Raw genomic sequence first — 144,179 nt, forward strand, 5'->3', positions numbered from 1 at the left:
CCTCTACCTATATCCTCTAGGTCCTCTACCTATATCCTCTAGTTCCTCTACCTATATCCTTTAGGTCCTCTACCTATATCCTCTAGTTCCTCTACCTATATTCTCTAGGTCCTCTACCTATATCCTCTACCTATATATCCTCTAGTTCCTCTACCTATATCCTCTACCTATATCCTCTAGTTCCTCTACCTATATCCTCTAGTTCCTCTACCTATATCCTCTAGTGCCTCTACCTATATCCTCTACCTATATCCTCTAGTTCCTCTACCTATATCCTCTAGTTCCTCTACCTATATCCTCTAGTTCCTCTACCTATATCCTCTAGGTCCTCTACCTATATCCTCTACCTATATCCTCTAGTTCCTCTACCTATATCCTCTAGTTCCTCTACCTATATCCTCTAGTTCCTCTACCTATATCCTCTAGGTCCTCTACCTATAGCCTCTAGTTCCTCTACCTATATCCTCTAGTTCCTCTACCTATATCTTCTAGGTCCTCTACCTATATCCTCTAGTTCCTCTACCTATATCTTCTAGGTCCTCTACCTATATCCTCTAGGTCCTCTACCTATATCCTCTACCTATATCCTCTAGGTCCTCTACCTATATCCTCTAGTTCCTCTACCTATATCCTCTAGTTCCTCTACCTATATCTTCTAGGTCCTCTACCTATAATCTCTAGGTCCTCTACCTATAGCCTCTACCTATATCCTCTAGGTCCTCTTCCTATATCCTCTAGGTCCTCTTCCTATATCCTCTAGGTCCTCTACCTATATCCTTTAGGTCCTCTACCTATATCCTCTACCTATATCCTCTAGGTCCTCTACCTATATCCTCTAGTTCCTCTACCTATATCCTTTAGGTCCTCTTCCTATATCCTCTACCTATATCCTCTAGTTCCTCTACCTATATCCTCTAGGTCCTCTACCTATATCCTCTACCTATATATCCTCTAGTTCCTCTACCTATATCCTCTACCTATATCCTCTAGGTCCTCTACCTATATCCTCTAGTTCCTCTACCTATATCCTCTACCTATATCTTCTAGTTCCTCTACCTATATCCTCTACCTATATCCTCTAGGTCCTCTACCTATATCCTCTACCTATATCCTCTAGTTCCTCTACCTATATCCTCTAGTTCCTCTAGTTCCTCTACCTATATCCTCTAGGTCCTCTACCTATATCCTCTAGTTCCTCTACCTATATCCTCTAGGTCCTCTACCTATATCCTCTACCTATATCCTCTAGTTCCTCTACCTATATCCTCTACCTATATCCTCTAGTTCCTCTACCTATATCCTCTACCTCTAGTTCCTCTAGTTCCTCTACCTCTAGTTCCTCTAGGTCCTCTACCTATATCCTCTAGGTCCTCTAGTTCCTCTACCTCTAGTTCCTCTAGTTCCTCTACCTCTAGTTCATCTAGTTCCTCTACCTATATCCTCTAGTTCCTCTACCTATATCCTCTAGTTCCTCTACCTATATCCTCTAGTTCCTCTACCTATATCCTCTAGTTCCTCTACCTATATCCTCTAGTTCCTCTACCTATATCCTCTAGTTCCTCTACCTATATCCTCTAGTTCCTCTACCTATATCCTCTAGGTCCTCTACCTATATCCTCTAGGTCCTCTACCTATATCCTCTAGTTCCTCTACCTATATCCTCTAGTTCCTCTACCTATATCCTCTAGTTCCTCTACCTATATCCTCTAGTTCCTCTACCTATATCCTCTAGGTCCTCTACCTATAGCCTCTAGTTCCTCTACCTATATCCTCTAGTTCCTCTACCTATATCTTCTAGGTCCTCTACCTATATCCTCTAGTTCCTCTACCTATATCTTCTAGGTCCTCTACCTATATCCTCTAGGTCCTCTACCTATATACTCTACCTATATCCTTTAGGTCCTCTACCTATATCCTCTACCTATATCCTCTAGGTCCTCTACCTATATCCTCTAGTTCCTCTACCTATATCCTTTAGGTCCTCTTCCTATATCCTCTACCTATATCCTCTAGTTCCTCTACCTATATCCTCTAGGTCCTCTACCTATATCCTCTACCTATATATCCTCTAGGTCCTCTACCTATATCCTCTACCTATATCCTCTAGGTCCTATACCTATATCCTCTAGTTCCTCTACCTATATCCTCTACCTATATCTTCTAGTTCCTCTACCTATATCCTCTACCTATATCCTCTAGGTCCTCTACCTATATCCTCTACCTATATCCTCTAGTTCCTCTACCTATATCCTCTAGTTCCTCTACCTATATCCTCTAGTTCCTCTACCTATATCCTCTAGTTCCTCTACCTATATCCTCTAGGTCCTCTACCTATATCCTCTACCTATATCCTCTAGTTCCTCTACCTATATCCTCTACCTATATCCTCTAGTTCCTCTACCTATATCCTCTACCTCTAGTTCCTCTAGTTCCTCTACCTCTAGTTCCTCTAGGTCCTCTACCTATATCCTCTACCTATATATCCTCTAGTTCCTCTACCTATATCCTCTAGTTCCTCTACCTATATCCTCTAGGTCCTCTACCTATATCCTCTAGGTCCTCTACCTATATCCTCTACCTATATCCTCTAGTTCCTCTACCTATATCCTCTAGTTCCTCTACCTATATCCTCTAGGTCCTCTACCTATATCCTCTAGGTCCTCTACCTATATCTTCTAGGTCCTCTACCTATATCCTCTAGTGCCTCTACCTATATCTTCTAGGTCCTCTACCTATATCCTCTAGGTCCTCTAGTTCCTCTACCTCTAGTTCCTCTAGGTCCTCTACCTATATCCTCTAGTTCCTCTAGGTCCTCTACCTCTAGTTCCTCTAGTTCCTCTACCTATATCCTCTAGTTCCTCTACCTATATCCTCTAGATCCTCTACCTATATCCTCTAGTACCTCTACCTATATCCTCTAGTTCCTCTACCTATATCCTCTAGGTCCTCTACCTATAACCTCTAGTTCCTCTACCTATATCCTCTAGGTCCTCTACCTATATCCTCTAGTTCCTCTACCTATAGCCTCTAGTTCCTCTACCTATATCCTCTAGTTCCTCTACCTATATCCTCTAGTTCCTCTACCTATATCCTCTAGTTCCTCTACCTATATCCTCTAGTTCCTCTACCTATATCCTCTAGTTCCTCTACCTATATCCTCTAGTTCCTCTACCTATATCTTCTAGGTCCTCTACCTATATCCTCTAGGTCCTCTACCTATATCCTCTAGGTCCTCTACCTATATCCTCTAGGTCCTCTACCTATATCCTTTAGGTCCTCTACCTATATCCTCTAGGTCCTCTACCTATATCCTCTAGTTCCTCTACCTATATCCTTTAGGTCCTCTACCTATATCCTCTACCTATATCCTCTAGGTCCTCTACCTATATTCTCTAGGTCCTCTACCTATATCCTCTACCTATATATCCTCTAGTTCCTCTACCTATATCCTCTACCTATATCCTCTAGTTCCTCTACCTATATCCTCTAGTTCCTCTACCTATATCCTCTAGTGCCTCTACCTATATCCTCTACCTATATCCTCTAGTTCCTCTACCTATATCCTCTAGTTCCTCTACCTATATCCTCTAGTTCCTCTACCTATATCCTCTAGGTCCTCTACCTATATCCTCTACCTATATCCTCTAGTTCCTCTACCTATATCCTCTAGTTCCTCTACCTATATCCTCTAGTTCCTCTACCTATATCCTCTAGGTCCTCTACCTATAGCCTCTAGTTCCTCTACCTATATCCTCTAGTTCCTCTACCTATATCTTCTAGGTCCTCTACCTATATCCTCTAGTTCCTCTACCTATATCTTCTAGGTCCTCTACCTATATCCTCTAGGTCCTCTACCTATATCCTCTACCTATATCCTCTAGGTCCTCTACCTATATCCTCTAGTTCCTCTACCTATATCCTCTAGTTCCTCTACCTATATCTTCTAGGTCCTCTACCTATAATCTCTAGTTCCTCTACCTATAGCCTCTACCTATATCCTCTAGGTCCTCTTCCTATATCCTCTAGGTCCTCTTCCTATATCCTCTAGGTCCTCTACCTATATCCTTTAGGTCCTCTACCTATATCCTCTACCTATATCCTCTAGGTCCTCTACCTATATCCTCTAGTTCCTCTACCTATATCCTTTAGGTCCTCTTCCTATATCCTCTACCTATATCCTCTAGTTCCTCTACCTATATCCTCTAGGTCCTCTACCTATATCCTCTACCTATATATCCTCTAGTTCCTCTACCTATATCCTCTACCTATATCCTCTAGGTCCTCTACCTATATCCTCTAGTTCCTCTACCTATATCCTCTACCTATATCTTCTAGTTCCTCTACCTATATCCTCTACCTATATCCTCTAGGTCCTCTACCTATATCCTCTACCTATATCCTCTAGTTCCTCTACCTATATCCTCTAGTTCCTCTAGTTCCTCTACCTATATCCTCTAGTTCCTCTACCTATATCCTCTAGTTCCTCTACCTATATCCTCTAGGTCCTCTACCTATATCCTCTACCTATATCCTCTAGGTCCTCTACCTATATCCTCTACCTATATCCTCTAGTTCCTCTACCTATATCCTCTACCTCTAGTTCCTCTAGTTCCTCTACCTCTAGTTCCTCTAGGTCCTCTACCTATATCCTCTAGGTCCTCTAGTTCCTCTACCTCTAGTTCCTCTAGTTCCTCTACCTCTAGTTCATCTAGTTCCTCTACCTATATCCTCTAGTTCCTCTACCTATATCCTCTAGTTCCTCTACCTATATCCTCTAGTTCCTCTACCTATATCCTCTAGTTCCTCTACCTATATCCTCTAGTTCCTCTACCTATATCCTCTAGTTCCTCTACCTATATCCTCTAGGTCCTCTACCTATATCCTCTAGGTCCTCTACCTATATCCTCTAGTTCCTCTACCTATATCCTCTAGTTCCTCTACCTATATCCTCTAGTTCCTCTACCTATATCCTCTAGTTCCTCTACCTATATCCTCTAGGTCCTCTACCTATAGCCTCTAGTTCCTCTACCTATATCCTCTAGGTCCTCTACCTATATCTTCTAGGTCCTCTACCTATATCCTCTAGTTCCTCTACCTATATCTTCTAGGTCCTCTACCTATATCCTCTAGGTCCTCTACCTATATACTCTACCTATATCATCTAGGTCCTCTACCTATATCCTCTAGTTCCTCTACCTATATCCTCTAGTTCCTCTACCTATATCTTCTAGGTCCTCTACCTATATCCTCTAGTTCCTCTACCTATATCCTCTACCTATAGCCTCTAGGTCCTCTTCCTATATCCTCTAGGTCCTCTACCTATATCCTTTAGGTCCTCTACCTATATCCTCTACCTATATCCTCTAGGTCCTCTACCTATATCCTCTAGTTCCTCTACCTATATCCTTTAGGTCCTCTACCTATATCCTCTACCTATATCCTCTAGTTTCTCTACCTATATCCTCTAGGTCCTCTACCTATATTCTCTACCTATATATCCTCTAGTTCCTCTACCTATATCCTCTACCTATATCCTCTAGTTCCTCTACCTATATCCTCTAGGTCCTCTACCTATATCCTCTAGTTCCTCTACCTATATCCTCTACCTATATCTTCTAGGTCCTCTACCTATATCCTCTACCTATATCCTCTAGGTCCTCTACCTATATCCTCTACCTATATCCTCTAGTTCCTCTACCTATATCCTCTAGGTCCTCTAGGTCCTCTACCTATATCCTCTAGTTCCTCTACCTATATCCTCTACCTATATCCTCTAGTTCCTCTACCTATATCCTCTAGGTCCTCTACCTATATCCTCTAGTTCCTCTACCTATATCCTCTACCTATATCCTCTAGTTCCTCTACCTATATCCTCTACCTCTAGTTCCTCTAGTTCCTCTACCTCTAGTTCCTCTAGTTCCTCTACCTATATCCTCTAGGTCCTCTAGTTCCTCTACCTCTAGTTCCTCTACCTATATCCTCTAGTTCCTCTAGGTCCTCTACCTCTAGTTCCTCTAGTTCCTCTACCTATATCCTCTAGTTCCTCTACCTATATCCTCTAGATCCTCTACCTATATCCTCTAGTTCCTCTACCTATATCCTCTAGGTCCTCTACCTATATCCTCTAGGTCCTCTACCTATAACCTCTAGTTCCTCTACCTATATCCTCTAGGTCCTCTACCTATATCCTCTAGTTCCTCTACCTATAGCCTCTAGTTCCTCTACCTATATCCTCTAGTTCCTCTACCTATATCCTCTAGTTCCTCTACCTACATCCTCTAGTTCCTCTACCTATATCCTCTAGGTCCTCTACCTATATCCTCTAGTTCCTCTACCTATATCCTCTAACTCCTCTACCTATATCCTCTACCTATATCCTCTAGGTCCTCTACCTATATCCTCTACCTATATCCTCTAGTTCCTCTACCTATATCCTCTACCTATATCCTCTAGTTCCTCTACCTATATCCTCTACCTATATCCTCTAGTTCCTCTACCTATATACTCTAGTTCCTCTACCTATATATCCTCTAGTTCCTCTACCTATATCCTCTAGTTCCTCTACCTATATCCTCTAGTTCCTTTACCTATATCCTCTACCTATATCCTCTAGTTCCTCTACCTATATCCTCTAGGTCCTCTACCTATATCCTCTACCTATATCCTCTAGTTCCTCTACCTATATCCTCTACCTATATCCTCTACCTATACCCTCTAGTTCCTCTACCTATATCCTCTAGGTCCTCTACCTATATCCTCTAGTTCCTCTACCTATATCCTCTAACTCCTCTACCTATATCCTCTACCTATATCCTCTAGGTCCTCTACCTATATCCTCTACCTATATCCTCTAGTTCCTCTACCTATATCCTCTACCTATATCCTCTAGTTCCTCTACCTATATCCTCTACCTATATCCTCTAGTTCCTCTACCTATATACTCTAGTTCCTCTACCTATATATCCTCTAGTTCCTCTACCTATATCCTCTAGTTCCTCTACCTATATCCTCTAGTTCCTTTACCTATATCCTCTACCTATATCCTCTAGTTCCTCTACCTATATCCTCTAGGTCCTCTACCTATATCCTCTACCTATATCCTCTAGTTCCTCTACCTATATCCTCTACCTATATCCTCTACCTATAACCTCTAGTTCCTCTACCTATATCCTCTACCTATATCCTCTAGTTCCTCTACCTATATCCTCTACCTATAGCCTCTAGTTCCTCTACCTATATCCTCTAGTTTCTCTACCTATATCCTCTAGGTCCTCTACCTATATCCTCTACCTATATATCCTCTAGTTCCTCTACCTATATCCTCTACCTATCTCCTCTATATCCTCTAGGTCCTCTAGGTCCTCTACATATATCCTCTAGTTCCTCTACCTATATCCTCTACCTATATCTTCTAGTTCCTCTACCTATATCCTCTACCTATATCCTCTAGGTCCTCTACCTATATCCTCTAGGTCCTCTAGGTCCTCTACCTATATCCTCTAGTTCCTCTACCTATATCCTCTACCTATATCCTCTAGTTCCTCTACCTATATCCTCTAGGTCCTCTACCTATATCCTCTACCTATATCCTCTAGTTCCTCTACCTATATCCTCTACCTATATCCTCTAGTACCTCTACCTATATCCTCTACCTCTAGTTCCTCTAGTTCCTCTACCTATATCCTCTAGGTCCTCTAGTACCTCTACCTCTAGGTCCTCTAGTTCCTCTACCTATATCCTCTAGGTCCTCTAGTTCCTCTACCTCTAGTTCCTCTAGTTCCTCTACCTATATCCTCTAGTTCCTCTAGTTCCTCTACCTCTAGTTCCTCTACCTATATCCTCTAGTTCCTCTACCTATATCCTCTAGTTCCTCTACCTATATCCTCTAGTTCCTCTACCTATATCCTCTAGGTCCTCTACCTATATCCTCTAGGTCCTCTACCTATAACCTCTAGTTCCTCTACCTATATCCTCTAGGTCCTCTACCTATATCCTCTAGTTCCTCTACCTATAGCCTCTAGTTCCTCTACCTATATCCTCTAGTTCCTCTACCTATATCCTCTAGTTCCTCTACCTATATCCTCTAGTTCCTCTACCTATATCCTCTAGTTCCTCTACCTATATCCTCTAGTTCCTCTACCTATATCCTCTAACTCCTCTACCTATATCCTCTACCTATATCCTCTAGTTCCTCTACCTATATCCTCTACCTATATCCTCTAGTTCCTCTACCTATATCCTCTACCTATATCCTCTAGTTCCTCTACCTATATCCTCTACCTATATCCTTTAGTTCCTCTACCTATATACTCTAGTTCCTCTACCTATATCCTCTAGTTCCTCTACCTATATCCTCTAGTTCCTCTACCTATATCCTCTAGTTCCTCTACCTATATCCTCTACCTATATCCTCTAGTTCCTCTACCTATATCCTCTAGGTCCTCTACCTATATCCTCTACCTATATCCTCTAGTTCCTCTACCTATATCCTCTACCTATATCCTCTACCTATATCCTCTAGTTCCTCTACCTATATCCTCTACCTATATCCTCTAGTTCCTCTACCTATATCCTCTACCTATAGCCTCTAGTTCCTCTACCTATATCCTCTAGTTCCTCTACCTATATCCTCTAGTTCCTCTACCTATATCCTCTAGTTCCTCTACCTATATCCTCTAGTTCCTCTACCTATATCCTCTAGTTCCTCTACCTATATCCTCTAGGTCCTCTACCTATGTCCCAGGAGCCTCAGTAGAAATCATTGCACACAAACATACTGTGCATCTTTTGTTTGTTATAAATATAATTGATCAGATTTCCAAAAATACAATCCGTCCTAATATTCCTAAATTAAATGTTGCCAAAGTATAATAATATGTCTGCAGTAAATGCAATAAAGTCAGTGATTTGTATAAAATGTCTACCTGCACTTCACAGCTAAATGAGAAACAGAAGAATCCACTGCAACATGCCTACCATTCCCGTCATTCTCTCCTCACATCAGCAGCTAAACTGTTTCTGCTGCTCCTTGACCCTCTGGTGTCTCTTGGATTACCTGAACCAGTCTGAAATGCACCTTGACCCTCTGGTGTCTCTTGGATTACATGAACCAGTCCAAACTAACATTACATGTGTTAAAGGGCTCACCTTTAGATGTGGCCTCCATTTACATGGGGCCTCCCCTCTGTACCCGGGGCCTCCCATTAGATGGGACCTCTCCTCCGTACCCGGGAGTGGCAGACGGAGGCTGAGAAGGCCAAAGTACCAGTAGGTCAGGTCCCTGTGCCTACCTTCCTAGTTTGCAGCCCCGCAGACACACAGGCAGCTGCTGCTCGCCAGACCAGACCTGGGTTCAAATAGTAGTTGATATGTTTCAGATACTTGTTAGTGTTTGTTTTAGCATGCCTTGAGCTGCCAGATGGACAGGGTTTGTGGTTTGCACTTTTCAGACTTTTGGCAACAGGTAAACTCAATCAAGGGCAGGTAAAGTATTTGAAATGATTTCAAATAGCATTTGAACCCAAGTCTGGCTGCTAGCGGCTGCATTGCACCCTGGGGCTGTACTTGTGTTCCATTGCCCCGCCACATGAGAGACCATGCTGTTTAAACAGAACAGGAGTGAGATCAGAAAGCAATCAGTGGTGAGCTACGGTGACACAGGGAGGCCTCGGGGTGAGCAGGGAGAGATGGAGGGGGGGGGGGGGGGCATCTGGTATTTATGAAGAAACAGTAGTAGAGGTCCTGTATTGAGAATTTCTGTCAAATACAAATAACTACATAGTTATAATTAACCAAGCTAATTCAGTGTTTTGTTGTAGCTCAGAGGAGAGCATGGTGCTTGCAACGCCAGGATAGTGGGTTCGATTCCCGGGACCACCCATAAGTAAAATGTATGACGCGTGACTGTAAGTCGCTTTGGATAAAAGCGTCTGCTAAATGGCATACATTGGTTGGCTTCATACAGTAGGATTGGTAGGCTTCATACAGTAGGATTGGTAGGCTTCATACAGTAGGATTGGTAGGCTTCATACAGTAGGATTGGTAGGCTTCATACAGTAGGATTGGTAGGCTTCATACAGTAGGATTGGTAGGCTTCATACAGTAGGATTGGTAGGCTTCATACAGTAGGATTGGTAGGCTTCATACAGTAGGATTGGTAGGCTTCATACAGTAGGATTGGTAGGCTTCATACAGTAGGATTGGTAGGCTTCATACAGTAGGATTGGTAGGCTTCATACAGTAGGATTGGTAGGCTTCATACAGTAGGATATGTCCAAAGACAAGCAGGACAGGTGCAGATATTGTTACTGGCACATGACATCATATGTTGTTCCTGGAGAGACAAACCAGTCCTTGAATATGTGTGTGTGTGTGTGTGTGTGTGTGTGTGTGTGTGTGTGTGTGTGTGTGTGTGTGTGTGTGTGTGTGTGTGTGTGTGTGTGTGTGTGTGTGTGTGTGTGTGTGTGTGTGTGTGTGTGTGTGTGTGTGTGTGTGTGTGTGTGTGTGTGTGTGTGTCTGACACATCAGTCCAGGAATCAATAGTTGTGTCTGTTCTACTGGGGATGTGTGACTGTGGCTATTACAGTGTGTCTGGTGTCTGATGATAAGAGCTTGAGTTTACTGAGTGTGATTGTGAAGCCCACAATAGACGTTAATGACATCCAGGAGTGGCTGTGGCTAGCTGGCTGGGGGATGGGGGACGACACACTCACACACCGACAGAGAGAGAGAGACACGCACACATATATGCTCCCTCGCACAAACACACCATACATAACACACACACAGCACACACACACACACCATACATAACACACACACACACACCATACATAACACACACACAGAGCACACACACAGCACACACACACACACCATACATAACACACACACAGCACACACACACACACCATACATAACACACACACACACACACACAATCAAACGTTTTCAAAGTCAAACAGTGTTTTTTACTCATTCAACCTGATCGACTCTTTACTAAGGTAGGGCTACAAGCACTCTCCAGTCCAGAGCGCCGCTAGCTTCAATTAAATCAAAGGGTTTCCTGCCTGTATCCATCCAGAGAACATCACAATGACTGAGCACTGAACAAAAAACCTTTTCAGAGTTTCTGAATGTAGTCAATTTGGGGACAAGATGGTGCATTTCAATGAATCATTCATAGTGAGGGTGTCCTAAATGGTATCTATACCCTATATAATGCAGCACTACATTTGACCAGAGCTCTATGGGTCCTGGTCAAATGTAGTGCACTATATAGGGAATAGGGTGCAATTTGGAACGCAGCCAGTGATGAGAGGACGGTGAGTGTTATGCTAATGAAAACAGAGCTTATGCTAGGTAGATGTAATGCTGATGTAGAGGCTAATATTAGGCACTAAAATAAGGTATTTAATGGAGGGGAGGAAACACCACTATTAGGCTAAAAGGTTTGAGTGAAATAATTGCTAAATGGTTACAGACAGCAATGGCCTGCGATGGGAAAGAATACATGTAACATGTACTCATCAACTCACTGCATCATTTCATGTCTGTCCTATGTCAGATTATGACTTTGACAGAAACGTTGAATCACGACTTGGAGTGACTTGCCTCTTCAGAATGATTACAGTCATTTAAAAAAAAAAAAATTTAACCTTTATTTAAGCAGGTAGGCTAGTTGAGAACAAGTTCTCATTTGCAACTGCGACCTGGCCAAGATAAAGCAAAGCAGTTCGACACATACAACAACAAATAACAAATAACAACAAATGGAATAAACAAAAACATACCGTCAATAATACAGTAGAACAAAAGAAAACAACAAAGTCTATATACAGTGAAACAGATTTAAATAGATTGGGTGTAAGCCGGCAGGCAGCTACACCTCTCCTAGTTATACACGCCGGGGTTGTGTTCAGTAGGGCTTACCATAGCAGAAATCTGTGTTCTTAGTGGTCAAGGTTCAGGATATACCTCCCTGTTTCACTCTGTTTCAAAACGTTTTCTCTCTACTGAATATGACCCAAGGCAGAAGTGCTTGGGGCCCAGGGAGAGCTGATATGACAGCGCTTCTCACACACATTCAAATTTAATGAGAACAAAACGGTTGTACATGATCTACTGTGTCTGTGACTCGCTGCTGTACTCACTACAAGGAGACATTAGCCATGAGTCACACACACACACACACACACACACACACACACACACACACACACACACACACACACACACACACACACACACACCAGACACATACACACCAGACACACACACCAGACACATACACACCAGACACACACACACCAGACACACACACACCAGACACACACACACCAGACACACACACACGACACACACACCAGACACACACACCAGACACACACACACCAGACACATACACACCAGACACACACACACGACACACACACCAGACACACACACCAGACACACACACACCAGACACACACACACACACACCAGACACACACACACCAGACACACACACACACACACCAGACACACACACACCAGACACACACACACCAGACACACACACCAGACACACACACACACACACCAGACACACACACACCAGACACACACACACGACACACACACCAGACACACACACCAGACACACACACACCAGACACACACACACACACACCAGACACACACACACCAGACACACACACACACACACCAGACACACACACACCAGACACACACACACCAGACACACACACACCAGACACACACACACACACACCAGACACACACACACCAGACACACACACACGACACACACACCAGACACACACACACCAGACACACACACACCAGACACACACACCAGACTCCAGAGCTCCAGTGCTGGATTAAGTGAAGTGTGATATCCATTGATTATTTCCCATTGCCACTAGCATGACGATCAATTGTTTCATGAACAGTTCACAGACTGACTTTTAGTTCATGTAATCACTGGAGAAGTCCATACTTCCATAGAGATCTAACTATGTTGTCTATTTCAATCATTTGCAGATTGATTCCCAATTATTTACAATTCTAAATGCAAACGTTTCAATCCAGATATGTCTGAACAGTCTATGAAACAGTTTGTGTGAGAGTCAGTCTTCCCGACCCAGTAATGCTTATTGCTGCTACTAGACCTTCCCAGTTTACCCTCAGGGATTCCCTCAGTGGTAACTGTGTTTTCAGTAGCGCCTGAGTAACGGTCTGTCGCTGTCCACTGCTCTGTGGTGCTGAAGGTCGAAACATCTGAGCCACGTTCAGTTGCCAAACGTTGTCCAACGTCGCAGATAAAAATGCCACAAATAGAGCCGACATCATTCATTGGTCTACATGTCGGAGAGGCGTGTTTGTTCTACATTACGTATTTATATCTGAACGTTTCAAAGCGTAGTGTCCTTCTGAACGTGCCCCAGAACTGAGATAAATCTCTGCTGTCCGTGGTGCTGAATTGACCATCTCTGCTATTTGATTCTTTGTTTACAAGACATAAAATAAATTAAATTAAATTGTATTTGTCACATGCGCCAAATAGAATTGGTGTAGACCTTATAGTGAAATGCTTACTTACAAGAGTTAATAAAATATTTACCAAATAAACTGAAGTAAAAATAAAATAAAAATATCATCAATCAAAAAGTAACACAGGAATGTACATAACAATAACGAGGAGTGTGTGGAGGCTATATATGTGGAGGCTATATACAGGGTGTTACGGTACCGAGTCAATGTGGAGGCTATATACAGGGTGTTACGGTACCGAGTCAATGTGGAGGCTATATACAGGGTGTTACGGTACCGAGTCAATGTGGAGGCTATATACAGGGTGTTACGGTACCGAGTCAATGTGGAGGCTATATACAGGGTGTTACGGTACCAAGTCAATGTGGAGGCTATATACAGGGTGTTACAGTACCGAGTCAATGTGGAGGCTCTATACATGGGATACAGGTACCGAGTCAATGTGGAGGCTATATACATGGGATACAGGTACCGAGTCAATGTGGAGGCTATATACAGGGGGTACCGAGTCAATGTGGAGGCTATATACTGGGGGTACCGGTACCGAGTCAATGTGGAGGCTATATACAGGGTGTTACGGTACCGAGTCAATGTGGAGGATATATACAGGGGGTACAGGTACCGAGTCAATGTGGAGGCTATATACAGGGTGTTACGGTACCAAGTCAATGTGGAGGGTATATACAGGGTGTTACGGTACCAAGTCAATGTGGAGGCTATATACAGGGTGTTACGGTACCAAGTCAATGTAGAGGCTATATGCAGGGTGTTACAGTACCGAGTCAATGTGGAGGCTATATACATGGAGTACAGGTACCGAATCAACGTGGAGGCTATATACATGGAGTACAGGTACCGAGTCAATGTGGAGGCTATATACAGGGGGTACCGAGTCAATGTGGAGGCTATAAACAGGGTGTTACAGTACCGAATCAATGTGGAGACTATATACAGGGTGTTACAGTACCGAGTCAATGTGGAGGCTATATACAGGGTGTTACAGTACCGAGTCAATGTGGAGGCTATATACAGGGTGTTACGGTACCAAGTCAATGTGTGGGGGTACCGGTTAGTCGAGGTAATTTGTAAAGTGATAATAAACAGCAAGTAGCAGCAGTGTAAAACCAAGGGGGGGGGGGGGGGGGGGGTCAATGTAAATAGTCCTGGTGGTCATTTGATTAGTTGTTCAGCAGTCTTATGGCTTGGGGGTAGAAGCTGTTAAGGATCCTTTTGGTCCTAGACTTGGCAGTCAGGTACCGCTTACCGTGTGGTAGAAAAGAGAACATGACTTGGACGACTGTTGTCTCTGACAATTCTTTGGGTCTTCCACTGACATGCCTAGTATATAGGTCCTGGTTGGTAGGAAGCTTGGCCACAGTGATGTACCGGGCCGTTCACATTACCCTCTGTAGCGCCTTATGGTCAGATGCCATACCAGGCGGTGATGCAACCGGTTAGGATGCTCTCGGTGGTGCAGCTGTTTAACTTTTTGAGGATCTGGGGATCCATGCCAAATCTTTTCAGTCTCCTGATGGGGAAAAGGTGTTGTTGTGCCCTCTTCAAAACTGTCTTGGTGTGTTTGGACCATGATAGTTTGTTGGTGATGTGGACACCAAGGAACTTGAAACTCTCACACTTCAGTCCCGTCAATATTAATGGGAGCCTGTTCCGCCCTCATTTTCGTATAGTCCCCCACTGAAGGTGGTTGCGTTATGATGGTGGTCCTTTCTCGGCAGCTAGTGTGATAAATCAATGGCATAGCTCATTGTGCCAGCCCCGGGCCATAGCAGCTAGTCCCAACGGACCGGCTGAGTTTATTGTGTTCAAAGCGAGGGCTAAAAGGCAATTACAATGTTAATGTGTCACAGCGGGGAGGTGAAAACCTGGCTAGAGTGAAAAGACGAACGTCAAAGGTGATGGAGTGAGCGGAGTCACTCCAGTTTAACAACAAATGGCGTCTGGGGAGCACGCGGAACCCCAGGAACAACAAAGCCACTTAACCGGGAGGGAAAACAACTGGCACCACGAGACAAGAGACACCACCGACCACACATGCACTGATGATGAGAAATTACTGGATGAAAAATGAACAAATGAACAGGCCTAAAATAATATAAATTATGACAATGAAAATGCATTTACAATTATTTACATTGGATACTCTTTTTCGAAAATATTATTTGGTTAAAACCACAGTAGGCTAATTTATCCAAAAATGTGTTTTTTTATTTCACCAGAAATGCTATTCCTCGAGTGGCAAAGAGCACACCCACCCAGCAGGGCTAATATAAACCACCGCGCCCGGTAGCCCTCTCGGGGACTCATAATAAGCCATTAAACAGGCGCACTAAGACCATAATGAAAAGGCTCTTAGCGATTATCACCGCGCCACCTGGATGCACCTCCGGGGGAGGAGGAATAAGAGGGTTGGTTTTCCTTACAGAAACACATAGAAGCATGAGAAAAAGTACACTTTTTTCCCTTAAAACATTTGGCCTATTTTTCAATCAGTAGCCTTGTCCTTTTTTCAGTCTGGTATTAATTTAGTCAAGATTATATAGCTAACATGTTATATTATTGCATGGAAATCACACAACGTTCCAGAATGTTCCGAAAATGGCAGCCATTATGTTCAGGGAGAAATCCAAGCAAATCTAATTGGAATGAATGTCAGTAGAGACATAGTGGATGGCAGTCCTGCTTTTACTTATGCAGAAAAAATAAAAGGCATATGATAAATCATAATTTGTGTAGGCCTAACATAATTATTGTCAACCTAAAATATTGTCATATAATTATAAATACAGTTAATACAGGTTTAATTCAAGGGTTCTGTACAAATAGCCTCAAAACATGTAAACACACCATAAATGTCTACATTTTAGTTTTCTAGGAAAGCTGTGAGTGTTGTTATATGATACAATATCAGTACTTGTTTAATTTACATCTTGTCAGTTCTATCATCAACTGATTTCATCCAGTGTATGCCTGTGGATTGACTGCATTGTTTGAATGGAATATTGGCATATTGGCAGTTAATTAAGAAACATTTATGAATGAATTCCTTTAAAACTGTCTGCCTAGCTAGCTAACACACAACGCAGATAATCTTCATATTGAAACAAAATGGTATCCCAGTACTGGTCGACCAAATTAGCTGGCCTTTATCCCGTCATAAGAACGTTCATGTACATTCCAGTATTTTAATTCCGAATTCTATGGTTCTAGGAGGTGGTATATACATTTAATTGAAGTTGGCAATATAATTTGGCTAAATATTGGCTAATCAGGGTGATAATGCAGTGATTGTGATGCTAATGTTAATGGGTTCCGGACAGAGAAAAGCTCTCTGGATAGGCTAATTCCCCTGCGTCGTGCGCGGTCTCTAGAGAGACGGAGTGTCTTTTCAGGTTTCCTTATTAATTGAAGTGTGTTATGTGTTATTTTCTGCCTCGCTGAGCTGTCTACGACGTGACCACGTCAGTCAGTCAGCCAGCCAAGGGTTAAATGAAAGGGGAATAGACAGGCTATGGTCTAGTGGCCTATATGCAACGTTTTTCTTACAGGATATGAAAATAGGCCTAGCTTTGAATTAAATAACTGGATCATATTTCTACATCGTGCTGTTAAACCTAAATTGTGTTATTGTTATGGATGTCAGATCATACAAACGTGATGAGACAGGGGTAACCTACATATGTAACATGGACACAGCTGACATCAAACACAGCCATAGACCTACTGTAACAGTAGCCTATGTTATTAAGTTCGTGTGATTTCTTACATCTGTCACCAATATCAAGTCCCCTGTTCCCTTTAACCAATTGTTTTAGGCAAAGCATGAGCGAGCGCATGTTCCAGCCTGTACTGCGCATGATCGAAAAGCTCCGAGTTTGTGTGCTATGACTTTCAGCCTCCCTCAAGCGCACAGCACAGTGCAGTGTTCTGAGTGATCTCTCCCCCAATTACCATCATCACGGCTACAGTGACAGTGAGTGTTCTCAATTCTCTCTCTCTTTAAGACGTCTCCCTACTACACTGATTAACGTACCAGCGCGCACAGACACGGGAGGTTCACTTCACACACTCTTTCTTGTAGAATCTATCTCTCTTTCACTCACTCTCTCTCTTTCTCTTTCTCTCTCTTTCTCTCTCTCTCTCTCTCTTTCTTTCTCTCTCTCTCTCTCTCTCTCACACACACATAAACTTGAAATATCTTATTTATGGGCATTATACGATTGTTATTTTATTTTACTAAATGATTTGTGGCATTGCTTGCTATCATAGCCTACATGCTTTGGTTTGGTAGAAATTCAACCACATCTAAGAATATTTGACAAACATATTTTCTCTTCAGTGGCTCATATTGTGCTAATGAATCATTTTGTGGTTGGGGGAGGAGGGGACATGTGCCAGCTCAGCCAAGTGTGTAATAGGGAAAATGAGCGAGCAGACTGCTGCAGAGCCGGAGGTGGGAGGGGTCTAGAGGCCCACCGGTGAATTGGTGTGAGGAGAGGAGTGGAGAGAAGAGACGCGTGACTTTTCGATTGACTCCACATCATATTTTTTTTAAACACGGCCTGTGAATATGTTTCCTCTGCCCCTGTAAGGCCTACACAATACATGGGTGCCTCAAAAACAATAGAGCCACAAACCGAATTGGCTACATGCGATATAAAACAAGCGTTTATTGGCTATCTTCCCTTAATCTGTATTCTCAAGGTGACAACTATTCGTTGAGAATCCTCCTGGGACCCGACATCTTGACCCCTTGTTGCCTTCAATGATAGGTGATAAAGTGAGCATTGACTAGATAAAATCACTATTACCGCCATGCAATTCAATCGCACCCAGACCATGAATGTGTTCACTATAGGCTACAGCTCTGGTATTCGAATCAAACATAAAATGGTGAGCAAACCACACACACACACACACACACACACACACACACACACACACACACAAAGACACACACACACACACACACATACACACACACATACACACACAAAAACACACACACGGAATCACATTGATTTGCTGATTATATTTATCAAGATGAAACTAGAATGTATGTACTTGAGAGGTTGTTATAGTTGCAAAATAACTGACCAGGGCCATTTCTAAAGACTGGACGGTAGTGAGGAATACCTGACCAGAGACATTTCTAAAGACTGGACGGTAGTGAGGAATAACTGACCAGGGACATTTCTAAAGACTGGACGGTAGTGAGGAATACCTGACCAGGGACATTTCTAAAGACTGGACGGTAGTGAGGAATACCTGACCAGAGACATTTCTAAAGACTGAACGGTAGTGAGGAATACCTGACCAGGGACATTTCTAAAGACTGGACGGTAGTGAGGAATACCTGACCAGGGACATTTCTAAAGACTGGACGGTAGTGAGGAATACCTGACCAGAGACATTTCTAAAGACTGAACGGTAGTGAGGAATACCTGACCAGGGACATTTCTAAAGACTGAACGGTAGTGAGGAATACCTGACCAGGGACATATCTAAAGACTGGACGTAGTGAGGAATACCTGACCAGGGACATTTCTAAAGACTGAACGGTAGTGAGGAATACCTGACCAGGGACATTTCTAAAGACTGAACGGTAGTGAGGAATACCTGACCAGGGACATTTCTAAAGACTGGACGTAGTGAGGAATACCTGACCAGAGACATATCTAAAGACTGGACGTAGTGAGGAATAACTGACCAGAGACATTTCTAAAGACTGAACGGTAGTGAGGAATACCTGACCAGGGACATTTCTAAAGACTGAACGTAGTGAGGAATACCTGACCAGGGACATATCTAAAGACTGGACGTAGTGAGGAATACCTGACCAGGGACATTTCTAAAGACTGGACGGTAGTGAGGAATACCTGACCAGGGACATTTCTAAAGACTGAACGGTAGTGAGGAATAACTGACCAGGGACATTTCTAAAGACTGGACGGTAGTGAGGAATACCTGACCAGAGACATTTCTAAAGACTGAACGGTAGTGAGGAATACCTGACCAGGGACATTTCTAAAGACTGGACGGTAGTGAGGAATACCTGACCAGAGACATTTCTAAAGACTGGACGTAGTGAGGAATACCTGACCAGGGACATTTCTAAAGACTGAACGTAGTGAGGAATACCTGACCAGGGACATATCTAAAGACTGGACGTAGTGAGGAATACCTGACCAGGGACATTTCTAAAGACTGGACGTAGTGAGGAATACCTGACCAGGGACATATCTAAAGACTGGACGGTAGTGAGGAATACCTGACCAGGGCCATTTCTAAAGACTGGACAGTAGTGAGGAATACCTGACCAGGGACATATCTAAAGACTGGACGTAGTGAGGACAATCTATCGGACAGATTATATGCACAGTGGAACGAGTCGAACGAGGCCTCTCTCAGACTCGCTGGCTCTCCATTTGCGAATTCCATCAACATTAACTGATGTTTTTTTTTAGGTTTTGCACCTGCATACGGCCTGCCATCACACAAAACGTCAATACCACGTTATTAATGTGTTCATGGAACACAAGATCATGCGCACTCGACAAAATATGAATCACTTATGGAAAAGGGATGGGGTTGATTGAAAAGACTGACAGCCAGTCAAATAAGCAATTTCTTTGTATAATCAATATTTTGTGCTTTTCTTTTAGTGCAGATTTAAACATGTGTGTAAACATTTTTGTTTTGACCATTTCATTTATGTTCTTCATAACAAATAATTAAAACGAGTGTGTGCTAATTCCCTAAAACGTAAATGTAAAATAATAAGTATGCCTACCGTTAATAAACAATTGGCTAATAAACAATGCGGATGATTATCTGTAAGCAAGTCTTGCGGAGGGAATCTACCTTAGATTCAGCACTGTAACCCCCTCTCTTCTGGTGTCATGGCTGTTCTTTTCATTCTACAACACATTCAATCAGACAGTCCTACAGATCAGAGGAGGTCTGGACGAGGCTGATAACGCCGCCTGTGATTAACCCCTTCACTCTCTCTGGGGACCGCTTCTATTGTATTTCTGACTCTGTCGTCTCTCTCAGAAAATACCGTTTATGTTTGGTCGTGCAACGTGTAGGCTAAGCCCCCTTTTCTCTGGTATTTTAGGGAACGTTATATTTTACATTTCATTGTGGGAATTGAGATATATGCTAAACATTTTAATAGACTAGATATCATTACCAATCACTGGTGGGATTTTTTTAAATGTGTTTTTCATAGGTATTTTTCCAGCTAATTCCTGGTGATGTTTGATGTTTTAGTGTCCCCTAGTGTTTTAGGAACCTGGCAGATACACGTGTGTGGTGACTCTAGGCTAAAATGCAAATCACCTATTTTAAATGTGAACATATGATGGTAAGCTGCTGCGTGAAGCCTTCGGTGGTTGGTATTGCACTTGATATAGCCTAGTCCAACAGACCGACAACATAGATAGGATCAAACCCATGCTTTTCTTCAGCACTCAAACAAGCCAAGCAGCGACGGCGGGTTGTTTTTGTCGTTTTGTCGCTCCCCATGCCCAGAATAATATGAGTTTAGAAACATCAAAATATCAATAGTCACTCGGTTGAAAATAAAACATGTCTAAGGATTTAAAAAATAGGCTTATAGCCGCATCCTATGTTCCCACTGCAGAACGCCAAAAAGACCTGTCCAAAAAGAAAAATACAAATCACCTAAATTGTAAAGCATTTTTTCGAATCAAATTGTACATTTAATTCAGCACCAAATAGGTTGAATGAAGAATAGTATTAGGCTTAGAAATATATAACTCATCCGAGGCATTAGTGTCGCGCTCTTACATGAAGTCTTTATTTTTGCCTGGCGAAACACTGGAAAGCGGCACACGCAAACGATCAGTGACATGAGGAAGAAAAAGCTGTTGGGGTGACTTGCTGTAGTAAAAAATGTAAACTTCTAGCTCGCTCCTATTTTCAGGCTTCTTCTGCGTCCGTTGCACACTGCGTGGGTTAGCACGGGCAGAAGAGCTTATTATTATTTGTCAACTTTTAAATTAACTTCGAACAATTATTATTTATTGATAGTTAATGATACGTTATTATTATTACAAACTAGGCCTTCCTATTGGTATTTATTATAATTAAATAGTTGTGTTAGGCTATTTGAGAATTAAATTGTTTTAGTAAAACAATAAAAACGTTTTGGACTCGTGCTGCATGCAAGAGTAAATATTTGTATTTAGTATTTATAGTGAAAATGAAAATCCATATCCACGCATAGCAATAAACATGTTCTGGAGATGATCCCATATCTGGGCCTCTTGTTTTAAACTCACAACTCATATCGATCTCCAAAAATAGTTTGCTATTAAAAGCTATAGTTCTCTCAATCAATGGTTGAATTAAAAAACACATTAAGGTGAAAGCTTCATCCAAAATATTATCTCGAGAAGGTTCGTTGCAGACACAATAAAACGTGCTATGGCCAGTGCATTTAACCTGAAAATACAGCATTTTTATCCTCATTTCCAAATGTATTATTGGCGGCGTTTTAGAAACAAAACCAAGGATATATTATTTTTCTATTTAGATATAAGGTAGGGTTATTTAAAAAAGAGTGTTCTAACAAATAAGATGTCCTGGTGCTTAAAATGCAAGCCTTAGAAATAAAGCAGCCTTTAAATCAGCAGCAAAAAACGTTTTTCTTTCTCTATTGGCTACATGGAATTAACGTTCACCTTACCATCGACAGCCTATTTTGATTGACGAAACAAGAAAATAAGCATTTTCTTCACGAATAAACGAAAAAACATTTGAAATTCGATCCATTTAATTCCAGTAGGCACATCCAACTATCTTTGCCACTAATGACACGCACGTCCTCTTGTCGTTCAAAATGAAACTCAATGGTCATAACAAAAGGTGGTCAAATTCTAGTCTGAAAGTTACATAACTAGGTCCAAAGAGTGGATGGTTTCTCCCTTCAGTTCCCGCCTAGCTCCTTTTATAGGCCACACGTAAAGTTATTTAGTCGAAGCCCCCAGAATGCCATTGGACGTTAGAATTAAGTTTTGTAGAATATGGGGGTAGGGATGGGTCGGGGTACCGTAAGCACCTCCCCTAGAAATGCAGCAAATAGCTCCCGTTTTCTTCTATGGGGTGGCTGCGCCCGCTGGGGGCTGGAGACGTGTTTCACGAAGCAGAGTCCTTGCATTGGCAGGCTGATGATGACACGTGCCTCCTCTTTACCACCCCCAGGCTCAAGCGTACCGCATTGGCATCGGTAACGACCAAGGAAAACCAACTGTGGAAGCGCTGCTGCAACCGTTATTATCAATAAACCAACTAAATAGTAGAAATTGCAACGCGCAATTTAGAGTAATCCTCTGCGTAATAAATTGGTTTCATTCAGAAAAATTGTGTATCACGATCGGACGTTTTCGTCGAGCTAAAGAAGAGAGTGCGTTAACAAGATGCAGAGACGGAGCGCCGACGTCTGAAGGTGACATGAACCTGGGGATGATCAAGAAGTGGAGATAGCAACTGAACATCCATCAGGGCTTTATAAAACCACCGTTTGTACCATAGCCTCGTTTTATTAATGTACAGAAACATATCTGCAAACTAAAGTTGTTGACAATTTATTGTATTTGAATTAGGGGAAAAAACGTCACCGACTAGGTAAACCAGACAGAGGAAGACACAATGGCACATTTAATTCGAAGCAAGTTTCAAAATAAACTGTCAAATGCGGCAACTTCCATGTCGAATAAATCCACTGCGAAGGTGAGCGGGATGATGGCCAGGATGGGCTTCCAGGCCGCCACAGACGAGGAGGGACTGGGCTTCGCCGCATGCGATGATTTGGATTACGATCACCGGCAAGGACTGCAGATGGACATCATGAAATCGGATGAAATGAGTGGTGGAGACGCTGGAGAAGGAAGTGGAGAGGGTGGGATGGCTGTAGGAGAAGACGGAATGGCGACTGGGGACAGCCACTACCAGAGAGATGGCACCGGACCCCCGCCCTCCGGTTCTAAAGCCTCAGGTCTGGGCGAAGAAGAAAAATCACCAAAAATCACCGCTTGGGAAGCGGGCTGGAACGTCACCAATGCAATTCAGGTAAACACGCATTCAGATAACCAGATGAAACTTCATAGGTTTTGCTAGTGTCCTCTTCCCCTCATTCACGCCTTCATTCATTTTGTCGTGTTACCTGCCACCGCCAAAAGTAAAGAAATATACATAGCTTTTCCTTCAAACAGATTGCAACCATGAAATGAATACTTGAAAACGGCACATGGAGATGGGTTACGGCAGTCGATATAGACAACCAATTAGACTACCAAGGGTTCCTTATGAAAAATAAAGAAGAAGAACGAGCCCATCTGACAGGATATTTCGTTTTGATGTAGGATTTAGAGATGAATTGGGCTATTTGAACACATCGATCATTTATGTGATTTGGATAGGATCATAATGAGCGGGGGTGTTAGAATAAGAAGATAACCGCTGGGCGTGAAACGTAATGTTTTGTTGTATTTCATTATATGAAGCCATACACATAGCCTAGAGAATAAAGATAAATATACTGAAATAGTCTAATTCCATGGAGGAGACCCATAGACTTTCATTTGACAAAAGAAAATGACGTACTGGATCCATTGATGCGGTTTTACGCACGAGCTTGGCTCTCTCGATCCGGCGCGCATTCAAGTAGCAGCTCTACTATTTAAAAGGATCTCCCCTTCAGATCGACAGGTGACCTTCTAGATAACCATCTCATCAAGGTCATTAAGATATAGCCTAATCTATGCGGCTCTGTGCTTTTCTCGATAGTCTTTCCGATACGTTATAGCCATTTTATAACGCACTTCACCATTACATTACGCGTGTCAATCACCTACAACCATGTAATATATGGTGACCGTTTAAATGTTAACATTTACTCGACAGTGTATTTCGTATGATGTGTTGCTTTGTTCCTGTTTGGATCCCATAAAGAGCTTATGGTTGATCCTATTAAATACTAAAATGAAGCAAAAAAGTCCCCAAGCCAAGTGCCGTCCCATCATACGTTATTCCGGCTATAGTCATCATCATGGCAGTCACCGTTACGTCAAGACGTGTCTCCTTTAGAACCCCTTAATGACGTTAACACAATTAGCTGGAATGGGCACGCTCACAGCGAAATGGAATCCCCACCAGAACACATGCATTACATCCCCCATTGCATCATGTTACACATAGGATATATTATAATACCTATAATGCATGACGTTATGATCAACAAATACTACACAAATATATATTCTAATCTGGAATTGGCCAACCCATTTTGTGTTTATTATGTCCATACCCATGTCAACCATTGAATGCTACAAACCCGTAGCTTTAAGCTATACTGTCATGTATATGCATATGTTTAGGCTTTATTACAACGCATTAGTTATTACCAAGCAAAACCCACATTTTATATAGCCTATTGTATTGGATTTCCTATATTGTGGACTGGTTATGCGTTGTTCCCATAGGCCAATCCATCTCCATATTGTGTATTTTTGTGTTTTCAGGGGATGTTCGTTCTGGGTTTACCATACGCCATTCTCCACGGGGGCTACCTCGGACTGTTTCTCATTATTTTCGCCGCCGTGGTATGTTGCTACACGGGGAAAATCCTCATCGCCTGCCTGTATGAGGAGAACGAAGACGGTCAACTGGTGCGTGTGAGGGACACATACGTGGACATAGCCAACGCGTGTTGTCAGCCGAGGTTTCCATCTTTAGGTGGTCATATCGTGAATGTAGCCCAGATCATTGAGCTGGTAATGACGTGTATCCTGTACGTAGTTGTGAGCGGTAACCTGATGTACAACAGCTTTCCCACGCTTCCTATCTCTCAGAAGTCCTGGGCCATAGTGGCCACCGTCGCCCTGCTACCCTGCGCCTTCCTCAAGAACCTCAAATCCGTCTCAAAATTCAGCTTGCTGTGTACTATCGCGCACTTCGTCATCAACATCCTGGTAATTGCCTACTGCCTCTCCAGGGCGCGTGACTGGGCCTGGGACAAAGTCAAATTCTACATCGATGTAAAGAAGTTCCCAATTTCTATTGGAATCATTGTGTTCAGTTACACCTCTCAGATTTTCCTTCCGTCGCTCGAGGGGAACATGCAGAAGCCCAGCGAGTTCCACTGCATGATGAACTGGACCCACATCGCCGCGTGTGTCCTCAAAGGCCTGTTCGCCCTCGTGGCCTACCTGACTTGGGCGGATGCCACCAAGGAGGTCATCACCGACAACCTGCCGTCAACCATCCGGGCTGTCGTAAACCTATTCTTAGTGTCCAAAGCCTTACTGTCATACCCATTGCCATTCTTCGCTGCAGTCGAGGTTTTGGAGAAATCATTTTTTAATGAACAAGAACGCACGTGGTTCCCAAATTGCTACGGGGGCGATGGACGCCTGAAAGCGTGGGGCCTCTCTCTCAGATGCAGTCTTGTGGTGTTCACGTTGCTCATGGCCATTTATGTACCGCATTTTGCCCTTCTCATGGGTCTTACCGGCAGCCTGACGGGCGCAGGGCTGTGCTTTCTGCTCCCCAGCCTCTTCCACCTCAAGCTGCTATGGAGAAAGCTGCTATGGCACCACGTATTCTTTGATGTCGCTATATTTGTAATAGGAGGCATATGCGCTATCTCCGGTTTCATCCACTCAATGGAAGGACTCATAGAAGCTTATAAATATGGCATAGAAGATTAGCCAAGCCACAGTCTGCTGGATATAGATGTTACTGCACATACATCTTAAAGTGAATAACTGAAATCACCACTGAGCGCAGTCAGCCCATGCTTACACAATTCATGCGAAATAAATGCGCGCACAAAATGCAGTGCACGCACACATTTGCGCGTGCTCATTACACCCTTGCATTGACACACACGCGTGCGCTTGCGGAGAGTGAGAGACACAAAAGTCACAAAACATGACACACGATATGGACAATTCAACTTGTAATGTATAGCCTAAATATGACTAAATGAATATCCATATGTTTCAGTGGAGTGAAGGTTTACAATAGTTCAATCGACCTAAACAAAATTGCTAAATGAGCAATACGTCTTTTCATGTCTCTATGGAGGTCACGTGCCACCTGGAGAGCCATTTCATTTGACATTCAAGTTTACATTCTTAGAAAAAAAGCTTCTGGAGAGAACCAAAAAGGGTTCTATGCTTGCTTCATGTATGGCACAACTTAAGGTTCTATATAGAACCAACGTTGGTCTAGAACCCTATATTTCAAGTTTATAATTGGCTCATTCATCCCCCTCCTCTCCCCTGTAACTATTCCCCAGGTCGTTGCTGCAAATGAGAACGTGTTCTCAGTCAACTTACCTGGTAAAATAACGGTAAAAAAAAATAAAAAATATGGAACCTAAGGGTTCTATATTGAAAGACGTTTGGTTCAGTGGAGAAGAACCCCTGGGGGTTCTGATCAAAGAACCCCACAAAAGGGTGCTATATAGAACCTTTAGGGGTGCCAACCAACCCTTGGTTCTTTCCCGGAGCTTTTATTATAGGAGTGCGTGTGGTTGTGGACTTTGACGATTCAACGGCATAATGTGACTAAATGGTATAAACGAAGTTGTGCGTTTTGATATGATGCCATTTTCTTCTTCTAAATTATTTGCAATATTTCAAATATTGTAATGTGGACCTATCATGATGACAACTAATATAATGGCAATAAAGTATATCACCAAGACAAAATAAATAGAATACATTTTTTAAATGTATTTAACCTTTATTTAACAAGGCACGCCAGTTAAGAACAAACTGTTATTTACAATGACGGCCTACACCTATACATATCATGGATGATGCCCATATAATGTGTTACTGAATACTAGGAATATCCCAAATATCTTTATTGAGAAGTAATTGTTCTCTCCAAGCGCTATAATGGAAACAGTATGATTATAGTGGTCTAATTACATACACAGCTACTTTAACTATGCATTGAATGTATGATATTGAGACAGATAAGAAAATCATTCTGGAATTGGAAGGTGGAAAAGAAATCGGTTATAACCAGAATAAGGAAAGACGTGTTTTGGATATTTGAATGAATAACCAGTAGCCTACAACATATCGTTAGGCTTACACTTACCTGTCGCACACGAAATTGTGAGAAATAAACCGGCAAATGCCCTTGAAGTAAAAAACTATGTCGTTAGCGTTCGGAGGACGGCGTTTTAGGACCACAAGTTCCAGTCATTTGACCCATATTCGCCCTAGACAGAGGAAAATACTGTCGCGTCAGTAAGAACAGCCAACCCACATGGAATTCTGTCACTCTCAATTTGAAGTTATCCCCTGTTTCACATTATGCATTTTAATTGTAAACTATTCATGCGATATTAATTTGAATAATTCGAGGTCCGGAATCAAGTGTCTGAATCATACAAATATGAAGACATCATACAAAGAAGAACATGTGCATAAAGACATTTTTCATTCTGTGCAATCCAACGGGTCATGTGGAAATGTTATAAAACCGTATGTGTAGTGTTATTGTGGTTTCAAAAAGATGGAATGTAGCCTATATCTCATAAATCGTTATCATATATCGTGAAAATGAATATTAAAGAATAAAGAAATAAGTGAAATTATATTGTATACATGTGTGTGGTTTTATGTGATGAAAACGAAAACCGTGAGAAACATGTATTCTTTTCTCTATAAATAGAATAAAATATGTAAAAAAAATGTTGAAGAATACTTTGAGATTTTTTTTCATATATACGATTAATAATAAAAAATACATGCATGGTTTTGTTTAATGATTAACATTTTATGAGTGTTATTCCTGTGTAATAGCCACTCTGAATTACAGGAAGTATGTAATTACATTCAAGACCAAAAAGGTAATGTTTCAGTTAATTAAATATGTGTTGTTTTTAAGCGCGCGCGCGAGAGAGAGAGAGGTCCAAGTGAGCACTGCCAACAGTGAATGCAGGTGCACAGGTCACGTGTCATAATTGTTACGGTTTGCTTCGATTAATGGTACATTTCAGCCAGTAATTGTCTATAATGACAGTAGCTTTTGCTATTGCTTGGAATAGCCTAGCCCTGTATATCTAAAACGCTATATAGAATAAAGAAAACGGTAGCCTAAAGGTTAATAGTTTAAGGTTATGTGCAGTTTATAGGCCTAGTCCACTTTGGTTCATCATGCTTGTATAAATTTAGCGGAATGAAGTTATAACAGACGGTATGCTATTTGCCAGATTTTTGCTGTGGGGCACAAGCAGATAGGCCTGCCTGTTCATCGAACATGTGGATTGCGTGTTAAATTTTTTTTGGCATCTGGACCGCAGGCCTATTTGGGAGGACCTGCACATCGTGCACAGTCCATCTCCATAAGGTTTACAATCTGTTGATGTAAATGCATACATGGGCATTGACAGAGGTTTACAGTAGCTCTGACTACCTCAGCCCAATCTGCACGCTCTACAGCTGAAAGTAGGCTACTAAAGAGGATGAGATTAGAACATGGAAAAGATGAGACGAAAAGAGGCGTTGCTGTCTGACTACACTACGTTACCAAAAGTATGTGGACACCTACTCATCGAACATCTCATTCTAATATCATGGGCATTAATATGGAGTTGTTCTCCCTTTCCTGCTATAACAGCCTCCACTCTTCTGGGAAGGCTTTCCACTAGATGTTGGAACGTTGCTGCGGAGACGTGCTTCCATTCAGCCACCAGAGCATTAGTGAGATTGGGCACTGATGTTGGGGGATTAGGCCTGGCTCGCAGTCGGCGTCCTAATTCATCCCAAAGGCGTTAGATGGGGTTCAGGTCAGGGCTATGTACAGGCCAGTCAATTTCTTCCACACCAATCTCAACTAACCATTTCTGTATGGACCTCACTTAGTGCTTGGGGACATTGGCATGCTGAAACAGGGAAAGGGCCTTCCCCAAACTGTTGCCACAAAGTTAGAAGCACAGAATCGTCTAGTTCTCATTGTGTGCTGTAGCCTTAAGATTTCCCTTCACTGGAACTAAGGGGCCTGATCCACAGCCCTAGACCATTATTCCTCATCCACCAAACTTGTTGGCACTACGCATTCAGGCAGGTAGAGTTCTCCTGGCATCAGTCAAACCCAGATTCGTCCATCAGACTGCCAGATGGTGAAGCGTGATTCATCACTCAGAACGCATTTCCAGCACTCCAGAGTCCAATGGCAGCGAGCTTTACACCACTCCAGCTGACACTTGGCATTGTGATCTTTGGCTTGTGTGTGGCCCCTCGGCCATGGAAACCCATTCCATGAAGCTCCCGACAAACAGTTCTTGTGATGTTGCTTCGAGGCAGTTTGAAACTCAGGAGTGTTGCAACCGAGGACAATTTTTACACGCTATAGCACTCAGTGGTCCCATTCTGTGAGCTTGTGTGGCCTACCACTTCATGGCTGAGCCTTTGTTGCGTCTAGAGGTTTCCACTTCACATTAACAGCACTTACAGTTGACCGGGGCAGCGCTAGCTGAGCAGAAATCTGACCAACTGACTTGTTGGAAAGGTGGCATCCAATGATGGTGCCATGTTGAAAGTCACAGCTCTTCTGCAAGGCCATTCTACTGCCAATGGAGATTGCATGGCTGTGTGCTTGACTTTGGGGCGGCAGGGTAGCCTAGTGGTTAGAGCGCTGGACTAGTAACCGAAAGGTTGCAAGATCGAATCCCTGAGCTGACAAGGTAAAAATCTGTTCTTCCCCTGAACAAGGCAGCCACTGTTCCTAGGCCGTCATTGAAAATAATTTATTCTTAACCGACATGCCTAGTTAAAGGTTAAATAAATAAAATACATTGTCAGCGATGGGTGTAGCCAAAATAGCTGATTCCACTAATTTGAAGGGGTGTACACACTAATAAAGTATTTGAGCTGAGAGTCGATGTTACTATAGCATTTTTTTACATTTAGACTTCGCTTAGTTGCATTTTCAAAATCACATCATTGGCGGTATGGTTGATCGTCCCCAGGTACAAGGAAATCAAAAATCGTTAACGGCATAACTGATGGAATATCGGACCAATGTCAAACTAAAATTCGTGACGCAAACGCTCAACCAACTGGAGTGTTAAAAACGCACGTGTTGAATGAGCAGCAATTTTAAGGACACTGACACCTGAACGTAGATGTATAGTACAGCGACGAGGCACAGGGAACGATTAATCGCGTCGCTTACCATCGAGCTATAATTGGAATATAGCCAACCATGGAATCACGCCTTTGTGATTAAACAGAGGGTTGCGTTCCATAGTATATTCAAATTATATTGGAATTAAGTGAATGTAACGTACAGACCAAGTAGTCACAAGAAAATGTAAAGTTAGAGCAAATTCTTTATTTCTCCAGATCAGTCAAAATGTTGATATAAGGCTGCTTCATGAGAATGAGTGGTATGCCATCTAGTGGCAAACAAGGGCGTTGCCATTACCAGTGAAAAGGGTTCTGGCTACTTACTGTACCTGAATGATTTGAACAAAGTAAACTTAAATGTACTGTAGTTGTCCATATAACCTGTACATTAGATATATTAGGCTACCTCAAATTAACAAAAAAAAAAAGCAGATTTGAATGATGCACCATTGCAAGTTTGGCATTGTAACTTCCTATCCCCCATGAACACTGCAACATGTCAAGCCAACATATTTATTCAAGTAATGACAGTGAATACCACAAAATTCTCATAATTTTACTAACAAAAAAGTAAAATATTTACAAAGATAAAATGCCATAGAAAAGGCAGCAGAAATTACAGAAGGGCATCAAGACGCCAGATGACAACACATTCATAGAGAAGAAAGCCAAGTTATCCATAGCAGTGAAGTCAAGTTTTAGTATAGTCAAGCATGTGTCATGTTCATTAGACAGCAAACTAAAGACTGAAGCAGTCCAAGAATGATGCCCTTTGTTACACGCCTTAATGAACACGACCGTGGCCACAGTACTGTGTAGGTGGTGGGAAACTTCCAACCAGGATTTCTGAAACACCATGCAACGGTCCTCATTTGTTTTGCTCTGGGCTGTGAGACATGGCAGTGGGCGTCTTGGTAGATTTCTCCACCACCCAGGGATGGGTCAGGACACCCTGGATAGGGAGCCTGTGGAGGGGGTTGTGCTTCAGCAGTTTGTCTATTAGGTCTCTGCTGCCGGCGCTAACGTGAACCGGGTAAGTGAACTCCACCTGCAAGAAGGAGAGGTGGATTCAGAGTTGTGTTCCAGGTATATAACATAAACCTGTTCAGTTTAATCCTAAACATCTACCAATACATAGTCTACATGATCTATACAGGAAATAAACACTACAGTGGTGTTGTCAGCAGCGCGTTTTAAACTGGGTGAAAGAACATTCCACGTTTTTATAAAACTATTCAAGTTGAATCGATAGTGAAGACATTAATAAATGGACTTTCCTGTCAACCAATACCAAACAGCTAAATAAGAGACCAATTCACAGCCAGCTCTAAGCTCTAACCAACTGAGCACCAGATGAAGTTATCTAAGCTTGGTTTAAAGTATGCATTTCACCATAAGTCTACACCGGTTTACAACGCATGTGACAAATACAATTTGATCTAAACGTAAACCAATAGGCGCAAAGCTGAATCAACGTGTCTTGCTGCTGTTAAATATTATTTTCTATCCCAATTGTAAAGCAACAGCAACAGCTCCACATAAAATAACTAGTCAGTTCTGACCCGTGAGATCTTGCGATAGGTGTCCTCATTGTTCTTTGTCTCAAATGGAGGGCGTCCCACAAGGAACTCATAGCAGAGCACCCCCAGGCTCCACAGATCCACCTTCTCATCATGGGTTCTGCCCTCAATCATCTCTGGAGGCAGGTAGTCCAGAGTCCCACACAGAGTCGACCTCCTGGACAGAGGGTGGAAGAGCATCAAGGGTATATTCAGTGAGGTGAAACATCAGGAATGTAGCAGATGGAAAAGTAACAACTTCCCTATTCCACATGACAATGCTTCCGGCTGCAGAAAGCAAACATTTCACATCAATCTCAAGTTGCGAATAAACTTCCAACAAAGGTGATGGATGGAGGGGTTACCTTGAGGAGGGTGTATGCACCGACCAGCCAAAGTCTGCTATCTTCAGCTCCCCGTTGGCCCCCAGCAGCAGGTTCTCAGGCTTGATGTCCCGGTGGATGACTTTCTTAGAGTGGCAGTAGTTCAGGGCATCCGCCAGCTCCATGATGTACTGGAGAAACAGAATGGTTTCAATTTAGGCCGAGGTGGAACGGCAGCCTCAGCACGTGATTTAAGAGGTTTCATATAAAATAATTTTCTGATTATCAAAAATAAGTTAAGGGCATTTAGGACTACAAAGACCTGGCAAATCCAGTCCTGACTAATTTGAACTCAAATGATTGTAGGCTTTGAAGTGATTAGTGTCAAGGTAGTGGAATGCTCAGGAAAGCAGAGACTTAAGTTAATCTTGATATTTAGATCGCTGCAACTCAGTCCTTGAGTGTCCTACAGACAAACAGAACAGCTGTGGATGCAGATCTTAACGGCAGAATCATGATTGTGCAGGAAACTGCCCATGTCTAGCCTAAACCGTTTAAAGGTCATAGTTCAGTTATGGCATTACTGGTGCCATGTTTGTGGTTGCCGTTATGCCTATCGCAGGCCACACTTCAAATAATTCCACAATCTATAGTCACGGGCCATGTTAAACTACTCTCAAAGTAAAAAAAAAAAAGTACACAAATTCCTCTTACTGTGGCACTCCTTTGTTCATCAAAGCTTCCGCATCGTTGCAGTTCACTGTACAGTTCCCCTTTAGGAGCAAACTCCAGGATGAGGTAAACACGAGCCGTGTCATGAAAGTAACCATAAAGACGCAGAATATTGGGGTGCCTGTGAGAGAAAAGCTGAATTAAATCAGTGCATTAATGTCATATTTAACATTAAGGCTGATGTGTTACTCATCCACGGGGATGATACTAGGACTAGCCTGGTAGACAGAAAATATTTGATCCTACTAGCCAACCACTCAGTGCTTTGTCGTGTCTGTAGGACTGATTACTGTACAACTCAATTGTTGAAGAGGGTTATTAATTTGACTGTTCCTTGTTATGCCCCAAAAGAAGTTGACTAAAGCACTAAACAGACGTGACAACCACCAGTCAGTCCATCTGAATGTCAGCTAGGACGGCATGATCGGCACCCACCTGAGGTGTGACTGGATCTCCACTTCCCGCCGTAGCTGGTGCTCCACCCCAGCCTTCTCCAGCTGCTTCTTGAAGAGCACCTTGAGGGCCAGGATGAACATGGTCTGGCGCTCCCTGGCCAGGTACACGTTGCCAAACTTACCCTTCCCTAAGGGACGACCGATGTCAAAGTTCTCCAGGGCCCAGCGTTTCCTACAATAGGAAGATCAGCCAAGTCAGTTACACCATAGAAACCATTACCGTCACAGTAACGAGGCAGAAGTGTATTGTAACCATTCTACGGCAGTGACATTGGAACAGAATCACAGCATCTGGTCTGATGAGGTCAGATTCAATGTTCAGTCAACCACCTGCACTTACTTTGAAGAAGCAGTTGAGGATTCACTCTTGGTAGGTTTATCTGAACAAACAAAACAATTGTAAGAGTGGACCAAGGATTTACCAACCATTCAATCTGACCATTAGAAAAAGTTTTGGGTCTTACTTTGTGGCTTTTCCTGCTTGGGTTGTTCAGTGGCTCTGGCTGGCTCAGAACTTGCAGTAGTTGAAGCATTGGTGTGGGTCTTTGGCTGGCTCAGGGTCGGAACCTTTGACTGGCTGGGGGTCTGGACAGGTTTGGGGGTCTGGGTTTGAGGTGGCCCTTTAACAGATTTGAGGCTCTGTATTTGAGACTGCGATTTAGGCTGGGGTTGAACAGGATTCACATTCTGATAACCAGCTTGCTGTTGTGTGGTCTTGGTGTGTGGGACTGTGGTCTCCGGCTTCTGGGTCATGGATCGCTGGATACGCTGCGGCCCATTTGACGGCCCTAGAACGCGCTGGGCTGGTGTGGCGTAGGCCACAGGTTTGTGACCACTGGACGACTGGGACACGGGAACACGCTTCGGCCCATCACTTGTAAGCTAAACATATGGGGAGGGAAGTCACGAGTACTATTAAGGCAAGACGTATTTCTGTTGACTCCAACATGGTGGAGAAATGTTGTTTCTATCTGAGCGCCGTCTCAGATTGCATGGTTTGCTTTTTCCGCAAAGTTTTTGAAATCTGACAGCGGTTGCATTAAGAACAAGTGTATCTTTAATTCTATGTAAAACATGTATCTCTCAAAGTTTATGATGAGTATTTCTGTTATTTGATGTGGCACTCTGCAATTTCTCCAGATATTTTTGAGGCATTTCTGAACATGGCGCCAATGTAAACTGAGATTCTTGGATATAAATATGCACATTATCGAACATACATGTATTGTGTAACTTGATGTCCTATGAGTGTCACCTGCTGAAGATTTTTGCATTTTGTGACTCTTTTACTGGGAAAATGGCTGTGTTTCTGTGGCTATGTACTGACTAGAGGTTGACCGATTATGATTTTTCAATGCCGATTATTGGAGGACAAAAAAAGCCGATCGATTAATTGGCCGATTTATTTAAAAAAATATATATATAATACACACAGCTCTGAAGTGAATGATACTGAAGAGTCTGCTTAGGAGACAAATACTCTCAACTGTTTGAATAAAAATAGAGTTTAAGTTACCTGTGATGAATGTTGAAAACAAAAACTTTAATTTCTATATGCAGGAAATGCTATTTTAATAATGGGCATGGTAAGAATTGACAACCAAAGTGCGAGTCATAATTCCCATGACACCTAGCAAAATCTGCAAAGCGGTTCCTTCACCTATTCCATAAAATATTTTTTTAGATTCACTTAAAATAAGGTCTGTGTTTTGTGTAGGTTTACATAGGACAAGGTAACTCTGATCAATATTAGCTAAATATAAGCGAAGATACATTTTTGTAGAGCGGATTTATGAAGATATGTTGACAAACGTTACCTTATCCTAGTGAGATTTACACGGGTATCAAAACGTCGAGGCGGTTTAAGCCTGCACGAAACACAGACCTCATTTGAAGTAGATCAAGACATTCTCTATGGAAGACATGAACGGTAAAATAACGAAGGAACCCCTTTCAAATTCAGCAGCAAGCTAATACAGGAATTTTAACGCGTCAACTATTTCTCTAAACCATATACATTTGACTAATCCGGAAACTATCACCTAGAAAACAAAAATGTTTATTCCGTTCTGTATTTTATCTTACGGGTGGCATCCATGAGTCTAAATATTACTGTTACATTGCACAACCTTCAATGTTGTCATAATTACGTAAAATTCGGACAAATTAGTTCTCGAAGAGCCAGGCGGCCCAAACTGTTGCATATACCCTGACTCTGCGTGCAATGAACGCAAGAGAATTGACACAATTTCACCTGGTTAATATTGCCTGCTAACCTGGATTTCTTTTAGCTAAATATGCAGGTTTAAAGATATATACTTGAGTATTGATTTTAAGGCATTGATGTTTATGGTTAAGTACACATTGGAGCAATGACAGTCATTGATTGATTGTTTTTTATAAGATAAGTTTAATGCTAGCTAGCAACTTACTGCATTCGCTAACAGGCAGGCTCCTCATGGAGCGCAATGTAATCAGGTGTTAGAGCATTGGACTAGTTAACTGTAAGGTTGCAAGATTGGATCCCCCGAGCTGACAAGGTTAAAAATCTGTCGTTCTGCCTCGTTCCTAGGCTGTCATTGAAAATAAGAATATGTTAACTGACTTGCCAAGTTAAATAAAGATTAAATAAGGTGTAAAAAAAAAAAAAAAAAAGCCCAAAAATACCGATGTACGATTGTTATGAAAACTTAAATCGTTTGGTGTGCTTTCGCGGTAAATCATTTTTGAAATCAGACATGTTGGCTGGATTCAAAACAAAGTGTAGCTTTAATTTGGTATCTTTCATGTGTGATTAAATGAAAGTTTGATTTTTATAGTAATATATTTGAATTTGGCGCTCTGCATTTTTACTGGCTTTTGGCCAAGTGGGACATCAGCATCCCACATATCCCAGAGAAGTTAAGAACAAATTCTTTTTACAATGACCGCCTAGGAACAGTGGGTTAACTGCCTTGTTCAGGGGCAGAACGACAGATTTTTACCCTGTCAGCTCAGGGATTCAATCTTGCAACCTTACGGTTAACAAGTCCAACGCTCTAACCACCTGCCTCACGAGGAGCCCGCCTGTTACGCGAATGCAGTAAGAAGCAAAGGTAAGTTGCTAGCTAGCATTAAACATATTATAATAAACAATCAATCATAATCACTAGTTATAACTACACATGGTTGATGATATTACTAGTTTATCTAGCGTGTCCTGCGTTGCATATAATCGATGCAGTGCCCATTGGTGAAAAAGGACTGTCGTTGCTCTAACGTGTACCTAACCATAAACATCAAGGCCTTTCTTATGATCAATACACATTAGTATATTTTTTAAACCTGCATATTTAGCTAAAAGAAATCCAGGTTAGCAGGCAATATTAACCAGGTGAAATTGTGTCACTCCTCGTGAGCGCCACTTTCAGAACTAGTTGCAACAAAATATACAAAAGTACCAGAGAATCTTTTTAATGAGCCATAACCAGTGGCATATGGTGAACATTTTAAATGTTTCTTCCACATTAACACAACCCCTCTGAGGTGCAGGGGGCTGCCTTAAGCAACATCAGCACCCAGGGAACAGTGGGTTAACTGCCTTGCTCAGGGGCATAACCACAGATTTGTACCTTTTCTTCTATAAATCCATTGTTGCCCAGTATGCTTCCATTAAGCCCGGTTTGCATTGAAACACATTGGGATCATGTGTTGACATCACTAATATGCAATGAAGCTAAGTAGTCATGCATTTTCTTCAGATTTAATTTAAGTAAGATACTCAAGCTACAGTTATGCCTTTAAGATTACGGTTGGAGGATTTCAGGGATAGAACACCTACAAGTAGATGACAAATTGGAATCGAGGGACAAGTTGACTATTGGACTACTCATGTGGTTAGGACATTGTCCTTCATTCATCCACGTGATTGTTTTTTGGTCCAACTACCTTTGCAATACAACAGGCTTAAGACACAATTTACTAATTAACAGTACTGCAAGTGTGAACCCGCTTTCAAAAATAATTTGTGCATGGTGTCTTAGCCACAGAGGGATAGTGAGGGTGCAGGGTTACAAACAAACCAAGCAGTAACACCAGAATCAACTAATCAAGTCTATGGATAAAATTAGACACCCATGTTATTAGTAACTTCACACAACGAACAGTAATTTAAACATTTTAGAAGTTAATCTTGGATAAGAAATGTGTCTACAACATTTAAATGTATTTATGGACGTGGGCTTTTTGGAACACCCACAGGCTTTAACAGTACAGTCGGTATCCTTTTAGCCCAGCCCTGAGTACTCATTTTACCAAACATAAGGTTGTAAGTAAAGTAGTAACTTCACATGAGATTAAGTTATTTCTTTCAAATTTGGGCTGTATAAATCAGAAATGTCTAAACTTTGATTGGCTCCAATTCAGAGAGGTTGGGTTAAATGCAGAAGACCCATTTCAGTCGTACAATTGACTATGTAACCCCTTTACTAGTACACGTACGTACCTACGCTAAATACTTTGCATATAGCAGTGTTGCTTACTGGATCTACACTACTTCAAGGCAAAAAAAATAAAAGTACAGTTGGCAATAATCACCTTCATATTTCGTCAAACCTGCCTAATTCTCACTTGAAACATTTAGTTTAATAGGCCAAATTACACTTAAAATGTGTCCAACGTGACCTGTTACTTCAATTTGTAGTCTATGACACTTCAGATTACAGTAACATCTTACTTCACTGGAATTAGTTAATTGGTACTTTCTTGGTAAATTGTAGCTAGTTATTTTCAAAAGGTAACTTACCCAACACTGACCATTATTAGTTAGTTGAATCATGTGATACGAACAACGGGGTTAGGATTGTCTTCATAGCTAGCTAACGTTACATCCTGTGTATTTCCATGACAAAAAGTTGGAACAGTGTTAACTAGAATGAGGAACTGACCTTGTGTTCAGACACAGGCCTTTGATGCTTCGAGTCCTTTGCCAACTTGAGTCTAGCAGCATCCATATTCTGTAGAAATATTTAAATGTGGTTAGCGCATTTAGCCAAAAGAAAAGTAGCAAGCTAGCTAACATTGATAGCTAACGTTAGCTAGCTAGCTTCAGTATGCCTAACGTTAACATCCATATTTCATACTTGATTATGGGGTCTAAACTTACCGAAATCTTAGCTACGACGGTTCAAAAACCAGCAGTGACTTCTCTCACGTCGTGTATTGATGAATATTGGACACCAAACCCCAATCTAACAAGCCGACTCTCAGTTCTGCAAACTGATGCACGGGTTAGCCAACTCGTTAACGTTAGCTAGCAAGTCAGCCAAGCCAGATATTTCGATTCCAAGCGAAAGAAACCTCGTTTCGCAAACGTTAGCTCGACAGTATTTCGATATTTGCTATCAGCCCACGAGTTTAGTAGCTATATTAATATTTCATCTGGATAACTAGCGTGTAACTAAAATGCACATTGCACTCTAGTCAATCACACACTGACTCGCTAACTGCGTCTTGTTTAATTTCAAACATCCCTCTTTTAAATGCCTTTAAAAACGCTACGGCCTGTGATTGGTTGACGGGCGACCCTCTTCCAAATAACCATTGGCTAACACAGGTTTGGTCATAACGTGGTACTCGAAATGCAATCTGGGAATTTCAGTGGCAATGGCAATAATGAGATGGATTTCCACTTGTTACCACTAGTTGTGCACGACTCCAGGATTTTTGGAGTCGACTTCGACTCCTGTGGTTGGAGTCGTACGAGTCGACTCTTGCTCGACTCCCAAAACACGCTGAAACGGATGTGCACCCACATACACACCACCTCATTATTGTGGAGTCCTACTAGGAAGATTACGACTGCGTTCTTAGAGGACCGAAATGAGCTTGATGCCTATTTATTTACTTTAATTTATTTAACCTTTATTTAACTAGGCAAGTCAGTTAAGAACAAACAATGACGGCCTACCAAACGCAAAAGACATCCTGTGGGGACGGAGGCTGGGATTAAAATAAATAACATAAATACCGGACAAAACACACATCACGACAAGAGACAACACAACACTACATTACATAAAATGAGACCTAATACAACAACATAGCAAGGCAGCAACACGCGACAACACAGTATGGTAGCAACACAACATGACAACAACATGGTAAGCAACACAGCCTATAAAATGACTATTTTTGGGGAATATAGAAAGTGATGTGTAGGAACTATAATATTTCATTGATATTTCTGATGTGCGTAGCCTTCACGGATACCATGGGATGATGCGCCGCACTCTAAACTGATAAACCGGTTATTTGCAAAAAATAATATGGGATGCATGCCAGCATAGCCACTACACAACACAACACTAAACAATACATTAATTGCACTATAACGGTGCACACAAACTGTTAGGGCCTACATAAAGATGTCCCAACAGCAGAGTCCCAACACCTTAACCCTGCTACACCTGGCTATCAGAGGAGCCTTGTCTGGCAGCAAAACAGTTCATTCAGCCTGATTTACTGCCTTAAAAAAAACATATGGCTGACAAATGTGGTTTCTACTGACAATTGAGATGTACTAACTATGGCATAAGGGGATGACAAGCGGATAAGAGGCAATCAGTAATTTCAATTAAGACATTAATGAGCGAGCTAGGACAGATCTAGTCAATATACCTATTTGTTCAGCACTTTTGAAATGTACAGCTACAGAATTCAGAACATGGGCTGTACTTACAGTGTTCTCCCTGTACACCAAGTCAGAACCGTAGGATAAATGAAGGGGGCATATAAAAAGACAATGAAAGCTCTTACAAAATGTGTTTTTTACATTTCTCTAAAACAGGTTACAGGCCACATGTGCACCACCAAGTCAGAACAGTAGGCGAAATTAAGAGGTGAAAATAGACCAAATTATTAGGGTGAGGCACATGGGCTGGTAACAGCTTACTACACAACATACACTTAGTGTTACTTTATTAGCTACAGTATAAATATCTCCCTGGCATATTACATCATTTATGCAGCAGCATACAATACATTTCTGGACTCACCATCATGTACTGTATTCACTTGAACAGGAAGGTGGCGCGGCGGTCCTTCATGGGCAAATTTTGTCATAAAACTTTCATCAAAGTCTGGCATTCTCTGGATTTATGGTGCTTTCAAGACAACTGGGAACTCGGGAAAAAAAGCTTGAATCATGACATCAGTGATCTTCAGGTCGTAGCTCTAGAAAGAGGCCCGTGTTCCCGATTTACAATTCCGAGTTGGATGAACTTTCAAAACATATTTTCCCAGTCATAGCTCGTTTTCCCCCAAGTTCCCAGTCTTGAACTCACTAAACTCGGATCTGCAAAATCAGACTTAAGTTGTTTTGAGCTTGGCACAAATCATGCTTCATTGACAGCATGGCCAATGTTGACTGTTCATCATTATAAACTAGGAAGAGACCCTTAATCAAAGACTTGGGACCACAAAGCCACTCCACTGAATAGCAGGCTAATGATTGTTTTGCAATGCTTGCAGTTAGCCACGGATTCCTTCCAAACCACTCATTGTTGAATTTGCGATTTCCAACTTGTGTAATGTTCATGTCCAATGGCCCGATGAGCACCGATACATTTTATCTATAATTTCTCTTCATATCACAAGGATTAAAAAGGATTTGCCAGTAGAATGTCACCTTGATTCATGATGATTGTTAGCTAAGATTTTGAAAGTATGATGTTGACATGATCAGTCCAATCAAAGCTACTGTAGATATAACGTGATTTGATGTCATTTTATCTGTGGCCAATGACCTTGAGCCTTCTTGGATGGGCACTTCTAATGTAACTATGGCAGCACCCAAGGGGCTTGAATTTTCGAGCTCTACCCTTAGACTTGGCGGTTTGCAGCCTTGGAAAGGAAAAGTACATCAATTAACTCAAGGTTAGGATTTGGGCGTTGGGTAATCTGATCCTAGAGCTGTGGTAGGGCATCTTCTGCCGCCATCTCAACCTCTTTTCCCCCCTAAGAATAAAAATGGAAATGCAGGCATATTGGCTGCTCAAAATACACAGGTCTAGGAAAAGTGCAGACAGCTTTGCCATAAAACCCTAGTCCACAAATCTTTGTCAAAGTAGAGCAATAAATGTATGTAGCTACAATCAGACATTTAAATTGCTTATCTGAGCTCAAACAACAATGTTAAAGCAAACATATTTCAGAGGACTTTATTTTTTTCATGTAAACCAACATGCCTGGTCTACATTTCTGTTTGACCATTTGGAACTTGGAGTTTACAGAAGCATTTTAATCCATTATGACTTCAGCATCAACTAAGTTGTATTGTGTAGGTGTAGAGTTAAGATATTTTATTCTAACTATGGGTAAAATAAATAAAAAAACACCCATAAATGACTCCTTACACATAATATGTCTGAAGGTTAGAACGAGCAACATGTCCCTTTGTTCTAACATCAGGTCATGTCAGAACAGAACATTCATTGACAAATATCAAACCTAGAATATTTGACATTACCACTTTAAAGCATATTAGAACTGACTGGCAACATAACACATTTGTATTGAGAATGCAAACCGGCATGGTTTTTGGAATGCATACATCACACCTACTGACTGTAGCATCTTTCTTTCCTTGCCGTATCGCCCTCGACAACACAAGTTTTCACCATAGACCCAAGACATAACATTCAGGTCCGGTTTGCACAGATTACACCTAGTCCTGGATTTTAAACACCATAGCAATAGTCCAGTGCTAAGCTTGATCTGTGTACGGGAAACCGGCCCTTAGACAGTTGGTAGCAGAGGCATTTGATCTCCTGAGCGTTGTTATGATCTACAATATATACTGGACATCCCAGGCAGTAAGTACCACAGACAACAAGTACCACTGTTTACAACCAAATTAAAAACACAGTAATCTCTCTTTATATATATATATAAAATAAATAATATATTCTCTCCATACGTCAAACATAGCAGACATTTCCATAACATACTGGAGGCTATAGCAGTACAGAACATTTAACCAAAACAGTGATTTTATATTATTTAAATACTTAGTTTGACTCTTGGGAGAGAATGTAGAACATTACTGGAGGGCCCGGAGCACGACCCCTCTCTTCTGTACAGTATGTGCGTTAGAAAATGCATTCATTGTTGGGGTCATTACACTCCGAGAACAGACATTTTGTGCTGGCAGCCTCAGACTTCTGAGGCATCGAAGAACAATCCATTAGTAACATTCAGTGAGGACCCATGCAACCATACGTTTCTTATCTGTTAATTCTTTCCAGTCACATTTGACTCCGCCTTGTCAGTGATTTCACTCAATAAATATGTGTCAATGTCAAGTATGAAAAACCCCAACCACGCCTTACCATTCTTAATTTAGGTGCAGCTTTCCGCAGGGAAAACGGTATCAAATGCAGCATGTTGAAACTGTTCTTGTTCGGTCTGTTAAAGGGACAGGTGATTGCATCCCCAGGAGTTAGTCAATTACCTCTGATGTGGTCTTAGCCTGGTCCCAGATCTGTTTGTGCTCTCTTGCCAACTCTGGCACCAGGCTAGCACAGTCCAACAAGATCAGTACAGAACCAAGTTGTTACTCGCTGAACCGTCCTCTATATTTGACACTGTCCCCGAGGCTATTACTTAGTGCTAGTGCATGCTGATAACATGACCTGCTCTAGTCTCAAACTTGGGCACAGAGCATATTTAGATTCTACTCCAACAGACACGGCATTTGATATGGTCCTCGCCTATAAAATGTTTTAAAATATATATATTAGGATTACCGTTGTTCCCTTCATTTCAGTTAGTACTTAAATAACAACAATAAATACAGTACTTGAATTGTAATCAAACTTGTAGATCTGATTCCTGGCTGGCTTAGACTTCAGACCAGTTGATGAGAATCAGAGCAGTCTAAAAGGGAGGTGGAGTCTGTTCTGACGCAGGAGAAGAACAATGTCCCCAGGCTGGAAGCTGGGAACGTAGAGGTATCATTTCTCTGAAGTCATAGCAGCAGCCATGGGGGTCCTTATGGTGCCGCGGGCGGCGGCTGCCAGCTCCTCGATCTCTGCATTTAGCTTCCTGATCACCCACTCCATCGCCTCACGACCCTGATGGAGGAAGAGGAGACAAATTAGAAGTAGAATTTTTTTATTTTTTAAAACAATATAAATGATCTCAGATTTCAAAAGGACATAGCCTGGTCCCGGATCTGGTTATGTTGTAATGGAAGTTGTCATGCCAAACATGAGCATAGGTGTAGGTTATACAGCACGAAGAGATCTGAGACCAAGCTATCATGGACATGATGAGTTTTTTTCAAACTACATGAAAACATAAGTGTTTCTCTAACCAGCCACCTGAGTAGGTGAGGTGAAGACAGAGATCACGTACCTTGCCTGCGTTTGCAGAGATGGTGCTAGCCATAACTCCCTCCAGGTAGCTACTCAGACTAACCCCTTTGACTGAGATGAGAGCTTCTTGAGTCAATATCGTCCTGCACAGACAAGAGTGGAGAATTTGTCTAAAAAATATATATATATTCATGTAATGCATTTATCCTTAATTTAACCAGGGAAGTCACATTGGAGATCTCCCATTTCAAGTAGCCCCTGATACACTGTAAGCACGGCACAAAGTCTTACTTGGTTTAACTGTACTTACTTCTCTGCGTCATCAGGATGTGGTCTGTATGTAAGCTTCTCATCCACTGATACCAGGTTAGTGAATGTGATCTGCAGAGAGAGAGAGAGAGAGAGAATCATAGAGGCAGACAGCATTAGACATGTTCGGGGTTTAATGTAATATACACATTCACTCTAAATTACTGTGAACTATACTGAAAAAAAAACTATAAAAGCAACATGTAAAGTGTTGGTCCCATGTTTCATGAGCTGAAATAAAATATCCCAGAAATGTTCCATACGCACAAACCTTATCGCTCTTATTTTAGTGCACAAATTTGTTTACCTCCCTGTTAGAGAGCATTTCTTCTTTGCCAAGATAATCCATCAACTTGACAGATGTGGCATATCAAGAAGCTGATTAAACAGCATGATCATTACACAGGTGCACCCTGTGCTCGGATAATAAAAGGCCACTAAAATGTGCAGTTTTGTCACACAACACAATGCCACAGATGTTTTGAGGGAGCGTGCAATTGTCATGCTGACTGCAGGAATGTCCACCAGAGCTGTTGCCAGAGAATTGAATGTTAATTTCTCTACCATAAACCGCCTCCAACCTTGTTTTAGAGAATTTGGCAGTACGTCCAACTGGCCTCAGAACTGCAGACCACGTGTAACCACGCCAGCCCAGGACCTCCGAATCGGTCTTCTTCACCTGCGGGATCGTCAGAACAGCATTTCTGTCTGTAATAAAGCCCTTTGGTGGGGAACTGTTTCTGATTGGTTGGGCCTGCCTCCCCAGTGGGCGGGCCTGCCTCCCCAGTGGCTGGGCCTGCCTCCCCAGTGGCTGGGCCTGCCTCCCCTGCCCAGTTATGTGAAATCCATAGATTAGGGCCTAATGAATTTATTTCAATTGACTAATTTCCTTATATGAACTGTAACTCAGTAAAATCAAGGAAATTGTTGCATGTTGCACTTATATTTTTGTTCAGTATAGAACAAGGTAGACCTTCCATAAATATTACACCATTTGACTCATTGCATTCAGGGTTCCTCAGTTCTCAGACATACTCATCTGCTATTGGAAATGAGACCAGGACAGCTTCCAGAGTTTCAGGTTCTTCAACACAGCATGTTTTGTAAATGGTTACAGGTCTGGTCTTGTAACAAACTCTAATGCAACAGCCAGGCTATAGGTCTACAACATGCCACCTACGAAACAGATATACACTGAGTGTATAAAACTTTAAAAACACCTTGGTAATACTGAGTTGCACCCCCCCCCAAAGGATGTCCTTTGGGTGGTGGACTATTCTTGATACACATGGGAAACTGTTGAGTGTGAAAAACCCAGCAGCGTTGCAGTTCTTGACACAAACCGGTGCGCCTGGCACCTACTACCATACCCGTTCAAAGACACTTAAATATTTTGTCTTGCCCATTGACTATCTGAATGGCACACATACACAATCCATGTCTCAATTGTCTCAAGGTTTAAAAATCCTTCTTTAACCTGTCTCCTCCCCTTCATCTACACGGATTGGAAGTGGATTTAACAAGTGACATCAATAAGGGATCATAGCTTTCACCTGGATTTACCTGGTCAGTGTGTCATGGAAAGAGCAGGTGTTCTTAATGTTTACTACACTCAGTGTATGTCTCAATGTCAACAAGTATTATATACAACAATATGCTGAAATCATAAAAAGTTTCAGAACTCACATTTGAAGATTGAAGCTCGAATGTCTTTTCAACGGGGTCCACTACAGAATGTTCCTGGATATAGGTACACGTCTGTGTTCTGCCAATGATCTGGAATGAGAGAGACAACAAATTGGATCAGAACCCAAATGATCAAAGCACCAGACCCGGCCCTGTTTAGTGTCATCCTGCACTGATCTCAACGGCCTAGCCAGTAGTAACACATGTATCAGACGGTTTCCTTTGTGCACTAGCTAGGCCTCCACTCAAGTCCACTCATTTATAATAGTGTTATTTTCTAAAAGTCGGTCATATTTTCTGTCTCAGTTAATTGGCAGTCTCAGAGATTCCCCGACAACGTCAATGCCCTGTGTGATTTTGGCCGGTTTATGTGCTAGAGTTTAAAAAAAAGGACTTAACAGTGATATTAATAGCAATTTTGTGACCACGTGCCCCAATCTACACAATTGCTATTAATATCACTGCCACCCAGACTCTTTGTGACCACGTGCCCCAATCTACACAAAGTCTGGGTAGTAGTGCTGATCTAGGATCACTTTTACCTTTCAGATCATAATAAATTAGATGTCCTGCCTGTTTGTCCCTGTCCGGGGGTATCATCGGACAGGGCCACAGTGTCTCCTGACCCCTCGTCTCAGCCTCCAGTATTTATGCTGCAGTAGTTGGTGTCGGGGGGCTAGGGTCAGTATGTTATATCTGGAGTATTTCTCCTGTCTTATCCTGTGTCCTGTGTGAATTTAAGTATGCTCTCTCTAATTCTCTCTCTCGGAGGACCTGAGCCCTAGGACCATGCCTCAGGACTACCTGGCCTGATGACTCCTTGCTGTCCCCAGTCCACCTGGTCGTGCTGCTGCTCCAGTTTCAACTGTTCTATGGAACCCTGATCTGTTCACCGGACGTGCTACCTGTCCCAGACCTGCTGTTATCAACTCTCTAGAGACAACAGGAGCGGTAGAGATACTCTGAATGATCGGCTACGAAAAGCCAACTGACATTTACTCCTGAGGTGCTGACCTGTTGCACCCTCTACAACCACTGTGATTATTATTATTTGACCCTGCTGGTCATCTATGAACATCTTGGCCATGTTCTGTTATAATCTCCACCCGGCACAGCCAGAAGAGGACTGGTCACCCCTCATTGCCTGGTTCCTCTCTAGGTTTCTTCCTAGGTTCTGGCCTTTCTAGGGAGTTTTTCCTAGCCACCGTGCTTTTACACCTGCATTGCTTGCTGTTTGGGGTTTTAGGCTGGGTTTCTGTACAGCGCTTTGTGACATCAGGTGATGTAAGAAGGGCTTTATAAATACATTTGATTGATGTATATGGATCAGCACTCTGATCCTAGATCAGCACTCCTACTATGAGAGGCTTTTTGCATTAAAGCCCAGGAGACAGTGTCCTGTCAATGATTTGGCCGGTGCAGGAGCAAGACTGTCAAAGCTACTCTGCCGACCTTCCTTCCCAGGATCCAAACCAGAGTTGAGTAGTCTCGTCACAGCACCAGTTTCTGGGGGCTAAGATTAAAGGACCAGGCAAGGGAGGAGCACAGCGGTTAATGCTTCCATAGTACTAGACTATGGGTCAGATCAGAGCTCTGGAGATGACCTCATCTCAAAGGAAAATTTAATAAGAATATTTGCCCAAAAAAATGAAGAATATGATGTGTATGAACTGTCATTTTAAAACTGAAGTTATAGTCTACCTGGTCAATAAATGAAGATTAGATTAATCACCTAATCTTTTACAATGCCTTCATAGTCATAATAGTCATAACTGTAATCTTGTGGCAATTTGCATATGCAGCAAACTAATTATGGACAGTGTTTAATAGCTACACCAGAACATGGTGATGAGACTGGAAACCATTCAAAGCAGCCCTGAGTAGGCCCCTCCCCCACCTGTTACAGCAGGCCCCTCCCACCACCTGTTACAGTAGGCCCCTCCCACCACCTGTTACAGCAGGCCCCTCCCACCACCTGTTACAGCAGGCCCCTCCCACCACCTGTTACAGCAGGCCCCTCCCTCCACCTGTTACAGCAGGCCCCTCCCACCACCTGTTACAGCAGGCCCCTCTCTCCACATGTTACAGCAGGCCCCTCCCTCCACCTGTTACAGCAGGCCCCTCCCACCACCTGTTACAGCAGGCCCCTCCCTCCACCTGTTACAGCAGGCCCCTCCCACCACCTGTTACAGCAGGCCCCTCCCTCCACCTGTTACAGCAGGCCCCTGGCAGCATAGGTAGAGGTCTGCCTGTTACATCACTGATAAGAGGGTTGTGTTTTATAGGGACAGTTCTGTACTGAGCAGACAGGATTATGTTTTATAGGGGTAGCTCTGTACTGCCAGGACAGGATACTAGGAACAGAAATGGCACCAGCTTGTTCAGGACAGCATGTGCCAGACATAGAGCAATGCAGTCTCGTGCCACGGGTAGCGGTGGGCAGCGAGCCTGCTACTCTTACCCCCCCCCCCTACTCCCCTATGTCCAGGAATAGCACCCTACGGCTGGGAGTATTGGGGGCCAAGGTCAACTACTGCATAATGGAAGAGGCATTGCCTGGCCTGACGCAGAGTGTGTGTGAGAATGTGTAACTGAGAATGTGTAACTTCACATATGGCTGTGAAGCTAGGCTATGAACTCGAGTAACACTGAGGCTGGGGGTACTAGGAGCAGTCTACCAGGAGGAGTCTCAAACCATGACACCCCACAATTTTTGTGACACCCCACATTTTTTTGTCACGCAGCAGTTGAAAGGTTTGAAACAGCAGGTTTGTTGTCCAGTCAAAAGATACCGTCTTGCTGTACTTTCATTTTATGAAGCTTGACGTATTTGCGCGATAAACATTTCTATTTCTAGGGCTATTGCAGAGAAAATGCTGAACGAAAAGGCTAGTATGACACTCAGCCTGCTTACTATTATGTTGCTAAAGTAGAATCTATTGTGATAGATCCTGTCTTTCATTCTGATCTATCTAGAGCCTGTATAGCTCTACGTGTTTGAATTTCTATAAAAATAACAAAAATACTCACCGACTTGACGATGGAGGGCAGGCCCCACTCAGCGCTCAGCAGTCTGTTGCTGTGCAGGCGTCCCCGTGTGTCCACACTACGGTCCAACACATCCACCCCAAACACACTGGGGTTCATGGGGTTGGGGTACTTCTGCATGGCAGCCTTGGTGACTGTCTCCCAAGGATGGCTGTAGAGGGGAGAAGAGTTTATCAGCATTCAATTTATATTATGCACGTTTTTACTGATATCCACATGGCAGTCAGACACTGAAATGCATGGATAAACACACACACACACTTTCTTTAACATTGAAGTTGAAATCACAAGTGCAATTCATGACAATATGTATATTTATTTAAACACTTGTGTGGATGAAACAGGTGCCGTTTAGAGCTATGAACATTCATCTATTTATGTGCCACAGCCTCTACGAGTTGATTATTATTCCTCGATGCAGTGAGCAGGACAGGGCAACATGCTCTGAGAACAGATATGTAAGTCTAAAACCTCACTGGTTTAATTCAGCTCCGTCTACATAGTAGCTTAGTGTCAACCTTTTTTTTTTTTTTTTTACCGGTGATTTGACTTGTAAAATAGCCTAAATGTATCCACGGATTGATTCTTTCATCTAGGTTGTCATGGAGACCGAGGCCATGTGTTTGGGGTGTGACGCATCTCGGAGGCGCATCAAGAACTAGGCGAAAGGTTGCGGTTGCTACTACGACGAGCTAACTGGTTACGCAATTCCACTGCAACCTGACACTGACCGTTAGAAGCTGTCGATTTAAAATATCAGATGCTGTTCAACAATACAAACTGCCAGGGTCAGGATTCTCACAGTCATTGAAAGAAAAGAAAAAAACAATAACTAGCTAGCTAGCGTTTGCTGACTAAACTCAAATCCACATGGGATACAAGTGACAAATCGTGAAGTTGAGGTCTTCAGTCAGTTAATTCAAGACAAAATCGTACTAAACGAAACAACACGAACAAATCAATGACTAGATAGAAATCTGGCTACTCACTTGAAAATGTGTTCCGATGTCCAGATCTTCATGGTCGGTGAGATGGGGAGCTTAGGAGTGAATCAGCCGGTGATTGCAGTCACACTGTTGGGAAAACCGCCCACGTTCAGAAAAGACCCAGCGCAAACCCCCACCCCCCACATACGACGCGCAGTCATGGGACGTGTGTTTGTGATGGCGCACTTCCGCCGCATTCCTCGGCGTTGATTGACAGCGGTCGACAACGCACAGACAAAGTGGAGGGAAAAAACGCACGCGCCTACTAGACAGGACGTTCTTCTGGCAGGCACAAGTTTTGGCATGTTGGCGTGTGCATGTTCCTTATATCAAATCCAAATTTGAATAACTACCTATGAGGTAGACATACAGTTGAACCCATTTTTATTCATTGAATAAATAAAACATATATTAACAGTAATGTTTTTCAACGATGATTTGCTTTCTCTCCTAAATAGGATCTCTATCCTCTAGCTCAGGGGTGTCAAACTCCTTCCATGGAGGACCTACTGTCTGCAGGTTTTTGTTTTTACCTTTCAATTAAGACCTAGACAACCAGTGAGTGGAGTTATTTACTCATTAGTGACCTTAATTCATTGATCAAGTACAAGGGCGCAGCGAAAACACTGCAGACACTCGGCCCACCGTGGGATGTGTTTGACACGTCCTCTAGACTATTCCACTTTCCACATAGGATCACAGTACAGTAAAAACAACTGGACAATGTTTCCATGTATCCCCTTCAGTGAGGTTACATAACTCCTCACTTAGTGTGGGTCCACCCTTGATCCTGAATAAACATGGTCTTGGATGTGGTCATTGCCCAACCTTTTGATTGGTTAAACATTTCCTCTGAGTACATTTACATTACATTTAAGTCATTTAGCAAGTATATATATATAATATATATATATATATATAAGTATAGTATAAGTATAGAGCTACTGCAGAGATGACTGAATGCTTGGTCATTATCCTCTGGTATGGATTATATCATTTCCTTCTAACCTACATTCCCATCACAGGAGGTTGGTTGGTGGCACCTTAATTGGGGAGAACGGGCTCGTGGTAATGGCCAGAGCGGAATAGTTGGAATGGTATCAAATACATCAAACCCATGGTTTCCATGTGTTTGATGCCATTCCGTTTGCTCCATTCCAGCCATTATTATGAGCCGTCCTCCCCTCAGCAACCTCCACAGAGGCTACATGGCCTTTAGTCCATAGAATAGTCTCTGTCTTCAGGTGGCAAGGTTCATGGGTCTTTCAGCCTGATCTGAGCATATTATGACTGTACAAAAGGGGGGGATTCCGCTGCCTTGTCAAATGGTCTTATCAAACTGGACAGAGACAGTCACAAGTAATCTCTCTCTGTCAGATGGGAGGAGTGGGAGGGAATTCTGTGCCAAATGTACCCACTGACTGAGTTCTAGCTACTGTATGTTGTTGTAGCGTTACTGGGCTTTAAAACCAGGCCTAGGATATTGTTCATTGACAATAATGTTTGAACTTGGAAGAACCACACAAAATAAGCACACAGAGAACTATTGTTATAAGGGAGAATTTTAATAATATAATACAAATGGTTCACAATATCACACTGAATACATTGATAAAATTGCTGAGGCACAAAATAATTAGCAAATAGAACATTATAATCCCCTTTTTAAATACAGCTTTTTTAATTTAATCAAGTTTGGGAAATCTGGTAGTCTACATTACAACATTGACAGAATTTGTTATCTATATTTGTCAGACAGATTCTTTCCTGATCTATTCAGTTTCATAAAAAAAAAACATGAAATAGGCCTACATCAGTATACAAATGCAGACAATTGACACTGCATTACAGCTCTCTATTACCACACTGTACATTTCATTAAACAGGCAATTATCCTGATATCTCCTTTGGACACTATGACGCAAATACTAGAGTAGGGCCAGAAGTTCTTCCTGACCTCATGACCTGACCTGGAAAAACCCTGGGCCCTTGTTATAAACTATCAGGAAAAACTCTTGTTGAAGCTTCCAGACACAGCCTTGCTGCTCAGAACCGAGAAGACAGTGACGACATGATTCTTCCACACAACATATGATGCCACATCTACTCAGCTATAGTCTCAATGGTTTCAATAGTCTCTGTCACAGTCTCCATCGTCGTAACTTCCGTACTCTGAACTCTCGTTGCAGCCGGTGAAGCCGACTTTTCCCCAGCCACCTCCTCGGGCTCCCAACCCTCGTCAGCCGTGGCATCCTGGTACTGCTGGTACTCGGACACCAGGTCATTCAGATTGTTCTCTGCCTCTGTGAACTCCATCTCGTCCATGCCCTCGCCAGTGTACCAGTGCAGGAAGGCCTTGCGCCTGAACATGAGTGAGAACTGGTCTCCTACACGACGGAAGATCTCCTGAATGGCCGTGTTGTTGCCAATGAAAGTGGAGGCCATTGTGAGCCCCCGAGGTGGGATGTCACATACAGATACTTTACAGTTGTGAGGGATCCAGTCCACAAAGTAGTTGCTGTTCCTCTGTTGCATCATCAGCATCTGTTCGTCCACTTCCTTGGTGGACATCTTGCCACGGAACATCCCAGCCACGGTCAGATAGCGCCCTCTTCGGGGATCGCAGGCGGTCATCATATTACGGGCATCAAACATCTGCTGGGTGAGCTCGGGCACGGAGAGGGTGCGGTACTTCTGGCTGCCGCGAGCTGTGAGAGGTGCAAAGCCCGACATGAAAAAGTGGAGGCGGGGAAAGGGCACCATGTTGACAGCTAACTTCCTCAGATCGGCGTTGAGCTGGCCTGGGAACCTCAGGGAGGTCGTGACCCCGCTCATGGTCATGCACACCAGGTGGTTCAGGTCACCGTAGGTCGGGTTGGTGAGCTTCAACGTACGGAAGCAGATATCATAGAGAGCCTCATTGTCAATGCAGAAGGTCTCATCCGTGTTCTCTAGGAGCTGGTGGATGGACAGCGTGGCGTTGTAAGGCTCCACTACGACGTCTGACACCTTTGGCGAGGGCAGGACACTGAAGCTGGTCATGATGCGATCGGGGTACTCCTCGCGGATCTTGTTGATGATGAGGGTGCCCATGCCGGACCCCGTCCCGCCACCTAGGGAGTGGACGAACTGGAAGCCCTGAAGGCAGTCGCATCCCTCGCTCTCCTGACGCACCCTGTCAATCACGGTGTCCACAAGCTCTGCTCCCTCTGTATAGTGACCCTTGGCCCAGTTGTTCCCAGCACCAGAGTTTCCTATTCCATAGAAACCGGCAGAAAGAGAATTGTGCCCATCATGTTAGTGCAACTAACTTACATTGTAAATAAGAAGTTCTCCAGCGATTTCTGAACATTTACTGCGATATCCCAAATATAAATACAGTAAAATATGCACAACTGCAACCTTCAAGGTGTAGTGCATTCAAGGACTTGGTCTGACAGGAATCCGTGATGTCATCAGCCTCCCCCCTTGAGGAACAATAAAGGAACCTACACTGACTTGGACCACCTATTGAGATGTGCCTTTTGTGAAGTAAATAGTGTGTTAAATGAGTTGAAAAGGAGACTGGAGTGCCACTTTAAACGTAAAAAAGTGAAATATCCCTTTAAGATACAGTATGCATATTACAATAGTGTCAAAAGAGTATCATTATTGAGTTTCCATCATCATCAATAACTTTGATTAGATCTACCGTTTCTGTCATCAATAACTTTGATTAGATGTACAGTTTCTGTCATCAATAACTTTGATTAGTTGTACAGTTTCTCTCATCAATAACTTTGATTAGATGTACAGTTTCTGTCATCAATAACTTTGATTAGATCTACCGTTTCTGTCATCAATAACTTTGATTAGATGTACAGTTACTCTCACCGTGTATAAAGTTATCTGGCCTGAAGAGAGCTCCTATGCGGCTACCCCTGACACTGTCCATGGTCCCTGGTTCTAGGTCAAGGAGCAGGCCCCGGGGAACATATTTACCACCTGGAAGAACAAATGAACATGTCATAAATGATTTGCATTTGGTCCAAGATAATATATCTTGATAGTCTTGTGGACTGAAGAACTCTCTTCATTTTTCAATAATGTATCCATTTCTCTTACCGTTTGCCTCGTTGAAGTAGACGTTGAGCCTCTCCAGCTGAAGAGGATCATCCCCCTCATACATTCCTGTAGCACTGATTCCATGCTCCTCGCTGATCACCTCCCAAAACTGTAAAGACATTGATACACAGTAAAGCTATATATCCGTGTTGTATATTTTGAGCGTGACCTGCCCAAGAAAAACACAGAACCAGGAAAAACTCAGGCCCTAATGATAACTCCCCCAGACCCCAACAGATGCCCCAATACACACATTATGATGAAGTGTGAGCCGTCCATAGTGGTGAACTGTAGCTAAAATCTAACGCATCATACAGTTGCTCTTGCTTGTCCTCAGCAGCAGCCATGATAAAAATGTCCCACCCTTCAATGTGCTGCCTTCTGCTACTTCCTCCTTATCTCTGAGCAGAGTGCCCCTTGGGGACCTCCCTGTCACTCACACTCAACAACCACCACGGCAGGCAACGTGCCAGCACCCAATAACTTGTTCAATATACACTGTTTCAAACATGAAAAAATATATATATTACACTCAAGAGAAGGCCAATTGGTTTACATGTATAGGTATGTTGTGCTTTACTACTCTGTGATTAGTATATGAAAGGCATCAACATTATCATCAAGTAACATACCCTACTGTACCAGTCTCATTGCATGTAAATAAAATATATATATTGTATTTTCAGTGGAAGTATATATATATTGTATTTGCAGTGGAAGTATATATACTGTATTTTCAGTGGAAGTATATATATATATATATATATATATATTGTATTTGCAGTGGAAGTATATATATTTTATTTCTAGTGGAAGTATATATACTGTATTTGCAGTGGAAGTATATATATTTTATTTCTAGCGGAATTATATATACTGCATTTGCAGTGGAAGTATATATATATATATATATATAATGTATTTGCAGTAGAAGTATATATACTGTGATTGGAATCAAGATAAGCATAGAGCTAAAGCATGTATAGTGTTTAAAAAACACATTTAATCCATCTGAATATAAAACAGTTCATTTATCAACCCTTCAGTGAGTAAAAAACACATTGAACCCCTTTGAATATACAACATTTAATTTATCAAACCTTCGCTGAATAAAAAATAAATTTAACCCCTTTGAATAAAAAACTGTTAATTTATCAACCCTTCAGTAAATAAAAAATACATTTAACCACTTTGAATAAAAAACTGTTAATTTATCAACCCTTCAGTGAATAAAAAAATAATTTTAACCCCTTTGAATATAAAACTGTTAATTTATCAACCCTTCAGTGAATAAAAAAATACTTTAAACTAATTTGAATAGTAAACAGTACATTTACCTTAGAGCCTATCTGATTTCCACACTGTCCAATCTGTAGATGTACAATTTCACGCATGATGAGCGAGCTAAAGACTGCTAACACACAAGGGCGTCTGACATGACACTGCCTCCTCACCAGGGTTTTATACTGCAGAGGGAATCTGATGTCACTGCTGTCAGGGTGACACCCAAACCACCAGGTCACAGCATGTACCCTGTAGTATCTTTTTGACTTTCATTTCATTTGTATTTAACACAGTACGATTGAATGTTGATGTGCTGAACAAGTATGATGCTTGATCAAGTATGATATGTACAGCGCATTTGACTCTGGGGATGCTCTCAAGCCTAAACGGTCCCCTAAATGGATATAACTAGTTTTGTACAGTCTCTTTAATAAATTGTAATCATTTCTTACTTTCTAAAAGTTTTAAACCTCTTTCAGAGAAGTTCTTGTCTGGCTGTAGATTGTGCACAGCGCCTTCGCTCCAACAGTTTGCAAAGGAAGGAGGAATCGGATATATATATATGGTACCCCAACCACAGTTGAGTGATCAAGGAGGAATGGGAGATATATATATATATATATACACACTACTGGTCAAAAGTTTTAGAACACCTACTCATTCAAGGGTTTTTCTTTATTTTTTACTATTTTCTACATTGTAGAATAATAGTGAAGACATCAAAACTATGAAATAACACATATGGAATCATGTAGTAACCAAAAAAGTGTTAAACAAATAAATAATATATGTTATATTTGAGATTCTTTAAATAGCCCATCCTTTGCCTTGATAACAGCTTTGCACACTCTTGGCATTCTCTCAACCAGCTTCATGAGGTAGTCACTTGGAAAGCATTTCAATTATTAGGTGTGCCTTCTTAAAATTGAATTTGTGGAATTTATTTCCTTCTTACTGCATTTGAGCCAATCAGTTGTGTTATGACAAGGTGGGGGGGTATACAGAAGATAGCCCTATTTGGTAAAAGACCAAGTCCATATTATGGCAAGAACAGCTCAAATAAGCAAAGAGAAACGACAGTCCATCATTACTTTAAGACATGAAGGTCAGTCAATACGTAAAATTTCAAGAACTTTGAAAGTTTCTTCAAGTGCAGTCGCAAAAACCATGAAGCGCTATGATGAAACTAGCTCTTATGAGGACCGCCACAGGAAAGGAAGACCCAGAGTTACCTCTGCTGCAGAGGATAAGTTCATTAGAGTTAACAGTACCTCATATTGCTGCCCAAATAAATGCTTCACAGAGTTCAAGTAACAGACACATCTCAACATCAACTGTTCAGAGGAGACTGCGTGCGTCAGGCCTTCATGGTCGAATTGCTGCAAAGAAACCACTACTAAAGGACACCAATAAGAAGAAGAGACTTGCTTGGGCCAAGAAACACGAGCAATGGACATTAGACCGGTGGAAATCTGTCCTTTGGTCTGGAGTCCAAATTGGAGATTTTTGGTTCTAACCGCTGTGTCTTTGTGAGAAGCAGTGTGGGTGAACGGATAATCTCCGCATGTATATTTCCCATAGTGAAGCATGGAGGAGGAGGTGTTATGGTGTGGGGTTGCTTTGCTGGTGACACTGTCAGTGATTTATTTATTTAGAACACTTAACCAGCATGGCTACCACAGCATTCTGCAGGAATACGCCATCCCATCTGGTTTGGGCTTAGTGAGACTATCATTTGTTTTTCCACAGGACAATGACCCGACACACCTCCAGGCTGTGTAAGGGCTATTTGACCAAGAAGGAGAGTAATGGAGTGCTGCATCAGATGATCTGGCCTCCACAATCACCCAACCTCAACCAAATTGAGATGGTTTGGGATGAGTAGGACCGCCGAGTGAAGGAAAAGCAGCAAACAAGTGCTCAGTTTATGTGGGAACTGTCTGGTTTGCTTAATACAAGGAATTTGATGTATAGTATTTACTTTCACTCAAGTATGACAATTTTGTATTTTTTTCTGCCACTGTACTTAAGTACATTTAAAACCAGATACATTTCTACTTTTACTCAAGTAGAATTTTATTGGGTGACTTCCTCTTTTACTTTGAGTCATTTTTCTTAATTTTTTTCCTTCATTATTTTCCCCTAACCACTCCTTCCCTAATTGGAGTAAATTAATGTCACTCAAGTCATTTTCTATTAAGGTATCTTAACTTTTACTCAAGTATGACAATTGAGCACTTTCTCCACCACTGTATAGGACCCCAACCACACTTGAGTGATAGAGGAAAGGGATGCATACAGTGTGTGTATACAGTGCCTTCGGGAAGTATTCAGACCCCTTGACTTCTTCAATATTTTGTTACTTTACAGCCTTATTCTAAAATTGATTAAATCGTTCTTTCCCTCATCAAGCTATACACAATACCCGATGACAAAACAAAAACAGGTTTTTAGAAATGTTTGCAAATTTATAAAATATAAAACACATACTAAAGGACACCAATAAGAAGAACAGACTTTCTTGGGCCAAGAAACGAGCAATGGACATTAGACCAGTGGAAATCTGTTCTTTGGTCTGATGAGTCCAAATTTGCGATTTTTGGGTCAACTGCTGTGTCTTTGTGAGTTTGGCATTAGTGGGACTATCATTTGTGTGACCTAACACACCTCCAAGCTGTGTAAGGGGTATTTGTCCAAGAAGGAGAGTGATGGCACTGCATCAGATGACCTGGCCTCCACAATCACCCGACCTCAATCCAATTGAGATGGTTCGGGATGAGTCGGACCGCAGAGTGAAGGAAAAGCAGCCAACAAGTGCTCAGCATATGTGGGAACTCTTTCAAAACTGGTGGAAAAGCATTCCAGGTGAAGCTGGTTGAGAGAATGAGAAGAGTGTGCAAAGCTGTCATCAAGGCAAAGGGTGGCTCCTTTTAAGAATCTCAAACATAAAATATATTTTGATTTGTTTAACACTTTTTTTTGGTTACTACATGATTCCATATGTGTTATTTCATAGTTTTGATGTCTCCACTATTATTCTACAATGTAGAAAATAGTAAAAAATAAAGAAAAACCCTTGAATGAGTAGGTGTGTCCAAACTTTTGACTGGTAGTGTACATGGACCCCAACCACAGTTGAGTGATTAAGGAGGAAGTCAAGTTAAGCTGTGAGGCTGCCCGTCTCGTTCTCTCTGCTGTGTCTCTGCTGCGTCTCTGATAACACCCACATCGGCTGTACTTATAGCCTGTTGTGTCTATCTACAACACTCAGACACTAGTCTGCTCTGGGCCTACTACAGTAGGATACATATCATCTCTCTGTATATGACCAGAAGGAAAAAAGCTAACAACGCCTTGACACATTTTGATGGCAGAAATGTTTCTGGAAAGTCTCATCATTCATCCACACACACCCCCACGACACACACACACCAAAGTGTAGATGAAGACATACTAACAACCAACCCTAACTTTAAATCTTGATTTAACGTTTTATTAATAATTGAGGAAATTGGTAACTTGTTTGTTTTTTTAGACCAAAACAACAGTTTGGTAGGAGTGTTGTGTACAGACTGGTAAATAGTGGGCCAACTCAACAAAGTGCACTCAGAACACTCATAAGTAGACATCCATATGTCCAAATCTAACTGCATATATACACATTTCCCTGACCAAGAGAACAATAACATGTTATTCAATTTAACATCAGTGATTCTCAAAAATTGGCTGCATTTTCCCCATTCAATAACACACACCCAGATATTCACTGTGACTTGCTAAGAAAAGTCCCACAAACAGTTAGCTAACAGAACTGAACAGTTAAATGTTAATTGAACCGTTCCGAACAGTTAACAGAACAGTAGAAAGTGAGGTTCTGTAGAGGATAAACTCTGATTGACCAAACACAACTCCAGCCTCATTCAAAAACAAACAGTTATCATGTCATTATATCAAGGCCAGCTCTGAAAGTTCTCCAAATACAGGTCGTTTTGAAAAGTCACCCGTTAATGTTAATTCACTATAATGCCGAGAAGCTATAGGTGTATCAACATTTCAGTTGGTAAGAAATGCTTTTAGGTGACTATAAGTGAATCATTCAGCCACACTTTTCATTCAAATTTCTTTGGCCTAATGTAGCAAGTACTGTATATACAAGTTTTTATTTGTATCCGTCTGTCCATGCATCTCAGTACTTAATAAAACACATACGGGTGGTTTCTCAAGACACAAATCAAGCCTAATGCTGGACTATAAAACAAACTCAATGGAGAATCTCAATTGAAAATGCTTTTAAGTACAGGTTTAGGCTGAATCTGTGCCTGTTAAACTGTCCCACAGTGAGACTTATAGGCATCTTTAGTCACATAAGCATTTAGCTTCAAATCACACATTCTACACTCAGGGTGAGGTGGTCATATGTCAAATATGACATTTCAAGTCATAACTCAGAATGTTGAGCCAATAATATTGTTGAAAATAAATATCAATATTGTACAGAAAATGCACTCGAGCAAGGCATTGTTGGGTAATTCAATCTCACGGTAGCTTCCCCGTATTTTCGGGGAAAATCGTAATGAGTTAATGACATTTTACTAAATGTCTCCATTTTGGTATTTGTTTCATTATTGATGTAGTCCCAAAACATTTTGCATGTCAGCAATCAAGTTAAGATGTATAAATATCCAAACACATAAATACAGCCGGTATGATGCAAAATGGTTCATACTGGCTGTATTATTTATGTACATCTTGAAAACTTCATTGCTGACATATTTTGTGACTACATTATCAATGGACTAATGAAACAACTACAAAAAGATACATTTTGTGGGTGGAGTTTGCAATTAAAACACAATGGTGTGACCAGAAAGTCAAACCGCTTCCTCCGGATTCTGAGATGGGGACATCAGTGAGTGTGTTAATACAAATCTGACCAATAGCTAACATCTTGACAAGTGAGTCTCCAGGTACATGGTCAATCAGATATGAACGATAACATACCTAACAATGACAAAAACTCCATTGTGAGATAATTTAAGAAACAATGTTTCGAGGTCTGTGTTGTTTTCTAATTGATTAAAAAAACATTGAGGTTGAGATGAATGGTTGGATGTCTAAATTACACATTTTTATATCGTTTAATTTACCTGTACTTTATTGGTCAAAACATGTAGTAAAAGTTACGTTCTCTCCATATCCCCTTTTGCTATTTTGGAGGGAAAATCCTGAAAACGAACAAATCGGATGTTATGTGATTTGAACACTGCACTACTGTAGTGGCACGCAGAAAGGTTGATACAAGTTTGCATGACCCCTGACCCCTAACCATCACCATCTCAAAGTAACTATGATTTTTAAAAACAAAGACTGCTCAAAACTATCTATTTCACTCTTTGTACTACTTATTATAAATATTGTATTCATTGCAAAACATTCACAAATGATATCTAAAATCTTAAAAGTATTCAGCTTATTTTCTTAATTATGCTCTATTCTCTCCTTGAGATTTCATTCAGGGACTGGGTTAAACAAAAATATCTTTATATAAAATGAGAGGGCTTGTTTCCATTCCACCAAAATAACTGCATAAACAGGGAAGATACTGGCAGTAATAACATGTGATTTGCAAAAAATAAATAAAAATGTTTTTCATAAGCCTACCACCATGACAGCATAACAATGCACATATACAAATGAAAAATGTTAGCTAATATTATAAACTTTATTCATTAAGAAGTACAAAGAGTGAAACGGGAACGTTTCAGAGACTCATAAAAACATATCTGAGAATAGACATTTAACCACATGTAAACATTATAGCTGTGTTTGTGGCTTTGCTCTTCTCTCCAACGCTAAATTTAAAAAAATTAAAGACACTATGATAACAGTCCGAGGGGAGGGGTGGGGGGGTCTGGGAGAAGCAGGAAGAGGGAGGGGGACTAGAGCAGTCATGTGGTTCTGAACTCTTTTCAGCCGGCGATTTTCTCTATCTCATCCAGATCATCTGTGTCCAGCTTCTCGATCTTCTTATCTATGGATGGTTAGTGAGGATAAGGTCATTGTTAAGATTGTCACACTGTTGGGGAGGGTTTTTCGGACATGATTTAGCCTAGTCCTGGACCAAAAAGCAACGAACAATCTCCATGGAAAGTGTTTTTCTAGTCCATATTAGGCTTAATCCTTGTCTGGGAAAACAGACCTCAAAGTTTGAAAATCATTTGGGAGGCAGCAAATTTTATTTGAAAGGTCAATAAATAAATGATTTATTCAGACATCCCGACTTACTGAAGTGATCCTGGATCTTGTTTAGGACGTTCATGCTGAACCTGCTGTCCACCATGTTGATGGCCAATCCCCGCTTCCCAAAACGACCCGTGCGGCCAATCCGATGCAGGTACGTCTCGTTGTCCGGGTTACCGTCTCTGTCCACCGGCAGGTCAAAGTTTATCACCACGGAAACCTGCTCCACGTCAATACCTGGAGGGAGAGTCAAATGGTCAGATTAGAATAGGTGGATGGACACACCAAACATAAAATGGTCAGATTAGAATAGGTGGATGGACACACCAAACATAAAATGGTCAGATTAGAATAGGTGGATGGACACACCAAACATAAAATGGTCAGATTAGAATAGGTGGATGGACACACCAAACATAAAATGGTCAGATTAGAATAGGTGGATGGACACACCAAACATAAAATGGTCAGATTAGAATAGGTGGATGGACACACCAAACATAAAATGGTCAGATTAGAATAGGTGGATGGACACACCAAACATAAAATGGTCAGATTAGAATAGGTGGATGGACACACCAAACATAAAATGGTCAGATTAGAATAGGTGGATGGACACACCAAACATAAAATGGTCAGATTAGAATAGGTGGATGGACACACCAAACATAAAATGGTCAGATTAGAATAGGTGGATGGACACACCAAACATAAAATGGTCAGATTAGAATAGGTGGATGGACACACCAAACATAACATGGTCAGATTAGAATAGGTGGATGGACACACCAAACATAACATGGTCAGATTAGAATAGGTGGATGGACACACCAAACATAAAATGGTCAGATTAGAATAGGTGGATGGACACACCAAACATAAAATGGTCAGATTAGAATAGGTGGATGGACACACCAAACATAAAATGGTCAGATTAGAATAGGTGGATGGACACACCAAACATAAAATGGTCAGATTAGAATAGGTGGATGGACACACCAAACATAAAATGGTCAGATTAGAATAGGTGGATGGACACACCAAACATAAAATGGTCAGATTAGAATAGGTGGATGGACACACCAAACATAAAATGGTCAGATTAGAATAGGTGGATGGACACACCAAACATAAAATGGTCAGATTAGAATAGGTGGATGGACACACCAAACATAACATGGTCAGATTAGAATAGGTGGATGGACACACCAAACATAACATGGTCAGATTAGAATAGGTGGATGGACACACCAAACATAACATGGTCAGATTAGAATAGGTGGATGGACACACCAAACATAAAATGGTCAGATTAGAATAGGTGGATGGACACACCAAACATAAAATGGTCAGATTAGAATAGGTGGATGGACACACCAAACATAAAATGGTCAGATTAGAATAGGTGGATGGACACACCAAACATAAAATGGTCAGATTAGAATAGGTGGATGGACACACCAAACATAAAATGGTCAGATTAGAATAGGTGGATGGACACACCAAACATAAAATGGTCAGATTGGAATAGGTGGATGGACACACCAAACATAAAATGGTCAGATTAGAATAGGTGGATGGACACACCAAACATAACATGGTCAGATTAGAATAGGTGGATGGACACACCAAACATAACATGGTCAGATTAGAATAGGTGGATGGACACACCAAACATAACATGGTCAGATTAGAATAGGTGGATGGACACACCAAACATAAAATGGTCAGATTAGAATAGGTGGATGGACACACCAAACATAAAATGGTCAGATTAGAATAGGTGGATGGACACACCAAACATAAAATGGTCAGATTAGAATAGGTGGATGGACACACCAAACATAAAATGGTCAGATTAGAATAGGTGGATGGACACACCAAACATAAAATGGTCAGATTAGAATAGGTGGATGGACACACCAAACATAAAATGGTCAGATTAGAATAGGTGGATGGACACACCAAACATAACATGGTCAGATTAGAATAGGTGGATGGACACACCAAACATAACATGGTCAGATTAGAATAGGTGGATGGACACACCAAACATAAAATGGTCAGATTAGAATAGGTGGATGGACACACCAAACATAAAATGGTCAGATTAGAATAGGTGGATGGACACACCAAACATAAAATGGTCAGATTAGAATAGGTGGATGGACACACCAAACATAAAATGGTCAGATTAGAATAGGTGGATGGACACACCAAACATAAAATGGTCAGATTAGAATAGGTGGATGGACACACCAAACATAAAATGGTCAGATTAGAATAGGTGGATGGACACACCAAACATAAAATGGTCAGATTAGAATAGGTGGATGGACACACCAAACATAAAATGGTCAGATTAGAATAGGTGGATGGACACACCAAACATAACATGGTCAGATTAGAATAGGTGGATGGACACACCAAACATAACATGGTCAGATTAGAATAGGTGGATGGACACACCAAACATAAAATGGTCAGATTAGAATAGGTGGATGGACACACCAAACATAAAATGGTCAGATTAGAATAGGTGGATGGACACACCAAACATAAAATGGTCAGATTAGAATAGGTGGATGGACACACCAAACATAACATGGTCAGATTAGAATAGGTGGATGGACACACCAAACATAACATGGTCAGATTAGAATAGGTGGATGGACACACCAAACATAACATGGTCAGATTAGAATAGGTGGATGGACACACCAAACATAACATGGTCAGATTAGAATAGGTGGATGGACACACCAAACATAAAATGGTCAGATTAGAATAGGTGGATGGACACACCAAACATAAAATGGTCAGATTAGAATAGGTGGATGGACACACCAAACATAAAATGGTCAGATTAGAATAGGTGGATGGACACACCAAACATAACATGGTCAGATTAGAATAGGTGGATGGACACACCAAACATAACATGGTCAGATTAGAATAGGTGGATGGACACACCAAACATAAAATGGTCAGATTAGAATAGGTGGATGGACACACCAAACATAAAATGGTCAGATTAGAATAGGTGGATGGACACACCAAACATAAAATGGTCAGATTAGAATAGGTGGATGGACACACCAAACATAAAATGGTCAGATTAGAATAGGTGGATGGACACACCAAACATAAAATGGTCAGATTAGAATAGGTGGATGGACACACCAAACATAACATGGTCAGATTAGAATAGGTGGATGGACACACCAAACATAAAATGGTCAGATTAGAATAGGTGGATGGACACACCAAACATAAAATGGTCAGATTAGAATAGGTGGATGGACACACCAAACATAAAATGGTCAGATTAGAATAGGTGGATGGACACACCAAACATAAAATGGTCAGATTAGAATAGGTGGATGGACACACCAAACATAAAATGGTCAGATTAGAATAGGTGGATGGACACACCAAACATAAAATGGTCAGATTAGAATAGGTGGATGGACACACCAAACATAAAATGGTCAGATTAGAATAGGTGGATGGACACACCAAACATAAAATGGTCAGATTAGAATAGGTGGATGGACACACCAAACATAAAATGGTCAGATTAGAATAGGTGGATGGACACACCAAACATAAAATGGTCAGATTAGAATAGGTGGATGGACACACCAAACATAACATGAGTGTACAACATATCCAATAATTACCCAGGTGAAGAATACTAAAAATAATTCAATGAAGAGCCGTGTATTAATGTAATGTCATGTCATCAGTCTACGTCCACGTGAAGAAGAGTTGAACACTTATTTTTGCATCACGAGCTAAAAAGGGCCCTCTCCTTAATGTGAAACTCCTCAAGGTATACCATTAATAAACACGATCAAAACCATCTGGAAACATTACAGACTGGGCCTTTAAATAAAGACCAATAGATTGATTGGTTGAGTTACCTCTGGCACAGACGTTGGTGGTGACCAGGACCTTCTCCTTTCCGTCTCGGAAGCGGTCGATGACAGCAGCTCTCTGCTCCACCTGCATCTCACCACTGAGCAGCGCCACCTGGTGTCCCTCCCGGGACAGCTCCCCTGCCAACCACCCCGCCGTTTTCCTGGTCTGAGCGGGAATGAGAGACAAGAAGGATAAAGTACACGGAGAGAAACACCACATCCCAAATCCACCCCCTAGCCACTGAAAAGGTAACCCGTAGCTCCTAGTGTAGATCTGAGATGATTAAATAGGTATCAGGCAGCATGGTAACAGCTTCTCATCTTGCCATGCTGCTTACATCCATTAACATTATCAGATTTAACTCTTGACAGTTGGGAATTAAACATTTCCTCAACACTTACCTGTGGCTAAGTAACACAGAGTGCACTCACCGATCTACAAATCCCCCTTACCAAAACAACTTACTCATGATCCCGTTGATGAAGTGGAATAACTCACATGACAGAAGATCATGGCCTGAGCGATGGTGATGGCTCCGTAGATGTTGCAGAGGGCCATGAACTTCTCCTCCTTGCTGTTACAGAGGACGTAGTACTGCTTGATGGTGTCCAGCGTCTCCTCCTCCCGTTTCAGCTTGATGATGTTGGGGTCTGGGACGATGCGCTGGGCAAAGTTCCACACCGTCTCCTCAAATGTGGCCGAGAATAGCAGCATCTGGCACTGTTTGGGTAGCATCCTGAGAGGTAGAAGAGGGGTCAGTGTGGTGGGTGGGTTGTAGAAATTTATCCAACTTCCTGAAACACAGAGAGAGAAGACTAAGGGGTCAATGTGTGTACCTCTGAATGCGTATACTCTGGTCCTGATGACCCTGTGTAGCGATCATGACGTCAGCTTCGTCCAGGACAAACACTTTGATCTTCTTGGGGTCGATGAACTTGAACTTCAGACACCAGTCCAGCATGGTGCCTGGCGTCCCTATCACGACTTGCTCCTGGAGCTGAGTACCTCTCGGCACTGGGGAGAGAAGAAAAGAGAATATTCCCTTTTTCACATTGTCCTTTTCACCACAGTTACAACAACTGTGGTGGATGATTAACCTGGTCAGCTCATTGTGATAAAACAGTCATACTAGTGTTTCTCACTCGGTTTGAAACACAGTCAAATCAGTTGAGACTTTAAAAGGACTCCGTTGTAGACTTACGTTTGTTTCCTCTGATGGCGTAGACTAGTTTCACCTCTGAGTAGTGCTTCCCCATCTGCTCAATGACCTTCCCCGTCTGCAGGGCCAGCTCATAGGTAGGAGACACACACAGAGCCTGGGAGAGGAGAGAGGAAGGTGTTATATAGCTCATAGGTAGGAGACACACACAGAGCCTGGGAGAGGAGAGAGGAAGGTGTTATATAGCTCATAGGTAGGAGACACACAGAGAGCCTGGGAGAGGAGAGAGGAAGGTGTTATATAGCTCATAGGTAGGAGACACACACAGAGCCTGGGAGAGGAGAGAGGAAGGTGTTATATAGCTCATAGGTAGGAGACACACACAGAGCCTGGGAGAGGAGAGAGGAAGGTGTTATATAGCTCATAGGTAGGAGACACACAGAGAGCCTGGGAGAGAGAGGAAGGTGTTATATAGCTCATAGGTAGGAGACACACAGAGAGCCTGGGAGAGAGAGGAAGGTGTTATATAGCTCATAGGTAGGAGACACACACAGAGCCTGGGAGAGGAGAGAGGAAGGTGTTATATAGCTCATAGGTAGGAGACACACAGAGAGCCTGGGAGAGGAGAGAGGAAGGTGTTATATAGCTCATAGGTAGGAGACACACACAGAGCCTGGGAGAGGAGAGAGGAAGGTGTTATATAGCTCATAGGTAGGAGACACACAGAGAGCCTGGGAGAGAGAGGAAGGTGTTATATAGCTCATAGGTAGGAGACACACAGAGAGCCTGGGAGAGGAGAGAGGAAGGTGTTATATAGCTCATAGGTAGGAGACACACACAGAGCCTGGGAGAGGAGAGAGGAAGGTGTTATATAGCTCATAGGTAGGAGACACACAGAGAGCCTGGGAGAGGAGAGAGGAAGGTGTTATATAGCTCATAGGTAGGAGACACACAGAGAGCCTGGGAGAGAGAGGAAGGTGTTATATAGCTCATAGGTAGGAGACACACAGAGAGCCTGGGAGAGGAGAGAGGAAGGTGTTATATAGCTCATAGGTAGGAGACACACAGAGAGCCTGGGAGAGGAGAGAGGAAGGTGTTATATAGCTCATAGGTAGGAGACACACACAGAGCCTGGGAGAGGAGAGAGGAAGGTGTTATATAGCTCATAGGTAGGAGACACACACAGAGCCTGGGAGAGGAGAGAGGAAGGTGTTATATAGCTCATAGGTAGGAGACACACACAGAGCCTGGGAGAGGAGAGAGGAAGGTGTTATATAGCTCATAGGTAGGAGACACACACAGAGCCTGGGAGAGGAGAGAGGAAGGTGTTATATAGCTCATAGGTAGGAGACACACACAGAGCCTGGGAGAGGAGAGAGGAAGGTGTTATATAGCTCATAGGTAGGAGACACACACAGAGCCTGGGAGAGGAGAGAGGAAGGTGTTATATAGCTCATAGGTAGGAGACACACACAGAGCCTGGGAGAGGAGAGAGGAAGGTGTTATATAGCTCATAGGTAGGAGACACACACAGAGCCTGGGAGAGGAGAGAGGAAGGTGTTATATAGCTCATAGGTAGGAGACACACAGAGAGCCTGGGAGAGAGAGGAAGGTGTTATATAGCTCATAGGTAGGAGACACACACAGAGCCTGGGAGAGGAGAGAGGAAGGTGTTATATAGCTCATAGGTAGGAGACACACACAGAGCCTGGGAGAGGAGAGAGGAAGGTGTTATATAGCTCATAGGTAGGAGACACACACAGAGCCTGGGAGAGGAGAGAGGAAGGTGTTATATAGCTCATAGGTAGGAGACACACACAGAGCCTGGGAGAGGAGAGAGGAAGGTGTTATATAGCTCATAGGTAGGAGACACACACAGAGCCTGGGAGAGGAGAGAGGAAGGTGTTATATAGCTCATAGGTAGGAGACACACACAGAGCCTGGGAGAGGAGAGAGGAAGGTGTTATATAGCTCATAGGTAGGAGACACACACAGAGCCTGGGAGAGGAGAGAGGAAGGTGTTATATAGCTCATAGGTAGGAGACACACACAGAGCCTGGGAGAGGAGAGAGGAAGGTGTTATATAGCTCATAGGTAGGAGACACACAGAGAGCCTGGGAGAGGAGAGAGGAAGGTGTTATATAGCTCATAGGTAGGAGACACACAGAGAGCCTGGGAGAGAGAGGAAGGTGTTATATAGCTCATAGGTAGGAGACACATAGAGAGCCTGGGAGAGAGAGGAAGGTGTTATATAGCTCATAGGTAGGAGACACACAGAGAGCCTGGGAGAGAGAGGAAGGTGTTATATAGCTCATAGGTAGGAGACACACAGAGAGCCTGGGAGAGAGAGGAAGGTGTTATATAGCTCATAGGTAGGAGAGACAGAGCCTGGGAGAGAGAGGAAGGTGTTATATAGCTCATAGGTAGGAGAGACAGAGGCTGGGAGAGGAGGGAGAGCAAGGTGTTATATAGCTCATAGGTAGGAGAGACAGAGCCTGGGAGAGGAGAGAGAGGAAGGTGTTATATAACAGGTAGTATTAACCATCTCACCTGCTGATTACCTAAACATGGCATTAGGCACAAAACATGTAGAGGTCCTACCTGGAACCGGTACAAAAAAACCAAGCAAGCAGACAGTGTACTCTAATGAAAGTGACCCTGAGAGGTCAAGGGTCAGGGCTCAACTCACCTGTGGGAATTTGTTGTTGGGATCCACATGACTGAGCATGGCCAGGACAAAGGCAGCAGTCTTCCCCGTCCCTGACTGAGACTGGGCTATCAGGTTCTGTGGGCTGGTAGCCACGAGAGCACGGGTCAGATCAACACAGAGAGGAGACAGGAAAGACCAAGCTTGATGATTGTTCTGGTAAAACTGTTTAATGGCCAATCAGATCAATGGAACAGTTTGATATCAGTTGAAATGGAGAAGAGCAAGACCAGACAGAGAGGATGTTTGGTATTACAGAGAGGTCGACTCCACACAGCATTTCTTATGTCTATCGGCCTTCTGTCCAAACAAAACTAAATCATCTCTAGTCTGTCAACTAGTTTGGGATTCAGGGAATGAATATTAACTTGATACAAAAAGCTGAGAGATGTATGTGACTGACTAAGAGGTATCAGGCATCTGGAAGTGTCTGAACTGAGCGACTGACTGAAGCTCTCTGTAAACTCACGGTTCAGCGAGCATCATGGGTAATGCGTTCTCTTGGATTTTGGAGGGTCGGTTGAAGCCCATGGCGTACACTCCCTGGAGCAGCTGAGGTTTACTGTGGGGACAGGGAGGGAAACAGGAGTATTAAGGGGACATTTAAAAAAAAAAAAAATCTAAACAGAGAAAGATGGACACAAAGCCAGGTGCCCAGAGCACATTACATGTGCCAACAGCAAAACAGATTCTGTTCAAAACTTGTCATTTTAGTTCAACAACATTCATAACACCTTGTGCACTCTTAACAGTTCATAGGCACCTCATAGACAGCTCTTAGAATTTATAGACAGGACATAGAACTTACAGCCGTAGCTCCTCGAAGGATTTGACAGAGTAAAGCGGAGAGTTGGGATCCCTCTGTAGGACTTCTACTTGATTGGTTGTGTTCACTAGATTACTGCGTATCAACTTATTCAATAACGACTGTGCCGCCTTGTCATCTGAAAACAGTTACATTACATTTGTAGTTATTATGGATCCCCATTAACTGCTTTCTTCCTGGGGTCCAGCAAAATTAAGGCAATTTATACAATTTTAAAACATTATAATACATTCACAGATTTCACAACAGAGTGTGCGCCCTCAGGCCCCTACTCCACCACTACCACATATCTACAGTACTAAATCCATGTGTATGTATAGTGCGTATGTTATCATGTGTGTGTGTGTGCATCTGTGCCAATGTTTGTGTTGCTTCCCCGCTGTTCCATAAGGTGTTTTTTTTTAAAGTGTAATTTTACTGCTTGCGCCAGTTAATTGATGTGGAATAGAGTTCCATGTCGTCATGGCTCTATGTAATGCTTAAGTATATTGATAAATTCCATTTACTTTTGATACTTAAGTATATTTCAAACTAAATACTTTGAGTTTGAGTTTATTTGAGTTTATTTTTATAGGGACAGTGCACATTAATCAACGTTTCAGTAAAAGTGCCGGTTTTAGCCAGCCGGCTAATTTTCAACCGCAGTCCCTGGGCAGGTTATTAAAAACAATTACAATATAGACAATAGCAACATAGAACAAGCAAGACATAGCAACATAGGACAAGCAAGACGTAGCATACAGACAGAGCAACATAGAACAAAAAGCAGCAAGACAAAATTCATAAAAGCAACAAAGTGTTTGACTTCTACTCAAGTAGTATCTTACTAGGTGACTTTCACTTGAGTCATTTACTATTAAGATATCTTTACTTTTACTCAAGACAGACAATTTTGTACTGTTTCCACCACTGCTGTCATCCCATGTTGTGTTGTTTGCCTGATAGTAAACACCTTTATCATCCTCCTCCCCTGTTTTGTCTCCCTCTCCTCCTCCTGTCTTTGCAGGCGTTGTAGCGCTGGCTGCTGCTGTGTTTGTCGTAGTTGTTGTTGTCGTAGTCGTCGCCAATGCAGTGTTGGCAGTACCTGAGGGTACCATATGGTATTTGTTAGCTTGTGGTATCTCAGAACAAGTTGACACTTTTTTCAATTAAACATTTTGTTTTCACCCAAACTAGTTAACAATAATTGATTCACAAATTTAAGTTCTAATCCTTCAGATCATGTGTTATGCTAAACCACATGTTTATAATAGGCAACATGGGATAACTTCTCTTACCATTTTCCTCGGGCTTGTCTTTGATTTGTAGGCTACCAATCTAGAAAATATAAACAAGTATAATATGGTTTTAGGATGTCCAGGAATGTTTTAAAACTGGTCATTTCAGGGCAAGGCATGTGCTGCACAAATTGGAGGGCGTGAACATGTTAGGATCTTCCACCCTGGACAGATGCCATTTCTTTACCACGTCGAAAGTCGTGACAAGAAGTACATTAAATCGGGTTAACGCTAACGAGATAGAATTGTATGTAACAGAACGTGGTATCTGTCATACAACGCAATGAAAACAATTAATAGTTAGCTGATCTGGCTAGCCAAGTTAGCAAAGTAACGTTAACTAGCTAATGTTTGATAACTTGACTAGTTAATTAGCTAGCTAACGTTAGCCAAACTAGCTAGTTACAGTAGTTATGATGTGAACGATAATACGGTCGAGGGGTCATGCATGTAATGTTGATTGATTGCAATATCGGTAAACTATTTAGCTAGGTAATTAATGTCATTTGCTATTTTTGAACAGAATCCATAGTTAACGTTAACCAGCCGAAGCATAGGCCCAATGACCCGACACACTTCGCCAAAGAGCAGTTCGGCTAGAGCTTACCGATTCCGCGGCGGCTTCTTGCTCGTCCACAGCCTGGGCCCAGGAGTCTGCTGACATGATGTCCGCTGTTATTAGGTCACTCTCGTTCTCTTATCACACCACCTGATTGCCAGTAGTTTCAACACCAACCAGATAACTGAGCTAGAAACCCTAACAAAGTGTTTCCAAAGTCTGAAAATAAACTAATATTACAATGGCGTGAAGAAATCGGCTACGGAGTTCACCAGTGCGTCCGTAAAAAGGTCCGGGTGTAGAAATTGAGACAAGAGCAAAACAGTTCCTCCCAACTGGCACAACAAAAGTGCATTCAAATATACCTTATATGGATGAGCTAATTCTGTGTAGTGCATTTAATCCCAAAAATATCCTGCATATATGAAATTATTGTTGTTCCGCTAGGGTTTCGCAAATTTTCTCCCTGAGTATTGCAGATGGATAAAATAATTTATTTGCGGTAAAATATCAGTTTCTCACAATATGTATTTAGTACTTTACGCAGCCTCTAGATGGTGCCTTAAACATTCTGTCTTGATAACTGAAATAGGGGTTGCATTTAAGACATTTTAGGGAACAGTTTGTGACTACTTGCAGTAAAGACTACACCAGTATGAATCCATACCTATACCTAGGTAATACAACCCGATATTTCCAAGGGATGGACTGACTGTCTATCTATTGACCAGATTCAGCGTCCATTAAACCTACAGAGACCCAGAGGTCACCTCTCTGAAGCCTGTCTTCACTGATGCTACTGCTGCTGCTTCATTACATGCCGAATTGATTTCACACCTTTGCTTGGTCTCGTTCCGCTGGGATGTATGGATGGATGGAGAGAGAGACAGGGAGAGGGAGAAAGAGAGACAGAGAGAGAGGGAGAAAGAGAGAGGAGAGAGACAGAGAGAAAGAGAGGAGAGAGACAGAGAGAAAGAGAGGGAGACAGTAAGAGATAAGAAGACTATATTGATCAGTGTTCCCATGTCATTCATCGAAGGTGATCATCAGTGTATGTTGAGTTATAGGAAGAGGAGAGGAGGAGAGGCAGGGGGGTCTGGGTTGTTCAGAGCTTTAGTTTGGAGATACATTTGGCTTAAAAGGGAGTCTGAGTTTATTGTTGCCTACCAAACTGCGGCTGCGCTGGATGAGGTATCCATGGCAACCAAAAGTGTAAAATTAAGGTTTCAGTTCCCCCGAGAATTTTAGGAGGAGGCAAAGAACAAAGGCTACCTGTTATCACACCAATGAGACTCTATGGAACGCATTGAGCACAGATAAGACAACCGTAGATGTTGTCTGGAATGGATAATGGGAGTAGTGTGTGTGTGTGTGTATTTATATTTTTCCAGTGCACCACATCATCTATACTGAGTATACAAAACATTAAGAACATCTAAATTAGTTGCGGCATGGACTCTACAATGTGTCGAAATGTGTTCCACAGGGGTGTCGACTCCAATGTTTTCCACAAGTTGGCCTGATGTCCTTTGGGTGGTGGACCATTCTTGATACACACGGAAAACTGTTGAGCGTGTAAAATCCAGCAGTGTTGCCATTCTTGACACAAACCAGTATGCCTGGCCAGTGTTGTAGGTCGCGAGACCAGGCTACCTACCTGGGGCGTCAGGAAGCCTGGCAGGTAGGAGCGTTAGGCCAGTAACCCGAAAGGTTGCTGGATCGAATCCCTGAGCTGACAAGGTAAAAATCTGTCATTCTGCCCCCGAGGAAGCCAGTAAACCCACTGTTCCCCGGGCGCCGAAGACGGGGATGTCGATTAAGGCAGCCCCCTGTACCTCTCTGATTCAGAGGGGTTGGGTTAAATGAGGAAGACACATTTCAGTTGAATGCATTCAGTTGGACAACTGACTAGGTCTCTTTCTTTCACATATTTAGTGTCTCGGTGTAATCTCGGTGTCTGATACATTTGTACTCATTCTTGACTCGGTCTCGGAAAGTGAGTACTCATCATTTCTTCCCGAGACCAGTGGAGTAAAAAAACTCACAATTATCAGCTTCCATTCAGTCAGCACATAAAACCGCTTCGCCAAATATAGACACTCCTTTCTGGGAACATTCAGTGGTGGAAAAAGTACCATATTGTCATACTTGAGTAAATGTAAAGATACCTTAATAGAAAATGACCCAAGTAAAATACTACTTCAGTAAAAGTCTAAAAGTATTTAGTTTTAAATATACCTAAGTATCAAAAGTAAAAGTATAAATCATTTCAAATTCCTTATATTAAGAAATCCAGACTGCACCATTTTCTTGTTTTTAAAATGTATGTATAGCCAGGGGCACACACCAACACTCAGACATAATTTACAAATGAAGCATGTATGTTTAGTGAATCGGTCAGATCAGAGGCAGTAGGGATGACCAGGGATGTTCTCTTTATAATGGCATGAATATGACAATTTTCCTGTCCTGCTAAGCATTCAAAATGTAACGAATACTTTTGGGTGCCAGAGAAAACGTATGGAGTAAAAAGTACATTATTTTCTTTAGGAATGTAGTGAAGTAAAAGTCAAAAATATAAATAGTAAAGTGAAGTACAATCTACGTAAGTAGTACTTTCAAGTATTTTTACTTAAGTACTTTACACCACTGGTGACAATCTTAACACCCTTTATATCTATTATAGACATGTTAGTACAGTGGTGAATCTATAGGTCTTCAGTGGTGAACCTACAGACCTTCAGTGGTGAACCTATAGACCTTCAGTGTGTAACAGTGGTGAACCTATAAACCTTCAGTGGTGAACCTATAGACCTTCAGTGGTGAACCTATAGACCTTCAGTGTGTAACAGTGGTGAACCTATAAACCGTCAGTGGTGAACCTATAGACCTTCAGTGGTGAACCTATAGACCTTCAGTGTGTAACAGTGGTGAACCTATAGGCCTTCAGTGGTGAACCTATAGACCTTCAGTGGTGAACCTATAGGCCTTCAGTGGTGAACCTATAGACCTTCAGTGTGTAACAGTGGTGAACCTATAGGCCTTCAGTGGTGAACCTATAGGCCTTCAGTGTGTGACAGGTTAGTGATGCTGAAAGGACAGCAACCGTAATACCAGCGCACTAATGTAGGATAGAGCACGTTTTGTAAAACACAAAGGGTCAGTGGTGTAGTGGAGGCTATACACAGGTATAAACGGTTTTTTTTCAGTGGGCATTGCTTATACTCACTTCTTAATCCCTACTGATGCACATCAAAGTAGTGTAGTGGAGGTATATGACTTATCAATTATGTAGTACAATAGAGAAATCATACACAAAGTAGCCTACACAATCGCAAAGCTCATTAAATATATTCACATGCGCGTCGCACACAAAGCCCAGTTTCAGCGGAATATCATTTGCAGGCAGCCAGAGTGTAAAACTCAACTGGTTTTGTCATGGAGCAGCTCACAGAAGAACGGTAGCCTGTAGGGTGGGAATATCAGGTATGAAGGTAAGACCCAGATGCAGACAACGTCAAATTAACAATGGTTTAATAATCCAACAGGGGCAGGCAACAGACAGGTCAAGACAGGTAGGGGTCAGTAAACCAGAGTTGGGGAAACAGTACTGGACGGCAGGCAGGCTCAGGGTCAGGGTAGGCAGAGGTCAATAATCCAGAGGTGGGGCAAAGGTACAGGTCGGCAGGCTCAGGGTCAGGGTCAGGCAGAGTGGTCAGGCAGGCGGGCTCAGAGTCAGGACAGGCAAGGGTCAAAACCAGGAGAGCGAGAAAAAGAGACTGGGGAAAAGCAGGAGCTGAGACACAAAAACGCTGGTTGACTTGACAAACAAGACGAACTGCCAACAGACAAACAGAGAACACAGGTATAAATACACAGGGGATAATGGTTTGTGTGATGTATTGTTGTCTCTACCTTCTTGCCCTTTGTGCTGTTGTCTGTGCCCAATAAAGTTTGTATCATGTTTTGTGCTGCTGCCATGTTGTGTTGCTACCATGTTGTGTTTTCATGTGTTGCTGCCTTGCTGTGTTGTTGTCTTAGGTCTCTCTTTATGTAGTGTTGTGTTGTCTCGTTGTGATGTGTGTTTTGTGCTATATTTATATTGTTTAAAAAAAAAAATTATCCCAGGTCCCCGTCCCTGCAGGAGGCCTTTTGCCTTTTGGTAGGCCTTCGTTGTAAATAAGAATTTGTTCTTAACTGACTTGCCTAGTTAAATAAAGGTGAAATTAAATTAAATAAAAAATGGGGAAGATGGGCGCCACCTGGGGGGGTGAAGACAATCACAAAGACAGGTGAAACAGATCAGGGTGTGACAAGGAAAGACCTTTCACCTGATGAGATCTAACAGTAAATGCTAACTAAGGCAACAATGGTATGCAAACCAGGTATTGAAAAAGTTTAGTCCGAACTGTTGGTTAGTAGGCTATTTGTGATGTGCAATTGTCACCATGCTCTGTTTGCATCAGGGGCTCAGACATGGATGGGCACAGGCCCACCCTTTCAGGGCCCACCCATTCAGAGTGATGTGGTTTAAGCATCTGAAAAATCTATAGGAAAACTCATTAAAAAGAAACATAAGAAAACATAGGATTTTTCACACAGGGTGCCTTTCCTTCGCTGGACGGGCCGTCTGGGAACTTTCTGGCAAAACTAAAGTATATCCACTTCTCCAGCCACCACTACACCACTGCATAGGTCTGATGGAGAGACAGCAGTCACACACAGCATGATGTTAAAGGACCACTACACCACTGCATAGGTCTGATGGGAAGACAGCAGTCACACACAGCATGATGTTAAAGGACCACTACACCACTGCATAGGTCTGATGGAGAGACAGCAGTCACACACAGCATGATGTTAAAGGACCACTACACCACTGCATAGGGCCGATGGAAAGACAGCAGTCACACACAGCATGATGTTAAAGGACCACTACACCACTGCATAGGGCCGAAGGAAAGACAGCAGTCACACACAGCATGATGTTAAAGGACCACTACACCACTGCATAGGTCTGATGGAGAGACAGCAGTCACACACAGCATGATGTTAAAGGACCACTACACCACTGCATAGGTCTGATGGAAAGACAGCAGTCACACACAGCATGATGTTAAAGGACCACTACACCACTGCATAGGTCTGATGGAAAGACAGCAGTCACACACAGCATGATGTTAAAGGACCACTACACCACTGCATAGGGCCGATGGAAAGACAGCAGTCACACACAGCATGATGTTAAAGGACCACTACACCACTGCATAGGGCCGATGGAAAGACAGCAGTCACACACAGCACGATGTTAAAGGACCACTACACCACTGCATAGGTCTGATGGAAAGACAGCAGTCACACACAGCATGATGTTAAAGGACCACTACACCACTGCATAGGTCTGATGGGAAGACAGCAGTCACACACAGCATGATGTTAAAGGACCACTACACCACTGCATAGGGCCGAAGGAAAGACAGCAGTCACACACAGCATGATGTTAAAGGACCACTACACCACTGCATAGGTCTGATGGAGAGACAGCAGTCACACACAGCATGATGTTAAAGGACCACTACACCACTGCATAGGGCCGATGGAAAGACAGCAGTCACACACAGCATGATGTTAAAGGACCACTACACCACTGCATAGGTCTGATGGAAAGACAGCAGTCACACACAGCATGATGTTAAAGGACCACTACACCACTGCATAGGGCCGATGGAGAGACAGCAGTCACACACAGCATGATGTTAAAGGACCACTACACCACTGCATAGGTCTGATGGAAAGACAGCAGTCACACACAGCATGATGTTAAAGGACCACTACACCACTGCATAGGTCTGATGTAAAGACAGCAGTCACACACAGCATGATGTTAAAGGACCACTACACCACTGCATAGGGCCGATGGAAAGACAGCAGTCACACACAGCACGATGTTAAAGGACCACTACACCACTGCATAGGGCCGATGGAAAGACAGCAGTCACACACAGCATGATGTTAAAGGACCACTACACCACTGCATAGGGCCGAAGGAAAGACAGCAGTCACACACAGCATGATGTTAAAGGACCACTACACCACTGCATAGGTCTGATGGAGAGACAGCAGTCACACACAGCATGATGTTAAAGGACCACTACACCACTGCATAGGGCCGATGGAAAGACAGCAGTCACACACAGCATGATGTTAAAGGACCACTACACCACTGCATAGGTCTGATGGAAAGACAGCAGTCACACACAGCATGATGTTAAAGGACCACTACACCACTGCATAGGGCCGATGGAAAGACAGCAGTCACACACAGCATGATGTTAAAGGACCACTACACCACTGCATAGGGCCGATGGAAAGACAGCAGTCACACACAGCACGATGTTAAAGGACCACTACACCACTGCATAGGTCTGATGGAAAGACAGCAGTCACACACAGCATGATGTTAAAGGACCACTACACCACTGCATAGGTCTGATGTAAAGACAGCAGTCACACACAGCATGATGTTAAAGGACCACTACACCACTGCATAGGGCCGATGGAAAGACAGCAGTCACACACAGCACGATGTTAAAGGACCACTACACCACTGCATAGGTCTGATGGAAAGACAGCAGTCACACACAGCATGATGTTAAAGGACCACTACACCACTGCATAGGTCTGATGGAGAGACAGCAGTCAAACACAGCATGATGTTAAAGGACCACTACACCACTGCATAGGGCCGATGGAAAGACAGCAGTCACACACAGCATGATGTTAAAGGACCACTACACCACTGCATAGGGCCGAAGGAAAGACAGCAGTCACACACAGCATGATGTTAAAGGACCACTACACCACTGCATAGGTCTGATGGAGAGACAGCAGTCACACACAGCATGATGTTAAAGGACCACTACACCACTGCATAGGTCTGATGTAAAGACAGCAGTCACACACAGCATGATGTTAAAGGACCACTACACCACTGCATAGGTCTGATGGAAAGACAGCAGTCACACACAGCATGATGTTAAAGGACCACTACACCACTGCATAGGGCCGATGGAGAGACAGCAGTCACACACAGCATGATGTTAAAGGACCACTACACCACTGCATAGGGCCGATGGAAAGACAGCAGTCACACACAGCACGATGTTAAAGGACCACTACACCACTGCATAGGTCTGATGGAAAGACAGCAGTCACACACAGCATGATGTTAAAGGACCACTACACCACTGCATAGGGCCGATGGAAAGACAGCAGTCACACACAGCATGATGTTAAAGGACCACTACACCACTGCATAGGGCCGATGGAAAGACAGCAGTCACACACAGCATGATGTTAAAGGACCACTACACCACTGCATAGGGCCGATGGAGAGACAGCAGTCACACACAGCATGATGTTAAAGGACCACTACACCACTGCATAGGGCCGATGGAGAGACAGCAGTCGCACACAACATGATGTTAAAGGATAAGCAGTCCATAAACTCTGACATAATAAGCCAGTAGGTTCCAATCATAAGAATACAAAAACACAATCGAAATACAACTATTACGTCCCATTGCAAAAAACATTTCACATTTAGCACATAAAGTAACCGGTGATCTAAAGTTTAAAGGGCAACTGACCGTGTTTTAACTACTTTGCAGAAATGAAAAAAATAATAAAAAAAATCATAATATCAGTCACAAATTCCCAGTTTATGCTACAAAACTACTTTATAAGAGGTTTAAAAAATAGGTTATATTTTATTCCAAATCCCATAACGTGGAGTAAGGCATTGTTGCCAGAATAGATGGATGCAGTTCAATGCATGATTCATATAACTCACCGATACATTTCTTGGTAGTACAAAACATATTGCTATCAGGTTGTAAATCCCAGCTGGCCTGGTACATCGTCTGCTGCCTCCATTCAGGATGCACTGGTTCAGCTTCAATGACTCAATATTGTGGACAGAAACAAATGTAACCAAGGCTGGGAATGTCAATACAATCAAACTAGGAAGGGCAATGATCACAAGTCAGTCATAACGTGGCTAATAGACTAGCATATCTATTTATGTAGCTAAGAACACTGAGCCTAATGTTACCTAGATAGCTGCTAGGAGGATGTCATGTCATGCCATTGGAGGAGTGGGTGAATGACTAACTTTTGCCCCTCATTTCCACTCATGCAAGAGTGCAGAACAACTGATGAATTTACAAACAGGAAACACCCGCTGAATATGACTGGTGTCAGTAAACATAGGCAAAAAAAAAAAGAGCTAGTTAGTCAAGAACACTCTAGATAATAAATGTAAACAGCCTAACCAGCTCTGCTATGGTGAGTAAAATGAACGAGGCCACTGTGGTTTTTGCTCTGACATGCACTGTCAACTGTGGGACCTGATATAGACAGGTGTGTGCCTTTCCAAATCATGTCCAATCAATTGAATTTACCACAGGTGGACTCCAATCAAGTTGTAGAAACATCTCAAAGATGATGAATGGAAACAGGATGCACCTGAGTTCAATTTCGAGTCTCATAGCAAAGGGTCTGAAAACTTTAAAAACCTGTTTTCTCTTTGTCATTATGGGTTATTGTGTGTAGATTGATGAGGAAAATTTTTTATTTAATCAATTTTAGAATAAGGTTGTAACGTCACAAAATGTGTAAAAAGTCAAGGGGTCTGAATGCTTTCCGAATGCGGTGTATATGTGACAACACTTTGTTACATAATTGTTATTGTTACTAATGTTGAGCTCCCGTCCTGCACAACCAGTTCGAGCCTGTTCTGTTCCCTTCGATCAGTGGCAGCCAAAATGTTTCACCTGAAACCCCATTGTTTCCACAATCATTTCTGGGGACCCCATTTTTTCCCCCTGCAAGAATTTTACACGACCCCACCCCACGCCAAATCTAATGGCACTACTTTAAAATCGGTACATTTCGATTTTTACATCAACAAATAACATTAAATTCATTACATTTTCATCTCTTATCAAAATGAAAAAAATCAATAAATACATTTACTCAATAAAATTGTATTTTCCAAATGACCTTTCTCAAAAATGTTTTTATTGTCCCATACAGTATTCTTTACTCTTCATTTTTAGTTCCTAAAAACTAGGGGTTGCGACCTCGAATTTGAATACTCCTGCCTTAGATGCATCGTGGCGGTGCATGGCTGTTCTCAGTCTGCTAATGAATGAGAATCAAAGGGAGGCTGATCCTGTAAACTGTGTGCAGGTCCCTGTGGTCAGATAGCAGGGATTAAACAGGATTTTCCTCCTCAAACCTCTGCTGAGTCCCAAACGGTACCATATTCCCTATACAGTGCATTACTTCTTATCTGGGCCAATAGGGCTCTGGTCAGAGGTTGTACGCTATATGGAATAGGGTGCCATTTGGGACTCAGCCCTCTACTGCTCTGTTCCTGGAAGACATTAGCATGCAGAGTCCATGGTCTCTCTCTTTCTCTGTCTCTGTCTCTCGCTTACTTTCTCTCTCTCTCTCTCTCTCTCTCTCTCTCTCTCTCTCTCTCTCTCTCTCTCTCTCTCTCTCTCTCTCTCTCTCTCTCTCTCTCTCTCTCTCTCTCTCTCTCTCTCTCTCTCTCTCTCTCTCTCTCTCTCTCTCTCTCTCTCTCTCTCTCTCTCTCTATCGCTCACTCTCGCTCTCTTTGTCTCTGTCTCTCTCTTTCTCTGCCTCTCTCCCTCTCTCTCTCTCTCTCTGCCTCCCTCAGAAAACTTGCACACCCACGCCAGAATTAAAATGCTTATGCAGAAGTTGTTTTCTGTCTTAGAGAGAAGAAAGAGGGAGAGAGATGGAGAGAGAGAAAGAAATAGAGAGAGGGGGCGGGAGAGAAAGAAAGACAGAGAGAGATAGAGAGAGAGAGAGAAAGAAAGAGAGAGGGGGGAGGGAGAGATCAGGGCTGGTTGTTATTCCAGAGGCTTAGTGAAAGAAGCGACCGGTGCATACTGGACATCACCATGGAATTACAATGGCTATACAACATCCCATAATAGATAATGTATTAGCTATGGTTTTCACCAGTAATCTTCAGTTGGCTACATAGAGCAATGTTGCACACAGAAATGCATTGCATAGACTGGACATGCATCTCTGTACCACATGATAGAGAATTATTATTCCCATTCTAATCATCACCTCTCTATTTGCAAGATTCTGAATGATGAATTGTCCCACAGTGAATACTGAGCATGTTCTTGGTTCACCCGACTGAGGGACTACTTGACCAGGGGAGAGTTTCCACAGTCCTGCTCGTTTTCACTCCTGCCTTTGAAACAGTGACTGATGTAGACCTGGAAACCAGGGAAACCAGCACAGCATACTTCCTGGACCTCCTGGACTGGAATCGGCCACTCCCAGGTTATCAGTTGGGTTAGGTGCTTATAGTAATATCCAGGCAAACAGAGGCTGTAGACTGGAGTATCAGAGGTTAACTGGGCTTTAGTTTGTACGACGAGTTATTTCATTCAATAAGATCATTCATCACATACCTCATGGGGGCCAAATAGCTGGAGGTTCTTTGAAAAGATTCAAGGTTCCTTCAACCCAGACGAAGGCCAAAGTTGATTCTGTTGAGGCTCCCTGCCTTCTTATGTTAGTCAGATTCATGGCTCTGCTTCAAGGTCTTCGCTCAACAATTTTCAATTTCCTAATCATTTATTGATACTGTACCAACAATCAAACTGTGCATCAATAATGTATAGGATTCAGTGTAGTCGTATAGCTGTGTTGAATCACAATGTGTTGTGTCTGTTGTGTTCGTCCAGCCACGCCTGCAGACATGCTGTGTGAGTCACAAACGGCATCCTATGCCCTATTTAGTGCACTACTGTTGACCAGGGCCCTATTCCCTATATAGTGCACTACTGTTGACCAGGGCCCTATTCCCTATATAGTGCACTACTGTTGACCAGGGCATGTAGGGTTCTGGTCAACAGTAGTGTGCACAATGTGAGGAATAGGCCCCCGTTTGGCACGCGTCCATACAGTACAGTGAGCTATGTTTAGTTGCCCCGTGGTCTGTGGAAACATCACATGCATGACTCTTATCTGTTTCCCTGAACTGAATGGGAGAGGAGCCTCAGCAGTGACATCACCTAGCAGCTAGAGAACACTGATAGAGGGTTCTCGTGTTCCTCACCATTCTCTCCTGTGATTGTTCTTCTTTCTAGAACGGTTATGCAGAAGTGAATGATTGGTCAGATTGTCAAAGGAGGAAATGGATACAAACCCCAGCCGACAAGCCGGAATACAAAACAAGAGATCAAATGGATAAGAAGCTAATAAAATAAAAAAGAGCAAACATATAGAGAGTTGAGAAATAAAAATGTGTTGTACTTAAAAACATCTTGCATTGTCTTAGTAGATGTACACACTCCTTGGCTTCATGACTCAATATCCATTGAATGCAATATCCAGCATCTTCTTTTAAGATGTTGTATTTGTATGTAAATTCACCATTGCATTTCTACTCTCCAAGTCCGAAGAGAGCACCCAGCAACAACAGTTGGCAACGTACTAATTTCATCCACAGGGCTTACATGACCACCTTTAACTCTAATGACTCCATGGCCACACCTCCTGCACCTGTCCTGTGTGTTTGGGCGTTCGCCAATCACACATGTTGGACAATTAAGTTGACCAATGGCGGATTTCCATCTAGGTCACCATATTTTATTCAGGAAGCTCGGCACGCGTACCCAGTTACATGCCATCTCGCCCCAGGGCCCTATACACAATCCCTGCCTGGATGCGTCCCAAATGGAATCCTTATCACTATATAGTGCACTACTTGTGCCCAGAGCTCCATTGCTCCTGGTCAAAAGTAGTGCACTATATAGGAAATAGGGTGCCATTGGTCCTGGTCCAAAGTAGTGTACTACATAGGGAATAGGGTGCCATTGGTCCTGGTCTAAAGTAGTGCACTACATAGGGAATATCGTGCCATTGGGACGTTCATACGCTACTCGGCCACCGAGACACAGGAAATAATTTAGTTTATTTTTGAAAATGATCTCCATGCATGATGTAGCGGAGAGAGAGAGAGGCCAAACAGCTTTGCTTTGTTGTTGTTGTTGTGCAGCAAGCAGACTGATTTGGATGTTACTGATTGGGGTGGTGATGGGGGTGGTGATGGGGGTGGTGATTGGGGTGATGATGGGGGTGGTGATGGGGGTGGTGATTGGGGTGGTGATTGGAGTGATGATTGGGGTGGTGATTGGGGTGGTGATTGGGGTGATGATGGGGGTGGTGATGGGGGTGGTGATTGGGGTGGTGATTGGGGTGGTGATTGGGGTGGTGATTGGGGTTGGGGTGGTGATTGGGGTGATGATTGGGGTGGTGATTGGGGTGATGATGGGGGTGGTGATGGGGGTGGTGATGGGGGTGATGATTGGGGTGGTTATTGGGGTGGGGATGGGGGTGGTGATTGGGGTGATGATTGGGGTGGTGATGGGGGTGGTGATGGGGGTGGTGATGGGGGTGGTGATGGGGGTGATGATTGGGGTGGTGATTGGGGTGGTGATTGGGGGTGCTGGTTGGGGATGGTGATTGGGGTGGTGATGGGGGTGGTGATTGGGGGTGCTGGTTGGGGATGGTGATTGGGGTGGTGGCAGATATCTCTCCTTGAACTCCCAGAACATTGTATTATGTTAAAGGATACATACTGTATGCAGTATCTAAAAAGGATTGTTGAGGGCATAGGGCTGGATGGAAAGCTACAGAGTGGCATCGTGTAAAAGCGGAATCTGTGAGAGGTGGAGAGAGAGAGCAATGGAGATAGGGAAAAGGGAGATGGGGAGAGATAAAGGGAGAAGGGGAGAGATAAAGGGAGATGGGGAGAGATAAAGGGAGATGGGGAGAGATGCAGAGATATGGGGAGAGATAGTGTGCATCGTGCTCTGAGTTCCACATCTTTATTTCGTGAAACTTACAAAACAAAAAAAGAAAGAAACAACAAACCGTAACATAAGAGGTGCAACATGCACTAACTCCAAGCAAGATCCCACAAAACACAGTGGGGAAATGGCTGCCTAAATATGATCCCCAATCAGAGACAACGATAAACAGCTGTCTCTGATTGGGAACCATACCAGGCTAACATAGACATACAACAACCTAGATAACCCACCCTAGTCACACCCCGACCTAACCAACATAGAGAATACATGGTCAGGGCGTGACATGGGGAGAGATAAAAGGAGATGGGGAGAGATAAAAGGAGATGGGGAGAGATAAAGAGAGATGGGGAGAGATAAAAGATGGGGAAAGATAAAACGAGATGGGCAGAGATACACGGAGATGGGGAGAGATGAAGGGAGATGGGGAGAGATAAAGGGAGATGGGGAGAGATAAAACGAGATGGGCAGAGATACATGGAGATGATGAGAGATAAAGGGAGATGGGGAGAGATAAAGGGAGACGGGGAGAGATAAAGGGAGACGGGAGAGATAAAGGGAGATGGGGAGAGATAAAAAGAGATGGGAAGAGATACATGGAGATGGGGAGAGATAAAAGATGGGGAGAGATAAAACGAGATGGGCAAAGATACATGGAGATGAGGAGAGATAAAGGGAGACGGGAGAGATAAAGGGAGATGGGGAGAGATAAAGGGAGATGGGGAGAGATAAAAAGAGATGGGAAGAGATAAAGGGAGATGGGAAGAGATAAAAGGAGATGGGAAGAGATAAAGGGAGACGGGGAGAGATAAAGGGAGATGGGGAGAGATAAAATGAGATGGGGAGAGATAAAGAGAGATAGGGAGAGATAAAACAGGATGGGAATAGATAAAGGGAGATGGGGAGAGATAAAACGAGATGGGAAGAGATAAAGAGAAATGGGGAGAGATAAATGGAGATGGGAGAGATAAAATGAGATGGGGAGAGATTAAGAGAGATGGGGAGAGATAAAGAGAGATGTGGAGAGATAAAGGGAGATACAGAGAGATAAAGAGAGATGAGGAGAGATAAAGAGAGATGGGGAGAGATAAAGAGAAATGGGGAGAGATAAAGGGAGACGGGGAGAGATAAAGGGAGATAAAGAGAGATAAAGAGAGATTAGGAGAGATAAAGAGAGATGGGGAGAGATAAAGAGAAATGGGGAGAGATAAATGGAGATGGGGAGAGATAAAATGAGATGGGGAGAGATAAAGAGAGATGGGGAGAGATAACGAGAGATGGGGAGAGATAGAGAGGGAAAGAGAGAGAAGGAAGATGGTGGTGAGAAAGGTAGAGAGAGAGGAGAGGCAGGCCATGTCGTGATGAGACATGTAAGCACTATAACAGCATCATTTTTACTGTGAAATGAAGTTGGTTTTATTAACATCTGCTCATTATGATGACGCCACTGCACCAAAAACGGGCTTTCTAAAAAAAAAAACTCTCCTCTCCTCTCGCAGTCAGTCGTTTCCCTCCAAAGACTTCACAGAAACAAAGCTACAGCGCCAGAGAGCCTGGTAATGGTTGCCATGGCAACCATCCTGGTGGATCTGAACGGACCCTTTCTCTCCGGCTGCCTGGTGCACATTTCAACATGTTGAGCCTCTCCAATCTCTCTGTTTCTCTCTCTACATCTCGCTCTTTCTACCCCATCTTTCTCTCTTCATCTTTCTCTCCATCTCTTCCTGTGAGCTCTCACAGATTTCTTGGAAAACAGCAAGTTGTTTGATGATAATACATTGATCTCCGTCTGTCTTTCTACCCCCATCAATCTATCTATCTATCTATCTATCTATCTATCTATCTATCTATCTATCTATCTATCTATCTATCTATCTATCTATCTATCTATCTATCTATCTATCTATCTATCTATCTATCTATCTATCTATCTATCTATCTATCTATCTATCTATCTATCTATCTATCTATCTATCTATCTATCTATCTATCTGTCTGTCTGTCTGTCTGTCTGTCTGTCTGTCTGTCTGTCTGTCTGTCTGTCTGTCTGTCTGTCTGTCTGTCTGTCTGTCTGTCTGTCTGTCTGTCTGTCTGTCTGTCTGTCTGTCTGTCTGTCTGTCTCTCTCTCTCTCTCTCTCTCTCTCTCTCTCTCTCTCCCTCCCTCTCTCTCTCTCTCTCTATTCTGTTCTAACGAGAATGTTCAGTTCCAGTTCCATTTGATACGATAACTGCGTGAGGAGGAGGGGGGGGGGGGGGGGGGGGGGGGGCATCAGGCATGAGGCAGAGACAGAAACGTGTACTGGGTCTGTGGTTTCAGATTGGGAGCAGGTGCAGTAAGCTACCAGAGAATGGAGGAAACATGGAAAGAGAGAAGTGGATCAAAGTCAATATTGAGTCATGTCATTTTTCCTTAATGTGACTGTGAAGTTAGCTTTTCAGGTACCAAACAGATCTCAGGTTTAGATTTCAAAACAGGTCTCAGGTCATAAACTGAAATCTATTTTGGAATCTACCTGTGACAGAAACATGTAAAAACCCTGAACAAACACAGAAATCTATTCTAAATCATATACAACAGGTGAGTTTTAAACCCTGACAGGCTAGGTTACTGTTGACGACAACAACAACAACGGAGTTAGAATTCCAACGCTGACCTCATTCTATAATCTACAGAAACATATTGACAAGAACATGATGAAATAAGACATAACATTCCCGGTACTCTCCAGGCACTGGATCCTGTTTTCCCAGTGTTATTGCCTATCTTCCTGCTCATCAGTGGTCCTGGTGTTTTCCCCAGTGTTATTGCCTATCTTCCTGCTCATCAGTGGTCCTGGTGTTTTCCCCAGTGTTATTGCCTATCTTCCTGCTCATCAGTGGTCCTGGTGTTTTCCCCAGTGTTATTGCCTATCTTCCTGCTCATCAGTGGTCCTGGTGTTTTCCCCAGTGTTATTGCCTATCTTCCTGCTCATCAGTGGTCCTGGTGTTTTCCCCAGTGTTATTGCCTATCTTCCTGCTCATCAGTGGTCCTGGTGTTTTCCCCAGTGTTATTGCCTATCTTCCTGCTCATCAGTGGTCCTGGTGTTTTCCCCAGTGTTATTGCCTATCTTCCTGCTCATCAGTGGTCTTGGTGTTTTCCCCAGTGTTATTGCCTATCTCCCTGCTCATCAGTGGTCCTGGTGTTTTCCCCAGTGTTATTGCCTATCTCCCTGCTCATCAGTGGTCCTGGTGTTTTCCCCAGTGTTATTGCCTATCTCCCTGCTCATCAGTGGTCCTGGTGTTTTCCCCAGTGTTATTGCCTATCTTCCTGCTCATCAGTGGTCCTGGTGTTTTCCCCAGTGTTATTCCCTATCTTCCTGCTCATCAGTGGTCCTGGTGTTTTCCCCAGTGTTATTCCCTATCTTCCTGCTCATCAGTGGTCCTGGTGTTTCCCCCAGTGTTATTGCCTATCTTCCTGCTCATCAGTGGTCCTGGTGTTTTCCCCAGTGTTATTGCCTATCTTCCTGCTCATCAGTGGTCCTGGTGTTTTCCCCAGTGTTATTGCCTATCTTCCTGCTCATCAGTGGTCCTGGTGTTTTCCCCAGTGTTATTGCCTATCTTCCTGCTCATCAGTGGTCCTGGTGTTTTCCCCAGTGTTATTGCCTATCTTCCTGCTCATCAGTGGTCCTGGTGTTTTCCCCAGTGTTATTGCCTATCTTCCTGCTCATCAGTGGTCCTGGTGTTTTCCCCAGTGTTATTGCCTATCTTCCTGCTCATCAGTGGTCCTGGTGTTTTCCCCAGTGTTATTGCCTATCTTCCTGCTCATCAGTGGTCCTGGTGTTTTCCCCAGTGTTATTGCCTATCTTCCTGCTCATCAGTGGTCCTGGTGTTTTCCCCAGTGTTATTGCCTATCTTCCTGCTCATCAGTGGTCCTGGTGTTTTCCCCAGTGTTATTGCCTATCTTCCTGCTCATCAGTGGTCCTGGTGTTTTCCCCAGTGTTATTGCCTATCTTCCTGCTCATCAGTGGTCCTGGTGTTTTCCCCAGTGTTATTGCCTATCTTCCTGCTCATCAGTGGTCCTGGTGTTTCCCCCAGTGTTATTGCCTATCTTCCTGCTCATCAGTGGTCCTGGTGTTTCCCCCAGTGTTATTGCCTATCTTCCTGCTCATCAGTGGTCCTGGTGTTTTCCCCAGTGTTATTGCCTATCTCCCTGCTCATCAGTGGTCCTGGTGTTTTCCTCAGTGTTATTGCCTATCTCCCTGCTCATCAGTGGTCCTGGTGTTTTCCCCAGTGTTATTGCCTATCTTCCTGCTCATCAGTGGTCCTGGTGTTTTCCCCAGTGTTATTGCCTATCTCCCTGCTCATCAGTGGTCCTGGTGTTTTCCCCAGTGTTATTGCCTATCTTCCTGCTCATCAGTGGTCCTGGTGTTTTCCCCAGTGTTATTCCCTATCTTCCTGCTCATCAGTGGTCCTGGTGTTTTCCCCAGTGTTATTCCCTATCTTCCTGCTCATCAGTGGTCCTGGTGTCTTCCCCAGTGTTATTGCCTATCTTCCTGCTCATCAGTGGTCCTGGTGTTTTCCCCAGTGTTATTGCCTATCTTCCTGCTCATCAGTGGTCCTGGTGTTTTCCCCAGTGTTATTGCCTATCTTCCTGCTCATCAGTGGTCCTGGTGTTTTCCCCAGTGTTATTGCCTATCTTCCTGCTCATCAGTGGTCCTGGTGTTTTCCCCAGTGTTATTGCCTATCTCCCTGCTCATCAGTGGTCCTGGTGTTTTCCCCAGTGTTATTGCCTATCTCCCTGCTCATCAGTGGTCCTGGTGTTTTCCCCAGTGTTATTGCCTATCTCCCTGCTCATCAGTGGTCCTGGTGTTTTCCCCAGTGTTATTGCCTATCTTCCTGCTCATCAGTGGTCCTGGTGTTTTCCCCAGTGTTATTCCCTATCTTCCTGCTCATCAGTGGTCCTGGTGTTTTCCCCAGTGTTATTCCCTATCTTCCTGCTCATCAGTGGTCCTGGTGTTTCCCCCAGTGTTATTGCCTATCTTCCTGCTCATCAGTGGTCCTGGTGTTTTCCCCAGTGTTATTGCCTATCTTCCTGCTCATCAGTGGTCCTGGTGTTTTCCCCAGTGTTATTGCCTATCTTCCTGCTCATCAGTGGTCCTGGTGTTTTCCCCAGTGTTATTGCCTATCTTCCTGCTCATCAGTGGTCCTGGTGTTTTCCCCAGTGTTATTGCCTATCTTCCTGCTCATCAGTGGTCCTGGTGTTTTCCCCAGTGTTATTGCCTATCTTCCTGCTCATCAGTGGTCCTGGTGTTTTCCCCAGTGTTATTGCCTATCTTCCTGCTCATCAGTGGTCCTGGTGTTTTCCCCAGTGTTATTGCCTATCTTCCTGCTCATCAGTGGTCCTGGTGTTTTCCCCAGTGTTATTGCCTATCTTCCTGCTCATCAGTGGTCCTGGTGTTTTCCCCAGTGTTATTGCCTATCTTCCTGCTCATCAGTGGTCCTGGTGTTTTCCCCAGTGTTATTGCCTATCTTCCTGCTCATCAGTGGTCCTGGTGTTTTCCCCAGTGTTATTGCCTATCTTCCTGCTCATCAGTGGTCCTGGTGTTTTCCCCAGTGTTATTGCCTATCTTCCTGCTCATCAGTGGTCCTGGTGTTTTCCCCAGTGTTATTGCCTATCTCCCTGCTCATCAGTGGTCCTGGTGTTTTCCCCAGTGTTATTGCCTATCTTCCTGCTCATCAGTGGTCCTGGTGTTTTCCCCAGTGTTATTGCCTATCTTCCTGCTCATCAGTGGTCCTGGTGTTTTCCCCAGTGTTATTGCCTATCTTCCTGCTCATCAGTGGTCCTGGTGTTTTCCCCAGTGTTATTGCCTATCTCCCTGCTCATCAGTGGTCCTGGTGTTTTCCCCAGTGTTATTGCCTATCTCCCTGCTCATCAGTGGTCCTGGTGTTTTCCCCAGTGTTATTGCCTATCTTCCTGCTCATCAGTGGTCCTGGTGTTTTCCCCAGTGTTATTGCCTATCTTCCTGCTCATCAGTGGTCCTGGTGTTTTCCCCAGTGTTATTGCCTATCTTCCTGCTCATCAGTGGTCCTGGTGTTTTCCCCAGTGTTATTGCCTATCTCCCTGCTCATCAGTGGTCCTGGTGTTTTCCCCAGTGTTATTGCCTATCTTCCTGCTCATCAGTGGTCCTGGTGTTTTCCTCAGTGTTATTGCCTATCTTCCTGCTCATCAGTGGTCCTGGTGTTTTCCCCAGTGTTATTGCCTATCTCCCTGCTCATCAGTGGTCCTGGTGTTTTCCCCAGTGTTATTGCCTATCTTCCTGCTCATCAGTGGTCCTGGTGTTTTCCCCAGTGTTATTGCCTATCTTCCTGCTCATCAGTGGTCCTGGTGTTTTCCCCAGTGTTATTGCCTATCTCCCTGCTCATCAGTGGTCCTGGTGTTTTCCCCAGTGTTATTGCCTATCTTCCTGCTCATCAGTGGTCCTGGTGTTTTCCTCAGTGTTATTGCCTATCTTCCTGCTCATCAGTGGTCCTGGTGTTTTCCCCAGTGTTATTGCCTATCTTCCTGCTCATCAGTGGTCCTGGTGTTTTCCCCAGTGTTATTGCCTATCTCCCTGCTCATCAGTGGTCCTGGTGTTTTCCCCAGTGTTATTGCCTATCTTCCTGCTCATCAGTGGTCCTGGTGTTTTCCCCAGTGTTATTGCCTATCTTCCTGCTCATCAGTGGTCCTGGTGTTTTCCCCAGTGTTATTGCCTATCTTCCTGCTCATCAGTGGTCCTGGTGTTTTCCCCAGTGTTATTGCCTATCTTCCTGCTCATCAGTGGTCCTGGTGTTTTCCCCAGTGTTATTGCCTATCTTCCTGCTCATCAGTGGTCCTGGTGTTTTCCCCAGTGTTATTGCCTATCTTCCTGCTCATCAGTGGTCCTGGTGTTTTCCCCAGTGTTATTGCCTATCTCCCTGCTCATCAGTGGTCCTGGTGTTTTCCCCAGTGTTATTGCCTATCTTCCTGCTCATCAGTGGTCCTGGTGTTTTCCCCAGTGTTATTGCCTATCTTCCTGCTCATCAGTGGTCCTGGTGTTTTCCCCAGTGTTATTGCCTATCTTCCTGCTCATCAGTGGTCCTGGTGTTTTCCCCAGTGTTATTGCCTATCTCCCTGCTCATCAGTGGTCCTGGTGTTTTCCCCAGTGTTATTGCCTATCTTCCTGCTCATCAGTGGTCCTGGTGTTTTCCCCAGTGTTATTGCCTATCTTCCTGCTCATCAGTGGTCCTGGTGTTTTCCCCAGTGTTATTGCCTATCTTCCTGCTCATCAGTGGTCCTGGTGTTTTCCCCAGTGTTATTGCCTATCTCCCTGCTCATCAGTGGTCCTGGTGTTTTCCCCAGTGTTATTGCCTATCTCCCTGCTCATCAGTGGTCCTGGTGTTTTCCCCAGTGTTATTGCCTATCTTCCTGCTCATCAGTGGTCCTGGTGTTTTCCCCAGTGTTATTGCCTATCTTCCTGCTCATCAGTGGTCCTGGTGTTTTCCTCAGTGTTATTGCCTATCTTCCTGCTCATCAGTGGTCCTGGTGTTTTCCCCAGTGTTATTGCCTATCTTCCTGCTCATCAGTGGTCCTGGTGTTTTCCTCAGTGTTATTGCCTATCTTCCTGCTCATCAGTGGTCCTGGTGTTTTCCCCAGTGTTATTGCCTATCTTCCTGCTCATCAGTGGTCCTGGTGTTTTCCCCAGTGTTATTGCCTATCTTCCTGCTCATCAGTGGTCCTGGTGTTTTCCCCAGTGTTATTGCCTATCTTCCTGCTCATCAGTGGTCCTGGTGTTTTCCCCAGTGTTATTGCCTATCTTCCTGCTCATCAGTGGTCCTGGTGTTTTCCCCAGTGTTATTGCCTATCTTCCTGCTCATCAGTGGTCCTGGTGTTTCCTCAGTGTTATTGCCTATCTTCCTGCTCATCAGTGGTCCTGGTGTTTTCCCCAGTGTTATTGCCTATCTTCCTGCTCATCAGTGGTCCTGGTGTTTTCCCCAGTGTTATTGCCTATCTTCCTGCTCATCAGTGGTCCTGGTGTTTTCCCCAGTGTTATTGCCTATCTTCCTGCTCATCAGTGGTCCTGGTGTTTTCCCCAGTGTTATTGCCTATCTTCCTGCTCATCAGTGGTCCTGGTGTTTTCCCCAGTGTTATTGCCTATCTTCCTGCTCATCAGTGGTCCTGGTGTTTTCCCCAGTGTTATTGCCTATCTTCCTGCTCATCAGTGGTCCTGGTGTTTTCCCCAGTGTTATTGCCTATCTTCCTGCTCATCAGTGGTCCTGGTGTTTTCCCCAGTGTTATTCCTTATCTTCCTGCTCATCAGTGGTCCTGGTGTTTTCCCCAGTGTTATTGCCTATCTTCCTGCTCATCAGTGGTCCTGGTGTTTTCCCCAGTGTTATTCCTTATCTTCCTGCTCATCAGTGGTCCTGGTGTTTTCCTCAGTGTTATTGCCTATCTTCCTGCTCATCAGTGGTCCTGGTGTTTTCCCCAGTGTTATTCCCTATCTTCCTGCTCATCAGTGGTCCTGGTGTTTTCCCCAGTGTTATTGCCTATCTTCCTGCTCATCAGTGGTCCTGGTGTTTTCCCCAGTGTTATTGCCTATCTTCCTGCTCATCAGTGGTCCTGGTGTTTTCCCCAGTGTTATTCCCTATCTTCCTGCTCATCAGTGGTCCTGGTGTTTTCCCCAGTGTTATTCCCTATCTTCCTGCTCATCAGTGGTCCTGGTGTTTTCCCCAGTGTTATTGCCTATCTTCCTGCTCATCAGTGGTCCTGGTGTTTTCCCCAGTGTTATTGCCTATCTTCCTGCTCATCAGTGGTCCTGGTGTTTTCCCCAGTGTTATTGCCTATCTTCCTGCTCATCAGTGGTCCTGGTGTTTTCCCCAGTGTTATTGCCTATCTTCCTGCTCATCAGTGGTCCTGGTGTTTTCCCCAGTGTTATTGCCTATCTTCCTGCTCATCAGTGGTCCTGGTGTTTTCCCCAGTGTTATTGCCTATCTTCCTGCTCATCAGTGGTCCTGGTGTTTTCCCCAGTGTTATTGCCTATCTTCCTGCTCATCAGTGGTCCTGGTGTTTTCCCCAGTGTTATTGCCTATCTTCCTGCTCATCAGTGGTCCTGGTGTTTTCCCCAGTGTTATTGCCTATCTTCCTGCTCATCAGTGGTCCTGGTGTTTTCCCCAGTGTTATTGCCTATCTTCCTGCTCATCAGTGGTCCTGGTGTTTTCCCCAGTGTTATTGCCTATCTTCCTGCTCATCAGTGGTCCTGGTGTTTTCCCCAGTGTTATTGCCTATCTTCCTGCTCATCAGTGGTCCTGGTGTTTTCCCCAGTGTTATTGCCTATCTTCCTGCTCATCAGTGGTCCTGGTGTTTTCCCCAGTGTTATTGCCTATCTTCCTGCTCATCAGTGGTCCTGGTGTTTTCCCCAGTGTTATTCCCTATCTTCCTGCTCATCAGTGGTCCTGGTGTTTTCCCCAGTGTTATTGCCTATCTTCCTGCTCATCAGTGGTCCTGGTGTTTTCCCCAGTGTTATTGCCTATCTTCCTGCTCATCAGTGGTCCTGGTGTTTTCCCCAGTGTTATTGCCTATCTTCCTGCTCATCAGTGGTCCTGGTGTTTTCCCCAGTGTTATTGCCTATCTTCCTGCTCATCAGTGGTCCTGGTGTTTTCCCCAGTGTTATTCCTTATCTTCCTGCTCATCAGTGGTACTGGTGTTTTCCCCAGTGTTATTCCCTATCTCCCTGCTCATCAGTGGTACTGGTGTTTTCCTCAGTGTTATTCCCTATCTTCCTGCTCATCAGTGGTCCTGGTGTTTTCCCCAGTGTTATTCTCTATCTTCCTGCTCATCAGTGGTCTTGTTGTTTTCCCAAGCACTGGCACTATACCTGACGATATGACGGGGGAACCCACCCCGACACACAGACACCAATGCACTATATATACAAATGTATGTGGACACCCCTTCAAGCCACACCCTTTGCTGACAGGTGTTTAAAATAGAGCACACAGCCATGCAATCTCCATAGACAAATATTGGCAGTAGAATGGCCTTACTGAAGAGCTCAATGACTTTCAACGTGGCACCGTCATAGGACGCCACCTTTCCAACAGGTCAGTTTGTCAAATTTCTGCCCTGCTAGAGCTGCCCCGGTCAACTGTAAGTGCTGTTATTGTGAAGTAGAAATGTCTAGGAGCAACAATGGCTCAGCTTCAAAGTGGTAGGAACAACAATGGCTCAGCTTCGAAGTGGTTGGACTCTGGAGCAGTGGAAATGCGTTCTCTTAAGTGATGAATCATGCTTTACCATCTGACAGTCCGACGGTGTAACGCTCGTCTTCCTCCTCGTTTGAGGAAGAGCAAGGATCGGACCAAAGCGCAGCGTGGTTTGAATACATATTTTAATAATAGCAACGAAGACGAAAAACACTTGACAAAATACAAAACAATAAACGACGTGATTAAACGAACGAAAACAGTACCGTGTGGCGAACAAACACAGACACGGCAACAATCACCCACAAACAAACATTGAAAACAGCCTACCTTAATATGGTTCCCAATCAGAGACAATGACAAACACCTGCCTCTGATTGAGAACCATATTAGGCCAAACGAACAAACCTAAACATAGAAACAAATAACATAGACTGCCCACCCCAACTCACGCCCTGACCATACTAAATAAAGACAAAACAAGGGAAATAAGGTCAGGAACGTGACAGTACCCCCCCCCCCCTCAAGGTGCGGACTCCGGCCGCAAAACCTGAACCTATAGGGGAGGGTCTGGGTGGGCATCTGTCCACGGTGGCGGCTCTGGCGCTGGTCGTGGTCCCCACCCCACCATAGTTAATACCCGCTTCCGTGGCCTCCTCATAATGGTGACCCTCCAAATTAACCCCACTGGACTGATGGGCGCCTCTGGACTGAGGGGCAGCACCGGACTGAGGGGCAGCACCGGACTGAGGGGCAGCACCGGACTGAGGGGCAGCTCCGGACTGAGGGGGAATTCCGGCATCGCCGGCGTGACAGGTAGCTGATGATTCTGGCAGATCCTGGCTGACTGACGGCTCTGGCAGATCCTGGCTGGCGGGCGGCTCTGGCTGCTCCTGGCTGGCGGGCGGCTCTGGCTGCTCCTGGCTGGCGGGCGGCTCTGGCTGCTCCTGACTGGCGGGCGGCTCTGGCTGCTCCTGACTGGCGGGCGGCTCTGGCTGCTCCTGACTGGCGGGCGGCTCTGGCTGCTCCTGACTGACGGATGGCTCTAGCGGCTCCTGACTGACGGACGGCTCTGAAGGCTCAGGACAGACGGGCGGCTTTGAAGGCTCAGGACAGACGGGCGGCTTTGAAGGCTCAGGACAGACGGGCAGCGCAGGCGGCGCTGGGCAGACGGACAGCTCAGACGGCGTTGGGCAGACGGGCAGTGCAGGTGACGCTGGGCAGACGGACAGCGCAGACGGCGCTGGGCAGATGGCAGACTCTGGCCGGCTGAGGCGCACAGTAGGCCTGGTGCATGGTGCCGGAACTGGTGGTACCGGGCTAAGGACACGCACCTCAAGGCTAGTGCGGGGAGCAGCAACAGGACGCACAGGGCTCTGGAGATGCACAGGAGGCTTGGTGCGTGGTGCCGGAACTGGTGGTACCGGGCTGGAGACACGTACCATAGGGCGAGTGCGTGGAGGAGGAACAGGGCTCTGGACACGCACTGGAAGCCTGGTGCGTGGTGTAGGCACTGGTGGTACTGGGCTGGGGCGGGGAGGTGGCCCCGGATATACCGGACCGTGAAAGCGTACTGGCTCCATTGAGCACCGAGCCTGCCCAACATTACCTGGTTGAATGCTCCCCGTAGCCCGACCAGTGCGGGGAGGTGGAATAACCCGCACTGGGCTGTGTTGGCGAACCGGGGACACCATGCGTAAGGCTGGTGCCATGTATGCCGGCCCGAGGAGACGCACTGGAGACCAGACGCGTTGAGCCGGCTTCATGGCACCTGGCTCAATGCTCAATCTAGCCCGGCCGATACGTGGAGCTGGGATGTACCGCACCGGGCTAAGCACACGTACAGGAGACACCGTACGCTTTACCGCATAACACGGTGTCTGCCCGTACTCTCGCTCTCCACGATAAGCATGGAGAGTTGGCGCAGGTTTCCTACCTGACTTCGCCACACTCCCTTTTATCCCCCCCCCAAGAAATTTTTGGAGCTGACTCTCAAGCTTCCAGCCTCGCTTCCGTGCTGCCTCCTCATACCGCCGCCTCTCGGCTTTAGCTGCCTCCAGCTCTTCACGAGGGCAGCGATATTCTCCCGGTTGTGCCCAGGGTCCTCCGCTGTCCAGAATTTCCTCCCAACTCCATAAGTCCTGCGATCGCTGCTCCTGCTGCTGCTGCCTCTTACCACGCTGCTTGGTCCTTGGTTGGTGGGTAATTCTGTAACGCTCGTCTTCCTCCTCGTCTGAGGAAGAGCAAGGATCGGACCAAAGCGCAGCGTGGTTTGAATACATATTTTAATAATAGCAACGAAGACGAAAAACACTTGACAAAATACAAAACAATAAACGACGTGAACAAACGAATGAAAACAGTACCGTGTGGCGAACAAACACAGACACGGCAACAATCACCCACAAACAAACATTGAAAACAGCCTACCTTAATATGGTTCCCAATCAGAGACAATGACAAACACCTGCTTCTGATTGAGAACCATATTAGGCCAAACGAACAAACCTGACCTTATTTCCCTTGTTTTGTCTTTATTTAGTATGGTCAGGGCGTGAGTTGGGGTGGGCAGTCTATGTTATTTGTTTCTATGTTTAGCATAGAAACAAATAACATAACTGCCCACCCCAACTCACGCCCTGACCATACTAAATAAAGACAAAACAAGGGAAATAAGGTCAGGAACATGACAGACGGACGAATCTGGGTTTGGCGGATGCCAGGAGAACGCTACCTGCCCCAATGCATAGTGCCAACTGTAAAGGTTGGTGGAGGAGGAATAATGGTCTGGGGCTGTTTTTCATGCTTCGGGCTAGGCCCCTTAGTTCCAGTGAAGGAAAATCTTAACGCTACAGTATACAATGACATTCTAGACGATTCTGTGCTTCCGATGTTCGACGAGCAGGTGTCCACATACTTTCAGTCATGTAGTGTATAAACATTCAGATTCAGAAAACTTTAATGTCCTCAAAGAGGCAATTCATCTTGCAGCAGTCATAAAACATATCACATATAAAAAATGTTAAATAAATAGTACAGGATATTTAAAACAAATAGGCAAGTTAAGTACAATTTCATAGTGCAAATGCTAAGTGCGATGCTAAGTTGCAGAATTGCATTCAGAATAAAGAGTACTTGGCCCTATTTTTTTTAACCTTAGGTACTCTGTACCTGCATCCAGAGAATCAAATGCAAATGTACTTCCTGTCCTGGGTCATTTGCATACCACACACATACACAGAGGATCAGACTGCATCACACCAAGCCCATTTACATGCTAAACCCATGACAGAGGATCGGACTGCATCACACCAAACCCATTTACATGCTAAGCCCATGACAAAGGATCAGACTGCATCACACCAAGCCCATTTACATGCTAAGCCCATGACAGAGGATCAGACTGCATCACACCAAACCATTTACATGCTAAACCCATGACAGAGGATCAGACTGCATCACACCAAACCATTTACATGCTAAACACATGACAGAGGATCAGACTGCATCACACCAAGCCCATTTACATGCTAAACCCATGACAGAGGATCGGACTGCATCACACCAAACCCATTTACATGCTAAGCCCATGACAAAGGATCAGACTGCATCACACCAAGCCCATTTACATGCTAAGCCCATGACAGAGGATCAGACTGCATCACACCAAACCATTTACATGCTAAACCCATGACAGAGGATCAGACTGCATCACACCAAGCCCATTTACATGCTAAACACATGACAGAGGATCGGACTGCATCACACCAAACCATTTACATGCTAAGCCCATGACAGAGGATCGGACTGCATCACACCAAACCATTTACATGCTAAGCCCATGACAGAGGATCAGACTGCATCACACCAAGCCCATTTACATGCTAAACCCATGACAGAGGATCGGACTGCATCACACCAAACCATTTACATGCTAAACCCATGACAGAGGATCAGACTGCATCACACCAAGCCCATTTACATGCTAAACACATGACAGAGGATCGGACTGCATCACACCAAACCATTTACATGCTAAGCCCATGACAGAGGATCGGACTGCATCACACCAAACCATTTACATGCTAAGCCCATGACAGAGGATCAGACTGCATCACACCAAGCCCATTTACATGCTAAACCCATGACAGAGGATCAGACTGCATCACACCAAGCCCATTTACATGCTAAACCCATGACAGAGGATCAGACTGCATCACACCAAACCATTTACATGCTAAACCCATGACAGAGGATCAGACTGCATCACACCAAGCCCATTTACATGCTAAACCCATGACAGAGGATCGGACTGCATCACACCAAACCATTTACATGCTAAGCCCATGACAGAGGATCAGACTGCATCACACCAAGCCCATTTACATGCTAAACCCATGACAGAGGATCAGACTGCATCACACCAAACCATTTACATGCTAAACCCATGACAGAGGATCAGACTGCATCACACCAAGCCCATTTACATGCTAAGCCCATGACAGAGGATCAGACTGCATCACACCAAGCCCATTTACATGCTAAACCCATGACAGAGGATCAGACTGCATCACACCAAACCATTTACATGCTAAACCCATGACAGAGGATCAGACTGCATCACCCCAAGCCCATTTACATGCTAAACACATGACAGAGGATCGGACTGCATCACACCAAACCATTTACATGCTAAACCCATGACAGAGGATCAGACTGCATCACACCAAGCCCATTTACATGCTAAACACATGACAGAGGATCGGACTGCATCACACCAAACCATTTACATGCTAAACCCATGACAGAGGATCAGACTGCATCACACCAAACCATTTACATGCTAAGCCCATGACAGAGGATCAGACTGCATCACACCAAACCATTTACATGCTAAACCCATGACAGAGGATCAGACTGCATCACACCAAACCATTTACATGCTAAACCCATGACAGAGGATCAGACTGCATCACACCAAGCCCATTTACATGCTAAGCCCATGACAAAGGATCAGACTGCATCACATCAAGCCCATTTACATGCTAAGCCCATGACAGAGGATCAGACTGCATCACACCAAACCATTTACATGCTAAGCCCATGACAGAGGATCAGACTGCATCACACCAAGCCCATTTACATGCTAAACACATGACAGAGGATCAGACTGCATCACACCAAACCATTTACATGCTAAACCCATGACAGAGGATCAGACTGCATCACACCAAGCCCATTTACATGCTAAGCCCATGACAGAGGATCAGACTGCATCACACCAAGCCCATTTACATGCTAAACACATGACAGAGGATCAGACTGCATCACACCAAGCCCATTTACATGCTAAGCCCATGACAAAGGATCAGACTGCATCACACCAAACCATTTACATGCTAAGCCCATGACAGAGGATCAGACTGCATCACACCAAGCCCATTTACATGCTAAACCCATGACAGAGGATCAGACTGCATCACACCAAGCAATTTACATGCTAAGCCCATGACAGAGGATCAGACTGCATCACACCAAGCCCATTTACATGCTAAGCCCATGACAAAGGATCAGACTGCATCACACCAAACCATTTACATGCTAAGCCCATGACAGAGGATCAGACTGCATCACACCAAGCCCATTTACATGCTAAACCCATGACAGAGGATCAGACTGCATCACACCAAGCCCATTTACATGCTAAGCCCATGACAAAGGATCAGACTGCATCACACCAAACCATTTACAGGCTAAGCCCATGACAGAGGATCAGACTGCATCACACCAAGCCCATTTACATGCTAAACCCATGACAGAGGATCAGACTGCATCACACCAAGCAATTTACATGTTAAACCCATGACAGAGGATCAGACTGCATCACACCAAACCATTTACATGCTAAACACATGACAGAGGATCAGACTGCATCACATCAAGCCCATTTACATGCTAAGCCCATGACAGAGGATCAGACTGCATCACACCAAACCATTTACATGCTAAGCCCATGACAGAGGATCAGACTGCATCACACCAAGCCCATTTACATGCTAAACACATGACAGAGGATCAGACTGCATCACACCAAACCATTTACATGCTAAACCCATGACAGAGGATCAGACTGCATCACACCAAGCCCATTTACATGCTAAGCCCATGACAGAGGATCAGACTGCATCACACCAAGCCCATTTACATGCTAAACACATGACAGAGGATCAGACTGCATCACACCAAGCCCATTTACATGCTAAGCCCATGACAAAGGATCAGACTGCATCACACCAAACCATTTACATGCTAAGCCCATGACAGAGGATCAGACTGCATCACACCAAGCCCATTTACATGCTAAACCCATGACAGAGGATCAGACTGCATCACACCAAGCAATTTACATGCTAAGCCCATGACAGAGGATCAGACTGCATCACACCAAGCCCATTTACATGCTAAGCCCATGACAAAGGATCAGACTGCATCACACCAAACCATTTACATGCTAAGCCCATGACAGAGGATCAGACTGCATCACACCAAGCCCATTTACATGCTAAACCCATGACAGAGGATCAGACTGCATCACACCAAGCCCATTTACATGCTAAGCCCATGACAAAGGATCAGACTGCATCACACCAAACCATTTACATGCTAAGCCCATGACAGAGGATCAGACTGCATCACACCAAGCCCATTTACATGCTAAACCCATGACAGAGGATCAGACTGCATCACACCAAGCAATTTACATGCTAAGCCCATGACAAAGGATCAGACTGCATCACACCAAACCATTTACATGCTAAGCCCATGACAGAGGATCAGACTGCATCACACCAAGCCCATTTACATGCTAAACCCATGACAGAGGATCAGACTGCATCACACCAAACCATTTACATGCTAAACCCATGACAGAGGATCAGACTGCATCACACCAAGCCCATTTACATGCTAAACCCATGACAAAGGATCAGACTGCATCACACCAAACCATTTACATGCTAAGCCCATGACAGAGGATCAGACTGCATCACACCAAGCCCATTTACATGCTAAACCCATGACAGAGGATCAGACTGCATCACACCAAGCAATTTACATGCTAAGCCCATGACAGAGGATCAGACTGCATCACACCAAGCCCATTTACATGCTAAGCCCATGACAAAGGATCAGACTGCATCACACCAAACCATTTACATGCTAAGCCCATGACAGAGGATCAGACTGCATCACACCAAGCCCATTTACATGCTAAACCCATGACAGAGGATCAGACTGCATCACACCACCAAGCCCATTTACATGCTAAGCCCATGACAAAGGATCAGACTGCATCACACCAAACCATTTACATGCTAAGCCCATGACCGAGGATCAGACTGCATCACACCAAGCCCATTTACATGCTAAACCCATGACAGAGGATCAGACTGCATCACACCAAGCAATTTACATGCTAAGCCCATGACAAAGGATCAGACTGCATCACACCAAACCATTTACATGCTAAGCCCATGACAGAGGATCAGACTGCATCACACCAAGCCCATTTACATGCTAAACCCATGACAGAGGATCAGACTGCATCACACCAAACCATTTACATGCTAAGCCCATGACAGAGGATCAGACTGCATCACACCAAGCCCATTTACATGCTAAACCCATGACAGAGGATCAGACTGCATCACACCAAACCATTTACATGCTAAACCCATGACAGAGGATCAGACTGCATCACACCAAACCATTTACATGCTAAACCCATGACAGAGGATCAGACTGCATCACACCAAGCAATTTACATGCTAAGCCGATGACATAGGGAGGACTGTGTGTTCACTCTCACTCAGGTTGTACCCAAACCCACTGCTGTACTGTCCTGTCCCTGGGGGTGGTGCAGAGTGGGAAAACCCACTGCTGTACTGTCCTGTCCCTGGGGGTGGTGCAGAGTGGGAAAACCCACTGCTGTACTGTCCTGTCCCTGGGGGTGGTGCAGAGTGGGAAAACCCACTGCTGTACTGTCCTGTCCCTGGGGGTGGTGCAGAGTGGGAAAACCCAGCTGCTGCTTCAGATGGCAATACTACAAAGCAGGATCAATGAGTAAGCCAGCTAACTTGCCTTAATCTTCTGATGTAAGTTTTTCAGAAAGATAAGCTTGAAATTGTCATGGTGTAATTGACCCAACAAACAAAAACACATAACTAAGTTTAGCTTTCTTATTGAACCAGAAAATCAGTAGTTATTTCTGGTTGTTTATCAAAGTTAACTGGCTAACTCATTGATCCTGCTTTGTAGTAAATCCGTCAGGGTGGCCTTCAGAGAGTTTTCTACCGTGTGGTTATCACTCAGGCTATGCCTAAACCCATGCTGTTCTTCATGTAGGGTCTTTCCTTGGGGTAGGGGATTCCTTGTGGCTCAGGGTTACAGAGGGTTTTACTCTCATCCAGACTGTACCCATAAACCCACTGCTGTATGTAGTGTGGCCACTCCTCTTCTGAGGTTGAGGAACCCTGGTACCTAAACGCTGCAGTCAGAGTGTGTTTCCACAGCGCTGCTAACCCCCAGAGGATAGAGGCCCACAGTGGACACCTCCTAATACCCATAAAACCTAGCGGTCAAACACTGGAAATGGTTCCAATCGTTGTTTTTTTCACCATAAATGTTCTTCCATATGGGAAACCCACTTCAAACAAGGTTTGTGTTTTATGTAGGCTTTCCCTGGCGTGACGTTTTGATAACCGTGTAAATCTCTCTCAGACAAGGTGACTTTTATCAATATATTTGGCTCTATTTACTCTCAGATTCAAAAAATGCAAATTAACATCAAAGTAGACATCATCCAAAACTACAAATCCCTGCAGGCTCCTAGCAACTAGCTACATCGATCCAAAACTACAAATCCCTGCAGGCTCCTAGCAACTAGCTACATCGATCCAAAACTACAAATCCCTGCAGGCTCCTAGCAACATTGATCCAAAACTACAAATCCCTGCAGGCTCCTAGCAACTAGCTACATTGATCCATAACAAAATATAAACTATATTGAACTTTTGCATTTATTGTTCCATATTTTCTTTAACTAATAATAATATTTGTCTTATTTATGCATTTGGTCTTATGTCTTGTACAGAATACTATCCTAGTAGCAGTCAGACATTTATAATGTGACATGAAAACTAGGCTTGTTTTTTTTTGCAAAGAAGTTATATAGCTAGCTAGCTACCTAGCTGATTATTAGCAACATACCCTTATTTGACCAGATCCTCTTCTCCTTCGCCGGTGGTCTATATTTAATCCCTTGTAATTTCTGCCAACTATATGAACGAGGTGAAATCTATTTCAATTCATGGTGTCAGAATGCACTGCTGTATTAAAGCAATTCAGAACTAACTTGTTGACATGTTCTGTTAAACCAGACTAACTCATTGCAGAATGAATTAAGCATATTTATTTGACAAGAACGCACCTAGTCACCCATCAATCACGTCAAACACCTGAACTCCAACAATGACATTGTTTTAAAGAAATCAAAATACTAAACAATGCATACATATGCCTTTTATACGTAACATACAAAACATTAAGAACACCTGCTCTTTCCATGACATAGACTGACCAGGTGAAAGCTAGGATCCATTATTGATGTCACTTGTTAAATCCACTTCAATCAGTGTAGATGAAGGTGAGGAGACAGGTTAAATAATGATTTTTAAGCCTTGAGACAATTGAGACTTGGATTGTGTACAGTATGTGTGCCATTCAGAGAATGAATGGGCAAGACAAAAGATTGAAGCACCTTTGAACTTGGCATGGTAGTAGGTGGCAGGTGTACCGGTTTGTGTCAAGAACTGCAACGCTGCTGGGTTTTTCACGCTTGTGTATCAAGAATGGTCCACCACCCAAAGGACATTCAGCCAACTTGACACAAATGTGGGAAGCATTGGAGTCAACATGGGCCAGCATCCCTGTGGAACGCTTTCGACACCTTGTAGAGTCCATGCCCCGATGAATTGAGGCTGTTCTGAGGGCAGAAGAGGAGGGGTACAACTCAATATTAGAAAGGTGTTCTTATTGTTTGATATACTCAGTGTATAAACATCTGACTTTGAAGTAAAGATTAAATGGTTTATTCTCAATGTCACAAACCTGGGACATAAAGTACCACACGAACAATTATTATTACTATCCGAGAGCGCAGCGATTCTTCTGCTTTTCCATTTTAGGAATTAGACCAAAACAAATAACACAACATTTAAAGCAGCATAATGAGATTTTTGGTGGGTGAGTTACAAATGGAGAAACAACTGGATTTGTAAGGTAGGTTTAATATAAAATACTCGGTTGACTCCTGCAGAATGAGAAGCACACTGAACAGACTCAAAACAAGGAAGCCATGTCTAAACACAGCTATATCATCACCCTTCTGGTCAATGTATCAGGTCCATGTAGCCATGCCTAAACACAGCTATATCATCACCCTTCTGGTCAATGTATCAGGTCCATGTAGCCATGCCTAAACACAGCTATATCATCACCCTTCTGGTCAATGTATCAGGTCCATGTAGCCATGTCTAAACACAGCTATATCATCACCCTTCTGGTCAATGTAGGTCCATGTAGCCATGTCTAAACACAGCTATATCATCACCCTTCTGGTCAATGTAGGTCCATGTAGCCATGCCTAAACACAGCTATATCAACACCCTTCTGGTCAATGTAGGTCCATGTAGCCATGCCTAAACACAGCTATATCATCACCCTTCTGGTCAATGTATCAGGTCCATGTAGCCATGTCTAAACACAGCTATATCATCACCCTTCTGGTCAATGTAGGTCCATGTAGCCATGTCTAAACACAGCTATATCATCACCCTTCTGGTCAATGTAGGTCCATGTAGCCATGCCTAAACACAGCTATATCAACACCCTTCTGGTCAATGTAACAGGTCCATGTAGCCATGCCTAAACACAGCTATATCATCACCCTTCTGGTCAATGTAACAGGTCCATGTAGCCATGTCTAAACACAGCTATATCAACACCCTTCTGGTCAATGTAACAGGTCCATGTAGCCATGTCTAAACACAGCTATATCAACACCCTTCTGGTCAATGTAGGTCCATGTAGCCATGTCTAAACACAGCTATATCATCACCCTTCTGGTCAATGTAGGTCCATGTAGCCATGCCTAAACACAGCTATATCATCACCCTTCTGGTCAATGTAGGTCCATGTAGCCATGTCTAAACACAGCTATATCATCACCCTTCTGGTCAATGTATCAGGTCCATGTAGCCATGCCTAAACACAGCTATATCAACACCCTTCTGGTCAATGTAACAGGTCCATGTAGCCATGCCTAAACACAGCTATATCATCACCCTTCTGGTCAATGTATCAGGTCCATGTAGCCATGTCTAAACACAGCTATATCAACACCCTTCTGGTCAATGTAGGTCCATGTAGCCATGCCTAAACACAGCTATATCATCACCCTTCTGGTCAATGTATCAGGTCCATGTAGCCATGCCTAAACACAGCTATATCAATACCCTTCTGGTCAATGTAACAGGTCCATGTAGCCATGCCTAAACACAGCTATATCAATACCCTTCTGGTCAATGTATCAGGTCCATGTAGCCATGTCTAAACACAGCTATATCATCACCCTTCTGGTCAATGTATCAGGTCCATGTTGCTGCTGTCAATTGTGAGCAGCACATTTACCACTGCATTCAGTCTGAACCCCAGAATAAGCAGGAGGAACACACTATTACACAGGAGAAAAAAAATAGGTAGCAAAACCAGTTTAAAATGTGTTACTGAGTCTAGATGTTATCCAATCAGGAGAAGAACAAGTGAAGGAAGCAGGGAGAATGGGTGAATGTAGGGTGGGTTTATAGAGATAAGATGAAGAGTTCCAAAGTGGCTGAAGTTGAGGGAACACGGGGCATAAAATGCATTGTGTGGATAAGCGGTAGCTAAAGGGATGGTTGGAATAAACATTAAATGGGTGCTGGTATGCTGAAATAAACATGAAATGGGTGCTGGTATGCTGAAATAAACATTAAATGGGGTGCTGGTATGCTGAAATAAACATGAAATGGGTGCTGGTATGCTGAAATAAACATTAAATGGGTGCTGGTATGCTGAAATAAACATTAAATGGGGTGCTGGTATGCTGAAATAAACATTAAATGGGTGCTGGTATGCTGAAATAAACATTAAATGGGTGCTGGTATGCTGAAATAAACATTAAATGGGTGCTGGTATGCTGAAATAAACATTAAATGGGTGCTGGTATGCTGAAATAAACATTAAATGGGTGCTGGTATGCTGAAATAAACATTAAATGGGGTGCTGGTATGCTGAAATAAACATTAAATGGGTGCTGGTGTACTGAAATAAACATTAAATGGGTGCTGGTATGCTGAAATAAACATGAAATGGGTGCTGGTGTACTGAAATAAACATTAAATGGGTGCTGGTGTACTGAAATAAACATTAAATGGGGTGCTGGTGTACTGAAATAAACATTAAATGGGTGCTGGTGTACTGAAATAAACATGAAATGGGTGCTGGTGTACTGAAATAAACATTAAATGGGTGCTGGTATGCTGAAATAAACATTAAATGGGTGCTGGTGTACTGAAATAAACATTAAATGGGTGCTGGTGTACTGAAATAAACATTAAATGAGGTGCTGCTATGCTGAAACAAACATTAAATGGGTGCTGGTATGCTGAAATAAACATTAAATGAGGTGCTGCTATGCTGAAACAAACATTAAATGGGTGCTGGTATGCTGAAATAAACATTAAATGGGTGCTGGTATGCTGAAATAAACATTAAATGGGGTGCTGGTGTACTGAAATAAACATTAAATGGGGTGCTGGTATGCTGAAATAAACTTTAAATGGGTGCTGGTATGCTGAAATAAACATTAAATGGGGTGCTGGTGTACTGAAATAAACATTAAATGGGGTGCTGGTGTACTGAAATAAACATGAAATGGGTGCTGGTGTACTGAAATAAACATTAAATGGGTGCTGGTATGCTGAAATAAACATTAAATGGGGTGCTGGTGTACTGAAATAAACATTAAATGGGTGCTGGTATGCTGAAATAAACATTAAATGGGGTGCTGGTGTACTGAAATAAACATTAAATGGGTGCTGGTGTCCTGAAATAAACATTAAATGGGTGCTGGTATGCTGAAATAAACATTAAATGGGTGCTGGTGTACTGAAATAAACATTAAATGGGTGCTGGTATGCTGAAATAAACATTAAATGGGTGCTGGTATGCTGAAATAAACATTAAATTGGTGCTGGTGTACTGAAATAAACATTAAATGGGTGCTGGTATGCTGAAATAATCATTAAATGGGTGCTGGTATGCTGAAATAAACATTAGATGGGTGCTGGTATGCTGAAATAAACATTAAATGGGGTGCTGGTATGCTGAAATAAACATTAAAGGGGTGCTGGTATGCTGAAATAAACATTAAATGGATGCTGGTGTACTGAAATAAACATTAAATGGGTGCAGGTATGCTGAAATAAACATTAAATGGGGTGCTGGTGTACTGAAATAAACATTAAATGGGTGCTGGTGTACTGAAATAAACATTAAATGGGTGCTGGTATGCTGAAATAAACATTAAATGGGGTGCTGGTGTACTGAAATAAACATTAAATGGGTGCAGGTGTACTGAAATAAACATTAAATGGGTGCTGGTATGCTGAAATAAACATTAAATGGGGTGCTGGTATGCTTCTGCATCCCTTTTAAGTAGTTGTCACAAATAGCCCGGCCCATATCCTGTCATACTCGAGGTCTCAGCATGTGTCCCTCGACGTCATTCCGACTCAGTTGCAGTATTCAGATCGTGTGAGTGACCACAACATTAAAGATGAGTGACCACAACATTAAAGATGAGTGACCACAACATTAAAGATGAGTGACCACAACATTACAGATGAGTGACCACAACATTAAAGATGAGTGACCACAACATTAAAGATGAGTGACCACAACATTAAAGATGAGTGACCACAACATTAAAGATGAGTGACCACAACATTAAAGATGAGTGACCACAACATTAAAGATGAGTGACCACAACATTAAAGATGAGTGACCACAACATTAAAGATGAGTGACCACAACATTACAGATGAGTGACCACAACATTAAAGATGAGTGACCACAACATTAAAGATGAGTGACCACAACATTAAAGATGAGTGACCACAACATTAAAGATGAGTGACCACAACATTACAGATGAGTGACCACAACATTAAAGATGAGTGACCACAACATTAAAGATGAGTGACCACAACATTAAAGATGAGTGACCACAACATTAAAGATGAGTGACCACAACATTACAGATGAGTGACCACAACATTAAAGATGAGTGACCACAACATTAAAGATGAGTGACCACAACATTAAAGATGAGTGACCACAACATTACAGATGAGTGACCACAACATTAAAGATGAGTGACCACAACATTACAGATGAGTGACCACAACATTAAAGATGAGTGACCACAACATTACAGATGAGTGACCACAACATTACAGATGAGTGACCACAACATTAAAGATGAGTGACCACAACATTAAAGATGAGTGACCACAACATTAAAGATGAGTGACCACAACATTACAGATGAGTGACCACAACATTACAGATGAGTGACCACAACATTAAAGATGAGTGACCACAACATTAAAGATGAGTGATCACAACATTAAAGATGAGTGACCACAACATTAAAGATGAGTGACCACAACATTAAAGATGAGTGACCACACCATTAAAGATGAGTGACCACAACATTAAAGATGAGTGACCACAACATTAAAGATGAGTGACCACAACATTACAGATGAGTGACCACAACATTACAGATGAGTGACCACAACATTAAAGATGAGTGACCACAACATTAAAGATGAGTGACCACAACATTACAGATGAGTGACCACAACATTAAAGATGAGTGACCACAACATTAAAGATGAGTGACCACAACATTACAGATGAGTGACCACAACATTAAAGATGAGTGACCACAACATTAAAGATGAGTGACCACAACATTACAGATGAGTGACCACAACATTAAAGATGAGTGACCACAACATTACAGATGAGTGACCACAACATTACAGATGAGTGACCACAACATTAAAGATGAGTGACCACAACATTAAAGATGAGTGATCACAACATTAAAGATGAGTGACCACAACATTAAAGATGAGTGACCACAACATTAAAGATGAGTGACCACAACATTAAAGATGAGTGACCACAACATTACAGATGAGTGACCACAACATTACAGATGAGTGACCACAACATTACAGATGAGTGACCACAACATTACAGATGAGTGACCACAACATTAAAGATGAGTGACCACAACATTAAAGATGAGTGATTACAGGTTATCCACATATTGAGCCATATGCAATACAACTTCAGCATTGAGGGCAGCATTTCGTTGACAACATGGTGGTTTGCTCTGTCCCCTGTGTGTGAATGATGGAAGAATCTCACCCCAGCTGTAAATCCAATGTTTATGTTTTTTAGGTATTTTTCTTAAAACTGCATTGTTGGTTAAGGTCTTGTCAGTAAGCATTTCACTGTAAGGTCTACTACACCTGTTGTATTCGGCACGTGTGACAAAATACATTTTGATTTGATTTGAGTGTGTGGTCACTTAGGCCTGCACATCAACCAGTACTGGGACCATTATGTAGACATGAGATGCTTACTCTCAAAATGCAGGAAGTTAACAAACTGTGGCTTAGATTGAATTCAAAGTTAACACAAATTATAAAACTAAGCAATACGATGCAGTAACATACACATATGAAAGACCGTAGCACACAGACCAGTACAATAACCTACACATATGAAAGACCGTAGCACACAGGCCAGTACAATAACCTACACATGGAGAAGCCCCTAAAGGCCTATGCAGTACCAACCAATACTACACACCCAACAGACAGGGCAGGTGTGGACCTGTGCTGCCTCGGCTGCAGTCTTCTGGTCAGCAGCTACTCATTTCTTCTTCTTAGCAGCCACCGCCTTGGCATCAGTCAACAAGTTCAACTTCAACTTGAGATTGGAGCATGCATTATGTAAGGGATAATCAACGAGGGGCTATGCGTTCTATGGAAAATAATCAACAACATGGTAGATGTGTTCCACAACGCGCTATTTATACCATGGCTATAATTTAACACATTTGCCGCTAAAAATGTGTTCAACATCCACTGAAGTAGCTAGTCATTTTGCTAGATAGCTAGAGTAGTTGCCTTGGTAACAAAACAAACAGACTTGCTTGTTTAGCTAATCAATACCCTGTAATCAATGGGTCCTGCATGCTGGGAACAGGGTGGATAGCTCCAGATCTGAATGGCAGGAGTGTGTAGAAGCTTTCGTTCCAGCTCATACCTGATTACAAATCATAGCCTATCGCTGTGATTCGTTATGTTGATTGTTTAAGTCAGGTGTTTGGGCTGGACCGGGACAATAACCTTCACACACTGCTGGTCTTCAGGACTTCCTGCAATGACTGAAAGACCAACGCAGGAGAATAGTGTTCCAGGTTGAAACAGCTTGCCTAGTTGAGAGGTGAAGAGACTCAGACACACCCATTGGTTCTGGAATAGACAAGGTGCAAATAACATGACAGTAATTTTACCTAAAATAACAAATGTGTGAATCCCAATTCATTTAAAACCCAACATAGCAGGTAGGACTAAATACAGTTACATAACCGTATTTACTAGCTATACTAATGATCTGCTGTTCAGAGGGTAACAGCAAAAAGATCAATGTCTTCCCGCAGTAAAGTAAGCACACTGTTGACTCAAGAGAGGATGCTAATCAGTCCATCTCCGAAACCTCTCAAAAAGCCAGACCAAAAGAATACAGCAAGCCAGGGTCGCTACAAAGTCAAGTAGTTACTTGAAGTAGGCTACCCACAGACACAAACAAACTGTAAAAACTATTGTTCGCTAAATCCGGAGAAATTACGGACCATGTAAAAAACTGTTAGTCACTAAATCCGTCTAAAAGGACCAGTAAAAACAGTTGGTATGGCCTCACCCGTCTGAGCGGTCGGCTGTGAATGCCCTCACCCGCTATATACAGTTGAAGTCGTAAGTTTACATACATCTTAGCCAAGTACATTTAAACTCAGTTTTTCACAATTCCTGACATTTAATTCTAGTAAAATTCCCTGTCTTAGGTCAGTTAGGATCACCACTTTATTTTAAGAATGTGAAATGTCAGAATAATAGTAGAGAGAATGAATTATTTCAGCTTTCATCACATTGCCAGAGGGTCAGAAGTTTACATACACTCAATTAGTATTTGGTAGCATTGCCTTTAAATTGTTTAACTTGGGTCAAATGTTTCAGGTAGCCTTCCACAAGCTTCCCACAATAAGTTGGGTGAATTTTGGCCCATTCCTGAAGACAGAGCTGGTGTAACTGAGTCAGGTTTGTAGGCCTCCTTGCTTGCACGTGCTTTTTCAGTTCTGCACACACATTTTCTATAGGATTGAGGTCAGGGCTTTGTGATTGCCACTCCAATACCTTGACTTTGTTGTCCTTAAGCCATTTTTCCACAACTTTGGAAGTATGCTTGGGGTCATTGTCCATTTGGAAAACACATTTGCGACCAAGCTTTAACTTTCTGACTGATGTTTTGAGATGTTGCTTCAAAATATCCACGTAATGTTCCTTCCTCATGATGCCATCTATTTTGTGAAGTGCACCAGTCCCTCCTGCAGCAAAACACCCTCACAACATGATGCTGCCACCCCCATGCTTCACGGTTGGGATGGTGTTCTTCGGCTTGCAAGCCTCCCCCTTTCCCCCCCAAACATAACAATGGTCATTACGGCCAAACAATTCTATTTTTGTTTCATCAAACCAGAGGACATTTCTCCAACAATTACTATGTTTGTCCCCATGTGCAGTTGCAAACCGTAGTCTGTTTTTTAAGGTGGTTTTGGAGCAGTGGCTTCTTCCTTGCTCAGTGGCTTTTCAGGTTATGTCGATATAGGACTCATTCTACTGTGGTTATAGATACTTTTGTACCTGTTTCCTCCAGCATCTTCACAAGGTCCTTTGCTGTTGTTCTGGGATTGATTTGCACTTTTCGCATCAAAGTGCGTTGATCTCTAGGAGACAGAACGCATCTCCTTCCTGAGCAGTATGATGGCTGCGTGGTCCCATGGTGTTTATACTTGCGTACTATTGTTTGTACAGATGAACGTGGTACCTTCAGGCATTTGGAAATTGCTCCTAAGGATGAACCAGACTTCTGGAGGTCTACAATTTGTTTTCTGAGGTCTTGGCTAATTTCTTTTGATTTTCCCATGATGTCAAGCAAGGAGGCACTGAGTTTGAAGGTAGGCCTTGAAATACATCCACAGGTACACCTCCAAATGACTAGTGTCACGTTCCTGACCTATTTCTGTTAGTTTATGTGTGTTAGTTGGTCAGGACGTGAGGTTGGGTGGGCATTCTATGTTTTCTGTTTCTGTGTTGGTTTTTGGGTTGCCTGGTATGGCTCTTAATTAGAGGCAGGTGTTTGGCGTTCCTCTAATTAAGAGTCATATTTAGGTAGGCGTTGTCACAGTGTTCGTTGTGGGTGATTGTCTCCTGTGTCGTCGAATGTATGTACCATACGGGACTGTTTGGCTGTTCGTTTATTTTGATGTCGTCTGTTTCCTGTCCGTGAGTTTACGTTTAGTTATGTAAGTTTATGTTCAGGTTTCGTCAACGTCGTTTTCTTGTTTTTTTGTAAATTTGTAAGTGTTTTGTTTCGTGTTGCCATCGGGTTCAAATAAAAGATGGCTTATTTCCCGAATGCTGCATATTGGTCTGATGATCCTTCTCTCCTCTCCTCGTCCGAGGATGAGGAGAGCGACAGCCGTTACAGAATCACCCACCATACCAGAGCCAAGCAGCGGAGTCAACGGAGTAAGGGACAGGAAAAGAAGGAGCAATGGACATGGGACGATATATTGGACGGAAAGGGTTGCTACACTTGGGAGGAGATCCTGGCTGGTAGGGATCGCCTCCCATGGGAACAGCTGGAGGCACTGAGAAGAGCAGAGGCTACCGGAGAGAGGAACCGGAGCTATGAGGGAACGCGTCTGGCACGGAAGCCCAAAAAGCCCGTAAGTAATTCCCAAAAATTTCTTGGGGGGGGGCTAGAAGGTAGTGGGCCAAGGGCAGGTAGGAGACCTGCGCCCACTTCCCAGGCTTACCGTGGAGAGCGGGAGTACGGGCAGGCGCCGTGTTACGCAGTAGAGCGCACGGTGTCTCCTGTACGAGTGCATAGCCCAGTGCGGGTTATTCCACCTCCCCGCACTGGGAGGGCTAGATTGGGTATTGAGCCAGGTGTCATGAGGCCGGCTCAACGCGTCTGGTCTCCAGTGCGTCTCCTCGGGCCGGCATACATGGCACCTGCCTTACGCATGGTTTCCCCGGTTCGCCTACATAGCCCGGTGCGGGTTATTCCACCTCCCCGCACTGGTCGGGCAACCGGGAGTATTCAACCAGGTAAGGTTGGGCAGGCTCAATGCTCAAGAGTGCCAGTACGCCTCCACGGTCCGGTATTTCCGGCGCCACCTCCCCGCCCCAGCCTAGTACCTACAGTGCCTACACTACGCACTAGGCTACCAGTGCGTCTCCTGAGCCCTGTTCCTCCTCTACGCACTCTCCCTGTAGTGCGTGTATCCAGTTCGGTGCCTCCAGTTCCGGCACCACGCACTAAGCCTCCTGTGCGTCTCCAGAGCCCTGTACACACTGTTTCTTCTCCCCCTACTAATCCTGATGTGCTTGCCCTCAGCCCGGTGTCACCAGTGCCGGTACCACGCACCAGGTATAGAGTGGGCTTTGAGAGTCCAGTGTGCCCTGTCCCTGCTCCCCGCACTAGTAGGAAGGTGCTTATCCTTAGCCCGGTGCCTCCAGTTCCGGCACCACGCACCAGGTCTACAGTGCGCCGTATCCGGCCAGAGCCATCCGTCTCACCAGCGCCATCTGAGCCATCCGTCTCCCCAGCGCCATCTGAGCCATCCGTCTCCCCAGCGCCATCTGAGCCATCCGTCTCCCCAGCGCCATCTGAGCCATCCGTCTCCCCAGCGCCGTCTGAGCCATCCGTCTGCAATGAGCCTGCAAAGCCGCCCGTCTGCCATGAGCCTGCTAAGCCGCCCGTCTGCCATGAGCCTACAGAGCCGTCTGCCAGACAGGAGCCGCTAGAGCCGCACGCCAGACAGGAGCCGCTAGAGCCGCCCGCCAGACAGGATCTGCCAGAGCCGCCAACCAGACAGGATCTGCCAGAGCCGCCAACCAGACAGGATCTGCCAGAGCCGCCAACCAGACAGGATCTGCCAGAGCCGCCAACCAGACAGGATCTGCCAGAGCCGTCAAAGAGCCATGAGCGTCGAGAGCCGTCAGCCTGCCATGAGCGTCGAGAGCCGTCAGCCTGCCATGAGCGTCGAGAGCCGTCAGCCTGCCATGAGCGTCGAGAGCCGTCAGCCAGCCATGAGCGTCGAGAGCCGTCAGCCAGCCATGAGCGTCGAGAGCCGTCAGCCAGCCATGAGCGTCGAGAGCCGTCAGCCAGCCATGAGCGTCGAGAGCCGTCAGCCAGCCATGAGCGTCGAGAGCCGTCAGCCAGCCATGAGCGTCGAGAGCCGTCAGCCTGCCATGAGCGTCCAGATTCGTCAGTCAGCCATGAGCTGCCCTTCAGCCAGAAAAGGCTATATACCCAGAACTGCCCCTCAGTCCAGAGCTGTCTCTCTGTCCGGAGCTGCCTTTCAGTCCGGAGTTGCCCCTCTATCATGATCTCCCTCTCTATCTTGATCTACCTCTTTATTCTTATCTATCCCTCTGTCTGGTGCTATCCCTCTGTCTTGATCAATCTCTCTGTCCCGGTGCTGTCCCTATATGTGATGTTACTAAGAAGATTTTGTGGGGGTAAAAGGAGGGTGGACATTCTTAGGGGGAGATGGAGGCTAGGATGGATTATGGTGGGGTGGGGACCTCGCCCGGAGCCTGAGCCACCACCGTGGTTAGATGCCCACCCAGACCCTCCCCTAGACTTTGTGCTGGTGCGCCCGGAGTTCGCACCTTATGGGGGGGGTTATGTCACGTTCCTGACCTATTTCTGTTAGTTTATGTGTGTTAGTTGGTCAGGACGTGAGGTTGGGTGGGCATTCTATGTTTTCTGTTTCTGTGTTGGTTTTTGGGTTGCCTGGTATGGCTCTTAATTAGAGGCAGGTGTTTGGCGTTCCTCTAATTAAGAGTCATATTTAGGTAGGCGTTGTCACAGTGTTCGTTGTGGGTGATTGTCTTCCGTGTCTGTGTCTGTACACCACGCGGGACTGTTTACGGTTTGTTCGTTTTGTGTAGCCTATGTTTCCTATTCGTGCGTTCTTCTTGTTTTATGTAAGTTCGTCGTCTAGGTTTGTCTACACCGTTTATTGTTTTGTTAGTTTAGTCAAGTTCGTGTTTTCGTTAATAAAGTATGTCATTTCACTACGCTGCGCCTTGGTTCCCTCAATACTCCTCCTCTTCAGATGAAGAGGAGGAGGACTGCCGTTACAACTAGTGTATGTAAACTTCTGACTCACTGGAATTGTGATACAGTGAATTATAAGTGAAATAATCTGTCTGTAAAAAATTGTTGGAAAAATTACTTGTATCATGCACAAAGTAGATGTCCTAACCGACTTGCCAAAACTATAGTTTGTTAACAAGAAATTTGTGGAGTGGTTGAAAAACGGGTTTTAATGACTCCAACCTAAGTGTATGTAAACTTCTGGCTTCAACTGTACTTCTAACTGACTGGTTTGGTTCTGTCCTCTATAGTGCTGTCCTGTTAGAGCATGATGTTGAGGCCCATCACTGTACTCTTGATAGTCACCATCACACACAGACAGCTGTTTCCATTTGAAGATGTTTATATGATTCTGGTAATGCGGATGACTTTGAATGTTACCGTTGTGGTTCTATAAGACAAAGTTATGAACACATGTAAACAGTATTAGTTAAGGGTTATAACTATGCAATGTACATGTGCATGAATAAATGCAAATGGAATTACACTTATAACATGTCTATAAAGGTCTATAAACACAGCATCAATATAAACATACACTTAAACATTCACTTCTTGGAGAGAGAGAAAAACGAATTACTTGGATGGACAAAAGGTAAAGATTTATGGAACCTTCTCTCTCCGGCCTTGTGTGAGAATGGAAAACTACTATGGAAAACTGTGGAAAACGCTGTGGTAGCGTGTTCATGCAAAATACTAAATTTACCAATACAACATTTAAACCACTTCTGTAAAAGTACTGGTGCAACCAATGCAACAATAACACTGATGGTGGTACGGTATAATACAACATACGATAAACAATAGGCAAAGTAGCATTGGTAACTCTTAACATTGAAGAATAGTAACAGTGATACAGTAGAACAAATGGCTGAAACTTATCAAAGTAACAGGAAGTAATTAGTGGTAATTACCTATTATTACACAGCGTGTAAAAACCTCAATAAACCCCCCTGCAACTTACATTTTGATGCAGGCACAACATTCAGACATTCATGTTACTGTTGAAAAATAAAAAGTACTCCGAAACATGTGTTCTCCCTTCCGACTACTACAACACTCTGACCTGAGTGGGCGGGTACAGCGTCCAGATGCGCATTTCCAAGCGCTCTGATTGGTTGGGAATGGCAGGGCTCTGATGGGTGAGGGATAACTAAGGTAGGCTGAGCAGCCAAACTAACGGGACTTAAGGGAAACTGAAGGGACTGTGAGGGGAAGTTAGGTAGAGAGGAGAGGAGCGGGAAGGCCTTTTTTATACAAACATTATTAAGAATGCCTAGCTTCACCATCTAAGTTAGCTAGCTAGTTGAAAGCAAAGAAAGCTAAACACGTTTTTATGAATTTCTTATGCGTTTAAATGGTTAGACAAATAGATGGCTAATGTAGCCATCTAGCCAGACGAATGTTGCTAACTAGCTAACCACTAGCTGGCTAAATAACATTGTGTCAATTTAAAACCTGCCCAAGACAGTTCTCAGAATTGGCAATTTAAACAAATGTAGCCAATTTATGAATGACTAAATGTAGCAATTTAACGTGAGATAGTTCATCCAGATTCTTACCTTTGCCTCGATTTGGCAGTCTCGTCCAGATCATCATGACCCTGGTGAGTGACGTGAAGCTTGAGACAGGTATTTGTAGTTCTGTATGATAGCCACATTAACAGCTAATTAGCATTTCATTGGGGGGGGGGGGGGGGGGGTAAATACAGGCGAATAAGTCACCTTGTCCGAGAGAGATTTACACAGTTATCAAAACGTCATGCCAGGGTAAGCCTACACGAAACACATCCCTTATTTTAAGTGGAAAATTACGATTGGAACCATTTCCGTGTTGGAACGCTAGGTTTTATGGGTATTATGACTCATACTGTGGCTCTCTATAGCCAAGGGCAATATCTACCCCATGTTCACCTTGTGATTTACACCCAGGTTATGCCCCTAACCCACTGCTGCATGTATAGCCTCTCCTGGGGATGATGTGGGGATGATGTGGGGGTGGGGGCAGCCTAGTGCCTCAGGTGTTTCCAAACTGCTGCTACTGTAACTCCCAGAGGAGGAGAGGAAAGCCCAGGGTCCATCCCATCCTCAGGTCCCCCTGTGGAAAAACACCCAGAATGCATCTCTCTCTGTGTGTAGTAGCAAATAACTGAAGTTGGTATTTTCCTGAGTGAGACAGATGACTGTGTGTGTGTGTGTGTGTGTGTGTGTGTGTGTGTGTGTGTGTGTGTGTGTGTGTGTGTGTGTGTGTGTGTGTGTGTGTGTGTGTGTGTGTGTGTGTGTGTGTGTGTGTGTGTGTGTGTGTGTGTGTGTGTGTGTGTGTTTGTTAGAGGTCTTGGTTAGTGTGACCTCTCAACTTGTCACAGCTTATGTGACCCTCAACAGCCCAGCCACTGCACTCCACACGTTCATTTTATTCCAATCATTTGTAATGTGTGTGTGTGTGTGTGTGTTTGTGCATTGTGTGTGTACGTAATCTGTGTGTGTGTGCATGTGTGTCTGTGTGTGCCAGTCCGTCAGTCAGTCAGTCAGTCCGTACTCCGCTGCATGGAGGAAGAGTCTGGAGATTCTTCTCAGTGAAACAACTCCCCATCTCCCTGCCGCGGCAGCAGGCAAGGTGCACACGTTGTCATGGCAGCGAGCCCAGGCAGGCAGCCTCTTTCATGTCTGTCAAGACTGGCTAGAGAGACAGAGAGAGACAGAGAGAGAGACAGAGAGAGAGAGACAGAGAGAGAGACAGAGAGAGAGAGAGACAGAGAGAGAGACAGAAAGAGTGAGAAAGAGAGACAGAGAGAGAGAGACAGAGAGAGACAGAGAGAGAGACAGAGAGAGAGAGAGAGAGAGAGAGAGAGAGAGAGAGAGAGAGAGAGAGAGAGAGAGAGAGAGAGAGAGAGAGAGAGAGAGACAGAGAGAGAGAGAGAGAGAGAGAGAGACAGAGAGAGCGAGAGAGACCTAAAGTAGGGGGAACCAGCTATCTAATGGTGTGGCAAGTAGTTTGAGTGGCACAAATGTGTGTGCGTGTGTGTGTGTATGTGTGTGAACTGTGTGTCTTTGTGTGAGTGCATGCAAATGTGTATGTTTTTCAGTGTGCATATGTGCATACATCTGTGTGTGTATGTGCGTTCACACCCGTGTGTGTGTGTGTGTGTGTGTATGTGTGTGTGTGTGTTCCTTACTACTATATCTCAGTGGACCAGACTCAGGCTCAGCTTGGACAGTGAGGCTGTTGATTTGCTGACAGAGAGCCTGCCTGGTCACAGAACATGAATCATTTAGTCACCAGAGCAGCCCTGGAAATGTCACGTCTCATCACGACGCACCATGCCTCAGTGCCCCAGTAGCTTCACTGTTTACATTACAGCAACCTGAGTTAAGAGGAAGAAGACTTGAGTAAAGAGATAAACTGAGATTCTTTGCGTCAGGGTTGTTGTTCCTGCAGGATCGGGGGGATACTGACACTATCAAGGCCCAACCCAGTGACTGTGCTGAGAGAAAATACATAACATATCAAAGCTTAATTTAAGGAATCAAGAGATTGATTCCTCTAGTCTCTTGATTCTTCTAGTCTCTTGATTCCTTTTGATTCCTCCAGTCTCTTGATTCCTCTAGTCTCTTGATTCCTCTAGTCTCTTGATTTTTCTAGTCTTTTGATTTCTCTAGTCTCTTGATTCGTCTAGTCTCTTGATTCCTCTAGTCTCTTGATTTTTCTAGTCTCTTGATTCCTCTTGATTCCTCTAGTCTCTTGATTCCTCTAGTCTCTTGATTCTTTTAGTCTCTTGATTCCTCTAGTCTCTTGATTCCTCTTGATTTTTCTAGTCTCTTGATTCCTCTAATCTCTTGATTCCTCTAGTCTCTTGATTCCTCTTGATTTTTCTAGTCTCTTGATTCCTCTAATCTCTTGATTCCTCTAGTCTCTTGATTCCTCTAGTCTCTTGATTCCTCTAGTCTCTTGATTCCTCTAGTCTCTTGATTTCTCTAGTCTCTTGATTCCTCTAGTCTCTTGATTCCTCTTGATTTTTCTAGTCTCTTGATTCCTCTAATCTCTTGATTCCTCTAGTTTCTTGATTCCTCTAGTCTCTTGATTCCTCTAGTCTCTTGATTTTTCTAGTCTCTTGATTCCTCTAATCTCTTGATTCCTCTAGTCTCTTGATTCCTCTAGTCTCTTGATTCCTCTAGTCTCTTGATTTTTCTAGTCTCTTGATTTCTCTAGTCTCTTGATTCCTCTAGTCTCTTGATTTCTATAGTCTCTTGATTCCTCTAGTCTCTTGATTCCTCTAGTCTCTTGATTCCTCTAGTCTCTTGATTCCTCTAGTTAAGCTTATTGAAATCAGTTTTGAAGTCAAACTGTGGCCTGATTCTATTATTTTCTTGGTCACCCATTCCTGTCAATCCAATTTCCTTCCTTATCTGAGTTTTACCCTAACTGACCCGACTTCTAAAAAATGCTGACTTGACCTTGACTGTCAGATGGGAAACTAACAGTCTGAAAGACATCGTAAGCAAAATGTATTTTGTAGTGCTTCCATTCCTCTAGGACCAGGTTTCAAGAACAAGATTAAGACTGCTCCTGAATTTAAAATGATTCTGAATAGGCATTTTAGTCCAGGACTAGACTTAATCTGAGCTGAGAAAAACAAGTTTGACTTGAAAGCATATTTCTGTGTTATGTAAGCAGAGTCTTTCCAATAAAGCAGCCCCATTTAGAAAGTAACAAAACATAGAATTATCCAACATACATCACAACAAACACTTCTTAATTAACTTCTTCAGAATCTTTATTACAAGATATTAGGCTACAGTACAAATCAGTAAGATCATAGTACAGTACAGTACAGTACAAGTTATGTAGTATTAAGAGGGTTCTGGAGGTTAGTCATTCAAAGCTGTGTACCAGGTGTTCCAGAATACACTAAGATCATCTTTAGAACGTTGCCATGCATCAAACCATTTCTGCCATGCATCAATCCATTTCTGCCATGCATCAATCAATTTCTGCCATGCATCAATCCATTTCTGCCATGCATCAAACCATTTCTGCCATGCATCATCCATTTCTGCCATGCATCAATCCATTTCTGCCATGCATCAATCCATTTCTGCCATGCATCAATCCATTTCTGCCATGCATCAATCCATTTCTGCCATGCATCAATCCATTTCTGCCATGCATGCGTTGGTAAATTCAGTGGTAAGAAATAGCCCTGAACAATGGCAACAACCGAAGAAGAACAAAATGTCTACAGTTATAACGTATAGAAAGCACAACATAAACAACCAAGTGGTCTGCTTATCCCTCATGATATTTGGCACACACGATAATGCGCAATGCAATAGAAATTGTTTATCAATAGGGGAGGGTGTACAGTTATATTTAACAATCCAGACATAAGCCTCTTGGAACGTTACAAACATGTGATGTACAGTCCTGTATAATGTGTATAAATGACTCTATAGCTGCAAAAACTGATCAGGCGACATAAAAATTCATAAGAAGTAAAAAAGGAGAAATCGCTTTCATTCATTCTGTCATCGTAATTCTCTACATACAAAAGTGTCCCTCAGTCAGGCCTTGAGCACTGGAAAATACGTATCCAAAGGGTCAGTAAATAAGGTATCTTTATACAGACACGTTATGTTAGATTACAACAAACCATTTCACGCTTCTTTTCTCCCCTGTGCAACAAAACGCTAGCCTGATTCCCAGATCTGTTTGTGCTGTCTTGACAACTCTCTATCACTCATTGTCACGCCAAACATGACAATTCCATAAGGAGTTGACAAGACAGCAGGAACAGACTGGCGCCCAGGCTAACAGAACGTGGGGCTACCATTTCTTATTTACACGTTTCCTATATTATTTGTTTGCACTCGTCGTCATAAGAATCAAGAGCAGAAAGAATGGTGATGTAATATCGTACGGTTTGATTGATATAACAATGTGTGCTTTAGTTAAGTAGATCATTTATACTCTTCCTTCCCTGATTTCTGTGAGGGTTCGACAGCATCGTCTCTTTCTACCGCTGGAACCTTAGATTCATCCTCTTCCTCCTTCATCATCCTCTCCTGGTTACATGGTTTAGACGCTCCAAACATACTGTAAACACACCTGATTCTACTAATCACCTGCTACCCAGGACCTTGACTGGCTGAATCTGGTGTGTGAAAGACCCTTTCTACAAGGCTACATTTGTTGGCTGCCTGCTTAGGAGTTTTGATTGTACGACCAATGGTTGACTAGTGTAAAAAAAGTGTAGGGCTGGAGCAAAAGCCTGCTGCTCACTCAGTAGCTCTCCAGGTGGAGGGTTGGGCCATTCCTGTTTCAGAAGAGTTCTGTGGGCCTAAACCCTGGAGGATAGAATTCACCTATTTCACCTGGGCCTCTGTCTCCACCTGGGCCTCTGTCTCCACCTCTGTCTCTGTCTCCACCTCAGTCTCTGTCTCCACCTCTATCTCCACCTCTGTCTCTGTCTCCACCTCTGCCTCTGTCTCCACCTCTGTCTCCACCTCTGTCTCTGTCTCCACCTCTGTCTCCACCTCTGTCTCTGTCTCCACCTCTGTCGCCACCTCTTTCTCCATCTCTGTCTCTGTCTCCACCTCTGTCTCTGTCTCCACCTCTGTCTCCACCTCTGACTCTGTCTCCACCTCTGTCTCTGTCTCCACCTCTGTCTCTGTCTCCATCTCTGTCTCTGTCTCCACCTCTGTCTCCATCTCTGTCTCTGTCTCCACCTCTTTCTCCATCTCTGTCTCTGTCTCCACCTCTGTCTCCACCTCTTTCTCCATCTCTGTCTCCACCTCTGTCTCCATCTCTGTCTTCATCTCAGGCTCAGTCTCCGCCTCTCTTCATCTCTGTCTCCGCCTCTCTTCATCTCTGTCTTCATCTCTCTCTCTGTCTCCATCTCTGTCTCTGTCTCCACCTCTTTCTCCATCTCTGTCTCCACCTCTGTCTCCACCTCTTTCTCCATCTCTGTCTCCACCTCTGTCTCCATCTCTGTCTTCATCTCTGTCTCTGTCTCCGCCTCTCTCTGTCTTCATCTCAGGCTCAGTCTCCGCCTCTCTTCATCTCTGTCTCTCTCTCTCTGTCTCCGCCTCTCTCTTCATCTCTGTCTCTGCCTCGGTCTTCATCTCTGTCTCTCTCTCTGTCTTCATCTCTGTCTCTGCCTTCATCTCTGTCTCTCTCTCTGTCTCCGCCTCTGTCTTCATCTCTGTCTCTGCCTCGGTCTTCATCTCTGTCTCCGCCTCTCTCTTTATCTCTGTCTCTGTCTTCATCTGTCTCCGCCTCTCTCTTTACCGCTGTCTTCATCTCTGTCTCCGCCTCTGTCTTCATCTCTGTCTCCGCCTGTCTCTTTATCTTTGTCTCTGTCACTGTCTTCATCTGTCTCCGCCTCTCTCTTTACCGCTGTCTTCATCTCTGTCTCCGCCTCTGTCTTCATCTCTCTGTCTCCGCCTCTCTCTTTATCTCTGTCACTGTCTTCATCTCTGTCTTCATCTCTGCCTCTGTCTCGATCACTCTCTCTGTCTTCATCTTTCTGTCTGTCTCTGCCTCTGTGTCCATCACTCTCTCTGTCTCCACCTCTGTCTTCATCTCTCTGTCTGTCTCCATCACTCTCTCTGTCTTCATCTCTGTCTCTGTCTCCATCTCGGCTGCTTCCCCATCCTGCCAGTATAAGTCTCAGGAGATCATCACGAGGACTGGGAGAGAGAGGAGATGGGACTGGAAGTGCTTGCTGCCACATGGGGTAAAAGTGCTTATATACAGTGTCTTTGGATCAAAACTGCAAATATCAAATAGAAAATGAGAATCAATGTCCTTCTGGGGGGTGATGTGTTTAAGCCTCTGTCTGTGTTGTCTCTGTCCCGTTTTTTAGCGCCTCGTCAACGCCGTTCTCGTCCTCGACAACTGTGGAGAACATGGAAGAGATGAGGAGGAGGAAGGAAGGTTGGCACGTTATCACATCTAAGAATCTAATATTTCATTGATATGAATGCATGGAACTCATGCACTAGGCTACAGCACGGAAGTAGAGAGAGCGAGATGGTGTGTGTGTGTGTGTGTGTGTGTGTGAGCATGTTTTGGAAGTGTTGCAACGTTTATTTAATTGGTCATGCACGACACACACACACATACATACACACATACATACACACATACATACACGCGCACACACACACACACACACACACACACACACACACACACACACACACAAGAATAAGAGACACATCCAGAAAATATTCTAGAATTCTCTAGAATCCCAGCATGCATGTTGGTTGGAACATTCAGTAGAACAGCTCGACAACACGTGTACCAACAGGCATTTAACAGTGCAAGCACTGCGCATCCAAACATGTGTTGCAATGCCAACAGAACTGTTAAAATCGATTGATCCCAAACCATAGTCATCAGAATACAGTCATGGAATGCGATAGCCAACTGTGCGTCACGGGGAGATGGTGAATAGATTCGACTTCCCATTGAATTGCCCATACCATTATTTCCCATCCCACGATCTGAATATGAACATAGAAGACATCCCCATAACACAACTGATAATGCTTTGATGGTCATAGGTACCTCGTTTGCTTCTGCCTATCTGTCCAAGTTTGGGTGGGCGTTTTCCTCCCTGCGAACCGCTGAAGAAGTTGTTGGTGTCTTGGAGGCGACAGGTGAAGGAAAGGTGTCCCTCGTCATCCTCATTTCCATAATGACTAATTTTGTCTTGTAGTACTTCCGACATGTCCAACTGCGTCCCAATTATCAACCAAGGTGCACAAACGAAAACACAATGAAACTCCGCTCGACGTCTACGTCCACTATGGTGGCGTTATAACCGCTTATGCACGCTTATAACGCAGGAGAAAAACAATGTAACGTTAACCAAGGCTACTATCTGGCTGCCCAGTCCTGCTGTCTGTTTACCTCGAAGGCACGTGTCTCGTCTGGTGCGCAAACAAACGCGATTGATCCAAATTGTTTTTTTGTTTTTTTAAACGCTCAATTTCTACTTTCGGAAAGCTTCGGCAACATTATTCAAATGTTCCAGTGGGTTCTACTGTGCGTATTGTTCTGTAAACGCGGGGCGCATGGATATTGCCACCGTGGTACGCCTTCTAGCTAGAAGAACGGCTGGAGCGCCGCACGGAAAGTCTGAGGAATAAATGCAAATTGGGGAGCGCTGCAAAACACGGATCCCGCGGACGGAGGGAGGGAGGGAGAGCAGAGAGAGAGAGAGAGGGAGAGCAGAGCAGAGCAGGTGGTGCTGCAGACCACAGCCGATCCAGAACGGAGAAGATTCCAGTTTGGACCGACTGACTGATGGATGGACTGATGTTACATCCGTACGCCGTGATCTAGCTGGAATCGCAATCAAATTCAATCACATGTATTTATAAAGCCCTTCTTACATCAGCTGATGTCACAAAGTGCTGTACAGAAACCCAGCCTAAAACCCCAAACAGCAAGCAATGCAGGTGCAGAAGCACGGGGGCTAGGAATAACAATGACACTGGAATATGATTTTATTGTAGGCTATATGGTGAATATGGTCGACTGGAAGACAAAATATTGAGCTATACATTATTAATGTATTTTCATCGACGTATTAAATAGGCTAAGTAAGAAAGAAAATGATTCACATTTTGGAAATGTAAATTAAACATTGTCTTTTTAATCCAGAGAATTGTAGGCCTACTGAGATTTTTGGCTGATTTAAAATCGATGTTGAGCTGGTGTACTGTACAGGCCTTGTCACTGTATTTTCCCCACTAGTGTGTGATGGCCTATATTGATCTATAGTTGTTCTTCCCGTCGTGCTGTGTAGCCTAATGCCTTGTGTTACAGCAGTGTTGTAATGGATGGACCCACCTAGTAGACAAGCAGGAAGCCTCACCAGAGGATGGCAGTGTTTTCTTATATGATCAGACAGACAGGCGGTCAGATTCATGTACATGCCTGGGTTCTGTTTCTCACCCTGAACCATGTACCTAAACTAACATGGGAACATAACGCCCCTTAAGTCTTTTCCACACGTACAGTTTGTTCAGTTGCACTGTTCTGAATCCCCATATCTTCACACACACTCACACAGGGGCAGGTTGAGTCCACTCTATCCGGAGACCACATTTTGTTCCATGTGGACCACAGAGACTCAACCACACAACACAATCAAATCCCTGTAGGAAACATTCACCATAGATGGAAAGAGAGAAGGGGGGGGGGGGGGGGGCATAGAGAGATACTACTGCTCACTATGGTAAGTCTCTCTGGATAAGAGCGTCTGCTAAATGACTAAATTATGAAATGTAATAGAGAGAGACAGAGAGAGAGAGAGAGAGGGAGGGAGGGAGAGAGGGAGGGAGAGAGAGAGGGAGGGATGGAGAGAGGGAGGGAGGGAGAAAGAGAGAGAGGGAGGGAGGGGGAGAGAGAGAGGTGTGGCGTAAGTAAATCACAGAATATAATTTCTCCTACCCTCTCGTTTTACAGGCGGTGTGGAGTGAGAGAGAGGTGATGAAACACACACACACACACACACACGAAACCAGACACCAGCTCTTGTAGCGGGGCCAACTTCAATATGCCGTCTACTATTCCTGGTCAAACCCTGTCACACCCAGTCTCGCCCTGTCTCACCCTGTCTCACCCTGTCACACCGTCACACCCTGTCAAACCCTGTCTCACCCTGTCTCACCCTGTCACACCCTGTCTCACCCTGTCACACCCTGTCACACCGTCTCACCCTGTCACACCGTCTCACCCTGTCACACCCTGTCAAACCCTGTCTCACCCTGTCAAACCCTGTCACACCCTGTCAAACCCTGTCACACCCTGTCTCACCCTGTCACCCTGTCTCACCCTGTCACCCTGTCTCACCCTGTCACACCCTGTCTCACCCTGTCACACCGTCACACCCTGTCAAACCCTGTCACACCCTGTCTCACCCTGTCACCCTGTCACACTGTCACACCGTCTCACCCTGTCACACCCTGTCTCACCCTGTCACACCGTCTCACCCTGACACACCGTCTCACCCTGTCTCACCCTGTCTCACCCTGTCTCACCCTGTCACACCCAGTCTCCCAGGACCCGTGGGAGTCAAAGGAGAGCCCTGACGTTAGAGACATGTATCTGACGTGGGTTTTATAGCCTTCTGTATAGAGACATTATCTAAGGGTAACACAGTATTAACGTATAGAGGCATTATCTAAGGGTAACACACAGTATTACCACATAGAGTCATTATCTAAGGGTAATGCACATTGTTAACACATAGATACATTATCTATGGGTAATGCACAGTATTAACGTATAGAGACATTATCTAAGGGTAATGCACATTATTAACACATAGAGACATTATCTAAGGGTAACACAGTATTAACGTATAGAGACATTATCTAAGGGTAACACAGTATTAACGTATAGAAACATTATCTAAGGGTAATGCACAGTATTAACGTATAGAGACATTATCTAAGGGTAATGCACAGTATTACCATATATAGTCATTATCTATGGGTAATGCACAGCATTAACATATAGAAACATTATCTAAGGGTAATGCACAGCATTAACATATAGAGACATTATCTAAGGGTAATGCACATTGTTAACACATATATACATTATCTATGGGTAATGCACAGTATTAACGTATAGAGACATTATCTAAGGGTAATGCACATTATTAACACATAGAGACATTATCTAAGGGTAACACAGTATTAACGTATAGAGACATTATCTAAGGGTAACACAGTATTAACGTATAGAAACATTATCTAAGGGTAATGCACAGTATTAACGTATAGAGACATTATCTAAGGGTAATGCACAGTATTACCATATAGAGTCATTATCTATGGGTAATGCACAGCATTAACATATAGAAACATTATCTAAGGGTAATGCACAGTATTACCGTATAGAGACATTATCTAAGGGTAATGCACAGCATTAGCGTATCAGTGCATTATTCATGTGTTATAATAGTTAGTGCAGCTCTGCATGTCTTATTACTCATCAATGCAATCAGAGGGAAAGAAATGAAGAACTGTAAAACAAAATGTGTTTTAAAATCTGCCCATTTATTCGTATAAAATGATGAGGATGTACGTGTCAGTAAATTCCTAATTACCATTTATAAATCCATAAGGTGCCGTTTAACCCAAATGGTGGTATCTATTCATGAATAGAGACCGTTGGCATCTACAGTAACACAGGCACTCCTGACAGGAGCCTTTCTTTCTCAAGTAGTTTAATCACGACCTCATTTAAGTAGTTATGATTGTACAAGGACTTGTGTAGCATCTCTGGTACCATCAACACCTTCTATAATAGCCGTTATACACTCTGTCAATCATTGTTACTGGATAACATTTTGTCATTTTATACTCTGTCTCCCCTCTCTACCTCTCTCTGTCACTACCTCTCTCTGTCTCCCCCTCTCTACCACTCTCTCTCTCCCCCTCTTTACCTCTCTCTGTCTCCCCCTCTCTACCTCTCTCCCCCTCTCTACCTCTCTGTCTCCCCCTTTCTACCTCTCTCTCTCTCCCCCTCTCTACCTCTCTCCCCCTCTCTACCTCTCTGTCTCCCCCTTTCTACCTCTCTCTCTCTCCCCCTCTCTACCTCCCCCACTTTCACTCTCTCTCTCTCTCCCTTCTTTACCTCTCTCTCTCTCCCCATCTCTACACCTCTCTCAATCCCCCTCTACCTCTCTCTCTTTCCCCATCTCTACCTCTCTCTCTTTCCCCATCTCTACCTCTCTCTCTGCCTCTCACTCTCGCTCTCCCACTCTTGACCTCTCTCTCTCCCTCAACCTCTTTCGCTCTCTCTTTCTCCCCATCTCTACCTCTCTCTCCCCCCCTCTCTCTCCCTCTTTCGCTCTCTCTCCTCTACCTCTCTCTCTCTTTCCCCCTCTCTCTCTCTCTCTCTTTCCCTCTCTCTCTCCCTCCTCCACTCTCCTTCTCTTTAATACTTCAGACAGCGTGTGTAGGAGCTGTAGATGGTTCTGTCGACCCACCGCCGGAACTTGGACACCGCTGTGTAAACACCCGGGAACTTGGCATCTCCGCAGCCGTTTCCCCATGATACCACACCGTAGACACGCCCCTCGCACACCAGCGGCCCGCCGGAATCTCCCTGGAAACCACAAGGTACACCACACCCTCACTCAGTTTCCATGACAACGTGTCTCATTTTCTGAGGCCACCACAAGGTAGGTAACTATCATGAGAAGAGAGGAAATTTGGAATTAAAATGTGATTGTGTTGTGAAACTATAGATTAAGGTAATAGGTTCTCGAACGCACCCTTAACTATCCTATACAGCTAGTGGGAACTGACAGGCCAATAGGGCGTGTTCAACAACTCTACCTGTTACATCTATCAGGTCCAGTACCTTGCACGCGTCCTTGCCCCCAGCATTGTATCCGGCACAGATCATATTGGAGGTGATGTTCCCGTTGAACGACTCGCTGCTGTTGCACCTGGCCGATGACACGATGGGCAGCTTGACAGTCCGCAGGGTGGAGGGGATCTGACCCTCTCCCAGAGAGGTGTACCCCCACCCCGACACACGACACACCCGCCCCGCCATAACCCCTGTACCCTGCCGGGGGAGGGGCGCCAGGGACACATAGCTACCCATCACCATGGGAACCCTCAGCTACAAAGGGTGGAAGAAAAGAGATAGAGGGGAGAGTTGAATTGAGTTGAGTTGAATTGAGTTGAGTGAGTTGAGTTGAGTTGAGTTGAGTTGAATTGAGTTGAGTGAGTTGAGTTGAATTGAGTTGAGTTGAATTGAACAGAATAGAATTGAACTGAACTAAACTGAAATACATGTACTTACTAAGTTATTACAAGGTAATTACAAATGTAATACACAGCTAGTTACTCTAATATAAGGCCTATCACTTGGCCAAACATCCTAAAACAGCTGTATCCAATGCTGTTATAATAAACATGAATATGGAATGCAGGTAAATATGTATATTGTCTATGGTTGTATCCTGTACCTTGATGAGCATGATGTCAGCATTGTTGGTGGTCTTGTTGTACAGAGGATGGGGGATGATTCTGTGAGGTTTGGAATACTGCTCCGTTCCCTCAAACATACTCAGAGAGTAGTCCCCTGCCACAATCATCATCTGATCTGTCCTGGGAGGAGAGGCCAGGGAGACATCAGAGATACATTCAACTTTGTTGTTTACATTATTGGAGTATTGCCATCTGCTCTGTCCTTAGACGGTGGAGTGCAATTTTAGCTGTGTTCAACTTCGCAAACACTGACTAACGTTATTTAAAATAAATATCCCCTTCTGCTTTATCCAAAAAATAACATCTGAGGTGCATTCAACGTCCCAAAAGTTTCCTTTGCGCTGACTGCACTGAAGTGGGTGTATACGTGGGTACAATGCTTCTCTGTGTGAATCAGGAACAATGTGACTGTTATCCTTTCTGAACTTACAACGTCTGACATGTTGACACCTCGTCGTGTAACACGCACGCTGCGATGACAGACATGCCAAGGTTGCCCTGCTGAGCCCACTGTGTCTCTTATCGCCCTTACTGTCTGTCTGACCTCCCAGTCCCAGGACTCACTGAGGCTGCTAACAACAAACAAACACAGATCATGACTGATTCTTACAACAACAACAAAAACACAAGAAAAAAAATCACAGGTAAATGTGAATACATTTTTTAAAAAGTGGGGGAAAAACATGTGGTTTTTGGACATGTGTGAACACCTGTGTTCATGTGAAACAAATCATGTGAAATTCTAGTATTTTTTATATACATTTTCATGAGTGTGACGTGTTTTTTTTTGGACACGTGTGAAGTTTTTAACATGTGAGAGAGACATTTCTTTTGGAATGGGTGGCCAGTAATACACGGTTATTTCTAATTGTTGTGTTTTGTTTTCTTCTGCTTGACTTATTCAAATGTATTTTTATTTATCTTACTACTGCAGTGTTAGGAAAGAGCAAGAAACGCATTTCACTGTACTACTACACACCTGTATGTATATTCATATGGATACAGTGTTTGGAGTCATGCTAACTTCTCCTCAGTGTTATAAAGCAGGTTATTGACTGACTCACCCTATGTTACAGTGAGCGGCTGTGAGCACCCAGTACTTGTGCACTAGCGATCCGCCACAGAAGTGCTGTCCCTTGGTGGTCTGTAAGGATACAATGTATTTGATGGAATTGGGGGCTGGAGCGTAACCTCCGACTATACGGTCCTGTATGATCTCCTGACCTGCAGGAAGACATGGAAACAACATGTATAGTATTACACGGTATATGGGATGTGTTATAATATACACTGAATGTACAACATGTTAAGGACACCTTCCTCATATTGAGTCAGATTCTGAAACATGGAAACATAAACAGTTACATTAGATTGTATGACAGGTAGAAACCTGATTATAATGTTGTAGGACAGACAGGTAGAAACCTGATTATAATGTTGTAGGACAGACAGGTATAAACCTGATTATAATGTTGTTGGACAGACAGGTAGAAACCTGATTATAGTGTTGTAGGACAGACAGGTATAAACTTGATTATAGTGTTGTAGGACAGACAGGTATAAACCTGATTATAATGTTGTAGGACAGACAGGTATAAACAGTTACATTAGATTGTATGACAGGTAGAAACCTGATTATAATGTTGTAGGACAGACAGGTAGAAACCTGATTATAATGTTGTAGGACAGACAGGTATAAACCTGATTATAATGTTGTAGGACAGACAGGTAGAAACCTGACTGTAGAAACCTGTAGAAATCAGGTAGAAACCTGATTATAGTGTTGTAGGACAGACAGGTAGTAAGTCGCTCTGGATAAGAGCGTCTGCTAAATGACTTAAATGTAATGTAAATGTAGAAACCTGATTATAATGTTGTAGGACAGACAGGTAGAAACCTGATTATAGTGTTGTAGGACAGACAGGTAGAAACCTGATTATAGTGTTGTAGGACAGACAGGTATAAACCTGATTATAGTGTTGTAGGACAGACAGGTATAAACCTGATTATAGTGTTGTAGGACAGACAGGTATACACTTGATTATAGTGTTGTAGGACAGACAGGTAGAAACCTGATTATAATGTTGTAGGACAGACAGGTAGAAACCTGATTATAGTGTTGTAGGACAGACAGGTAGAAACCTGATTATAGTGTTGTAGGACAGACAGGTAGAAACCTGATTATAATGTTGTAGGACAGACAGGTAGAAACCTGATTATAATGTTGTAGGACAGACAGGTAGAAACCTGATTATAATGTTGTAGGACAGACAGGTAGAAACCTGATTATAGTGTTGTAGGACAGACAGGTAGAAACCTGATTATAGTGTTGTAGGACAGACAGGTGGAAACCTGATTATAATGTTGTAGGACAGACAGGTAGAAACCTGATTATAGTGTTGTAGGACAGACAGGTAGAAACCTGATTATAGTGTTGTAGGACAGACAGGTAGAAACCTGATTATAGTGTTGTAGGACAGACAGGTAGAAACCTGATTATAGTGTTGTAGGACAGACAGGTAGTAAGTCGCTCTGGATAAGAGCGTCTGCTAAATGACTTAAATGTAATGTAAATGTAGAAACCTGATTATAATGTTGTAGGACAGACAGGTAGAAACCTGATTATAGTGTTGTAGGACAGACAGGTATAAACCTGATTATAGTGTTGTAGGACAGACAGGTGGAAACCTGATTATAGTGTTGTAGGACAGACAGGTATAAACCTGATTATAGTGTTGTAGGACAGACAGGTGGAAACCTGATTATAGTGTTGTAGGACAGACAGGTATAAACCTGATTATAATGTTGTAGGACAGACAGGTATAAACCTGATTATAGTGTTGTAGGACAGACAGGTATAAACCTGATTATAGTGTTGTAGGACAGACAGGTGGAAACCTGATTATAGTGTTGTAGGACAGACAGGTAGAAACCTGATTATAGTGTTGTAGGACAGACAGGTAGAAACCTGATTATAATGTTGTAGGACAGACAGGTAGAAACCTGATTATAGTGTTGTAGGACAGACAGGTGGAAACCTGATTATAGTGTTGTAGGACAGACAGGTGGGAACCTGATTATAGTGTTGTAGGACAGACAGGTAGAAACCTGATTATAGTGTTGTAGGACAGACAGGTATAAACCTGATTATAGTGTTGTAGGACAGACAGGTAGAAACCTGATTATAGTGTTGTAGGACAGACAGGTATAAACCTGATTATAGTGTTGTAGGACAGACAGGTAGACACCTGATTATAGTGTTGTAGGACAGACAGGTGGAAACCTGATTATAGTGTTGTAGGACAGACAGGTGGAAACCTGCTGGAAAAATCGTGAAAAAAACCCTGGAAAGGTCTAGAAATAGTGTACAATATAATACAGTACATAACATGCAGAATGTGGAATAATACTGTTCCCATAACATTGGAACTTTCACACCTCTTAGACCCAGTAGGGAATAGAGGCTCCTTTCACACCTCTTAGACCCAGTAGAGAATAGAGGCTCCTTTCACACCTCTTAGACCCAGTAGAGAATAGAGGCTCATTTCACACCTCTTATACCCAGTAGAGAATAGAGGCTCCTTTCACACCTCTTAGACCCAGTAGGGAATAGAGAATCCTTTCACACCTCTTAGACCCAGTAGAGAATAGAGGCTCCTTTCACACCTCTTAGACCCAGTAGAGAATAGAGGCTCATTTCACACCTCTTAGACCCAGTAGGGAATAGAGGCTCATTTCACACCTCTTATACCCAGTAGAGAATAGAGGCTCCTTTCACACCTCTTAGACCCAGTAGGGAATAGAGGCTCATTTCACACCTCTTATACCCAGTAGAGAATAGAGGCTCCTTTCACACCTCTTAGACCCAGTAGAGAATAGAGGCTCCTTTCACACCTCTTAGACCCAGTGGAGAATAGAGGCTCCTTTCACACCTCTTAGACCCAGTAGAGAATAGAGGCTCCTTTCACACCTCTTAGACCCAGTAGAGAATAGAGGCTCCTTTCACACCTCTTAGACCCAGTAGGGAATAGAGGCAAAACTAACTCACTCTGCTGAGAACAACAGAATAGAGGCTCCTTTCACCCTCTAGATTAAAAAGTCCTGATAAAAATATGATTAATTACATCCTTTAAATTCTGAAGTATTCATTACAAATGACCAATAAACTTTGAATCAGTGTTGGTTCCTTTGTTTCGGCACAAAAATCCACCAGTGTTGTAAATGTTTTTCTACTGGTTACTCATAAACAGGGCAATAAATCACAAACATTTTAGGACAAAAAAAGGACGTAAAGAACACAAAGGGATAAGTACTTCTCCTTTTCATGTCCAGTGATCTCACCAGGCTCAGCTAGCAGACATTAAAGTTGCTGGTTCTGTGACCTCCGACTCCAGAGGCGAATAAAGGTTTCCCTGTCTGACCTGACTTTCTACCTGTGTCCTCTAGTGTCTCCTCTAGGATGCATCCCAAATGGTATCCTATTCCCTACATAATGCACTACTTTTGACCAGATCCCTATGGGCCCTGGTCGAAAGTAGTGCACTAGATAGGGAATACGGTGCCATTTGAGACACCTCCATCCTCATAGTGTTTCCTCGCTCCTCGATCTGTGTAACACCAGAGAGAGCTTGTCTTCACAGGGCTGTGTAACACCAGAGAGAGCTTGTCTTCACAGGGCTGTGTAACACCAGAGAGAGCTTGTCTTCACAGGGCTGTGTAACACCAGAGAGAGCTTGTCTTCACAGGGCTGTGTAACACCAGAGAGAGCTTGTCTTCACAGGGCAGGTGTAACACCAGAGAGAGCTTGCCTTCACAGGGCTGTGTAACACCAGCGAGAGCTTGTCTTCACATGGCTGTGTAACACCAGAGAGAGCTTGTCTTCACAGGGCTGTGTAACACCAGAGAGAGCTTGCCTTCACAGGGCTGTGTAACACCAGAGAGAGCTTGTCTTCACAGGGCTGTGTAACACCAGCGAGAGCTTGTCTTCACAGGGCTGTGTAACACCAGAGAGAGCTTGTCTTCACAGGGCTGTGTAACACCAGCGAGAGCTTGTCTTCACATGGCTGTGTAACACCAGAGAGAGCTTGTCTTCACAGGGCTGTGTAACACCAGAGAGAGCTTGCCTTCACAGGGCTGTGTAACACCAGAGAGAGCTTACCTTCACAGAGTTATGCAACACTCAACTACACTCACTTTCCTGTGGTCAGGATAGAAGAGAGAGGAAAAATCACTGTCGTTGTTACTGTTGGTAATACTGTATAGCTCGGTTTTTACCTTGTTCTGGACAACAAGGCATGCTAAATAGAGAATCTCCTCTGGGCATGTTTTTTAGTCCAGAACAAGGCTTGATCTGTGTTCAAGAAACCTGGCCTGTGAGTTCATCCCAGAAGGACAGATTAGATTTTCTGTTGACAACAGAATTTATAATCTAAATTCTGTTCTATTCAACATCAAAGGATCGTGACACCAATATAATACCTTTATAACAAGTTACAACAGATGACTAGACCCTGAACATTATGTGTACTGCTGAGTAAACAGGTTTCTACTTTAGGAGGCAGTCAGCATGCAAAGACAAGCAACACAACACAATGCTAATCATGCATTGTTTTATTGTGCATATTATTGAAAGCAATTCATATACAAACACACAAATCATCAGCATATCTCCGCACTCTGGGTCACATAAAAACCTGAATAAATGATCAGGAAGTATTCACTACATGAATAAAATGACAACTAGGAGGAAAATGTTATACTTACAATTGACTGCCAAGAGCTCCAAAAGCGCATAGCACAGACAGACTACTAGCAGGTTCATGATGAGAGGAGAGGGTGGAGTGCAGGCTGAGCAGTGGGATGCAATGCCGGACTGGAGTAACACTTCTATATCCTCTCTGATTCCTATAACAGGAAGAAGGACATCTCACCAGACAGTGATGAGCAGAGATCCTCAGATTTCTGAAAGTTCCGATTTCAGTCATCATGGCCACACTGTCCAGATACAACGATATAGGATGGAGAAAGAGAGAGAGAGAGAGAGAGAGAGAGAGAGAGAGAGAGAGAGAGAGAGAGAGAGAGAGAGAGAGAGAGAGAGAGAGAGAGAGAGAGAGAGAGAGAGAGAGAGAGAAAGAAAGAAAGAAAGAAAGAAAGAAAGAAAGAAAGAAAGAAAGAAAGAAAGAAAGAGAAAGGAAGAGCAACAAAGTGCACCTTCATAAACTGTCCCCCTTCTCTGACCCCCTGACTCTCCACAGGGGCCCTTACAGTACATTACACTGTCTCCATAGTAACATATCTCATGTCCTGTGTCATCAGCAGGAGCTTCACACAGATTTTCCTCCCGTGGAAGTTCTCAATGGACCTCTGTGTGAGTGTGTGTGTGTGTGTGTGTGTGTGTGCATGCGTGTGTGTCTGGGAGATTAATTCTGAATGACAAAGGAGTATTTTATACAGTCATACCATCTGTATAACACAAATGTATTTCCCTCTGTAGAATCAACACCATTTGACACTCTTCTAGACTGAAGTGACAAACACTGGGCTTCTTGAGGTGTGCCATCTCACTTTCCAGGGGTCCTTCCATATAGAAAATCCGGACAGATTTGACATAATTACAGTGGATAGTACAGCAGGGTAAGCATTACACCCCCCCTTGTGGAAGACTCCTGAGTCCTGACCTGTCCTTGTCCCACATTTAGGGAATTCATAATTCATACTATAATTCATAATTGATATTTCAACCAGAAGAATATGGCTTCTCTTTACTGCTCTTCCCACAGACAGGGATTTCTGAACCCAAGGTCCTTTACTGGCAGATATAACCAAGGACAAATACTCTATACAGTATATAGGGCAGTGAATATAACCCAATCAGAATGGATATAACCCAATCAGAATGGATATAACCCAATCAGAATGGATATAGCCCAATCAGAATGGATATAACCCAATCAGAATGGATATAACCCAATCAGAATGGATATAACCCAATCAGAATGGATATAGCCCAATCAGAATGGATATAGCCCAATCAGAATGGATATAACCCAATCAGAATGGATATAACCCGACGAGAATGGATATAACCCAATCAGAATGGATATAGCCCAATCAGAATGGATATAGCCCAATCAGAATGGATATAACCCAATCAGAATGGGTATAACCCAATCAGAATGGATATAACCCAATCAGAATGGATATAGCCCAATCAGAATGGATATAACCCAATCAGAATGGATATAACCCAATCAGAATGGATATAACCTAATCAGAATGGATATAACCCAATCAGAATGGATATAGCCCAATCAGAATGGATATAGCCCAATCAGAATGGATATAGCCCAATCAGAATGGATATAACCCAATAAGAATGGATATAAGCCGATGAGAATGGATATAACCCGACGAGAATGGGTATAACCCAACGAGAATGGATATAACCCAAAGAGAATGGATATAACCCAACGAGAATGGATATAACCCAATGAGAATGGATATAACCCACCGAGAATGGGTATAACCCGATGAGAATAAACTCTCACTGAAATGTGTTTGATTGTTAGTAGTTAGTTAGTTAGTTTGTTGTGAGTATGGGTTTATTCAAAGACATACTGCATATATATGACATCATACACACTATATTCTGTCTACATATGGTCTAGTTTTCACTAACGTTGTTTAAACACAAACGTGCAAAAGCTGGAAATCAAGGTTCCTGCACGCATGCTTGTGGGTTTATTCTCTTAGTGCAAACGTGTCTCAGTAACATTGTCTCCTCACGAGCATATACCTACATAATATACATTATTTTATTCACGTCTACATACATCATTGATCACGAGTAGGGCGAGACAGAAGCTGCTTCAGCATACACCTGTCTGTGCCAACACAACATGTTTTACACACACTGAGATTGCGGTTATACTCTGCACAGTTCCAGTTGGAAGGAAAGCATCTCTGGGGTGAGAAGGCCATTATCGTTTGGCCTCAATTGGTACCTGTGTGTCTGTGTCACATGAGGTGGCCGCCTAACAGCCCTGTGCTCCACATGCACACAGAAATCTACAGTACACACATAGACATCCTGTTTGTGCCTGTAGATATGTTCTCTGGGGAGAGGGAACATACCATCACCTATCTCCTTCACTGTAATGGTGACACCTGGGAGGAGTTACCACAGCATGGCTTCAAGTCGCACACATTTAACATTTACATTTAAGTCATTTAGCTGACGCTCTTATCCAGAGCGACTTACAAATTGGAAAGTTCATACATATTCATCCTGGTCCCCCCGTGGGGAATGAACCCACAACCCTGGCGTTGCAAGCGCCATGCTCTACCGACTGAGCCACACGGGACCACGTGTGGATCACGTCAACCCACCCAGCCAGCGGTTTGTATCGATCCCTGATGAGAACTACAGACAAACATGAGAAGAACACGGGGGCTCACAGACTCACAGGACGGATGTTAGGTCTGCACAAAATCGCTTGTGTGCTTGTGTAGCGTTTCAACCTGCATTGACACATTCTACCGTCCAGATCAGTGGTCTTCCAGATCAGTAGTCTTACAGATCAGTGGTCTTCCAGATCAGTAGTCTTCCAGATCAGTGGTCTTCCAGATCAGTGGTCTTACAGATCAGTGGTCTTCCAGATCAGTGGTCTTCCAGATCAGTAGTCTTACAGATCAGTGGTCTTCCAGATCAGTAGTCTTACAGATCAGTGGTCTTCCAGATCAGTAGTCTTACAGATCAGTGGTCTTCCAGATCAGTAGTCTTCCAGATCAGTGGTCTTCCAGATCAGTGGTCTTCCAGATCAGTGGTCTTACAGATCAGTGGTCTTCCAGATCAGTAGTCTTACAGATCAGTGGTCTTCCAGATCAGTGGTCTTCCAGATCAGTAGTCTTCCAGATCAGTGGTCTTCCAGATCAGTAGTCTTACAGATCAGTGGTCTTACAGATCAGTGGTCTTACAGATCAGTGGTCTTCCAGATCAGTGGCCTTCTAGATTAGTTGTCTTCTAGATTAGTGGTCTTCCATATCAGTGGTCTTCCATATCAGTGGTCTTCTAGATCAGTGGTCTTCTAGATCAGTGGTCTTCCAGATTAGTGGTCTTCTAGATCAGTGGTCTTCCAGATTAGTGGTCTTCTAGATCAGTGGTCTTCCAGATTAGTGGTCTTCCAGATCAGTGGTCTTCCAGATCAGTGGCCTTCTAGATCAGTGGTCTTCTAGATCAGTGGTCTTCCAGATCAGTGGTCTTCTAGATCAGTGGTCTTCCAGATCAGTGGTCTTCCAGATCAGTGGTCGTCCAGATCAGTGGTCTTCTAGATCAGTGGTCTTCCAGATCAGTGGTCTTCCAGATCAGTGGTCTTCCAGATCAGTGGTCGTCCAGATCAGTGGTCTTCTAGATCAGTGGTCTTCCAGATCAGTGGTCTTCCAGATCAGTGGTCGTCCAGATCAGTGGTCTTCCATATCAGTGGTCTTCCATATCAGTGGTCTTCCATATCAGTGGTCTTCCAGATCAGTGGCCTTCTAGATCAGTGCTCTTCCAGATCAGTGGTCTTCTAGATCAGTCTTCTAACATAGGCAGTGTAGAAGGCAGAAATATTCAGACAGGCAAGTTTAAAGGGCCCAGTTCAGTCAAAAATGTGATTTCCCTGTGTTTTATGTATACTTCCACACTATGAGGTTGAAATAATCAAGTGACATTTAGAAAATTATGATATGCCTTTTTGGTGTTTTAGCTGTTTGAAAAGACTGCCAGAAACTATAGCCTGTTTTGGTGGGATGGAGTTTTGGCCTGCCTGGTGACATCACCAAGCAGTAAATTGGTTCATAGACCAATAAGAAAGAGAGTTGAAAACTTGAAAACAATCACAGTAAGATACTTAATTGTTACCCATAAATTATTTGATATTGAGATAAAAATGGTTGCATTGGACCTTTAAGCACAGTAATAATCATATAACACCATTGTCTTTTCTCCCTCCCTCTATCTCAGACTGACACTATCATACCATCCAGCCAAACTACACAATAACCAACATGCCTGGAGACTCTTCTGTGACCAGACAACGTATTCAGTTCCACCTCCCTAAACGATCTCTTTTCTTCCCCCACTATTAGCACACAATGAATGTCAGAACACAAATAGTCAAGTCCCTAGAGAGAACAGGGAGGGATAATAAAAGGGATGGCTGTCTTTGGGATGTACTTGGTCAGTCTCAGCTTTGTGTCTGTCACATCACATCTCACAGCCACGGTCATGTTCATTAGGTCATCAAACAGAAGAAAACACACTGAAACAGAGAGGGACTACATGAATTTGTCCCTATTTTTCGTTTCCAGTGCAAATTGTTTTGGTTTGGTGTGCGCTAATGAATAAGACCTTGTTACGTAGAGACACAGTAGGGTGGACAATAACCACAATAACAGGAACACTCGAAAGGAGAGCAGGTATGGTTACTATATAAAAAGGTGATGGGTATTTCACAGCTGTTCTGTCTGGGTGTGAGAGGAGGGGGAGTGGGTGAAGACTTGTCTGCAGACAGTGGTTAGTTGACTGTCAGAAGGGTGAGTAGGTTAATGATGCTTTGGATGTACATTTTCTATTTGCAGTCTGGTAAAAAATGAAAATGTAAGACATTGAAGAAGACATAAGTGATGTTTCGGTTTTTGGTAACACATATCACACTTGTAACATAAATATTGAATACCTTTGTTTTAGGAGATATTAAGTGCATTAGATAGAGCACAATTGGTGAATGTGTTTATACACAGGGGTCTGGGCATGCACAGAGTTGTCAGCTTGGATGATCTGGGAGATTTGATGGATATGAGTAAATTGATAGATCAATTAAGAATTATTGTGTGATTCTAACGAATCATTCATGTCTGCGTTACAACAGACCAGACCGGTCCAGACCAGACCGGTCCAGACCAGTCCAGACCGGTCCAGACCAAACCAGAACAGACCAGTCCAGTCCAGACCGGTCCAGACCAAACCAGACCAGTCCAGACCAGACCGGTCCAGACCAGTCCAAACCAGTCCAGACCAAACCAGACCAGACCAGTCCAGACCAGACCAGTCCAGACCAAACCAGACCAGACCAGTCCAGACCAGACCAGACCAGTCCAGACCAAACCAGACCAGACCAGACCAGACCACCATGGCAAAATCATGTTATCTATCACTGATCCTACTGATCATCTTCACCATCAAAGGTAAACCATCATCTTTGACACCTTAAACATCCCTTTCCACATCCCCCACCCCTTTCTATTGTTCACTTGAATCAATACACTTTTCATATATTTTACTTTTGTCTATTATCATTCATTTATTCATTCCCTCCCAGGTGTACTGGGCCAGAGGATCATCGGGGGTCAGGAGGTGATGCCCTACTCTATAAAATACCAAGCCTCCGTCCAGTACAACAAATATCACTACTGTAGAGGCACCCTCATACACCCTCAGTGGGTGGTGTCTGCTGCCCACTGCTGGAAACCATGAGTAGTGCAACTTCAAATTAATTTTGTAAAGGTCGGGTTGACCTGCTCAGATGTTGCATGCATCAATCAACCAATGGTTGCGTGCACGTCATAGACCGTGTCATCGACTAACAGATTGCTATATCATATAATGTGATTAGCTGATACTTGAAATAACTATCAAGGTATATTGTAAGATGTGGCATGCGTCAGCCACAACTGGGCAGAGGAACGCGTCTACAGTCTCTTTCAACAGCCACGGTGTCTGGAGTGCATTGAGTCTGGCTAATCTCGACCACCAGCTGGCTCTCTCTCTCCGAACCCTCTTCGGTCTGGCAATTGAGGCTACCAATAGTACTACATGATAGGTTATGATACCATCATAGGATAGAGTTAGGCATTTATAATGGTACTAGTACTCCCAGTATGTAGCTTCATTATTGTGTATTTTATTCATCTTGTGAGTAGTCGTGTTATTATTTTTTATTATTCCTTATTTTTAACAAATAAAATTTGATATACATTTTTTTTGTCATTTAGCAGACACTCTTACAGGAGCAATTAGTGTTCAGTGACTTGCTCAAGGACATATCGGCAGATTTTTCACTTAGTCAGTTCCGGGATTCGAACCAGCGACCTTTAGGTGAATGGCCCAATGCTCTTAACCGCTAGGCAGCCATAATAACATCTAATAAAATGAAATGTTTTGTTTACTTTGGCAACTTTAATTAAGCCTTGGTATACACTACACTTAGTGCTTCGGTCAGAGCTATTCTGTACATTACATTTAATTGAGAGGACATAAGGCAGACAAAGTTTTCAGTAAATATAAAGCACGCCATTACTAATATAATATCAATAATATCAGTTACCCCAATAAAGAACTTCATTGTCCATCCAGGATGGAAATTGTTCTTTGGTATCACCTTCACTAAAAGAATCAAAAAAGTTAATTTATACATATATATCCAGCGTCAGATTTTGATATCTGAGTTTAGGTATTGAATATGAAATCACTGTAGCAAGTTGTCAACATTAGAACTATTTACATAGACGACTGGTAATTGTGTTAAGGGACTTGCGTAGGTGGTTCTTCTTGGAGGACGTCAAGCTCTAATCATCGCTCATGCAGGGAGGGGGATATGGGGGTTTTCATTTGATGTATTTATCACTATCTTGATGAACTACTGACCTTAAGGTTAGGGTTAAAGGGCATATGATATATTGTATTACCTCACATGCCATAAAGTTCCATAGTAGTGTGCTTAATTTTTTATCTCACTCTAACGCATTACCTCTCCTCCCTCTCTCCCCTCTCTCTCCATCCCTCTATCATCATCTGGAGAGGCCGGCCACCCTCAACGCCAACGTTCAGCCCACCGTCCTGCCCAGTGTGGACACGTCGCCGTTGCAGCAGGGAACAACCTGTATGGTGAGCGACTAGGGGTTCCCGAACATCTTCAGCTACAACCTGTCCCCGCGACCCGAGCCGTGGACGTCAACGTCATCACCAACTCTCATATGTATATACTGTATTCTATTC

General features: G+C 43.5%; 10 protein-coding genes across 13 annotated transcripts in view; 2 read left to right on the forward strand and 8 right to left on the reverse strand.

The window, feature by feature from the left end:
* The first annotated feature begins 22,728 nt into the window (after positions 1–22,728).
* On the forward strand, positions 22,729–28,229 carry LOC139553866 (vesicular inhibitory amino acid transporter). Its single transcript, XM_071366619.1, has 2 exons — positions 22,729–23,673; positions 25,125–28,229. Exons 1-2 carry the CDS (start codon positions 23,254–23,256, stop codon positions 26,310–26,312), a joined length of 1,608 nt encoding a protein of 535 aa, XP_071222720.1. The 5' UTR covers positions 22,729–23,253; the 3' UTR covers positions 26,313–28,229.
* A 2,714-nt stretch (positions 28,230–30,943) lies between these two features.
* Positions 30,944–39,329, reverse strand: aurka (aurora kinase A). The gene is made up of 9 exons (XM_071366657.1): positions 38,971–39,329; positions 38,753–38,821; positions 34,292–34,709; positions 34,168–34,207; positions 33,808–33,999; positions 33,355–33,493; positions 32,683–32,831; positions 32,321–32,495; positions 30,944–31,806 (listed from the first exon to the last, which is right to left on the reverse strand). Exons 2-9 carry the CDS (start codon positions 38,816–38,818, stop codon positions 31,627–31,629), a joined length of 1,359 nt encoding a protein of 452 aa, XP_071222758.1. The 5' UTR covers positions 38,819–38,821; positions 38,971–39,329; the 3' UTR covers positions 30,944–31,626.
* Positions 39,330–42,009: 2,680 nt separating this feature from the next.
* LOC139553904 (PRELI domain containing protein 3B-like) lies at positions 42,010–50,366 on the reverse strand. 3 transcript variants are annotated; one of them, XR_011670759.1, is made up of 7 exons: positions 50,215–50,366; positions 49,208–49,376; positions 46,178–46,267; positions 45,073–45,170; positions 44,493–44,563; positions 44,223–44,325; positions 42,010–43,939 (listed from the first exon to the last, which is right to left on the reverse strand). XR_011670759.1 is itself a non-coding variant. In XM_071366676.1 (6 exons), exons 1-6 carry the CDS (start codon positions 50,244–50,246, stop codon positions 43,820–43,822), a joined length of 585 nt encoding a protein of 194 aa, XP_071222777.1. In that variant the 5' UTR covers positions 50,247–50,366; the 3' UTR covers positions 42,010–43,819. The 3 variants fall into 3 exon arrangements, 2 of the variants coding, with proteins under 2 accessions (XP_071222777.1, XP_071222768.1); XM_071366676.1 differs by lacking the exon at positions 45,073–45,170; XM_071366667.1 differs by lacking the exons at positions 42,010–43,939; positions 44,223–44,325; positions 44,493–44,563 and having other exon boundaries at positions 44,722–45,170.
* A 1,391-nt stretch (positions 50,367–51,757) lies between these two features.
* On the reverse strand, positions 51,758–55,782 carry LOC139553883 (tubulin beta-6 chain-like). 2 transcript variants are annotated; one of them, XM_071366640.1, is made up of 4 exons: positions 55,653–55,782; positions 54,316–54,424; positions 54,085–54,195; positions 51,758–53,465 (listed from the first exon to the last, which is right to left on the reverse strand). In XM_071366640.1, the coding sequence occupies exons 1-4, from the start codon at positions 55,707–55,709 to the stop codon at positions 52,315–52,317; spliced, it is 1,428 nt and encodes a 475-aa protein (XP_071222741.1). In that variant the 5' UTR covers positions 55,710–55,782; the 3' UTR covers positions 51,758–52,314. The 2 variants fall into 2 exon arrangements, with proteins under 2 accessions (XP_071222741.1, XP_071222749.1); XM_071366648.1 differs by lacking the exon at positions 55,653–55,782 and adding an exon at positions 54,569–54,598.
* Positions 55,783–59,070: 3,288 nt separating this feature from the next.
* Positions 59,071–72,626, reverse strand: LOC139553873 (ATP-dependent RNA helicase DDX19A-like). Its single transcript, XM_071366629.1, has 12 exons — positions 72,340–72,626; positions 71,733–71,772; positions 71,408–71,539; positions 70,438–70,573; positions 70,099–70,191; positions 69,612–69,714; positions 66,965–67,079; positions 66,600–66,777; positions 66,262–66,499; positions 65,766–65,928; positions 61,885–62,076; positions 59,071–61,630 (listed from the first exon to the last, which is right to left on the reverse strand). Exons 1-12 carry the CDS (start codon positions 72,394–72,396, stop codon positions 61,569–61,571), a joined length of 1,509 nt encoding a protein of 502 aa, XP_071222730.1. The 5' UTR covers positions 72,397–72,626; the 3' UTR covers positions 59,071–61,568.
* A 9,915-nt stretch (positions 72,627–82,541) lies between these two features.
* Positions 82,542–84,965, reverse strand: LOC139540479 (putative uncharacterized protein DDB_G0290521). Its single transcript, XM_071344337.1, has 2 exons — positions 84,378–84,965; positions 82,542–82,616 (listed from the first exon to the last, which is right to left on the reverse strand). The coding sequence occupies exons 1-2, from the start codon at positions 84,963–84,965 to the stop codon at positions 82,542–82,544; spliced, it is 663 nt and encodes a 220-aa protein (XP_071200438.1).
* A 36,904-nt stretch (positions 84,966–121,869) lies between these two features.
* On the reverse strand, positions 121,870–124,162 carry LOC139553915 (germ cell nuclear acidic protein-like). The gene is made up of 2 exons (XM_071366694.1): positions 124,051–124,162; positions 121,870–123,922 (listed from the first exon to the last, which is right to left on the reverse strand). Exons 1-2 carry the CDS (start codon positions 124,108–124,110, stop codon positions 123,476–123,478), a joined length of 507 nt encoding a protein of 168 aa, XP_071222795.1. The 5' UTR covers positions 124,111–124,162; the 3' UTR covers positions 121,870–123,475.
* LOC139553922 (calcium/calmodulin-dependent protein kinase II inhibitor 2-like) lies at positions 121,870–126,423 on the reverse strand. The gene is made up of 2 exons (XM_071366708.1): positions 125,685–126,423; positions 121,870–125,009 (listed from the first exon to the last, which is right to left on the reverse strand). The coding sequence occupies exons 1-2, from the start codon at positions 125,845–125,847 to the stop codon at positions 124,939–124,941; spliced, it is 234 nt and encodes a 77-aa protein (XP_071222809.1). The 5' UTR covers positions 125,848–126,423; the 3' UTR covers positions 121,870–124,938.
* Positions 126,424–129,754: 3,331 nt separating this feature from the next.
* LOC139550676 (trypsin-like) lies at positions 129,755–137,146 on the reverse strand. Its single transcript, XM_071361734.1, has 5 exons — positions 136,907–137,146; positions 132,208–132,367; positions 131,122–131,263; positions 130,506–130,772; positions 129,755–130,247 (listed from the first exon to the last, which is right to left on the reverse strand). The coding sequence occupies exons 1-5, from the start codon at positions 136,962–136,964 to the stop codon at positions 130,077–130,079; spliced, it is 798 nt and encodes a 265-aa protein (XP_071217835.1). The 5' UTR covers positions 136,965–137,146; the 3' UTR covers positions 129,755–130,076.
* Positions 137,147–142,314: 5,168 nt separating this feature from the next.
* Positions 142,315–144,179, forward strand: part of LOC139540483 (complement factor D-like) — a 4,268-nt gene continuing 2,403 nt past the window's right edge. The window contains exons 1-3 of the mRNA XM_071344351.1: positions 142,315–142,369; positions 142,504–142,649; positions 144,029–144,159. Coding sequence (XP_071200452.1) covers positions 142,315–142,369; positions 142,504–142,649; positions 144,029–144,159 — 332 coding nt within the window. The remainder of the gene's footprint in view (positions 142,370–142,503; positions 142,650–144,028; positions 144,160–144,179) is intronic.

The sequence above is a fragment of the Salvelinus alpinus genome, chromosome 2, assembly GCF_045679555.1.
Source record: "Salvelinus alpinus chromosome 2, SLU_Salpinus.1, whole genome shotgun sequence".
NCBI classification, from domain to species: Eukaryota; Metazoa; Chordata; class Actinopteri; order Salmoniformes; family Salmonidae; genus Salvelinus; species Salvelinus alpinus.

Bases quoted from the DNA above. Each gene is read 5' to 3' on its own strand.
- LOC139553883 (XM_071366640.1), bottom strand. From the start codon at position 55,709: ATGCGTGAAATTGTACATCTACAGATTGGACAGTGTGGAAATCAGATA. The intron at 54,425-55,652 runs GTAAATGTACTG...ATGTCTTTACAG, and splicing joins GAAATCAGATAGGCTCTAAG to TTTTGGGAGGTGATCAGCGA. The intron at 53,466-54,084 runs GTGAGAGTAACT...TCTATGGAATAG, and splicing joins GCCAGATAACTTTATACACG to GAAACTCTGGTGCTGGGAAC.
- LOC139553922 (XM_071366708.1), bottom strand. From the start codon at position 125,847: ATGTCGGAAGTACTACAAGACAAAATTAGTCATTATGGAAATGAGGAT. The intron at 125,010-125,684 runs GTACCTATGACC...TGTTCTCCACAG, and splicing joins GATAGGCAGAAGCAAACGAG to TTGTCGAGGACGAGAACGGC.
- LOC139553866 (XM_071366619.1), top strand. From the start codon at position 23,254: ATGGCACATTTAATTCGAAGCAAGTTTCAAAATAAACTGTCAAATGCG. The intron at 23,674-25,124 runs GTAAACACGCAT...TTGTGTTTTCAG, and splicing joins ACGTCACCAATGCAATTCAG to GGGATGTTCGTTCTGGGTTT.
- aurka (XM_071366657.1), bottom strand. From the start codon at position 38,818: ATGGATGCTGCTAGACTCAAGTTGGCAAAGGACTCGAAGCATCAAAGG. The intron at 34,710-38,752 runs GTCAGTTCCTCA...CCATATGTTTAG, and splicing joins GGCCTGTGTCTGAACACAAG to CTTACAAGTGATGGGCCGAA. The intron at 33,494-33,807 runs GTGGGTGCCGAT...TTTCTCTCACAG, and splicing joins GAGATCCAGTCACACCTCAG to GCACCCCAATATTCTGCGTC.
- LOC139540479 (XM_071344337.1), bottom strand. From the start codon at position 84,965: ATGTTCTGGGAGTTCAAGGAGAGATATCTGCCACCACCCCAATCACCA. The intron at 82,617-84,377 runs GTTTGGCCTCTC...CCTGGTTTCCAG, and splicing joins AACAACAACAAAGCAAAGCT to GTCTACATCAGTCACTGTTT.
- LOC139550676 (XM_071361734.1), bottom strand. From the start codon at position 136,964: ATGAACCTGCTAGTAGTCTGTCTGTGCTATGCGCTTTTGGAGCTCTTG. The intron at 132,368-136,906 runs GTAAGTATAACA...GTCTTCCTGCAG, and splicing joins GGAGCTCTTGGCAGTCAATT to GTCAGGAGATCATACAGGAC. The intron at 131,264-132,207 runs GTGAGTCAGTCA...CTCTCCTCCCAG, and splicing joins GCCGCTCACTGTAACATAGG to GACAGATCAGATGATGATTG.
- LOC139553873 (XM_071366629.1), bottom strand. From the start codon at position 72,396: ATGTCAGCAGACTCCTGGGCCCAGGCTGTGGACGAGCAAGAAGCCGCC. The intron at 70,574-71,407 runs GTGTTTACTATC...AACTGTTTTCAG, and splicing joins AGGGGAGGAGGATGATAAAG to ATGACAAGGCGGCACAGTCG. The intron at 67,080-69,611 runs GTGAGTTGAGCC...CTCCTCTCCCAG, and splicing joins CCAACAACAAATTCCCACAG to GCTCTGTGTGTGTCTCCTAC.
- LOC139553904 (XM_071366667.1), bottom strand. From the start codon at position 50,246: ATGAAGATCTGGACATCGGAACACATTTTCAA. The intron at 49,377-50,214 runs GTGAGTAGCCAG...TCCCCTCTACAG, and splicing joins ACATCGGAACACATTTTCAA to CCATCCTTGGGAGACAGTCA. The intron at 45,171-46,177 runs GTGAGTTCTGAA...ACGATCCCGCAG, and splicing joins TCGAGCTTCAATCTTCAAAT to GTGAAGAAGACCGATTCGGA.
- LOC139553915 (XM_071366694.1), bottom strand. From the start codon at position 124,110: ATGAAGACAGAGATGGAGACAGAGGTGGAGACAGAGATGGAGAAAGAG. The intron at 123,923-124,050 runs GTGGAGACAGAG...CCTGAGATGAAG, and splicing joins AGAAAGAGGTGGAGACAGAG to ACAGAGATGGAGACAGAGGT.